The sequence below is a fragment of the Narcine bancroftii genome, chromosome 2 (assembly GCF_036971445.1).
Source record: "Narcine bancroftii isolate sNarBan1 chromosome 2, sNarBan1.hap1, whole genome shotgun sequence".
NCBI lineage: Eukaryota > Metazoa > Chordata > Chondrichthyes > Torpediniformes > Narcinidae > Narcine > Narcine bancroftii.
Window position 1 is genome coordinate 178,151,919 of NC_091470.1, and position 125,683 is coordinate 178,277,601.

Consider the following 125,683-nt stretch of genomic DNA (forward strand, 5'->3'; position numbering starts at 1 on the left):
TCCACAATGACGCATGGCAACAAATTCACCGCCCTCTGGTTGAAGAAATTCCTCTGCATCTCTGTTCTAAGATGACGGCCTTCAATCCTCTTGTACAGGCCTCTCTCACCGTGGGAAAACCACCTTCCTACATCAATTCTGTCCACACCTTTCAACGTTCAACATGTTGCAACGAGAATCCCCCTAAATTCTAACATATACAGGTCAAGAGCTGTCAAATGCTCCTCGTACAATAACCCTTTCATTCCCGGAATCCTCCTTGTGATCCTCCTCTGAACCCTCCCCAACATCAGCCCATCCTTTCTTAAATGAGGGGCCCAAAACTGCTCCCAATTCTCCACGCGAAGTCTCCCCAGGGCCTTATAAAGCCTCAACTTCACATCCCTGCTCTTAGATTCCTGGCAGAATAAAAATTAGTCACCTCCATTCACATCAGCACATTGGCTTCCTGTTGGAGTCCCACTGGACAAGGATCTTGCTTCCTCAACACTTTTAGGTGTATTTCATGGAATTTGAGCTGCTGATCACAAAAATCACCTTAACATTTCCCTACCACTTAGTTTTTTAGATACATCTTATTTTTGTGATTTCCTGCCCTATTTTAATTCCACTTCAAGCGTACAAAACCGTGAAGTGCAACATGTCATTAAAAATTCATTTCCTGCATTCGCACTTGGACTCATTCCCCGCTGATCTCGGTGCCGTCAGTGACAGACATGGTGAAAGGTTTCACCAAGACACTGCGACCCTGGGAAAGTGGGATCAGGGCAATTGGAATCCATCAACGCCGGCCGACTATTGTTGGACACTGACAAGAGAGGCATCAGATGCTGAGAACAAACGAAAATCAGCGGCAAAACATTTTTAGGCCGGTTGAACTGACACAACGTGTCAGCATCATTATGCGATTAAACAAGCTAAATTCAATAAAAGTTAATTTAATGTTTCTCCTACTTTCTATGTGATACAGCAAATCTAAAATTATCTTTGTGTTCAGCTGGAAGTCGTCCATCAGAATCCTCAATTTTTTTCAGAAAGTAAGCTTTGAAAAAAAAAATTGTTGTTCAGCGTTATTGGTAAGTGCACAGAATAAAAGAATCGGATGGGCCAGTACCGGGTGAGATTCAACGATCAATGAAAATCTCCAGTATCCAACCTCACACTTGTGAGGGGAAAAAGGGAGTGAGGGAGTTGTTGATGTACCACACTATCCCTCGTTGAGAACCCAGACGAGTCTGTTCACAGAATTGCCGCCACCCTGGAAATCAGGGCCATCGGGAATGCCTTGTCCACGTGGGCAGCGAACCAATGGGAAATTACAAATTGGGAAACTTTTTCTCAGCTTGGCGATGGGGTGAGAGAATCACGTTGAGGAGCTGTTAAGTGAGCACCACTTGGTTAGGGCTCTGGACAGCCATGGTCAGAGCCCCTTCATGTCCAGCTGCATCTGGAAACACAGGACACCAGGTAAAAACACAAAATTAAAATGGTGGAGCTACTGTCATGGCCCACAGGGGAGCTGAGACAGAGCGCTTCCTTGCGGGGTCCCACCGCCCAGTGCAACTGCTGCCGGCTCTGCACAGGCTGTAAACAGCCTGTTAAAGGAGAACGGGGAGACTACCCCACCCCCATTTGGGAGCAGAGGAGATGACCCATGGAACGGGGACCACGGTGACGGACCAGTGAGGGGCTTGGAGGCTGAAAGACACATGCAGGCGGCGGATGAGGGATTCACACCGGGCTGCGGGAATGGCTAGAGTCTGGCCTGGAGGGGCTACCAGGTATCGGAGCAGGGGTGCGAGGGAGCACTGAAGGGTTCCTGACCGTGTCGGACGGTTTGGATCTGCTGATGGTTTGGACCGGACTCCGTGGGGCTGCAGGGGCTCTGGACACAAATCCACGGGCACTCGGTAATTCTGGGAGGGGGGGGGGAATTCTCTTTGCTTCTCTTTCTCTGACTGTAAGGGATGCTTCAGGCCATTTCTGGCGATGGTGAATCTTTGTCTCCATTATGGTCGACTAAGGGAAATTTTGTGCTACAATTCCTGGTTTAAACCTTGACAATAATCCAGACCCATGGAGGGAGGGCTAAGTGGGGGAAAGGCTGGGAGAGGGAGGAGAGAGGGGAGGGAGGGCCGGGAGAGGGAGGAGAGAGTGGGGGGAGGGCTGGGAGAGAGAGGAGAGAGCGGGGGAGGGCCGGGAGAGGGAGGAGAGAGCGGGGAGAGGGCCAGGAGAGGGAGGAGAGACCGGAGGGAGGGCTGGAGAGGGACTGAGCCAAAATGACCACCCCAGGACTCAGTTCCCCACGTCCAAGTTCCAAATACAAAATAAACTTTACACAAAGCAAAACTTTATTTTAATATATTTATACATTTATATATATTTATATATTTATCCATATTTATGCGTAGATTTTTTTTAAACAATAACAAAATAAACTTTCTATTTGACCTTGAAGGCTGCAGCCCCCCTTGCCACCAACTCTCTGGGGGACAGGAGACTGGGACCTCTTCCCTTGGAGCCCAGAGAGGCCACAGGCTCTGCCTCGTTCATTAACCCTCCACTGCCCTTTCAGCCTCTTCCATCTCCCAGAGTCAGTCACCTTCCTCCAGCCCCCAAAACCTGACTCGTCAGGTCAAGTGGAATCTCTCCCAACTCTCCCCATCTCCAATCTCCAGCAGTTGGGGATGGAGGCCGACTCTTCCCCAGCCCACCCACCAACAGGTCCCGTCCACCCTAGTCGTCAGTCACGATGGCTCTGAGGCCAAATATCAGTCAACAAAATGGCCTAAGGTGAGTGTGCACAGAGTGTGGGGAGGAGAGGAGGAGGGCGGGAGGGGGAAGGGCATCCCCAGGCGTCCGACCCCCGACAACCCTTCTCCCAGATGACCCTACCACAGGCCAACGTCCCCCAGAAGGCCCTACCCCAGGCCAACGTCCCCCAGAAGACCCTACCCCTGACCAACATCCCCCAGAAGACCCTACCCCCGACCAACATCCCCCAGAAGACCCTCCCCTGGACCAACATCCCCCAGAAGACCCTCCCCAGACCAACATCCCCCAGAAGACCCTTCCCTGGGCCAACATCCCCCAGTCAACCCTCCCCCAGATGACCCTGACCCTTCACCAGCCACTAAAATATGGACGAGCCGCCCCACTCAACCAGGTACTGGACCTTGTTGCCGAGGGTCAGTCTCCGGGCAAGGATGCGCACCGTCTCGCCCGGAGCCAGCCTCCCCATCGCCCCGAAGTAGCTGTTCACTGAGGAGCAGAAGTACGACAGGGGCAGGTCCTCGTCACTGGAGTCGCACTGCGATCTGCCGTCCCCAGGGTTGTCAACCCCCTCCTCCTCCTCATCCTCCTCCTCGTCCTCCTCCTCTTCCTCCTCCTCTTCCTCGTCCTCCTCCTCGTCCTCCTCCGTCTCTGGGGCCTCTCCACCTTCCTCACCTTCCGACAGCCTCTCCCCAGGGCCCACGGCTCTGGCCTGGGTGCTCGCTGTGTCCCTGGAGAGAAACAAGGTAGGGAGACGAGAGTAAACAGTGCTCCACGTGGAGAGGGGAAGGGAGGGGAGGGGGGACAGACCCTGGGGCCACCCTCTCCCCATCCCACCTCCAACAGACCCCACCCCGTCCCACCCTCTCCTCATGTGGGACCAATGTTTGACACCCTCTGGTGCTGTGCAAAACTGACAAACCCTCCATTGGGTGCTGTGCAGGGCCGATGTTTGACAACCCACTCTCAGGTCTGTGTGGCACTGACAATCCCGCCCTCGGGTGCTGTGTGGAAGACCCATGAAGGGATTGGGGTTGTGGGAACGGGGGAGGAGTTTGACCAACATGACTGCTGACCCCGACACCGAACGGTCGGGATTCCGTCCGGTGGGATTACTGGAGTTCCCGATTGAATCTGGAGCAAAACCAGAAATGCCTGTACACCCAACCTTTGGACAGGATTGGATCAATACATTTATCCCAAGGACGCTGGAACACAGATAGATTTGAGCTGCATCTGTCGGTCAACGTCCCTTCACGGACGCTGTGGCACAGAGACAGCTCTCTTTTTACTCCACTTTTCAATACCTTGAACAAGTCAAATTTATTCCCATCCGATTGTCCAAGTACAACCCAATGAAACAGCGTCCTCCGGTCCTCGGTACAAAGCACACAGACGCACAGCCAGACGTAACACATGTACAGGCACACAGTAAGGAAACAGGACAAGTATATCATCCACACAAATCAATACATGTCTCGGGTGGTCAGTGTGAGCAGTTATTTTGGTCGTTCAGCATCCTCCCTGCCCGTGGTCATATTAACGCAATTAAAATTATAATTTTACCAAAGTTTTTGTATACTTTTCTAGCAGTACCTTCCTTCGTCCCTAAAATATTTTTTAACAAGGTAGACTATCAGGTGTCTTCGTACATTTGGAATCCTAGACTGAGCAGAAACAAAAGAGGGAGGAAAGGCTCTCCCTGATTTTAGATTTTATTACTGAGCCATTAACACCCAATTTATGACTGTCCTTTATGGGTGGGTTTGGAGAGGGGGATCTCTTTGCTGGGAGATCCTCAACCCTTCCTCGTCTGCTTCACAAACCCATCTCGTGGGGATCACACCCAAAATTAATAGATGACATCTTAACCCAGTAGTTAAGGATTTGGTTCAGGATTTAGGTTTAATAATTTTGTTTTATCCAGTAAAATACATCTTAATTACTTTTTAAAGCATATGTGATTGATCAGGCGTTTTCAATATGTTAAACTAAAGGAGTAAATAACCTCTTCAGATCTACTTACAGGAGACTGTTCAAATTCCTTCAATCAGTTCGCAGACAAATAAGATTTGAGCAATTTTTTTAGGGATGTTCTGCCTACTTCATGTCTAAACTCTCCCTCTGCTTCCCCATCTTACACCCACTACAAAAAAGGTGCATTGCCACAATATACAAATGTTTACTTAACTTGTGACTGACATCCAAGAATAAAATTACAGGTGCTTGGGGAATTGGAATTCCAATTATTTCTCCCAGACAATCAATATGATATTTTTCATTGAGTAAATACTTCATCAATCTGTGCCCGTCATTCCTGGATTCAGCTCCAGGTGAAACTTCGGAGAATACGTGTCTGAAGATAAGTTGGCCCGTATTTTTCCCAATGTAAAACCCCACTTGTGACAGGTGCAAAGTTGAAGTGGCCATTTTAACTTGCATGTTCTGGTCACGTTCAAAACTAGATCATTTCTGGAAAGGTGTCTTTGAAAACCCCACAAAAGTTCTTGGGTTAGAATTACACCCAAATCTATTAACAGCTATTTTTGGAATCACACCAGCGGGGCCTGGGCGTTTGCCTGTGTACAACATTATTGGCTGGAAAAGCCCTGTAACTTAAATGGAGGGGCCCGAACCCACCGACTCGACTTCAATGGCTCATCTGTCACATCATGTGTTTAAGTTTGGAGAAAATCAGGAGCCGGGCATTTGATGCACCTTTTAAATTTGAAGACATTTGCCGACCATTTCCTTATAGTTTAAGGATTATGATTTTTATACTGGATTCTCTCCTCATTCCTGACAGTAAATCTTTGTTTTCCTACTTTTCTCTCAGACAGACGGCCCAGTCCCTCTATCTTTATTTTTAGAGGGGATTTGGCAATAATTTTTTTTTCTCTTTTGGTTTTACAAGAGGAGAAGAAATTTGTGGATAATATACATTTGTTAAATACTAACCTGTTCTTTTTCTTACAGACTTGTACATACATGACTCTCCCCTTGTAGATATGTTCATTATAACTCAACAAAAAGACAGAAACGATACATACATGCATGTTCGTCTATACCGATGAACATTGCTGAGTGCTCGCAGGGAGGTGCAGTTTACAAACCACACTGGCAGCCGAGACCAACTGATTTTAATTGAGCGCGCGCCTGTGCGCTTGTATCGCCCAGTTCCCAGCAACGCTTGTAACTCCTGGGGCAGAAACGACGTGGAACCGGCACTCTGCCCCCCCCCCTCCCCCATAACCTGGTTCGCTTGTATAATGCAGTGTGCAACACCGCATTTTATACAATGTATCATGGCAGAAAAGGCTGCCAGTCTGTTTGCGATGGGCTGAGCTGAGCAGCCACCCCGTGTGACATCAGCCCAGGGAAAGGAGACCCTGCTTCTGTCTTGATGTGAAAAGGGGAGGGGGGGGGGTCAGGGGGGCTGAGTAAAGAGATTTTCTCACCCAGATTCGAACGAGGGAGAGGATGATTTCAACCTGCGGACGGCGTTGGACGTTGGCTGGATCGAGGCGAACATCATCTTTGGAGGTGTCCTGGGGAGGGGAGGGAAATGGTTTAAACCTGTTGACCCACACACTCCCATCAACATGAGATCCTCACACACATTCACGAGGAGACCCTGCTCCCGGGAGTCGGGGAGTAATTACTCCATCATCTTTCACAATCTGGGCATCTCTGTCCCCTCCCGTCTCAGACCCCTCCCTCCCTCCCTCCTCCCCAGAAACCATAAAACATAGGCCATTCAGCCCATCTCTTCTGCCCCACCATTCAATCATGAGTTAATCCATTATCGTACACAGTCCCATTGCCTAGAGCGGGGGGGGGGGGGGGGGGGGAGGGAGAGAGGAGAGAGCACGAGCGCTTACTTCCTCGTCTGCTTCACAAACCCATCTCGTGGGGATCACACCCACTCCCCCCATCCTGCTCCCCCCTCCAAACTGGGTCCCGTCTGCTCCTCCCCTGAATTGGGTCCAGACCCCATTCTCCCCGTGGACAGACCTGGTCCGGGCCCAGAACCCATCCTCCCCGTGGACAGGCCTGGGCCCCATCCGCCCCTCCCTGTGGACTCACCTCTCAGTGCTCTCCCTGATAGAGCCAGTGCTGCAACTGCCTCGGCTCCCTTGATAGGCCTGGTTTGGGCTGGACGGATCTGTCACCACATTCTGCAGGATGAAGACAGTGAACAGTTGATCATAGGCCTCTTCCCTCCTCCCAGAGACCCCGCACTCACCAGCTCACCAAGCATTACCAGCCTCCCCATCACCAGGCTCAACACCACCTATTACCTCGAGGACGTTCCCAGGTCAGAACCTTCTGGAAGACGATTGTGTGACGTTCAGAAACAGTCTTCATGACTCACTAGCCAATCAAAGATACGGTCACCTTCCTCTCTCCCCATCCCACCCCCACACCCGCGCCTTGTGTCTCAGGATCTTCCCCATGGCCGGGCCTTGTGATTTAGGCCCATCCCCATGGCTGGACCTTGTGTTTCAGGCCCGTTCCCATCACTGGTCCTTGTGTCTAAGGCCCGACCCTCCCTCCCCATCATCCGCCCCTTCCATCCCCCTCCCTCGAGCACCTGCGTGATGGCCTTCTGCAGCAGTCTTCGAGCCCTCCTGGTCTTCAGGGCGTACAGGTCCTGAGGGTCTCTCCGCCGCTGGACTCTCTTCCCTTTCCTCAACCCCTTGGCCACAGCCCTGGGGGAGGGGGGGGTGGAAAGGAGGGGGAGATAAAGGGGAGAACAGCGACAAGGTGAGTGAACATGTCTTCTGAGGGGAGGTGGGTTGATGGCGGGGGAAAAGCGAGGGGGGTTCTATCCTCACACACACCCTCAACTCACTGAGTCACACCTCTGGGGGTTTCCATCCCAATTCCCTTCCACTCCCTGACCAAGGGTTCGATCACACCAGACAACAAAGTTTCTGTTTCCTCAACATTTTTGGGTGTATTTTGTGAATTTTGGGCTGCTGGTTACAAAAATCACTGTAAAAATCCTCCCATCTCCTACCGTGTTTTAGTTATAACAATTTTTGTGACTTCCTCTCATATTTTAAGTCCACTTCAAGCATGCAAAACCATTAAGATTTTCCGTGTTTGCGCTTGGATGACTTCCCCGCTGATCTCGGTGCTGTCAGTGACGAACATGGTGAAAGGTTTCACCAGGACATTGCGATCCTGGGAAAGCGGGATCAGGGCAACTGGAATCCATCAGCGCCGGCTGACTATTGTTGGACACTGACATGAGAGGCATCAGATGCTGAGTACAAATGAAAATCAGCAGCGAAACATTTTTGGGCCGGTTGAACTAATGCAATGTGTCAACATCATGATTAAACATGTTAAATCCAATAAAAGTTAATTTAATGTTTTTCCAACTTCCTATGTGATTTAGCAAATCTGAAATTATCTTTGTGCTCAGCTAGAAGTCGTCTATCAGAATCCCCAATTTGTTTTCAGGAACCAAACTTCAAAGAAAAATTGTTGTCCAGTGTAATCTGCAGGAACACTCTCCAGGGTACCACGAAGCATCAGGTTAGGAGGCATTTCAGCCCTACAGGCCATGCTGACCCAGGTGGCATTGTAGGCTCACTACCCCCCCCCCACCATCGAGATCATCTATGGGGAACGCTGCCATCAGAGAGCAGCAGCAATCGTCAGGGATCCACACCCCCCTCCCCGGCACATGCTCTGTTCTCGCTGCTGCCATCAGGAAAGGTATCAGGGCCATAAGACTCACACCACCAGGTTCAGGAACAGTTACGTACATTGTCAGAGTACATACGTGACATCACTTCCCTGCGATTCTCTTCCCTGCGGGCCAGGCAGAATTACCACTTACTGGTGGTGCAAAAAAAAGTACAGTGTATCCATGTAAACAAATAAATGTAAACAAACTGCAATTCAGAGAGGAGAAAAAAAATCAATAACATGCACGTCAAGAGTCATTAAATGAGTTCCTGATTGAGTTTGTCGTTGAGGAGTCTGGTGGTGGAGGAGAGCAGTTGTTCCTGAACCTGCTGGTGTGAGTCTTGCGGCCCCAAGACCTCTTTCCTGATGGCAGCAGCGAGAAAAGAGCAAGTGCCGGGTGGGGTGGATCCTTGACTATCGCTGCTGCTCTCTGATGGTAGCCTTCCCCATAGATGTTCTCAATGGTGGGGAGGGTTTTGCCTGTGATGTCCTGAGCTGTGCCCACGACACTTTGCAGGGCTTTACGTTCAGGGGTATTGGTGTCCCCGTACCAGGGTGTGATGCAGCCTGTCAGTGCACTTTCCGTCACACCTCTGGAGATATTTGCCAAGGTTTCCGTTGTCGTACCAAACCTCCGCAAATTCCTGAGGAAGTAGAGGTGCTGACATGCTTTCTTCATGATGCCATTAGTGTTGGATCCAGGAAAGATCCCCTGAGATAGTGACTCCCACGAACTTAAATGTGCTCACCCTCCCCACTTCTGATGGCCTGATGATCATTGGATCTCCCCCTCACCCACACAGCAGGGCATAATTTATAGCAGACAATTAACCTGCAAATCTTTGGGGATGTGGGAAGAAACTGTAGCAGCTGCAGGGAAGGCGTGCCAACACCAGTCAGCGTCTCAGGTATGATCGAACTGTCTTCCCACTGCATTGACCTCGCCACCTGCTTTATTGGAGGTTAGTGGGGGCACGGAAGGAGTGGGGGTCCCCCCCTATCCCCCAGGATTCCCACCCTGTCCTGTGGATGGGCCTGCCCACCTGCTGGGAGGGCTCGTCTGGCCAAGAGAAGGCACTGCCAGCTGGCTGGCCACTTCCTGGAGCACAGCAGCGGATGGTGGGTGCGGGGGAAGACGCTCCTGCAGCCCAAAGATGCATTTCTTCTTCTTGATCTCCTTGCCGGAGACGAATCTGGGGAGGGCAGGGTGGAAAGGGCAGGGGGAGGGGGTTTGGTGGGGGTAAGGAGGAGGGGGGGAGAGGGGAGGGGCAGGGTAGAATGGGCAGGGGGGGTGTTGGTGGGGGTTGGGAGGAGGGGTGGAGTGGGGAGGGGAAGGGCAGGGTAGAATGGGCAGGGGGGGTTGTTGGTGGGGTAGGGAGGAGGGAAGAGGGTGATGGGGAGGGGGAAAGGGAAGGAGAGGGGATGGCAGGTGGGCAGATTGGAAGGGGCAGAGAGGCGGGGGTAGAGAGGAGGGTGAGAGTAGGGGAGATGGGGAGTGTTGGAGGGGAGAGGGAAGATTCAGAATCAGAATTTATTGTTGTGGATCCTATCACAAACTGTGGATTTGCAGCTGTGTCACCATGGAAACATTTCTATAAATTACATTTCCTTTTTTTAAATGTGGACATACAGGCCATTTGACCCACGAGCCCGTGCCACCCAATTAACATACATCTCCCTCAGGTGGGGGCGGGGGGACACGCAGACATGGAGCGGATGTACAAACTCCTTAGACAGCGCTGGATTCAAACCCTGGTCGTTGGCGCTATAACTGTGAGGTGCTAACGGCTATGCTAAATAGTGCATTAAAATTGGATGGGGTGAGGGTAATTTTCCGTTCAGGAATCTGGTGGCGGGGGGGAGGCAAGGGGAGATATGAAGTTGTCCTTGTAACGCTGGGTGCTCATCTTCAGGCTCCTGGACCTTTTCCCTGCTGGTAGCAAGGTGAAGAGGGAATGGCCTGGGATGGGGGGGGGGGTGGTCCTTGAGGATAGAGGCTGCTTTCTTCCTGTCCTGTGCATCCTCCATAGCAGCAAGGACGGGTGGGGGTGAGAAATGAACTGTTCACAAATCCCCAGGCGGAGTCTTCATGCCCTTGGTCAAGGCCGGACCCTGGTCAGGGCACTGCTGGGGATGGGTGACCGTCAGAGTGGGCTCAGTTCTCACCTCTCCCGATGGGTGTTCAGGGTGTTCAGCAGCTGATAAGAACGTTTAGTCTTTGCCACTTTTGAGAGCTGGAAACAGATACCACACAGGTTATATAGAACATAGAACACAACAGGCCCTTCGGCCCTCAATGTTGTGCTGACCTATATATTCCTACCAAAATAATAACTAAACCCTCCCTATCTCGTAACCCTCTATTTCTCTTCCATCCATATGTCTGTCCAAGAATTTCCTAAATGCTCCTAATGTTCTAGCCTCCACCACCACCCCTGGCAAGGCATTCCAGGCCCCCACAACTCTGTGTGTAAAAAAAACAAAATCCCTGACGTTTCCACTAAACTTCCCTCCCTTCACTTTGTGCAGATGTCCTGTCGTGTTTGCTACTCCCGCCCTGGGAAACAGGCGCTGCCCGTCCGCCTTATCTCTCCCTCTCAGAATCTTGTCGACCTTTATTAAGTCTCCTCTCATCCTTCTTTGTTCCAGAGAGAAAAGTCCCAGCTCTGCTAACCTGGACCGTTGACCCCCTCCTGTACCCACCTCTCCGACCCCTGCACTCTGACCCCACCATCGCCCCTCCTGTGACCACCTCTCTTGACTCCGCACTCTGACCCCACCCATATCCACCTCTCCAACCCCTGCACTCTGGCCCCACTATTGTCCCTCCTGTAACCACCTCTCTTGACTCCGCACTCTGACCCCACCCATATCCACCTCTCCAACCCCTGCACTCTGACCCCACCATCGCCCCTCCTGTGACCACCTCTCTTGACTCCGCACTCTGACCCCACCCATATCCACCTCTCCAACCCCTGCACTCTTGACCCCACTATCGTCCCTCCTGTAACCATCTCTCCAACCCCACACTCTGACCCCACCATCACCCCACCCGTACCCACCTCTCCGACCACCGCATTCTGACCCCACCATCACCCCTCCTGGACCCACCTCTCTGACCCCCCCCCACTCTGACCCACCGTCGCCCTTCCCGTACCCACCTCTCCGACCACCGCACTCTGACCCCACCATCACTCCTGTACCCACCTCTCCAACCCCCCACACTCTGACCCCACCGTCACCACCTCTTCGACCCCCACACTGAGCCCACCACCGCCCCTCTCTTACCCACCTCTCCGACCAGAAGGTTGTCCCAGTTCTCGTTGACGAACGCCAGGATCTCTTGCTCAAAGTCAAAGTACTTCCGCCTGAAGCAGCTGGTGAGTTGATAGAGGACGAGGTGGGCGAGAGTCACCCTGAAGGTTAGAGTGTGCAGCTTTACTGTTACTACCCATGTGCCCTGGTAACCGTCAGAGGGCAGCCAACTAGAGGCTCAGTGTCCCAAGATCAGTGACCTTCCCTCATTCTGTTCCCCCCTCCCCAACCTGGGTCCATGCCAACGGGACTGATTTCCCCTTCTATCCCGCAATCTCTCCTGCATTTTGTGACCTCCCAACACAGGCCATTCTGCTCCTCAGCTCTTGCTGTAACCCCATTCCCTCATTTACTGTACCTACATGTGTAAATGCCGAATTTTTAACATCAAATTTGCAGGGTTGACTATTACATGGATACTACTTTTGACTGTGCTAAGTATCTGCAACATTGAGAGCTCTGATGGGCGGGTGGCCAGGGACAAGGTGAGAGTCCACGGTCGAAGTGTCAGGAACTCCAATGGGCGAGCTGCCGGGGCCAAGGTGAGAGTCCGCGGTCGAGGTGTGGTAAACTCCGATGGGCAAGTGGCCGGGCCCAAGGTGAGAGACTAGGATCGACTTTTCCCCCCACAAGATGTATGGAAAATCCCAGAGTTTCTAGCCAAAAATAGTGGTGAGGACTTTTCTAGGAGTGTCTACGGTATTTCTCCAAACCCCATTCTCCTTGCACATTCCCAGCAACTCCCCACAGATCCCACCACAAACTGGGTGTGATTTTGGCCAACCAAGTAATTCGCCTTCTTCGGGCTGGGGTATGAACCCAAAGTACCTGCTGGAAATCCGGGAAACCCTCCATACAGACCGCAGCTGAGGTTGGGATTGGACCTGGGTCTCTCGAGAGGCAACGACCCTCTGATCCTAGATCCTGACACGTTGCCGATCTGCACCAGGAGATGTGCCACTGTAGAACTGAGGGATTCACAAGGTCTCCCTGGGATGTAACTGTGCTCTGGACGTGGACACAAATACAGCACAGTAACGGGCCCTTTCGGCCCATGAGCCTGTGCTGCCAAATGAACCTACACCCCCCCCAAGTACGTTTCGAACAGCAGGAGGAGTCTGGAAGCCCCCAGGAAAAATTCATGCAAACACGGGGAGAATGTGCATACTCCTTACAGACAGCGTGTGATTCGAACCTGGGTCGCTGCCACTGTAAAAATGTTGTGCTAACCGTACAGCCCTCTAGGAAGGAGGTCCAAAAGCCTGAGGACGAGCACCCAGCGGCACAAGGATGTTTTCTACTCCCCACCATCAGATTCCTGAATAATCAGTGAACCCCAGACACGGCCTGACTTTATTGTTATTTTTATAGTAATGTTGTAAGATGGTTATAATATGAATGTTTGCTCTGTGACGCTGCCACAAACCCCAAATTTCACGACTTGTTCCTGACGATAAATCCTGATTCTGATTCCATTGTTGTTCCCATCTTCTATAACATGGCATGTTTTTTTTACCCAGAATCCTCTAGCAGCAGAGAAACCCCTCCCTTGTCTGCATTCAGATGCATTCAGAGTTGGAAACCTCCACCTGCAGTTATCAGGTAAAAAGTCGAGCAGGTTCCACGAAGAACAGCCCTGTGTCATCTCACCCGAATGCCCATGAGAGCTCATGACTGAGGAACAGTTAATGTTTCAGATTTTAGAAACGGTTCCAACAAAGGCTCTTCACCCACAGTGTTAACTGCTTCTCTCCGCAGATGCTGCCTGACCGGCTGATGGTTTTCATTTCTGAATTTCATCACCTGCTGTTTTGCTTCTATTTTCATTAACCTGTGGATCTTCTGCCATCACCGCATTCTCAGCCAAACATTTGAATAGCTCTGGTGAACAGAAACAGGATTTAAATTTGACATCTGCCATTAGTAGATGCGAGTTCCAAACGCCTTCCAAATTCCATGGAAACGCACCGAAATGCTGGACGATCTCAGCAGGTCTTCCTGTTCACTACAAATCACAGCGTCCGCAGCTTATCATGTTTATACTCGTGTAAAAGTCGACCTCCTGATTTTCCTTCCATCTCGTGTAAAAGTCCTTCACAGATCAACAGCTGCAAGCACCTATACATAAATGTCACGTGGAGGAAGGGACTGGTTTGGGATGCGGAGCGATTCCTACCGATCGTTACCGTTATGCTTCTTCCTCACCGTTTCTCGAAAACGTGAGGAGACGCTGTGTGTTTGCTTTATGGAAGGCTCGAACCAGAAAATCAGTTATGAATCTTGATTTCTGCTCTGTGAACTACACTGCAGGGTCTGTACTGAACTGTATTTGTGGGCAGGAAGGGTGTGTACTGAACTGTATTTGTGGGCCGGAAAGGTCTGTACTGAATTGTATTTGTAGGCCGGAAGGGTCTGTACTGAACTGTATGTGTGGGCTGGGTCTCTACTGTAGTGTAATTTGTTGTATTTGTGGATTCTATTTGTGGGCTGGAAAGGTCTATACTGAACTGTATTTGTGGACCGGAAGAGTCTGCATTGAACTGTATTTGTGGACTGGGTCTGCACTGTAGTGCAATGTGCTGTATTTGTGGGCTGGAAGGGTATGAACTGAACTGTATTTGTGGGCCAGAAGGGTCTGTACTGAACTGTATTTGTGGGCTGGGTCTGTACTGTCATGTAATATGCTGTATTTGTGGGCTGGAAGGGTCTGCACTAAACTCTATTTGTGGGCCGGAAGGGTCTGTACTGGACTCTATTTGTGGGCTGGAAGGGTCTGTACTGGACTGTATATGTGGGCCAGAAGTGTCTGCACTAAACTGTATTTGTGGGCCGGGAGGGTTTGTACCGAACTATATTTGCGGGCTGGGTCTGTACTGTAGTGTAATGTGCTGTATTTGTGGACCGCATTTGTGGGCTGGAAGGGTCTGTACTGAACTGTATTTGTGAGCCGGTAGGGTCTGTACTGGACTGCATTTGTGGGCTGGAAGGGTCTGTACTGGACTGTATTTGTGGGCTGGAAGGGTCTCTACTGAACTGTATTTGCAGGCCAGAAGGGTCTGTACTGAACTGTATTTATGGGCCAGAAGGGTCTGTACTGTAGTGTAATGTGCTGTATTTATGGACCGTATTTGTGGGTCGGATGGGTCTGCATTGAACTGTATTTGTGGGCCGGAAGGGTCTGTATTGAACTGTATTTGTGGGTTGGGTCTGTACTGTAGTGTAATGTGCTGTATTTGTGGACCACATTTGTGGGCCGGAAGGGTCTGTACTGTACTGTATTTGAGGGCCGGAAGGGTCTGTACTGGACTGTATATGTGGGCCAGAAGGGTCTGTTCTGGACTGTATTTGTGGGCCGGAAGGGTCTGTACTGGACTGTATTTGTGGGCCAGAAGGATTTGCACTGGACTGTATTTGTGGACCAGAAGGGTCTGTACTGAACTGTATTTGTGAGCCAGAAGGGTCTGTACTGAACTGTATTTGTGGGCTGGGTCTGTACTGTAGTGTAATGTGCTGTATTTGTGGGCCGGAAGGGTCTGTACTGAATTGTATTTGTGGGCCGGAAGGGTCTGTACTAGTCTGTATTTGTGGGCTGGGTCTGTACTGTAGTGTAATGTGCTGTATTTGTGGACCGCATTTGTGGGCCGGAAGGGTCTGTACTGTACTGTATTTGTGGGCCGGAAGTGTCTGTACTGGACTGTATTTGTTGGCCAGAAGGGTCTGTACTGGACTGTATTTGTAGGCTGGAAGGGTCTGCACTGGACTGTATTTGTGGGCCAGAAGGGTCTGTAATAGACTGTATTTGTGGGCCAGAAGGGTCTGTACTGGACTGTATTTTTAGGCCGGATGGGTCAGCACTGTACTGTATTTGTGGGCTGGGTCTGTACTGAACTGTATTTGTGGGACGGATGGGTCTGTACTGGAATTTATTTGTGGGCTGGGTCTGCACTGTATTGTAATGTGCTGTATTGGTGGACTGTATTTGTGGGCCGGAAGGGTCTGTACTGGACTGTATTTGTGGGCCGGAAGGGTCTGTACTGTAATGTTCCATGTATTAAACCTCAATTGAAGTTTGGGGAAAGAGTCATTTCCAACCTCCTGTCACCAGTTCACAGGCAATGACACCATACTCACCAGTCCAGGGGCAGGCGCCGCACGTACTCTGACCCACCAGTGCAGACACAGCACAAGAACAGATAAAATCTACAAATCAAACAACAGGTAACGTTCATCAGCTTGGAACCTGTCACAATTCATGACACCCAGGAGCATTTAATACAAGACACTCGATAGTGGATCATTCCGTTCACTCCCTCTGGGGAGTGCTGGGACAGCCCAGGGCATCACGGAAAAAACCCTCCCCACCATTGAGAACATCTAGGAACAGTTGCCACCCCACCCGGCGCACGCTCTGTTTTCGCTGCTGCCATCAGGAAAGAGGTGTCGAGGCCATAAGACCCGCACCACCAGGTTCAGGAACAGCTGTTCCCTCCTCCACCCTCAGACTCCTCAACAACCAACCAACCGAGGGTCTCGTTTACAGACTAGTCCACTCTCCGCATTGCTGTTTGTTTACATTTTATTTGTTTACGTGTACGTTTTTTTTATACTCCCAATAAGTGGGAATTCTGCTTGGCCCGCAGGGAAGAGAATCTCAATGTTGTAAGTGATGGCGTGGACGTACTCTGACGGTAAATCTGAAATCTTAAAGCTTGCACTGCACCCCTAAACCGTCCGATTCCAGCCAACCCCACCAGGGAGTTTGCTGCACCTCCCTTCCGGGTGTGATTGGATGCAAACTGCAGTTGATCTTGTCGGAAGACTCATAAATTCTAGCTAATGAGTCCAACAGCCGATTGCTTTGCCATCCTGTTAGATGCAACTCAGTGTGTTTCGTAGCTGTGGTAGAAATTCCTTCAGTGGCGTGGGGATTAAAGCGGTAATGCATGAAATTACTGCTTTCCTGCTCTCTTCTTTCTCAGCCTGCCAACCAGATACGTTGCCTGTGAACCCTGTTTACTCAGCAGGGAGAGGATTGTGAAGCTACACAGCGTAGATGATGCTCGCCCTATTAATTCAGCCGGAGGTGTTGATTCAGGGAGGGAGGGGGCATGGTTTCTGTGAACTCAGTCACATAATGATGAACCGTGCAGAGTTAAGCAACGTGCTGCAGTCAGGTCCAATGCTGCAGGAGCCAGCTTCTGCACCCATTGCCCCTCCACATCGGTGAGACTGGGTTATCCTTTCGCTCCTTAAAATAAGGATCTCCCAGTGGCTGACCCTATCAACTCCACACAGCACTCCCGTGCCCACGTATCCGTCCGTGGCCTCTTGCTCGGCCAGACCAAGGCCACTCTGCAAATGGGGAAGAGGTACAACCCCCAAATGTTCCAGACATCAACAGACCCAAGGCAGGCAGCAGAGTGTGAACAGCTCACCTGTCTCCGTTAAGAAGAGGTTTGGTCAAGCACTGCGTACAAGCTTCGTGGAACCAGTGCTTACACTGGAAACACTGCAGCATTTTTACGTTCCACCTTGAGAGAGAGAGAACAAGAAGATTCAGTTTTTACAGCTGCTTTTACCCATCACCAGCCGATCCTGGGACAATTGCACACACACCGGCCGACCCTGGGACAATTGCACACACACTGATATTGCCAAGCGGTTAAGGGGGTAAAATCAAAGCCAGGTCAGTGTGTGGATGACATCTTCCTGCAGCCAACACAGTGAAGTGGACCCCCTCCACATGCAGTATGGGAACAGGCCCTTCAGCCCGACATGTCTGTGCTGACCCTCATCCACCCATGTACACCAAATATTCCCGTTACCCACTCCCCAGATGCCACTGTTCACCCACATACTCAGGACCATTTATAGTACTGAGCTCGATTTGGGGGAAGACGCGGGAGCAGTGGGGAGGGGGGACCCACGCAGCCACGGGGAGCAGATGCAAACCCCTCTCATGGGCAGCGTCGGAAGTGGGCATTGAACCTGGTCTCCAGGGCCGAGGCAGTGGTGTCGCCACTGCTCCACTGCATCACATACTTGCACATGGGCACCATGACCCAGGGGAGCACCCAACCCTGCATCATGACCCAGGGGGAGCAACCGACCCAATGATTTTTATCAGAAAATAGAACATTACAGTACAGATACAGGCCCTTCGGCCCCTCTAGTCTGTGCTGAAGTATTATTCTGCCTTGTCCCACTGACCTGCACCATCCATAGCCCTCCATCCCCCTCCTATCTGTGTACCTGTCCAAATTCTTCTTAAATGTTAAAATCAAGACTGCATTCACCACTTCACCTTGTTCCACAATCCCACCACTCTCTGTGTGAAGTTCCCCCTAAACCTATAGGCATCCTTCAAAGTTTGTGCAAAGGCAAGCGGAGCCTGGACTGTCTGGCTTGAGCCGAGCTCGGGAATTTTAAGTGAGATCTGTGTTGAAGTGTTTGTATGTGACCTACACTAAAAAAAAACCTGCCACAATTTATCTCCTTTGAAACATATGTATGTAGAATATAAAATACAATATAATCCGTCACACCCTGCAGCAGGTCGAATGAGAGAGGAAGATGAAATACTCACTCCCCGGGGCCCCCGCAGTAACAGTAACACTGCTGTTGATTGGTGAGGTGCTGGGCGTCCCAGTCCAAAGACTCGAGCCGATAGGGCAGCGTACGCTTCATTGCCTGCATGGCTTTGGCATAGGGCCCTTTCTTTAAGGCGCCTCCTTTCTGACAAAAACATCAAGCGTACACACACACACACCCCCGTGAGGTTTATTACAGACACTATGCATGCTGCCGGTTACCCCACCCCCCGTGTCCGTCATGAAATCCCCAGCAGTCAATGAAACCCACACCGGACCCTTCCTCCTTCATTCCCCAAGGGTTTACAGGTGACACGATGGCACAGAGACCAGGGTCCGATCCTCGCCTTCGGATGTCTGCGTGGAGTTTGAACCCCCCACTTCTCCCCTGCCCGCTCCAGAATCGTCCCAATAACCCGTGACTGGCTGCTGTCACTTCTCCCTCGAACGTGTGTGGATAATAGATCATAGAACACTAAAGCACAGTACAGGCCCTTCAGCCCACAATGTTGTGCCAACCCATATATTGTTTAAAAATAAAGCCTTCCTACCTCACAACGATCTACTACCTTTTCCTTCCATTCATGGGCCCGTATGAGAGTCTCTTAAATGCCCCTAATGTCCCAGCCTCCACTACCGTCCCCGGCGAGGCATTCCAGGCCCCCACAACTCTCTGTGTAAAAAAACTTACCCCTTACGTCTCCCCTAAACTTCCCTCCCTTCACTTTGTACAGACGTCATCTGGTGTTTGCTGATCCTGGCCTGGGAAACAGGGGCTGGCTGTCCACCTTATCTACACTTCTGATCATCTTGTCGACATCTATCAAGTCTCCTCTCATCCTTCTTCGTTCCAGAGAGAAATGTCCCAACTCTGCTAACCTTGCCTCATAAAATTTATTATCCAATCCAGGCAACATCCTGGTGAATCTCCTCTGCCCCTTCTCCAGAGCTTCCACATCCTTCCCGCAATGAGGTGACCAGAACTGAACACAATACTCCAAGTGTGGTCTCACCAGAGATGATGTAGGGGGTGAGGGGATTTGAAGGAGAACCAGGGGAGGCGTCTCCCTCTCATTTCTCCGAGATGTCCACAGATTCCTTCCCATCCAGGTGGTTGTCAGGTGGCGCCTTGACACAACCAACCGTGTGTGGCTCTCAGCTGCCTTGTAGTGCCCTGCACGGCTTGATCAAGTTCAGGGCCTGTCCACGGGTGGTCGCCTCGCATGAGATACCTGCAGAGCAGCTCAGAACTCTGGTCTGGCACCCTTGGGACCTGACCGGTGCTGAGAAAAGTTGGCACTGCCACTGGTGTGGACCCTGGGAGAGCGGGGAGCAGAGACACGGTGCTCCACCATGGGGTCCAACCACCCAGTCCATACAGGTTTTAAACGGCCTGTTAAAGGAGCTGACGGTGGTTTTAAGGATACTGTGACTGGGGGATGGGTCTGGGCCAAAGATAGTGGCGCCTTTGATCGCCAGCAGTCACGAGGGGTTGGAGGCTCTGAGGAAGTGGAGGACTGATGCAGGGCACCAGGAAACAGGGTGACCTCCCTTGCCTGAGAAGGAGAAGCAGAGGAGACAACCCACGGGATGGCTGTGGGAGGGGCTCGGAGGGGCTGTGGGCTGCTGGCGACTGTGGTCGAAGGATTCACACTGGGGTGCGGACAGCTGGAGTCTGGCTCGAGATTGGCTAAAGAGGGTATTGGAACCGGAATGCGAGAGGGTGCTGCAGGGTTCCTGATCACATCAAGAGGTTCGGATACGCAGCTCGGGTTACTGATGTTTTGGGCTGGATGGGGGTTGAATCCACAGACACTTGGAAATGTCTCTGATCCACTTATCTGAGCTGGGTACCTGTTCTTTCTTGGTACAGATATTCCCTAGGGTTCTCACCAACTGACCATTATCCAAAGCTTCTAGAAATCAAAAGCTCTGCTGGTGAGATCATAGAACCATAGATCATTACAGCGCAGGCCCTTTAGCCCTTCTAGTCTGTGCTGAACTATTATTCAGTCCCACTGACCTGCACCCAATCCTTCCCCCTCCCATCCATGACCCTGTCCAAATTCTTCTTAAATGCTATAATTGAGCCCACATTCACCACTTCAGCTGGCAGCTCATTCCACACCCCCACCACTCTCTGTGTGAAGAAATTTCCCCCTAAACTTTTCCCCTTACACCCTTAACCCATTTCCTCTGGTTTGTATCTCACTCACCGAACCTGTTTAACCTTCTCCCTGTAACTTAGTCCCTGAAGTCCAGGCAACATCCTACTCAATCTTCTCTGCCCTCTTTCTATCTTATTGAAATCTTTCCTGCAGTTCGGTGACCAAAACTGCACACAATGCTCCAAATTTGGCTTCAACAATGTCTCAGACAACTTTAACATCCCAACTCCTGCATGAAGGCCAATATGCCAAAAGCTCTCTTTGCAACCCTGTCCACCTGTGACACCACTTTCAGGGAATGATGTCTCTGTATTCCCAGATCCCTCTGTCCTACCGCACTCCTCAGTGCCTGACCGTTTACTATGTACGTCCTTTCCTGGTTGAGATTACAAAAGTCGGGCTGGTAGGTTACACAGCTAAAGCTCAGTCCTGGATACTTACCAGGATGTTGTCTGGATTGCAAAATAAATCTAATGAGGCCAGATTAGCAGAGCTGGGACTTTTCTCTCTGGACCGTTGAAGGAAGAGAGGAGACTTGATAGAGGTCTACAAGATTCTGAGAGGGAGAGATAAGGTGGATGGACAGTGCCTGTTTCCCAGGGCAGGATCACCAGAGGACGTGTGTACAAAGTGAAAGGAGGGAAGTTGAGGGGAGATGTCAGGCCTAAGATTTTTTTTTTTTTTTCATAGAGAGTTGTGGGGGCCTGGAAAGTCTTGCCGGGATGGTGGTGGAGGCTGGAACATTGGGGGCATTTAAGAGACTCTTGGACAGACACATGGATGGAAGAAAAATAGAGGGTTATGGGGTAGGGAGGGGTTAGATTTATTTTGGTACGAATATATTAGGCCGGTACAATATCGAAGGCCTGAAATGTGTTGTAATGTTCTATATTCAGTGTCCCACTGCCCAGCTCGATTAGAGACCCCAGTCGTACCTTAGTGGCCACAGCAAAGATGCACAATCGGCAAATCCAGGCAGTCAGGGGTCTGCCGAGAGCTTCGATTGGAGGGGCGTGACACTCCTGGTGGTATCCTGATGGAGAGAGAACAGCTCACGTCATATCGAGGCTCCTCAAAGCCACCCCGAGGCAGTGAGTGGCAACCTCCAAGGCACCAGTATCACCTGGACCTGCATTACCCTCAGTGAGGGAGAACTGCAGTGTCAGAGGAAGTACCTTCCAACTGAGGGGTTATAGCAGGATAGGGGGAACAGCCACTGTCACACATCCCAACATCAACCTTGCACCCAATGGCATCAAACCCAAGGTGGAAAGTGCACTGACCGGCTGCATCATGGTCTGGTACGGGGACACCAATACCCCTGAGCATAAAGTGGACACAGCCCAGGACATCACAGGGAAAACCCTCCCCACCATCCAGAATATCTACGGGGAATGCTGCCGTCGGAGAGCAGCAGTGATCATCAAGGGTCCACACCCCCCCCCGGCATATGCTCTGTTCTCACTGCTGCCGTCAGGAATGAGGTATCGGTGCTACAAGACTCAGACCATCAGGTTCAGGAACAGCTGCTCCCCCTCCACCATCAGACTCCTCAACGGCAAACTCAATTAGGACTCATTTAAGGATTCTTATTCACTTTATTGTTTTTTTTTCCTCTTTGCACAGTTTGTTGACATTTCTTCATTTGTTTACGTGTGTACGCTGTGTACAATTTTTTTTACACTGCCAATAAGTGGTAATTCTGCCTGGCCCGCGGGAACTCAGGATCATATGCGATGTCGTGTATGTACTCTGGCAATAAATCTGACACTGGAAATCTACCCAGGGCTCAATCCAGACCTCTGTCGCTGCCTGTGTGGAGTTTGCATGTTCCTTCTCTGGCTCTGTGGGTTTTGCCCCAGGTCTCCCACATCCCAACGACATGGAGGTGGGTGGTTTAAACAATCGTTGTATATTACCCCACCCCCCCCCAGCAGGAATGTGGAATATTGAGGCTGTTGATAGGAATGTGGGGCAAATAGAATCGAATGGGAATATGAGAGACTGCACTTCCTGACAAGACTGAAGTGGGCTAGGCTACCGGCCACCATCCTGTCAACCTTCTACAGGAACTCTATCAAGAGCATCTTGGCCGGCTTCATCACAGTGTGGGGTACGGTCGCTGCAGAGCAATGGATCAGATGTCAATCCACAGGACCAGAAAAGAGGGTCACTGGGGTCTCCCTCCCCAACTCGACGTGATCTACCGGAATTGTTGTCTGAAGAGGGCGCGCAAAATCACTGAGGACCCCTTCCACCCCACACACAGCATCTTTCATCTGCTCCCGTTGGGGAAGAGATACAGGGGAATCAGAGCCAGCCCCACCAGGCTGAGGACCAGCTTCTTCCCACGGACAGTGAGAATGACCAAAGGAACCACCTGCACTGACCCTCTCATATTTGCAAAGCAAAATTTATTTATTTATTTATTTGAATAGGTGGGTGAAAGCATAGGTGGGGGGGGGGGGGAAATAGGGGAGGATAGGAACGTGGGAGAAGTGGAGAGGAACTGTGGGAGAGGTGCAGAGGATCGGGGGGAGGGGAGAGGCTGGGTGGGTCAAGATCGGTCAGAGGGGGGGAGGAACAGCAGAGGTTGGTTGTGGAACAGGAGGGATGGGGAAGGCTGGGTGGGTCAGGGTCGGCTGGAGAGAAGTGGTGGTGGGGGGGGGGAAACAGGCGAGAGAGGGTGGAGATTGGGACAGACTGGAGGGGGGTCAGGAGGCAGTACAAGCCAGGGAAAGAGGGTGTAGGAAAGGTTGAAGGTGAAATAGAAAGAGAACATTTGTCCTTGCTTTCTCCCTCCACCCCACCCTCCTGCACCAACCCCAAACCCCACCACCTCCTTCAAGATCCCAAGAAGTTCACCTCCCTGTGGGTGAATTCATCCAAACTCATCTCTGTCCCCAACAGCTGACCCTGTAATCTCTGGGGGCGGGGAAACATCACCGAAAATGGGGAAAAATCCCAGAAGAGTTTTCAACATTCCTTCTAACCTAGTGGTTCTCAACCTTTTCTTTCCACTCACATCCCATTTTGAGTAATCCCTAGGCCATCGGGACTCTGTGTTTAGTAAGGGGTTGCTTAAGGTGGGATGTGGGTGGGAAGGGAAAGTTGAGAACCACTGCCCTGGACCAAATTGCTAATGAAATATTTTGCTTGAGAAAAATGGTCATTGGCCCGTTTCCTTTGGAGTTCTGAAACCGTGTACATAATGAGTCAATGAGGGACGATTAAAACAATGGTTTTCAAACTTTTTCTTCCCACCCACATCCCACCTTAAGCAATCCCTTACTAATCACAGAGCACTGATGGCACAGAGGTTACTTAAATTGGGATGAGAGTGGGAAAAGAAAGATTGAGAACAACTGAATCCTCTCTCATCGAGTTAGTATGGTCGATTACCTCAATTATAACCACGAGGGAATATTATCTGGTATCAGACACACCTTCGTTGGGTGTTTCAGCCTTTTAAATACAAGATGCCCTCTGCCAAGGCTGATCAGACCTGGGTCTGGTATCCATATCTGTTTCTCCTTGTGGTCATTTGGAGCCCAGATAGGATCCCACCTTTTAAGCCAGAGTCGGTGACTGCTTGTTTCAGCTGAATCGCTGTAGAGGGGAAGAAGCCATCCTTGTACCGCTGGTGCTCGTCTTGAGGCTCCTGCACTTCCTTCCCGATGGTAGCAGAGAAGAGGGCATGGCCTGGGTGGTGGGGGTCCTTGAGGACAGAGGCTGCTTTCTTGAGACACTGCTCCTTAATGGAATGAAGACATGTCCATGATGGCTCTGGCTGAGTTTACAACCCTCTGTGGCCTGTTCCTGTCCTGAGTGTTAGCACCTCCATACTAGACAGTGATGGAACCAGCCAGAATGCTCTCAACGGAACATCTGTAGAAATTTGCAAGAGTCTTCTTTAACAGACCGAATCTCCTCAGACACCTCACAAAGTCTAGTCGCTGGCAAGCCTCCTTCGTGACTGCATTGACGTGGAGGCTCCAGGACAGATCCTCGGAGATGTTGCCCCGCAGGAATTTGAAGTGTTGACCTCCTCCCCTGCTGAGCCCTCAATAAGGACTGGGTCTTGTTGCCCTGACTTCCTCCTGAAGCCTACAATCAGCTCCTTGGTTTTACTATCGTTGGGCACCAGGTTGTTATCGTAACACCATTCAGCGAGCTGATCTCTCTCCCTCCTGTTTGCCTCCTCGCTGCCGTCTGTAATTCTGCCAAAGACTGTGGTGTCTTCGGCAAATTCATTTCATCTCTGTCCACTATGGCCAATTCCTCATTTTATGCAGGGGTGCCGTGGTTTTGGAGCCCATTTGGGGAAGTATCAGCCCTGCACCCCATGAGTAATTGGTTGCTTCAATGAGATCACCTCTCAAGAAGCTCGTGTGCAAAATCCGAGGTGAGAAGATTTAATTTAAATGCAAGATATAGCGCAGTAACAGGTCATTTTGGCCCACGAATTCATGCCACCCAATTACACCTAATTAACCTACAACCCCCAGTATGTTTTGAACAGTGGGAGGAAACCGGAGCCCCCGGGGGAACAGACACGGAGGAGAACGTGCAAACTCCTTAGAGACAGTGCGGGATTTGAACCTGGTCACTGGTGCTGCATTAACTGCGCCGCCCCACACTAGGACCGATCAGTAGAGGAACGCTGCTGTGAACGCTCACCTTGTTTGCATTTCACACAAGTGACAATCAGGTTGCTGTGGCCGGAGGTGTCTTCACCACAGAGACAGCACACGTGCTCGGAGCCGGGAAGCGCCGCTGGAATCGAAACAGCCAGATGTCACGAGGGGGTGAGATAGTGCAGGGTGACAGGCCCTTCAGGGCCCAAACCCTATTCCACCAACCCTGCACGCGTTTGGAACGTGGGAGGAAACCCACGTAGTTACGGGCAGAACGTGCAAACTACCCACAGACAGTGGTGGGTTTGAACCCGAGTGGCTGGCTCTGTAACAGCTGATGACTGGGGAGGGGGGCTAACAAGCTGGAGTCTGTCACAGTCGAGAACAAGCGGCAAACTCACTCGATCACAAAGGCTGGGCTCTGTGGTTACAGCAGAAATGCCTGGTTACGGGAGTAGGGGGGGGGGAAAGAGTGAAAATATCACAGAGTGACCCCAGCGGGGCTGGGTGCACAACCCTCCCTCAGGTTTCTCGGTTGGGCACGTTAGGACAGAGTCAGGGTTCCAATAAGTAGAAGGAGCTTCTGAGGACCATTATGGGCCATCCTATGGTTACCTGAGGGAGGTCAGTGAGACCGGAGGGAGTCTGAAGATCCACCAGGTTAATCCCTGGGACGAGCAAGAGGCGATGATCAGGCTGGGCTTGTAGAATTCAGAAGAACAATGCATGGACCTCAATGAAGGCTCCAAGATCCGTAGGAATAGGGCAGCGGATGTGGAGACATGCCCACTATCTGGAGTCTCAAATGATAAGGGGCCAGCCCTTTAAAAAAAACCTAAAGAAACACTGGAGGAACTCAGCCCCGTCTTGCAGCGTCCACAGGAGGTAAAGATATTAACGGTGTTTCAGGTCTGAGGCCTTCTTCAAGGTACAAGTGAAAAGCAGGCAGGTGTCTGAATAAAGACTGGGGAGAGAAAGGGGGAAGAATGGGGGGGGGAGGGGTCCAGACCAACAAAAAGTGTCGTCTGGATACAAGAGGAAAGGTGAGAATTGATTTTGGCTCCGTGAAAGGAGACAGAGGGAAAAGGAAAGTGGGGGGAGGGAGAGGGGGAGAGAGAGATAGAGAGAACTAGAGGAAAGGAGATGGGGTGGGGGGGGTTGGCAGTCCTAATAGAAACGGGAGAAGTCGAAGTTAGTGCCATCTGGCTGGAAGATGAGGTTTGTTCCTTGAATTTCGGATGGTCTCAGTCGGGCAGTGCGTGGACAGACACGTCAGCAGTAGAAGGGGATGGGGAACTGCTTATTGCTTGAAGCGACCTCAGAGCTGAAACTTGCATCTTTACTTCTTCTGGACGCTGCAAGACCGGCCGTGTTTTTATGGCAATCACAGCATCCGCAAACTTTCCTGCTCCTCTTTTATTTTCTCTGGAGCTTGGGAGAACAAAGCTTGGACCTGACTGAAGGGTACAAGACCCATCGGGGACGGGACAGTGAATGAAGAGATGTTTCCACTGGTTGGAGTCTCAAGGGACAGGTCCCAAAAGCTGAGGTGTATGGAAATGTCATCCCACAGAGGGCAGTGAATCCCTGGGAAGGGCCGGAAAGGAAGGGTCTGACCTGAGCAAATACTCACGGGGATAGATGTCCTTCCACAGCTCCCAGAACTTTGAATTGTCCTCAAAGCACACAAAGCAACTCTGTTTCCATCGGTCAACCTGCAGAGGGGAAGCCACGAGTCAGAGCGTTACCCCAGCTGCAGGAACATCCACACATGAACTTCCCATGGCAGACAGACAGCCTCCATCCCGAACACACTCACTAAGGCCCACCCCCGAGCTTTTCCCACCCACCTCTCCTGCCAAGCGCCAATCTCTATGATCCCAGCAATTTTGTCTTGCAAGAAGCGGCTATAGCTAGCGTGATGCTGTTACAGTTTGAATCTGGCGCCGTCTGTATGGAGTTTGTATGTTCCTCCTCACGTCTGCGTGGGTTTTCCCCGGGGGCTCCAGATTCCTTCAAAACGTACCAGGGTTTGTAGATTAATTGGGTGTAATTGGGCAGAACGGGCTCGTGGACTGGAAGGGTCTATTAATGTGCTGTATGTCTGAATTTTAAAAAAAAATAAATCTTTAGCCCAAATTTGAGGATCTGTTGTACCAACACCATTCGCCTCCAAGATCAGAGGGCCCAGATTTCCCCTCCTTGCCCAAGACAGACAGGAGAGCGTGCAAACTCCACAGTGCCAGGGGTCGGGATCAAACACGGGTCTCTGGAGCTGGGAAGCAACGTCTCGACCCACCTGACCACGTGGCAATGAGCTGCAGCCCAACCTAGGACCATCAAGCAGCACTGTCTGCTGGTAGCGCTGTGAGGCACCACTCGATTCTACCTCCCACGTGTATTCTGAGCTATGTCCATTGTGGGCACTGACCTCCCGGCCACCACAGTCCCCCATCCTCTCCTCCCCCCAGTCACAACCTCTTCTCGCTGTGACCTTCAGGCTAAAGGTACAGAGCACGAAGACCAGTACCTCCCCAACGGTTATCAGGATCTTGCAGCTCCCCCCCACCCGAAACGTGGTCTGCTTGGACACCATGAAAGGACAGTCTGCATTAGTGCAAATTTAAATTCAGGCCCTTCCAACCCTCGAGCCCGTGCCACCCAAATAATATACCCAATTAACATACAAGCCCCCCCCCCCCCCCCCCCAGTACGGTTCAAACAGTGGGAGGAAACCAGAGCCCCCGGGGAAAACCCACACAGATATGGGGAGAACATACAAACTCCTTACACACAGTGCGGGATTCGAACCCTGGTTAGGCTGTTGCACTAACTACTACGCTGACCCTACCCCAGCCAAGTAATTTTTTTTGCACTAGAATAACTGAATATTTTGTATTTATTGATTCTTTTTAATTCGAGAAAGTCTACTATTGCGGCCGAAGAAAGGTTTCAGGTGCACATGTATGTTGTACAATGGGTAGGTCAATAAATTCATCCACACACAACCAACTGACCACATTACTATGACACATCCTAGGTCAGAATATTGACCACAGAAACTGGCATGTTGGCCTTCTGAAATCAAAGTGTTGAGTACAGGAGTTGGGATGGAAACACCGTGGAAGACATTGGTTAGGTCAAATTTGGAGAATTGTGTGCACTTTTGGTCACCTAACGACAGGAAAGAGATCAATAAAATTGTAGAGAAGATTTACTAGGATGTTGCCAGAACTTCAGGAATTGAGTTGCAGGGAAAGGTTAAACAGGTGATGCATTTTTGGAAGGACAAACCAGATGGCTGAGGACAGGGTTAATGATCGGTTACTAAGGAGTGTGGATGAACAGAGGGAACTTGGGATCCAAATCCATACATCCCTCAAGGTCACCGCACAGGTTAATAGGATAGTTAAGAAGGCCATTGGGATGCTGGGCTTCAATCGTTGGGGGATTGAGTTCTAGAGTCGCGAGGTCACGTTGCAACTCTACAAATCTCTGGTGAGACCAGAATTGTGTTCAATTCTGGTCACCTCATTACAGGAAGGATGTGGAAGCTACGGAGAGGGTGCAGAGGAGATTCACCAAAATGTTGCCTGGATTGGAAAATAAGTCTTACGAGACAAGGTTAGCAGAGCTGGGGCTTTTCTCTCTGGAGCGAAGAAGGATGAGAGGAGACTTAATAAAAGTCTCCAAGATTCTGAGAGCCGTGGATAAGGTGGACGGACAGAGCCTTTTTCCCACGGCAGGAGTTGAAAATAACAGAGGACGTCTGTACAAAGTGAAGGGAGGGAAGATTAGGGGAGACATCAAGGGTAAGTTGTGTTTTTTATTTACACAGTGAGTTGTGGGGGCCTGGAATGCATTGCCAGGGGTGGTGGTGGTGAAGGCTGGGACATTGGGGGCATTTAAGAGACTCTTAGACAGACCAATGGATGGAAGGAAAATAGAAGGTTATGGGGTGGGGAGGGGTGAGTTTTTTTTATTGGTAGAAAAATTTGGGCCGGCATAACATCAAGGGCCGAAGGCCCTGTACTGTGCTGTAGTGTTTTATGTTCAAGATTAGGACTTTATTCCCTGGACCAGAGAAGAATGAGGTGAGATTTAAAATTATGAGGGGGATCGACAGAGTAAATGTAGGTCGGTTTTTTTTCCACTGAGGGTGGGTGAGATACAAACCAGAGGGTGTGGGTTAAGGGTGAAAGGGAAAAGTTTAGGGGAACTTCTTCACACAGAGAATGGTGGGAGTGTGGAATGAGCTAAGGTGGTGAATGCAGGCTAAGTTTTAACAGTGAAGATGAATTTGGATGGGAGGGGTACGGAGGGATTTGGTCCGGGGAGCAGGTCAGTGGGACTTGGCAGAGTAATAGTTGGCACAGACCAGAAGGGCTGAAGGGCCTGTGGACTGCACTGCAATGTTCTGTGGTTCTATGTGTACAAGATGCTGGTGTGGTTTCATTTGGAGTATCATGTTCTGTTTTCGTTTCCGTGCAACAGGATCAAATTGGAGATGGTGCAGAGATTTGAAGATCTTGCCTTGACTCGTGATCTGAGCGAGAGGGAAAGGTTGAGGAGGGCTTCATTCCTTGGAGTGCAGGAGGTGTTTCAAAATCAGGAGATGGGTAAACGCACAGTCTTTTGCCCAGAGTGGGGAAAATCAGGAACCAGATGCAGTGTGTCTGTGGGGTGGGGGGGGGGGCGGGGGTTTAACAGGAACCTGAGGGGTAACTGTTTTTACAGAGGATGGTGCGTGTGTGGAAACAGGTTGCTGGAAGATGGGGTTAAGGCAGGTACTATTGCAACCTTAACAAAACATTTGGATGGATCCATGGACAGGACGGGTTTAGAGGGATGTGGGTGGGACCGGGGGTGGGTGGGACATTTCGATGGATCCATGGACAGGACGGGTTTAGAGGGATGTGGGGGAAACACAGGCAGGAGGGTCTAGTGTAGGGTGGGACATTTGGTCAGCACAGGCAGAATGGGTTGAAGGTCTTTTTCTCCTGACATTACTTGGCATTAACTGCAACTGTGAATGCTTGTATATCTCGTTAGATAATTTTCTTCACGTGTGGAAAAGTAATTCATACTGATTGTTTGCTGGTGCAGTTTACAGACCTACGTGACTGCAGCTGGTAGGAATTCCAGTAAATGTGTGCCTTGTACTTGTGCACAGGACAATAAATGTTGAAGTGCCTGCTCCAACTGCCCAGATGACAGACTCCAAATTCGAACACAGAACATTACAGGACAGTCCAGGCCCTTTGGCCCTCGATGCTGTGCCGTCCCATATATCCTATTAATAAAAAACAAACCCCCCCTACCCATAACCCTCTATTTTTCTTCCATCCATGTGTCTAAAAGTCTCTTAAACGTCCACAATGTTCAGCCTCCAACACAATTCTCTGTGTAAAAAACATACCCCTGACATCTCCCTTAAACTTCCCTCCCTTACCTTTGTACAGACGTCCTCTGGTGTTTGCTACTCCTGCCTTGGGAAACAGGTGCTGGCTGTCCACCCTACCTACGCCTTTCAGAATCTTGTTGACCTCGATTAAACCACCTTTTACCCTTCTTCACTCCAAACCTTGCTCTGTTAACCTTGCCTCATGAGACACATTCTCCCATTCAGGCAACATCCTGGTCAATCCCCTCTCCACAGCTTCCACATCCTTCCTATAATGAGATGACCAGAACTGAACACAATACTCCAAGTGTGGTCTCACCAGAGATTTGGAGAGTTGCCTCTCGACTCCAGAACTCAATCCCCTGACTAATGAAGCCCAGTGTCTCACAGGCCTTTTTAACTATCCTATCAACCTGCAAAGTGACCTTCAGAAATGTATGGATTTAGACCTCAAGGTCCCCCAAGGACCATTAACCCTGTCCTCACCCCTCTGGTTTGAACTAAAATGCATTACCTTGCGCTTATCCGGATTGAAATCTGACCAATCCTTCTGATCTTTTAGCCTCAGTTTGCTCACGTGCCCCACATTCCCAAGTTCTCCTCCTCTACGTGGAAACACGGCCACCGAGTGACCTCCCTTGGTCACCTGCCACCCGATTCCCTCTACCTTTGCCCTTGCACCTGAGGAATGGGGCAGGGAGTCAGTCCCAGGAGGGTCCATCCCCATCCTGCCCCGGCTGCCAGGTAGGACCTACCTTTCGTATCTTCCCCAGGTACAGCAGGCCGTCACTCCAGCGGGCCAGCACATCCTGCCCCTGCCAGAGGCGAGGCCAGGCCCTCGAGGGACCAGGCCGGGCTCTCCGCCTGCCAGCCGGCGCCATGGAGTTCCTCTTCACCGTTCTCACTGGGACCTTGTACTCCATAGTCCTCTGGCGGAGTCCAAGGGCAGGGATGTTAGCTGGGGAGAGAAAAAGAGAGAGAGAGAGAGAGAGAGAGAGAGAGAGAGAGAGAGAGAGAGAGGAGAGAGAGAGAGAGAGCATCAGAACACAGGAGGGAGGAAGAATGGATTTCACTCACTGAGAGTATTGTGTTCAGTTCTGGTCACCTCTACAGAAAGATGTGGAAGCTGTGGAGAGGGGGCAGAGGAAATTCACCAGGACGTTGCCTGGATTGGGAAATATGTCTCATGAGGCCAGATTAGCATAGCTGGGACTTTTCTCTCTGGAGTGTAGAAGGATGAGAGGAGACTTTAAAGAGGTCTACAAGATTCTGAGAAGCATAGATAGGGTGAACGGCGAGCACCTGTTTCCCAGGGCAGGAATAGCAAATACCAGAGGACGTCTGTATAAAGCAAAGGGAGAGAAGTTTAGGCGAGGCATCAGGAATACGTTTTTTTTTTATACAGTGTTGTGGGGGCCTGGAATGCTTTGCCAGGGGTGCTGGTGGAGGCTGGAATATTAGGGGGCATTTTAAGAGAGACAGACACGTGGATGGAAGAGAAATAGAGGGTTACGGGGTAGGGAGGGTTTAGTATTTTTTAAAATAAAGGAATATACGGGTTGGCACGACATCGATGGTCGAAGGGGCTGTACTGGGCTGTTGTGTTCCAAGTTCTATTAATGATAGGGAAGGCTGAGATGGATGTGAGACAAATGCATTCACATGGGCTGTCTTGGTCGGCACGGAGAAGTTGGACCCAACTAGATTTCAAATTTTTTGTCAGAGGATGTGCACAACATCACATACAACCCTGAGATTCTTTTCCCTTTGGGCCAGGCAGAATTGATACTTATTGCAGTGCAAAAAAAACTGTACACAGCATACACATGTCAACAAATAAAGAGATGTATACAAACTGACTGTGCAATACAGAGAGAATAACAAAAAAAATCAATAAAATGCACAAGAGTCCTTAATGGAGTCCCTGATTGAGTTTGTCATTGAGGGGTCTGATAGTGGAGGGGGAGCAGCTGTTCCTGAACCTGGTGGTGTGGGTCTTGTGGCACCGAGACCTCTTCCCTGATGGCAGCAGCAGATCTGCCCTGTGCATCCACCCTCTCCGTTCCCCCACCCCAGCCACGATCCTCCCATTGATCATCTGCCCTGGCCTTGTTACTGGCTGCACTTTATCTGGATTAAGATTCCTGTTCTCATTTCCCATCCATCTGCATCTTCCTGCAGTCGAAGCATCGCTCCTCAGTCAACCTCTCTGCCAATTTCTGCATCGTCTCCAAACTTAACCACCTCCCAGATCTAGATCCAAGCCATTAATATATATGGCAAAAGGCAAAGCGACGCAACTCCCACTGGTCACAAGCCCTCAGTCACAAGAGTGCCTGACCCGTGGATCCCGATGATGGGCCTCACTTCGACACCGGGACCTGGTCTGCGCCCTCATCCACTTTCAGTTCCTGGAGTCGCGTCGTCACACAGCCCAGAAACAGGCCTTTTGGCCATTGAGACTGTGCTGGCCATCACTCACCCAATACACCACTGCCATCTTCAACCTTCAAATCCCCCCCCCCCAGCCCCCGCGGATTCGACACCTCACACACACACATTGGTGACTATTTACAGTGGCTCACACGACTTGGGAGGAAACTGGAGCCCAAAGTGTGGGTGTCGAGGAACCCACACCATCACAGGAAGAGCCTGTGGACTCCACAAAACAGCGTGAAGGCAAGTAACGAACCCAGGTTCTATCATCTGCACCACTGTCCTCTGACACCAGCTTCCAACGGGCAGGGGAGGGGAGGGGGGGGCCGAGGGGGAGGGGAGCCGAGGGGGGGGGCCGAGGGGGAAGGGGAGGGGAGGGGAGGGGGGGGCCGAGGGGGAAGGGGAGGGGAGGGGAGGGGGGGCCGAGGGGGAAGGGGAGGGGAGGGGGGCCGAGGGGAGGGGAGGGGGGGGCCGAGGGGGGAGGGGAGGGGAGGGGGGGCTGGGGGCCGAGGGGAGGGGGGCCGGGGGCGGAGGGGAGGGGGCCGAGGGGGTAGGGAGGGCCAAGGGGGGGAGGGGAGGGGGGTAGGGGAGGGGAAGGTGAGGGGGGCCGGGTGGAGGGAGGGGTGGAGGTGAGGGTGGCCAAGGGGGAAGGGCAGGGGGCCGAGGGGGAGGGGGGGGCCGAGGGCCGAGGGGGGAGGGGGGCCGAGGGGGGAGGGGGCGAGGGGGGAGGGGGCCGAGGGGGGAGGGGGGGAGGGTGGAGGGGGGCCGAGGGGGGAGGGGAGGGGGGGGCCGAGGGGGAGGGGAGGGGGGCCGGGGGCGGAGGGGAGGGGGGCCGGGGGCGGAGGGGGAGGGGGGGCCGGGGGGCGGAGGGGAGGGGGGCCGGGGGCGGAGGGAGGGGGGCCGGGGCGGAGGGGAGGGGGGCCAGGGGCGGAGGGGAGGGGGGGCCGGGGGCGGAGGGGAGGGGGGCCGGGGGCGGAGGGGAGGGGGGCCGGGGGCGGAGGGGGGCCGGGGGCGGAGGGGGGCCGGGGCGGAGGGGAGGGGGGGGGCCGGGGGCGGAGGGGAGGGGGGCCGGGGGCGGAGGGGAGGGGGGGCGGGGGCGGAGGGGGGCCGGGGGCGGAGGGGAGGGGGCCGGGGGCGGAGGGGAGGGGGGCCGGGGGCGGAGGGGGGCCGGGGCGGAGGGGGGCCGGGGGCGGAGGGGAGGGGGGCTGAGGGGGTAGGGGAGGGCCGGGGCGGAGGGGGAGGGGGGGAGGGGTGGGTAGGGGAGGGCAAGGGGGGGAGGGGGAGGGGGGGAGGGGGGGGGGGAGGGGGAGTGAGGGGGCGGGGAGGGAGGGTTGGAGGTGAGGGTGGCCGAGGGGGAAGGGGAGGGGGGCCGAGGGGGAAGGGGAGGGGGGCCGAGGGGGAAGGGGAGGGGGGCCGAGGGGGAAGGGGAGGGGGGCCGAGGGGGAAGGGGAGGGGGGCCGAGGGGGAAGGGGAGGGGGGCCGAGGGGGAATGGGAGGGGGGCCGAGGGGGAAGGGGAGGGGTGCCGAGGGGGATGGGGAGGGGGTGGAAATAACCCAGAAGTAAAAGGACGAAAAGTCTGCAGAAGGAGAAACCCAACGTGAAACTTTCCCGAGGAATCGCCAGCGTTTCGGGCTTCACCCCTAAATGAGGGTAGCAGTCCTTGAGGGGCCGAAGGCCGAGACGCTGCCTCTGCGTCCTGGAAACAACGCCCTCTAACCTGCTGTTTCGGCAGCGTTTATGTTTTGAACACATCATTGAGACAGATGCGATGCGACTCAACCCGGAAGAGCGGGGGGCGCGGGGAGAGCCCGGCCCGGAGTGAGGGGGGTGGGGGGGGGGCGTTGGGAGAGCCCGGCCCGAATGCACGGTGAGGGGTGGGGGAAGCAGGCTGCCTTGCCCCGTGAGGGATGGGGGAACCAGGCTGCCTTGCCCCGTGAGGGGTGGGCGCCCACCCTGCCTGCCCGGCCACACTCACCTGCCGCAGCGCGTCTCTCCCCCACCCCCCTTCGCTGGCCCGGGAACTACGATGACAGAACGCCACACACGTCCCCACCCACACTACCAGTCGCCATCTTCCTGTGACGCAGGGGCTGCCGCTCCCGTTTCGGGCCGGGGGGGTTGCCGGTCCCTCCGTGTGTGCGCGGACAGGGACGGCCGCAGCCTGGCCGAGTCCGGCCTTGAACCAGCAGCCCGGCCGGTGGGTGCCAGCTCCTTGCAGGGACTGGCATCGCCACGCCTTCGTTCCAAGTGCACGCACCTTCCCTGCAAAGGTCATCGCGCCCAGGAGAAAACAGGGTTAATTGCGGAGGAGGTGGGTTTCAACCAGGCAGAGGCTTGGGTTGGAACCTGATAGGGGAGGGGGGTCAGATTGTGGACGGGTCCAGACGGACTGGGACAGGGACGCCAATGCCCCGAGCGTTAAGCGCTGCAAAAGGGAGTGGACGCAGTCAGGACAAAACCCCTCCCCAACGTGGAGAACATCTACAGGGATCTCCAGTCAGAGCGATCATCAGGGACCCCCACCCGCTCTCTTCTCGCTGCTGCCATCACGAAAGAGGTGTCGGGGCCACAAGACCCGCACCCACCAGGTTCAGAACAGCTGCTCCCCTCTCCACCCTCACACTCCTCAACGACAAACTCAATCAGGAGCTCGTTTCAGACATTTTATTGATTTTAGTCTCTCTGCATTGCAGTTCGTTTACATTTACACAAAATTTACATTTTATCTTTACCAGTAAGTGGGAATTCTGCTGCGCCCACAGAAAAAGAATCTCGGGGTTGTCTGTGATGACAACCTGATGCACAAAACCAAAACACAAACCGCAACGACATGCCCACCGAAGTTCACCCTGTGTGGAAGGCAGAGACCTTGCTGAGACTGGGGATACAGTCTCGGGGGATAGAAAGAGTGAACCATGCTGGAAGTAAAAACAGTGCTGGAGAAACTCAGCAGGTCAAACAGTTGTCCTGTGTGCAGCAAAGATAAAGGGACAGAACTGTGATGAACTGAAGGCCTCAAGCCCAAAACATTGATTAAGTTTTTTTTTTAATCTTTGCTCTATAAAGAACACTTTGACCTGCTGAGTTTCTCCAGCATTGTGTTTTTACCTCTGGGAGTGTATATACCCCCTCCTTCACAAACACCAAGATCCCAGGGACAGTGATGGCAAAGTCAGGTCACTGACCAGGCATTGGGGGTCCGGGTTCCTCTCCCCACAGAAACTGACTGACGCACTGGGAATTTCCAAAAGCAAAATACCACGTAATAGTTCAAAGTTCAGATTTATATCCAGAATATGACATCACATACGACCCTGAGATTCCTTCAGGCCAAGCAGAATTATCTCTTATTGGCAGTGCAAAAAGAATCTGTACACATGTAAACAAAGAACTGAAAATAAACTAATTGGATTGGAAAATATGTCTCTGAGGCAAGATTAGTAGAGCTAGGCTTTTCACTTTGGAGCATAGCAGAATTCTGAGAGGCGTAGATAAGGTGCAAACACCAGAGGACGTCTGTACAAAGTGAAGGGAGGGATGTTTAGGGGAGACGTCAGGGGTATGTTTTTTTTACAGAGAGTCATGGGGGCCTGGAATGCCTTGCCAGGGGATGGTGGTGGAGGCTGGAACATTAGGGGCATTTAAAAGACTTAAATGGATGGAAGGAACAAAAGGTTACGAGGTAAGGAGGCTTAGTACTTTTATTAAGGAATATTTGGGTCAGCACAACATTATGGGCTGAAAGGCCTGTACAATGTTCTAGTGTAATACAGAGAGAAATAAAAACAGCAAAAGTTCAAAATCAGAATTTATCATCATGACAGGTCATGAAATTTATTTGTTTGGGCCAGTGCAAGCCTGTCTATAAACCACATTTCAAAATAAATAAGACGGCAAGAAAAAGAACAAGTCAAACTGAGGCCATGTCGGGTTCATTGTCCATTCAGGAATCTGATGGCGGAAGGAAGAAGCCGTCCTTGTGCCACTGTGCGCTCATCTTCAGGCTCCATACTTTTCCCCGATGGTAGCAGAGTGAAGAAGGCACGCCAGGGTGGTGGGGGTCCTTGAGGATGGAGGCTGCTTTTTAAGACACGTCCTCAATGGAGTGGGGTCTGGTGCCCGTGATGTTGCAGGGCAAGTTAATAACCCCTCTGGAGTTTTTCTTGTCCTGTCCATTGGCATCTCCGTACCAGACAGTGATGCTACTGAACGGGATGCTCTCCATGGGACACCTGTACAAATTTTCAAGAGTTTTTGATGACACATCGAATCTCCTCAAACTTCTCACGAAGTCTAGCCGCTGGGAAGCCTTCTTCATGATTGCCTCAACATGGAGGCTCCAGGACAGATCCATGGAGATGTTGACACCCAGGAATTTGAAATAATTCTTAAATGAGTCCTTGATTGAGTTTGTTGTGGAGGACCCTGATGGTGGAGGGGGAGCAGCTGTTCCTGAACCTGGTGGTGTGAGTCTTGTGGCACCGACACCTCTTTCCTGATGGCAGCAGCGAGAACTGAGCATGTGCTGGGTGGTGTGGGTCCTTGATGATTGCTGCTGCTCTCCCACAGCAACGATCCCCATAGATGTTCTCGATAGTGAGGAGGGTTTTGCCTGTGAAGTCCTGGGCTGTCCTCTACCTTTTGAGGATCTTTACACTCGGGGGTATTTGTGTCCCCGTACCAGACCACTATGCAGCCGGTCAGCACACTTTCCACCGCAGCTCTGTAGAAGTCTGCCAGGGTTTTTGATGTAAGCTGACTCATCGCCCCTTTTTATACAACCCACTATTGTCGGCGAATTTGTAGTTGGTGTTATTGTCGTTCTGAGCCACACAGTCCTAGGTGTAAAGTGAGTGGAGCAGGGGGCTAAGAAAGCAACCCTGTGATGGAGACTGTGGAGGAGTTCTTACCAATCTTCACTGATTATGGACTGGAGGTGAGGAAATCCATGATCCAGTTACAAAGTGGGATGTTAACTCGCAGGTCTTGGAGTTTGCTGATCAGTTTTGAAGAGGTGATGGTGTTAAATGTTGAACTGTAGTTAAGAGCATCCTGATGCCTGCATCTTTGCTGTCCAGGTGCTCCAGGGCCAGTGAAGTGGCATTCACTGTAGACCTGTTGCTATAACGGGTGAGCTGGAATATACCCATGTCACCAACAGAAACTTCACCACCAGCCTTTCAAAACACTTCATCGCTGTTGATGTGAGAACCGCTGGTCGATAGTCATTTAGGCAGGTTACCACACTCCTTGGGCACCAGTACGAATGAGGCCTGTTTGAAGCAGGTGGGTACCTCGCCCTGTCGGAGTGAGATGTTGAACATATCCGTGAATATATCGGTGAATTGGTCAGCACAGGTTTTCAATACACAGCTGGGTACTCCGCCTGCACCAGATGCTTTCCTCGGATTCACTCGCACGTCATCCTCAGGTACAGAACATTTCAAAGCTGAAACATTTGTAATTAAGAGGACGTGGACCAGAATCTCCAGATAGTTTTTTTAAATTTAGTGAAGGCTCTTTCGACCACCGAAGCCCAAATTAACGCAGCAACTCCACAGATTTTGGTTCAAAGACCTTTCAGCAGACGCGAAAAACGTCAAAGATAAAACACGCTTCTCGTGGATGAGAGGATAACAAATGGGGGAGGGGGGGGGTCAGTAATGGGGCGGAGAAATTGGATAGGGTGGAGTTAGGAGCAGATGAATGAGACAATGAAATGCAGGAGGTAAAAGATGTATATCCTCAGAATATGAAGCAAGGCCATTCTGCCCATCTTTTCATTGATGAGATCATGGCTATCCTTTTACCTTAATTCCATGATTTGTACCAGCCCCATATCTCCTGATATCAATAATATCCAAAAGAATCCATCATCAGCTTGTGCTCCCGCTGTGGTCGCCTCTACATCAGAGAGACTGGATGCAGACTGGCCGATCGCTTTGTTGAGCACCTTGGCTCTGCCCGCCGCAATAGCATGGATCTCCCAAAGGCCGCCCATTTCAATTCCCCGTCCAATTCCCTCGCTGGCGTGTCTGTCTGTGGTCTAATGCACGGCCAAATTGAGATTGCCCGCAAATTGGAGGAACAACACCTCATCTTCCGTCTGGGCCCCCTCCAACCGGACTTCTCTGGTTTCCACTAAACTCTCTCCCCTTCCTTCCTCGTGTTCCACCTGTCTCCTTTTCCTCCAGTTTTCGCTCTCTCTCTCGGTCTCCTTTCAGAGCCAAAATCACCTTTCCTCTTATCCAATTAACACCTTTTGCCTGTTGGTCTGGACTCCTCCCCTCCTCCCATTCTTTTCTCACTTCTACCTTGAGGAAGGGCTCAGGCCTGAAACGTTGGTGATACATCTTTACCTCCCATGGACGCTGCGAGACCAGCCGAGTTCCCCCAGCATCTCTATGTTTTTGCAACAGTCACGGCGTTCTCAGACTTCCATGTTTCACTTTTTTCCTCTCTTCCCCCTTCTCTCTCTCCCTTCTCTCCGGATAAGGATAATCCTTAAACCAATCCCTCATCAGCTGCACCTAGATTCTAAATTGATGGCTGCAGAGATGGCTTGAACCAGGTGCTTTGAACAGCCCAAAATCTCTTAGCGAAGAAGCTCCTGGAAGGAAGCAAATTTTAGAAAGTGTTCACTGTTCCCCAGGGAACCCCGGTCAAGTCAGACTGCGCCAAAGATACCTGGGTGTGGATAAAATCAGTCAGGGAAACAGCCACGATTTGGCAGGGAGACAATAAACAATTTTCTTCCTATTTTTCAGAGTTAAGCCTGTGTTGTCACTGCCTGAACTGTTCCATTCTTTTGCACTGACAGGCATCAGGTCCAGAGCCAAAGCAAACTCACTGAGAAATCTTTTTTTTGGAAAACCATCCCTGAAAAGCTCAGTCAGGCAATGAACCCAGATGTCTGGAACAGAACAATCGCATGTTGGCAGGAGAGATGGAACGGCTGGTGGAGGAGAACCACATGCGTGTTGGGAGGGGAAGGTTGTGCTTTCAAGCGCAGTCCCTGAATCACGTCATCGAGGTCACAGCCAGCGGCGTAATGATGGTGTCCAGCAAGCAGTTGCCGAGTAAACGGTGGCCAGGTCAGCAGGTCCTGCCTGCTCCAACAGTGATGGAGACAGGTAGCAGGGAAATGAGACTGCTGCATCCATCATGCCCACTAATCCCATTTTCCAGCTCTTGGCCCTTTGCCTTGGCAATTGAAGCGTCTGTCCAGACAGAACCGTAGAACATTACACCACAGGAAACAGGCTCTTCTAGTCTGTGCCAAACTATTATTCTGCCTTGTCCCACTGACCTGCACCAAGTCCTTGGCCCTCCATCCCCCTCCCATTCATGTACCTGTCCAAATACTTAAATGTTAAAATTGAGCCCGCATTCACCACCTCAGCTCATTCCACACTCCTACCACTCTCTGTAAAACATAGAACACCACAGCACAGTACAGGCCCTTTGGCCCTCGATGTTGTGCCAACCCATACCCTCGATGTTGTGCCAACCCATATATTCCTTAAAAACTAAACCCTCCCTGCCCCATAACCCTCTATTTCTCTTCCATCCATGAGCCTGAGTCTCTCAAATGCCCCTAATGTTCCAGCCTCCATCACCATCCCCCGCCAAGGCATTCCAGGCCCCCACAACTCTCTGTGTAAAAAAACATACCCCTGACGTCTCCCCTAAACTTCCCTCCCTTCTCTTTGTACAGACGCCCTCTGATGTTTGCTACTCCCACCGTGGGAAACAGGTGGTGGCCGTCCACCTTATCTACGCCTCTCAGAATCTTGTAGACCTCGATTAAGTAACCTCTCATCCTTCTTCACTCCAGTGAGAAAAGTCAACCTTGCCTCATAAGACTTATTTTCCAATCCAGGTAACATCCTAGTGAATCTCCTCTGCACCCTCTCTATAGCTTCCACATCCTTCCTGTAATGAGCTGACCAGAACTGAACACAATACTCCGAGTGTGGTCTCTCCAGAGATTTGTAGAGTTGCAACATGAACTCAATCCCCATCTAATGAAGCCCAGCATCCCATAGACCTTCTTAACTGTCCTATCAAATTTGAGGGATGTATGGATTTGGACCCCAAGGCCTTTCTGTTCATCCAAACTGTGTGAAGAAGTTCCCCTAAACTTTCTTCCCCCCCCCTTCACCTTTAACCCATGTCCTCTGGTTTGTATCTCACCTACCCTCAGTGGAAAGAGTCTACCTATATTTACTCTATCTATCCCCCTCATAATTATAAAACCTCTGTCAAATCTCCCCTAATTCTTCTGCACTCCAGCGAATAAAATCTTGACATGTTTAACCTTTCCCAGTAACTCAGTTCCTGAAGTTCTGGCAACATCCTAGTAAATCTTCTCTGTCCTCTTATTGATATTTTTTAATTGAAATTGATACTTCTTAATGTCACTACCTCAAACAGCACTGCAGGCAGCACATTGCGGATTCCAACCACCCTCCCCATGAAATCAATCACCATCTGGGTGAAAAAAATGACTTTCGTTCCCATAGCTCTCAGCTTAAACTTGTCCTCTGGTGTTTGACACCTCTGCTACAGGGAAGAGTTTCTTACCACCTGTCAAAGTAGGGGTTGTCTGTTTCGGACCAGGACGAACATCAGAACGTAAGAAACAGGAGCAGAGTGCACATTCCTAAATTTGTAGACAGTGTAAAGCCTGGAACAGGCAAATAATTGTAGCAGACAGCAGGACATAGACCAATCATCCCCTTGGCATCTATCCCAGTGACCACAGCAGATGCTTCACTTGCGCCCACAATTCGGCTGATTCTCCCTGTCAGGAAAAGGATAGTTTCGGCATTGGATTGTGACCAAACTAATGGTCATTTCAATGTCCAATACCTGGGAAGTCACGTGTTTTGTTTCCCCTACGCAAGGAAAAAGGGAGTTCTGATAACCATTTGTGGGAAAAGATATTTCTCTGGAAGAAGCTCGACCAGGATTCATGAGTTTTTGACAGTCTCCTTTGTGATTACTTCTGGGCATCAGTTTAAAAGTCTGCATTTCAAATGGATTTCTAAGACTGAACTTTGGGGAATTACTTTCCAGATGTGTGCCTAAGCTATAATGGTTTGGTTATCCCCCTCCACCCACACCCACACATTTGCACATAGTTGAGTTTGATTTGACTAATGTGTTATATTTTAGTAGTTATTAATAAATATAGTGTCTTAAAAGAAAAACAGTAACACGGCCTTGGTGAATTTCCATTGCTGCCTGTGCGCCATACCTACATATAAATAATCAGTGCAAAACAAATGACTTTCAATAGTGCAATCCTCTTGTGGTGTGCAGCCCCTAATTAGCCCCTAACCATCTGATAGCTGTTGGAAACGGTTCTTGAACCCAGAGGTGATAGTTTTCAGGCCTCTATACCTTCCGCCCGAAGGTAGTGGTGGTAAGAGGTTGTGACTGGGGTGATAGAGAGGGGGTGGGGGGCAGGGTCTGGCTTCTCAGTGACTTCATGTGGCATGGAACACCCTGGAGGTGATCTGATCTCAGGCTCAGCTCCAGCCCAATCCCCATCACCCCCAACTGCCGCTCAGTCCCAACAAAATCTGTTTCCCTCGACCCTGAATGCATGCAGCGATTCCTCCCAGATCTGATGCAGCCATCCAGCAGAGACAATGCAGAGAACTCCAAACAGACACAGTACAAATGACCAGTTCTATCACATTTTATTGCATGCGTGGTGTGAAATATTTAAGCAGACAATAAGGTTTATAAATATAAAACACGGAAATGCCGAAGGAACTCAGCCGGTCTCGCAGCGTCCATAGGAGGTAAGATCTATTGCAGATGTTTCGGGCCTGAGCCCTTCCTCAAGGAATAAGCAAAGAAAAGGAAGGCATCAGAATAATGACTGAAGACTGGCCAGGGGAGGAGTCCAGACCAACAAAAGACATTAATTGGATATAAAAGAAAAGATGAGAACTAATTTTGGGCAAGGAGACAGAGGGAAAGGGAAGAGAGAGAAAGCGCACCCGCACTGGGGAAAAGTAGGTGGCATTTAATTGAAACCAGAGGTTGATGTTAATGCCGTCCAGTTTGAGGGGGCCTAGAGAGATGAAGTGCTGTTCCTCCAATTTTCAGGTGGTCTCAGTCTAGCAGTGCGAGCCCATGGACGTGTCAGCAAGGGAATGGGGCGGGGAATTGAAGTGGGTGGCTACTGGGAGATCCACACTATTCTTTTGCTTTCCTTTCCTTCTACCTTGAGGAAGGGCTCAGGCCCGAAACGTCGGCGATATATCTTTACCTCTCATGGACACTGCGAGACCGGCTGAGTTCCTCCAGCATTTTGGTGTGTTTTTACTGTCATCACAGCGCCTGCAGACTTTTGTGTTTCACGTGGTTTATAAAAAAAATTATAAAAAGTATGGAATGTTGTGTGCTGGGAGCCAAAAACGGAAGCATAGACAGATAGAAAGTCAACCAGACGTATGGCCAGAGCATCCAATTTCATTGACCCAACCGCCATCCGGATGTTCCCATCAGCGAGGAGGGTATCCAATTCCCTATTAGAAGTGATTCGAGTTTCAGGGAGCGTGCACTACACTGGGCTCACCTCAGGCCCACTGCCTCCCAGGCTGGTTAATGACCATGAATTTTCCTGTTGGGGGAAGCCCAACATTTCATGCCCATCCAGGTCGCGGCAAGCCATCTCCTTGATCTGTTCTGATCTCATGCTGATGGCATTAACGTCGACTTCTCCGGTCTCTGCTAGCCCACTCCCCATTCTCCCTCCTTTCCCCACTAGGTACCTCACTAGGTGTGCAACTCCTACACGTTGAAGTATACCACTAGGTGTGCATTGCAATAACTCAACAGCATCAATAGGAAAAAGGCAATCAGCGTTTCAGGCATGACTCCTTCGTCGGGAACCCGATGATGAAACATTGATTGCCATTTACTTCCTGTGGACTCTGCAAAACCTTCTGAGTTTCTCCAGCACGTTACACTGGACCCCGGCACCTGCAAATTCTCGTTTAACGTGACTTGGTGTGAAGTGTCAGTGTGGCATGAAAGGGGTTGCCCCTGGCAGGATGGTCCCCCTGTCGAGGGCAGGTTCACACCCCTACATGAAAGGGGTTGCCCCTGGCAGGATGGCCCCTGGTCGAGGGCAATTGTCCTCTCCTTTCCCCTCACCACCTGCTGTTCCTAGGCCAGATTAAGCTAGCACTGTTGATAATTTAAAGGTAGACATACAGCACGGTATCAGGCCCTTCTGGCCCATGAGGCTCTGTCGCCCAATTACACCCAATTAACCTGCGACCTCAGTACGTTTTGAAGGGTGGGAGGAAACACACATAGACACTGGGAGAAAGTACAAACTCCTTATAGACAGGCAGGATTCGAATCCCGGTCACTGGGCTTACTGCCACGCTAACCAATACCACCCCTGATCTCTTCACAACAGGGATTCCCCTCACCGATATCACTTGGGGTGTATTTCGGCTGATGCCTTTTGAAATTTGCTGCCACCCTGGAGGATTTTGAAATGCTTCAAAGGCAACATTACTGAGCCCTTGAAGGGCAGACAAATGCAAAAATATTTTTGTGCACAGTATATCTCCCTGTATCTGTCACCTAATGGGATTGGTAGATGCCGGATAAGTGAATTTTCTGGTTGCTTGAGATTGCTGTTGTGTGAATGGTGAACTAACGGTGAGACGCGCCGATATTAAACGTATTTTTTTACCTATTTATTTTCCATCATCATTTTTGCCGATTGCTTGAATTCCAGACAACAGGGGTTTTGCTGCATTTTGTGTACATGACAATAAATGGAATCTTGAAGTCAAATCCTGGATCTAAGGGGAGCTCCGTCTTAGGGCAGCGTGGTCAGAGTGGATGGTGATGAGGTGGGGGGGGGGGGGGGGCTTCTCTTCATCCTCCCCTCTGCTGCAGTGTGGGAGGGGGAGCTAGAGCAGTAACTGTTCCTTCCTGGTGTCACCTCAAGGTTCACCATTTGCAGCGGGATCAGGAAGGCATGCTTGCCTTACACCCAAGCCAATCCCTCGAGACCCCAACCAGCTGCCGGATTGAAAGTCACATCCCCTCGACCTCTCGCATCTGCAGGCGTTGGCTGTGTTCAGGAAAATTTGCAGGAAGTCCGTCCTTCTGCCGGCTTGTGGGATGAGATTTGACACCCCCCCCCTCCCCTGATCAACATCAGCAAAGCAAATCAAAACGGATCAGCATGGTTAGTGTAGTGCAGTGGTTCACGCAATGTTGTTACAGCGCCAGCAACTGGGGATCGAACCCTGCACTGTCTGTAAGGAGTTTCTATGTTCTCCCCATGTCTGTGCGGGTTTTCTTGCGCTCTTCGAAACGTACCGGAGGTGGGGGTGGGTTGTAGGTTAATTGGGTGTAGAGTCGTGCGCCAAACATCCATTTGGGCAACGTCTGACCCCATATACATCCAACCCAGGAAGGATTCTAGCCCTAAACATTGAACTGACGGTATTGGTGTACCGTGAGTGTTTCCTGCATTTGTTATTACAGGGCTACTCGGTATTGTAACATTCACCCTGCAGGCGTGAATTTGTCTTTGAAAGATGGGGTTCGGTCAGTGTTTGTTTATACACTATACAAGTTAACAAACATGCTGCCGAAAATTTTATTGATCAAGCCACTGGTAGTTTACTTTACAGACCTACTGCTTTGTCATAACTACACTGAAATTCTTCCACCATATTAGCTGAACCTGTCTGTCAAATATTCATTTACAAAACTTTTACAATGACGCAGTAATGTATTAGATCTGATATTGTATATAATACGGTGTTCACACCACGTCCACATCGCATTTCGCAGAACAGATCGTGGTCGTTAAGCAATGCAGGATTGTAATTGGGCGGCACAGGCTCATGGGCCGGAAGGGCCCGTTACTATGTTGTATGTCTGAAATTAAAAAATCAAATGCAACAAACACAGGAAGCCACAAAACCCTTCCTTGGTTTAGTGTGAATAAAAACCCGTCAGCACCATGATGCAGTGCGGAGACCCCACCCTTCTGCACCCCCCTTGGCCTGGCTGAGAACTGTATCCTACACCACATCCAGGGTAGCCTTTCCTCACTGCCTGCGAGATTCCGGACTGATCCGAGAGGCTAGTGGTAGGTGGATAATCGTGGGCGTCATAAGGAATTTCAGGAAGAAATGATCACGGCTGGAAGAAGCAGTCTGGAGTCCACTGGCACTGAGACCACTGCACGAAGGCCCGCCACTGTGAGGGTTCAGGTGCCACCCCCCCCACCCCCTTCTTGGGGAGTTACGGAGTAGTGATGCTGGAGCTGTGCGGAGGAACCGTCATCGGAGGCAGGAACAGGGACTTGAGCTTCCCCGACATGGCCGCTATCTCAGGGTCCTGACCCTCGTAGGCCTTGACAATGCGAGCAAACTTCAGCACACCTTTAAGGGCACAAAGAGAACACCTTCAGTCACGCATTCCTGCAACTCCCGGTGACCTGAGCAGTGAGCGGCGTGCTTCTGTCCAGACTTCTTCCAGGGGCCGAGAGAGAAGCACAAGCTCAGTCTGTGTTCCCTTGGGACTAAGGTGCACCTCATCCACAATACAGCGCATGCTAGGAGGACTCTGTGTGGGCAGTTCCACTCAAGGGGACACATTAGAACCGGAGGGATGTCGAAAGGAGACGGGAAGTCTTGTTGGATGCCAAGGCTGTGGATGCTCAGGGCACTTTCAAGATGAACTTTCCTGGGCTCAGGCAGAGTGGAGCAAAGTCAGTGATGAGGGAGAGAGGTGCACCATGCTGGAAGTGAGCTCGAGGGGAGACTGGTCTCCATTCATTCCATTGTGGGGGGGGGAAGGGGGGGGGGGGGGAAAAGAGGAGGGAGGGAGAAGGGAAAGAGAGGGAGAGAAAGAGAGTAAGGGAGAGAGAGAGACACACACAGACAGACACCCCCCCCCCCCCACCCACCCACAGACTGGTGTTGTCTAAAGGGCATTTGTCTGTTTTCCTTGTTCGCAGATGCTCCGGTTTCCTGTCACATTCCAAGGCCTTAGTTGGTGGGTATCTGGCTGGTGTAAATTGGCCTGAGCGTTTCGGTGACGGGTTGAACATGGGCAAGATTGGGGGGGGGAATGGTAAAATTAGAGCCACAGGCTGTCCCGTGTTTACAGGCTCAAGTCGTCAACTTTATCTAGGTCGGAAAGTACCCCCTTAACCGCTTGGCAATATCAGTGTGCGTGCAATTGTCATGAAAGGCATCAAAAGCACAAACGACTGATGAGAAAGAACAATCAGCAAATACTGGAAAGGGAGAGAAAAACTAGTTCTGCCACTTATACAAACAAATGAACAGACATTGGCTTTTTGAATTTAATAACATTATGTGAGCATACCCTTCTCCCTCTCTGCCCCTGCCTTCCTCTCACTCTCTCCCCCTCCTTCACCCTCCCTCCCCCTCTCCCTATATGGCTCCACGTTACCACTCAATCTGCTCCTTTTCCACAAAATGTGTTCCCATTCTCCCCCAGTTAATTATGATCATTAATGATCTGCCAGTGGGATGTGTTACTCAAGGTGTTCTGGAGGTAAAGTCTCTGGCCTCCAACGCCAACCCACTGGGGAATCGTGTAGAAACATCTGTGGTAAAAGCGTGTGTCTGTAGACTAGAGCAAGTCGCAAGCTGGACAACGTTGGACAATATCCAAGGCATAACTAGAGGGCTGCAAAATTAAAAACTCCATGAGAAAGGCACGCTGGCCTTCAGCACTCAGGGCATTTGCAGCAGGAATGGCCATGGTACCATTCAACAAGTCGGAGAGGCTGCCTGGTGCAGTTCTCGAAACCCCACTCTCGGGAAAGTATCGTTTATCTGGGAGGCGTAGAGGCTTAGAAAATCTTGAAGGGAATATTCAATGAGGGACAAAAGAGACAGGGAATTGAAGGAAATCAGGTCATTTTTTTTCCCAGCAAGGAAGGGGAACCTAGTAGGTGCAGATTTTAGATGAGGGGGACAGATTTAAAAGGTACAGTAGAAGTCCAAAAATCTGGATGCCAGACATCCGGTCTTTTCGAAACCTCTAATTTAGCGGGCTTTTGTGTATTTGCGTGTGAGCACCACACGGCAACAAACCACCACTTTACTTTTCTTTAAAACTACTAGTTTTGATAAATGAACCGTACTGTAATTGCCAATGAATAAACTCTCAAAATTTACCTGCTCATCTCTTCTTTATTCCTCCTTAAATATGAATCTAAAAAGTACTGGCCGAGAATCTGGAAAATCCGGACCGACCCCATCCCCGACCAATCAGGATTCTCGGACTTCTACCAGAGGTGCACCTTATTCCACGGAGGATGATGGGTACGTGGAATAGGCTACCCCAGGAATTGGGTCTGTGCCCTTCATCAGAGAGAAAATGGTATGGACTCGGGAGAATGGCGAGCCGAGTCACAGCACTGCTCCACAGGGTCCTACCGCCTGGTCCTAAAACCAATGGCTCCGAACGTTCTTTAAATCGCTTGCTAAAGGAGCTGACGGTGTTTTTCTTTTAAATTCTGGCAACCACGGAGGTCTATGCCTAAGATGGCATTGCCGGTGCTGGGTATAGTGTAATGTTTACAAAACATGTTGACAGGTTCATAAATGTGAAAGGGTTTGAAGGATTATGGGCCCACCAATACAGGGAAATGGGACTAACAGGTCGCATAGACAAGGTTAGCTAATGGGTCCGTAACCATGCTGTCGAACTCCTTGACTCTACAACTGGACACAGTACTCCAGGTGTGGTCTCACCAGTACCTTCCTTATACAGTTGGCGATGGAGGCCAAAACCTTTACCTCCAGAACACCTTGGGCAACACATCCCATCGGTGGATCACTAATGATCAGGATTAACTGAGCAAACATGTTTTATACAAAGAAAAAAGATTCATCAGTAACATAGAGACTGCTTTCTTAAGACATTGCCTTAATCTGATTTATTTTAAATTACTTTGATTTAAGAGAGACAGATGTAAAGAGAATTGAGGGAGCAAATTGAGCAGGTCGGGGGTACTTGGCAGGACAAAAACATGATCTGGGGAGGTGTTGAGGGAGGGTGGCTCCAGCACTGTTTTATCTGTGCACTTACCTTCCCCATCATTGCTGAATCCGTACGACTTGATGACATCTTGCTGGATCTGGGTGGCCACAGGCAACACGAATTGCAGCATCTTGCCCATGTCGTTGCAGGCGTTGTCCCGGGCTTCTTCCAGCCTCATAGCATTCTCCGGGGAGTTGAAGGCCTTGATCACTTCAGCGAGAACCACTGGGTGAAGGAGAGGGGCAACTGTGTCAGGGTGGAGCAGGCAGAGGACACAGTCCCAGATGCCCGATCTAAGGTCGTATTACACAAAAGTGGTGGAAGAACTCAGCAGGACTCGTGGCATCCAATGGAACTAAGTCAGTTGACATAACAGGCCTGAGGAAAGATTGGCAGCAATGCTGCCGGTGCAGACCCGGAGAGAGCGGGGAGCAGAAACACAGCACTGCTCCACATGGTCCCACCACCCAGCTCTGATACCAATGGCTTTAAACAGCCTGTTTAAGGAGCCGTTGGTGTTTTAAAAAAAATTCTGGCAACCACAGAGGTCTGTACCCCAGATGGCCACACCTGTGCTTGGCAGCGGCCATGAGGGGTTGCAGACCCTGGGACAGGGCACCAGAAAACAGAGACCACCCTCCCTCTCCCGCCAGCAGGGAAGGTGACCATGGCAGCAAACGAGTGAGCAGCTCAGAGGGTGAAGGACCCACACAAACTGCGGACGGTTGGGGACTTGCGGTTGAAGGACCCGCACGGGCTGCTGGAGACAGGCTCATTGGAGCCAGGATTCGAGAGGGTGCTGTGGACAAAGAAGGGCTCACGAAAGGCCTCGGGCGCTGACCTGATTGTGTCGGAGGATCAGGTCAGTGGTATAAAATCCCACAGTCTCGAGGGGTTGCAGAGTCCGGGGACGCAGATGACTGGTGCAGGGCACCAGAAAATGGGGAGGCCACCCCCCTCCATTTGAGAAGCAGAGGAGACGATCCACGGGACGGTGACCATGGCGGCAGGCCAGCGAAGGGCTCCGAGGCTGAAGAACACACAGGCTGTGGTATCGGTGATGGAGAAAGAGGTATAGGTGCCACACGGTTCAGGAACAGCTGCTGCCCCTCCACCATCAGGCTCCTCAACGACAAACTCAAACAGGGACTCATTTAAGGGCTGACTGGGTTCCGCCTTTGTACTGCAGTCAGTTAGTTTATTTATTTCCACGGCCAATAAGAAGTGGTTCAGCCTGGCCCTGAGGCACAGGAGCCTCAGGGTCTATCATGTGAGCCCGGGTGTGGAGACGGCCCTGCTCCACTAAGCCCCGGGTGACCCACTAGGCCCCGGGTAACCTACTAGGCCCCAGGTGATCAACTAAGCCCCGGGTGAGGCCCGGGTGACCCACTAGGCCCCGGGTGAGGCCCGGGTGACCCACTAGGCCCCGGGTGAGGTCCGGGTGACCCACTAGGCGCCGGGTGACCCATTAGGCCTCCACCCGGCCCTGAGCCCTCACCTCAGCCTCCCTCCCCGGGCCCCGTCCCGAGGCCTAGCTGGGGGCCCGGCCACTCACCTTTGGCCTGCTCCACGGTCAGGCCCGGCGGCTGCGGGGCAGCTGCCATGTCCTTCCGCCCCAGCTCCCCTCCTCCTCTCGGTCACAAACGGCTGCACAGAGCACCGGCGTCAGGGCACTGAGGCGGGAGGACCTGGCGGACAGCGCCGCTGCTCGACCGGAGGACCACGTCTGGGAGGACAGTGCCGCTGGGCTGTGGGAAGACCCGCGCTACAGCGCCGCCGCCGCACAGTCGGAGGGCCTGGGGTGGGGGGGGACCGCAACGCCGCACGGTTGGAGGACCCTGGGGACAGCGCCCCTTCAGGAATGGTTGGAGGACCTGACGGACATCGCCCCTGCTCGGTTGGAGGACCTTGGAGTTAGCGCCCCCTCATGGTCAGAGCACCTGGGCAAACACATTAAACGCAGCCCAGGGCAACACAGGCAAACACATTAAACGCAGCCCAGGGCAACATGGGCAAATACATAAACGCAGCCCAGGTCAGCACGGGCAAATAAATTAAACGCAGCCCAGGACATCGCAGTCAAACACATTAAACGCAGCCCAGGGCAACATGGGCAAATACATTAAACACAGTCCAGGAAAGCACGGGCAAACACATTAAACACAGTCCAGGACGTTGAGGGCAAAACCCTCCCCACTATCGAGAACATCTACGGGGAATGCTGCCGTTGGAGAGCAGCGGCGATTGTCAAGGATCTATATCACCCAGCACACGCTCTGTTCTTGCTGCTGCCACCAGGAAAGGGGTATCGGGGCCACAAGACTCCCGCCCACCAGGTTCAGGAACAGCCGTCCCCCCTCTCCCCGTTTGCTGTGGTGCCCTCCCTCCCTTATCCACCTATTATCTCCTCCCTGTGGGACCATGTTCCTCCTCCCACCATTTTGTTCGGGCGCCTGCCGACATTTTGCTCATCCCTTGATGAAGGGCACAAGCCTGTAATGTTGGCCTGTATCTTTATCTTTGCTCCATAAAGTTCACTGTTTGCCCTGCTGCGTTTCTTCATGCTCGGTCGATCTTGCTGGAATGATTCAATCATTCCAAGGTTGAATTAGAAAAGGGAACAATTTTCAGGTTTGAATTGTTACACCTCAGAGTCAACTGATTTAAACATTTCCACCTTCATCCTAATTGGAGCAGTCAAACTGGGAACGTAACCAGTCCTGTACTGTAAATAAAATGGCAGTACTGCTGCCAGAGCAGACCCATGGAGAGCAGGGAACAGAGACATAGCGCTGCCCCACAGGGTCCAACTGCCGACAGCGCCTACAGGCTTTAAACGGCCTGTTAAAGGAGCCCGCGATGGTTTTATTCTAAAATACCGCGACCATGAGGTCTGGGCCCAAGATGGCAGTGCCTGCAGCCTCGAGGGGGTTGCAGACTCCGGGGAAGAAGAGGTGACGACCCATGGGACGGTGCCAGCGCAGCGGAACGGGGGAGGGGGAGAGTGCGGCTGAAGAACACACAAGCGGCGGGGCTGTTGGTGACCCGAGTCGAGGAACCTGTGGACCCCAGTGGGCTGCTGGGGACCGGCTCGAGATGGGCTGAGGGGGAACCAGGATGCGACAGGGCGATGAAGGTTCCCGACCGTGCCGGAGGTTCCGATCTGGAACTCGGGCTGGCGGTGGTTTAGACTGGACTCTGTGAGGCTGCAGGGACTGGAAACACTCAGGGGACCCTGGGGTGGGTGGGGGGCTCATACTCTGACTACAAGGGGCGCCGGGCAATTTCTAGTGATGGCGAATCTTTACAGCAGACGGACAATTTTGTAAAGTCCAAAATTCCGGTTGTCAGCAATTCGGACAACCCAAGAAAACTCAAACATTAAAAATTCAATGGGCTTTGCGTGTGACCAGCCCAGCGGTAACAAGAGATCGGCCCTGTTGATTTATTTTTCTTTAAAATTGCCGTTGTGAGAAATGAGGTGCGCTGTATTTACCAGTGAATCAACATCTTGTCTTTATTCCTCCTTAAGTCCAGAAACTCCAAGCCGATCCAATCACCGAACCGCCCGGATTTTCGGGCCTTGACCTGTTTTATTACATGACAATAACGGAATCTTTAATCTTGAACATGAGAGGGAAATAAAGAAATATTCAACGCCCATTTTATTTGTAGGACAAAAATAATTTTAAAACTGCCGGTAACAGCATAGGTTTGGAGCAGGCCTGTTCTGCAAAGTATCACTGGATAATCACTTTGATCAGGTGGTAACTACTGGACGCCTTCTTGATAAAGTTATCTTTGGCAGGACTTCCAGTCTGGACGGTTATGGTGTCAGCAGGGATGGATGCTCCTTCCTGTAGCTCGTTACACCTGATAGGTGAAAAAGAGAGACTCCACGTGAGAACCAAGAGCCAATATTATATGGGCGAGGTGCAGCCACTCATGGCAGCCAATGTACACACAGGTGATGACCCACTGACTGCCACATGGGCAAGTCAGTTTAACACCGACCAAAATGTCCCACCCACTCTGGTCCCTCCCAAATCCGTCCCATCCATGGATCCATCCAAATTTTTCTGAAATGTTGCAAGTACCTGCCTTAACCACTCCCTCCGGAAGCCCGTTCCACAGTGGTATTGTGTGTACAACCCTCATGTTCCCAATCAGGAGTTGAACGGCGATTTACTTGCACCTGGTGTGTTGTGATTTATGTATTATTCCAGGTTGGGGGCAGGTAAGGTCGGGCCTGGTGCCTTGCTCACCCAGGGACAGTGCATGCGTAATCCATTGCCTCTCCTTTCTCAGTGTAGTGGCCGCGTGGCTAGCCAGGCAGGAGATCACTGCAAATGGCCTCTACTACATCACTGCGGCTGTAGCGACACTTTCTTGTCGGTGTCCCCCCCCCCATCCCCTCACCCCGTCTTCACTGAGTTTGCTATGTCATGGCGCAACCGAGAGTCCGGCGGTGTAACTGGACGGGTGGGCTGGGCTCGTTCACCTCGGTTGGCGGCCAGACTAAGGGAAGGACAATTCTGATTTCAAACCCAGGCAGATGGGTCTCGTTAGTCTGGTCAGGCCACCCATTCAGAAGGTCACTCTGACGTAACACCTATGACCCGGGTCCCGGCTGTCACCATCCCAGCGAGCTGGGCCGTGGCAGATAAACCCTGGGTGTACAGGGTGGAGGCAGTATTCCACACACTGTTCTCCACCTAAAAAATCCCACTGTGCGGGTTCGAAGGGCAGGCTTACATCTACAACCCTTCCTAAATCTACATCCACGAAGCCAAGCCATGGTTCTGGGTTGGCCTGCGAGTGTGAGCCCTCTTGTGAATCCCCCTGTGTGTAAGTAAAGTCCACTGATCATTGATAGCACGTGCCTCGACTTGGTTTTCTTTGAACCCATTGAGGTCGGAGACTCTGCAGTAGAACGGCCCCCACAGGTGAAATGGAAGGACCGTTTGGAGCCCCGAATAGTGAAGGGACCTCATGAGATCAGGTTTCCATAGGGGGGGGGGATTAATTGGGTGGTACAGACTTGTTATCGTGCTGTATGTCTAAATTAAACTAAAATAAAAATTAAACTCCTCTGGTTATCCCAGACAATAAGGGGCTGGATAAGGGAATGGCCACACATTCAGGTCTGTTGAGGAAAGCTCCCGTGTCCAACTCTGACTGTGAACCGTCCCCCCATGCATCTGCAAATTAAACCACCCACCTCACCCTCCGCCTTTTCGGTTGCAGAAGGGGCCGTCTCCACATCCATTGCCGTTCTCTCCTCGAGATCCTCCAGAGGTTTCCTGAAAGAGTTGGACATTGGCCAGATATTGGAGGCGTTGCAACGTGTGGTTCCCCTCTCCCACCGTCACCCGCGCAGTACACACGATTCCTCAGGCCTCTCTCCCAGATCCTCCGACCTCCAGTGTCCGGACTCTGGGTGAAGTCTGCACCTTGGCTTCACTCACACTTGGACGGTCAGGCTGCATTGGGAAGTTTTGTTTGAACCTGCACAGACAGGATGGACCAAGCAGCCTCCCGGCAGATTCCGGTGCAATTCTGGTTGAGGAGTGGCACCCTGAGATGGGGGGTGGTCTCCCCGAGGTGGGAAGTGGGTCCCTGAGGTGGGGGGGTAGATCCCCAGGTAAAGGTTATTCTCCCTCAGGTTGGGGGTGGTTTCCCTCAGGTTTGGGGTGGCCTCCCTGAGGTGAGAGGTGGTTTCCCTGAGGTGAAGGGTAGGTCCCTGAGGTGGGGGGGGGTGATCCTGAGGTGGGATTTGAGATCACCAGGTGAAGGTTAGTCTTCTTGAGGTGGGGTAATGTGGGGGGGGGGGAGTTACCCCGAGGAGGGGGTGATCAGGGAGGGGGAGCTGAGATCCCAAGGGGAGGGGAGTGACCCCGAGTGGGAGGGAAGGGGCTTAGGGGAGGGTGTGACCCTGTGGGAGGGGTGGTGCAGAGGGGAGGGGAGGATGGTCCACACCAATGACCTGGTTTGACTTACAACGCAGACAGGGTCAAGGACCAGACGCGGGGAGCTGCAGTGGGCCGTCTGGTCCGGGAATCGTGACCACCTCCCCATATGTGGAGAAGGGCTCACACCAACGCAGGAGGGAGCAGGGTCAGAGTGTGTGACAGGAAGGGACGGGGAGGGCGGTGCCGACTGGCAGAAGTGGTGGGGTCTGTCTGAACCATTCTCCAGGTCCGAGGGAAGGTGGAAAGTTCACTCACTTCTCTTTCTCCTTCCGATAGTAGCTCATGTAATATGCGATGAACATGAAGAATATGACAAGGGTGAGTGTTGCAATGATCCCAATAACCATCCCTGCCTTGTTCAGTCGCTTCTTATTCCCTCCGAGATGAGCTGTAAACAAAATTCACAACCATTTCAGGGGCCATACAACAGTACACGCCCTTCAGCCCTACCCACATCTACCTACCAAAAGAATGTGGCTCAGCCTGGCCTATCTCCCCAGCCTTGCACCTTCTGACGTTTCTGACATCTTCCTGCTTCGAACAAAGACACCACACAGCACAGTACCAGCCTCTGTACACGGTGCTGTGCCAGCCGTACCCCTCCCCACCCCATAACCCTCTATTTCTCTTCCATCCATGTGCCTGAAAGTCTATTAAATGCCCCTAATGTTCCAGCCTCCACCACCTGCCCTGGCAAGGCATTCCAGGCCCCCTCAACTTCCTGTGAAAAAATTTACCCCTGACGTCTCCTCTAAACTTCCCCCCCTTCACTTTGTGCAGATGTCCTCTGGTGTTTGCTGCTCCCGCCCTGGGAAACAGTAGCTGACCGTCCACCTTATCTATGCCTCTCAGAATCGTGTAGACCTCTATTAATTCTCCTTTCATCTTTCTACGCTCCAAAGAGAAAAGTCCCAGCTCTAACCTTGCCTCATAAGACATTTCAAATCCAGACAACATCCTGGTGAACATCTGGCCCCTCTCCACAGCTTTCACATCCTTCCTGTAATGAGGTGACCAGAACTGAACACAATATTCCAAGTGTCGTCTCACTAGAGATTTGTCGAGCTGCAACATGACCTCTCAACTCCAGAACCCTGACTAATGAAGCCCAGCATCCCATAGGCCTTCTGAATGATCTTGTCAACCTGTGCAGTGACCTTGAGGGATATGTGAATTTGAATCCAAGGTCCCTCTGTTCAACTACACTGTTAAGTAACCAACCATTAACCCTGGTTAATGGTTTGTCCTTCCAAAATACATCACCTTACACTTATCCAGATTGAACTCCATCTGCCACTTCTCTGCCCAACTCTGCATCCTGTCCCTATCCTGTTGAAACCTTTGACAACATTCAACTCCATCCACAACTCCTCCAACCTTCGTACCATCCAGAAACACTGACCCATCCTTCCGCCTCTTCATCCAGGTAATTTATAAAGATTACAAAGAGCAGGGGTCCCAGAACAGATCCCTGCAACCCCTCCACTAATCACTGACCTCCAGGCAGATACTTTCCGTCCACCACTGCTCTCTGCAAATGTACCAAATACAGGTCTCTCCTGCCTGCTGTTGGCCACCCACCCCATCCCAATTGCCCCCACATCCTCCCCAGGGTTCATTGGCTTGAGAGCCCCTTCTCCCCCTCAATCCCACCATGGGTGGCCGTGACTCCAACCACCTCGCTCTCTCAACCTCTCTTTGTCCCGCCACCCTACATAAAATCTGCTCCTTTCCCCAATCTACTTCCTATTTAACATTGAACACATCTGATGAATTGTAAGATATTTTTGTAAGGGTGTGATGTGGGGAAAGGCACGTTGAGAACAATGGGGTGAGATCATGAACACTTCGCTGAACAGTCAAAGGATCAGCTCACACAAACACTCCACGGTTAGTGGTGGGGGGGGGCGGTTCACACGGTAACACGGTTACAGCACCAGTGACCGGGGTTCGAGTCCCGCACTGTCTGTAAGGAGTCTTTACGTTCTCTCCGTGTCTGTGTGGGTTTTCTCCGATGGCTCCAGTTTCCTCCCACACTCTTCAAAACGTATGGGGGTTGTCGGGTAATTGGATGGCACGGACTGGTGGGCTAAGAGGGCCCATTACCGTGCTGTATTCCTTATTAAAAAATGGGTCTGAGAGAGTGTGTGTGTGTGTGTGTATAAATGTGTGTGTGTGTGTGTGTGTGTGTGTATATGTGTGTGAAAGTGTGTGTGTGTGTGTAAGAGTATGTGTGTGTATGTGTTTGTGTGTGAGTGTATGTGTGTGATTGTGTGTGTGAGTGTGTACGTGTGTGTGTATGTGTGTGTGTGAGTATGTAAGAGTATGTGTGATTGTGTGAGTGTATGTATGTGTAAGAGTATGATTGTGAGTGTGTGTGATTGTGTGCAAGAGTATGTGTGATTGTGTGTGAGTGTGTAAGAGTGTGATTGTGTGTGTGAGTGTATGTGTGTGAGTATATGTGTGTGTGAGCGTATGTGTGTGTGAGTGTGTTTGTGCGAGTGTATGTGTGTGTGTAAGAGTATGTGTGATTGTGTGTGTGTGTGAGTGACTGTGTGTGTGAATGTGTGTGTGTGTGTTCATGTGTGCTTGTACAATCGGACAACAGTAAACTTGACCTTGTACAGATGTGTCCTGGTGAAGCAGAGTCAGAGACAGAGAGCGACTCACAGTGAGGAAGTGGGACAGAGGACTTACGTCAGGTTGAATGGATTCAGCTGGAGAAATAATTTCCCAGTGGGGACGATCAGCGAGTGGTGACGATGGAGCTCGATGGAAAGGGCAGTAAACCCCCGGTAACCGGCATCCGCTCGAGATTGTGTGTTGTGTAATTTGGTGAACGAACCACCAGGGGGCGACTACGGTTTTCTACCTATTCCTGAGATGTTTTTAATGCCAGTTGCTTGAGGCTGTTGGCTGCTTGAATTCCGGATTACAGGGATTTTTACAATACAAGGGACTGGGAATGAGGTGGAGAAAGAGACAAGAGGTCATGTTTCAGAAACCACAGACTCGGTGCCCGGGGCTGAGATCGAAAACCACAGGCTCGGTGCCTGGGGCTGACACTGAAAACCATGGGCTCAGTTACTGGGACTGACACCGGAAACCACGGACTCGGTGCCCAGGGCCGACACCAAAAACCATGGGCTAGGTTCCCGGGACCGACACCAGAAACCACAGGGTCGGTGCCCAGGGCTGACACCAAAAGCCATGGGCTAGGTTCCCGGGACCGACACTGGAAACCACGGGCTCGGTTTCCAGGACCAACACCAGAAACCGTGGACTCGGTGCCCGGGGCCGACACCAAAAACCATGGGCTCGGTTCCTGGGGCTGACACAAGTATGGCCAGTAGAAACCGGAGAAGTAAATGTTAATGCCATCTGGTTGGAGGGGGCCCAGACGGAACATCAGATGTTGTTCCTCCAATTTACGGGTGGTCTTGGTGGGACAGTGCATGAGGCCATGGGCAGATGTCTCGGTGTGGGAGTGGGGCACGGAATGAATGGTCGGCCACCGGTAGATCCCCGTCACATTGCAGACACAGAGAAAGAATCTGGAAGTCTCTCTGACGTAGACAAGGCCACCATGGGAGTCGCGACTCCTGTGAACATGCAAGTGAAGTGTCGCAAGTACAGACCTTAGGTGTTCCTTACCTCTTGAATTGTTCTCTGCAGCAAGATAGAGACCTGTTCAATCAAAGAAATAATAAAGCATTACTTAAATCCCCTCCATGGCTGGACGCCATCATTTCTCACCGATTGTGCCATTACAACGCTTGCATTCCCCCTCTTGAATTTGGAAGAGTGACCCAAGTTGGAGTGGGTGGGTGCTCCATATATTCCTGAGCTATCTCAACACTGTCATCAGTCTTAGGTTTCGAGGGACGAGCAAACAGGACTAGCTCAGGTCAACAATGAAGTCGGCATGGGGCAATGGGGCCTTGGGCCTGCTTCAGGTTCAACAGTGACTGCCCTTCCTGAGAGGACCGAGTTGGGCAAGGCTACCGGCAACTGTCACGTCAACCTTCGATCAAGAGCACCCTGACCAGCTGCGTCTCAGTGCGGGTATGGTTACTGCAGGGAAATGGATCGGGGGTCAATCCACGGGACTAACAGAGAGGATCACTGGTGTCTCCCTCCCCCACCTCCCATTGATGTGATCTACCGGGATCGTTGTCTGAAGAGGGTGCCCAAAATCGTTGAGGACCCCCTTCCACTAAAACTGTTCCATTGTTACCCCAGGAGCCCAGCACAGGCCACAGGTGTCTCTTCAATGAAAGTTACCTCTTCCCCCTTCCAACTCATTGTTATTTGCTCCTGCTGTAAGGAAACAAAGGAAACTCTCAGTGAACACGAAACAGGGTCCCGGTTAAATGATGGCCCCTTTTCCAAATTCTCATCCTGGTAACTCTCTGTTACCCCTAAACCACAACCCCCCTACCCATAACCTCTCCGAAGGACCCACACTCCCCTCCCCTCCCCTGTAACTTCCCCATGGTCCCTATACCCCCCTCTATCAATAACATCCCCACCAGACGCCTCACCCCCCCTCTACCCATAACCTCTGAGTAGGCCCCACACTCCTCCCCCCTCCCATAACCTCCCCGGTCCCTACTACCTCCCACCCATAATTCCCCTCCAGCCCCTACATCCCCCTCCTCTCCCTGTAACCTTTTCCCTGGGCCCTACGCCCCTCCAGTCCCTACACCTCCCTCTCCCTGTAACCTCCACCAGGGCCCTACATCCCTTCAGCTCCCACACCCCCCTCCCTCCCTGTAATACTCCCCCTGGGCTCTACACCCCTCCAGTTCCCACACCACCCCCTCCCTGTAACCTCTCCCTGGGCCCTACACCCATCCAGCTCCCACCCCCCCACCCCCATAACCTCCCCCTGGGCCCCTACACCCCTCCAGCCCCTACATCCCCCTCCTCTCCCTGTAACCATTCCCCTGGGCCCTACACCCATCCAGCTCCCACCCCCCACCCCCATAACCTCCCCCTGGGCCCCTATACCCCTCCAGCCCCTACATCCTCCTCCTCTCCCTGTAACCATTCCCCTGGGCCCTACACCCTCCTCTCCCTGTAACCTCAACCTGGGCCCTACACCTCTCCAGCCCCCTCACCCCCCTCTCTGTAACCTCAACCTGGGCCCTACACCCCCTCCCCCCACCGTAACCTCCCCCTGGACACCCCTCCAAACTCCTGCTCCCCTCCCTATCTTTCTTCTCCCCCCTCCAATCTCCACTGCATGGTGAATCTCTCCCCCCCCACCCCGCTGCCCACAGCCCAAGTCACCATCCTCTCTACCTCGATCCAGTGCCTACACTCCTGCCTCTGCCCCCCTCCCTGAGCCTCTACAGCCTTCCCTGACACCACAGACCCCTCTACCCCCTTTCCTACAACTTGCTTCCAACCTCTACAACTCCTTCCTACATAATCCCCTCTAACCTGCCCCCTCTCTCCGTGATGATGAATCTTTGTCTGCCTTATGGTACATTAAAGGTTTTGTGTAATATTATGTTTTGGTTTTAATGAAGGAATCTTGTGGACATCCTGAAACCTCTTCCCGCCAGTGTTTTCTCCTGCTTGTTTAGATTGGGGGCTCCCAACCTTTTTTCCCCCACTCACGTTCCACCTTAAACATCCCTCTGTGAACGTATGATACAATATAACTGGTTACACAGGCTATACATTACACCTCAAAAGTTAAATAAATGGGACCCAACAGTATCTGATAGATGTTTTCGATGTAAAAAAGAAATGGGAACAACAATTCATGCAATCTGGACATGTGAAAAAGTAGAAAAATTTTGGGAAGATCTCAATCAGATATTAAATAAAATAACAGAAAACAATATACCAAAGAATCCAGAGATCTTTCTCCTAAGTAACATAAAAAACAAAGAATTTGGAATTGATTTGGAGGATGCACAAAAAAGATTTGTTAAGATAGCTCTAGCCGTAGCAAAAAAATGTATTATGTCAACCTGGAAATTGGAAGATAATTTGAAAATACAACAATGGTATATAGAAATGAATAAATGTATTCCATTAGAAAAAATAACATATAGTTTAAGAAATAATATTGAAATATTCGAACAAGTATGGGAGCCTTACATTAAATACAATAGCGAAAACCTACCGGGGACAATCATTACCTAAGTTGATGGAAGGAGAAGGAAAGAAAACAATGGACTCAGTAGAATTTCTGGTGTATTTTTTTTGAGTGACAACATTGTCTGACTGGTTTAATGTATCCTAGATTGTATACCTTAAATGGATGGGAGGGGGGGGTGGGGGGGGGTGGGTTGGGAGGAGGGGGGGGGGGAGAAAATGTCACTGTATATGTGTGAAAAGGAAAAAGTGTGTATTATGGTTAATGTGATTTATGGTGTGAAAAATAAAAAATTTAAAAAAAAAACAAAAAAAAACATCCCTCAGTGGTGAGTAAGGGATTGCTTTACAAAAGGGTGGAGATGGAGGAGGACGAGTTTACCTTCTACTCTGACCATCCTCACCGCTGACCGCAAATTGAAGTTGAAGTCCATGATGCTGCACCGGTAAACACCTTCCTCCCTCTTGCTCACTGACTCAATGGTGTAGTGGGCTGAGGTCCCCAGCCTCTTCCCCTGCGACCCAGATCCAACGGTTAGCATTGTCCCCTACCAACATCACCACGGGGCCAGGGAGCGCAGAAGGATGAGAGGTGACTTAATCCTGAGAGGCAAGGGTAGGGCGGACGGTCAGCGCCTGTTTCCCCAGGATGGGAAGAGCAAACACCAGGGGATCGTCCATCTAAAGTGAAGGGGAGACGTCAGGGGTATGTTTTTACACTGAGAGTTGTGGGGGCCTAGAATACATTGCTGGGGGTGGTGGTGGAGGCTGGAACATTAGGGGTGTTTAAGAGATTCTTGGATGGAAGAAAAATAGAGGGTTATTTAATGTATAATTATCTGGTCCAGCACGTCTATTGGCCCCTCCCCACAGGTTCCTGATAAAGGTGGCTGTTACACAGCCCCCTGCATCTCATTGCAGGATGGTTGAACAGTAGGGGTGTGTTGTGTTCTCTAGTGAATTACACTCCACAACACTCTCCTGAAGGTGCATCAGTTACAAGGTAGATTTTTGGGTTGGCCTGCACTGTGCTGTGGTGTCCTGACTATGTAACAGAGGATGTGGGCAGAGAGGGAAGTGTGGGCTGATGCTCTCAGTGGGAGCGGACTAGGATTGGATCACGGGCAAGGGCCTGAAACCAAATCTCTCCACAGCCCATCTGTCCTATCAGAGGGGGTAGATTTAAAATCGAGCTGGAAGAGGGCTGAACCAAGATGCCGGAAGATCTTGGCCAGACTCGCAGCGTCCACGGGAGGGTACAGACACATCACTGACGTTTCGGGCCTGAGCCCCTTCCTCGGGGTCACCTTGAGCCAGGCTCCAGGCCCAAAATGTCAGTAGCCCATTTTCAGCTCCAAGGGTCGCTGCGAGATGAGCCGAGCTCCTCCAGCATTTCCGTACCAGGCATCGGAACGGAGATGGGGGTGGGAGGCGCTGGAGGGGTCCTGACCGCGCTAGGAGTTCAGATCTGGGCTCGGGGGTCCGAAGGTTTGGGCTGGGCTCTGCACGGCTGCAGAGGCCGCGGAAGCTGGAGGCGAATCAATGGACATTGATGACCCGCGGGGGTGGGGGGGATGGAGACTCTCTCTTTCTCTGACTGTAAGAGGCATCGGGCAATTTGGCTGATGGTGAATCTGCGTTACAGTGAACTAAAGGTAATTTTATGTAATATTACACCTCCTTATTACATGACTGTAGCACGATCCTGGGTCATGAATATCCTTTCCCACTTACATCCTTTTCCCACAGGTATGAAATTGGTGGAGGGTTGGTGTCAGCAACACAGTGCAGGTTAACCGTCTCGCCTTCTTTCAGCACGTCACAGGAGGGCTCCATTTTTATCACGACCTGCTCCAAGTCATCTGCGAATGAAAAGGGGGGGTGAACCAGGTTCGGTCCCAGTGGATTACTGTAGCCAGCAGCCCTGTTGGTGCTGGACGGTCAGAAGTGACCCAGCTTCTTCATGCTAATTAAGAGAGTATCAGAATTTATTGCTATGAACACGTCACGAAATTTATTGTTTTGCAGCAATGTCACAGAGCAAACTTTAAAATTGCATTGGAGAAATAAATGCATCGGGGCAAAAAGAAGAGAGGGTGAGGCCGTGTCTGGGGTTCGTTGCCTATTCGGGTATCTGATGGCGGGTGGGGGGGGGGAAGAAGCCATCCTTGTGCCGCTGGGTGCTCATCTTCAGGCTCCTGGGCCTTTTCCCTGATGGTAGCAGAGTGAAGAGGGCATGGCCTGGGTGGTGGGGTTCTTGAGGATAGAGATACCACCTCATATCGACGTCCTCAGTGGAGTGGTCTGGTGCCCTGTGATCTCAGGCCAAGTTAACAACCCTCTGGAGTTTATTCCTGTCCTGAGTTTTGGTGCCTCCATACCAGGCAGTGATGCAACTGGCTAGGATGCTCTCCACAGTCCACCTGTAGAAGTTTGCGAGTGTCTTTGATGACAGACTGAATCTCCTCAAACGCCTCAGTATAGCTGCAGGTGAGCCGTCTTTTTGATTGTCGGTGGAAGGGGGGTGGCTGCTTTCCTTCACAGAGGCTTTGAGTACATTCCTGAACCCTCTCTGTTGGTAATGTCCCACAACAGCCTCGCCCAATCCAGTCACACAACCCAAGTTAGAGAGGATTCTCAACCACATCTCCCCCCTCTTACCCAAACGTACTCGCTCTGCAAGTCTGAGCAGCAGGGGGTGTGGGATTGGGGCCCATACTGTTAAATCACTTGCATAATAGGAGCAGGAGTTGGCCATCCAGCCCGTCAAGCCCTCTCTGCCGTTCAATACGATTGACAGCACAGTTGGGTTCCTGTTCCTAAAGTAATTCCTTCTATCAATGAAGCCCAACACCCCATTTACCTTCTTGAGGACCCCTTCAGCATCTTTCACCGGCTCCCATCGGGGAAGAGATACAGGAGGCTCAGAGCCAGCACCACCAGGATGAGGAACAGCTTCTTCCCTCGGGCAGTGAGGATGCTGAACGACCAAAGGAACCGCCCACACTGACCCTCCGAGATTCTCATATATACAAAACATTATTGACTTGTATTGATGAATATTGTCCTGCATATGTACTGTTTGTCTGTGTTATGTCTGGTGGTTTTGCCCCAAGAACCGGAGAATGCTGTTTCATCGGGTTGTACTTGTAGAATTGGATGACTTGAGGTGTACATCCGCCGTTTAGGGGCTAGACCTCCTGACCTGCACGAAGCAATAAGAGTTGATACTTACAGTGAACATCAACGTGGATGGATCGGGATCTCAGCACCTCGCTCTCTCCATGGGACGGGTGAACTGCCTCACAGACAAACTCTGCATTTGTATCCCTCTTGCTGAGTTTATAGTGAAGTGTTGACACTGTTGTGTAAAGATTTGTGTTCTGGTTCTTAATAATATGAATCTTGATCAGTGTGTCTGGAAATATAGAGGTAGGACATTAAAAAGAGATAAACATTTGAAACCATGGAAAAACATACCTGTGTATCTTTAAAAACATCCGCAGCCCCACATGGATTTACGATCGTCTGATTGTATCATCCACAGAGGGTCTGCTCACTTTTGTAGGGTTATTTCATATTCTTAGAACCATAGAACCTGACAGCACAGAAACAGTCCCCTTCGGCCCTTCTCATCTGTGCTGAACTATTTTTCTGCCCTAGTCCCACTGACCTGCACCCAGTCCATATCCCTCAATCCCCCTCCCATCCACGTACCTGTCCAAGTACCTCTTAAATGTTAAAGTTGAGCCCGCATTCACCACCTCAGCTTGTGCCACACCACCACCACTCTCTGTGTGAAGAAGTTCCCCCTAAACTTGTCCCCTTTGAGGAAGGCCTCAGGCCCGAAACGTCAGTGATATATCTTCACCTCCTCTGTACGCTGTGAGACCGGCCGGGTTCCTCCAGCATTTTGGTGTTTTTACTACAATTGCAGTGTCTGCAGACTTTCGCATTTCAAAACAATTTCCAGGCAAGCATTGTTCATTTGGAGGTATTTTCCAACTAACCGTTCACACCAGACCGGACAGTTGGACAATGAGGCTAGTGTGGACAGAGTCAGAGAGATACAAGTGGGGCCTACACTGAGAGGTCTGGAGCAAACAATGAATGAGAACACAGCAAATAAAGGTAAGGAATGGGAGCGTAGACAACATCTCTTCACCTTGTTCATAAACACCAGAAAGGCCGATGTAGCAGACAGATAGGGACAGAGTGGGATGACTCAGAGGCTGGATCCGAGACAGATAGAGGTGGCCGCCATCCAACAATAAAGGTCACTGTGAAGTGTGCAGATTGTGCTTTCAGCTGTCTCATCTGTTTAACCCTTGAAGGCAAATCATATTTTGTTTCTAAACTGGTTTATACACAGCAGTTGGTCTCTTTGAGTGAGTGTGTGAGAGAGAGAGAGAGAGAGAGAGAGAGAGAGAGAGAGAGGGGGTGGAGGGGGTGCGTGAGAGAGAGGGGGGGTGGGGGTTTGTGAGAGAGAATGTATGTGTGTGTGAGAGACTGTGTGTGCGAGACTGTGTGTGCGGGCATGTGTGTGTAAGTGTGTTTTTTTTTTAAATTTTAATTTTTCATACTATGAACCATATCAATCAAAATACATACAAACATTTCCCTCAAATATACACAGTAGCATTTTCTCACCTTTCCCCCCCCCCTCCCTTCCCACCCCCTCCAAACCCATTAAATATTCAACATATGCAATACAATAAACCCATTAAACAACGTCATCACACAATGAAAATAAACAAGAAAATTGTGTCATCTACTTTTACACACTGGGTCAGTTCATTTCGTCGTCTTCTCATTCTATCATTTTAGGGGGTGGAGGTCCATGGTAGGCTCCATCTGATGTGTTCCATGTACGGTTCCCAAATTTGTTCGAATACTGTAACTTTATTTTTTAAATTATATGTTATTTTTTCCAATGGAATACTTTTATTCATTTCCATGTACCATTGCTGTATTCTCAGCCTCTCTTCTGATTTCCAAGTTGACATTATACATTTTTTTGCTACTGCTAAGGCTATCACAATAAATCTTTTTTGCGCTTCATCCAGTTTGAGGCCTAATTCTTTGGATTTTTTGGTATGTTACTTTTTGTGATTTTATTTAATACCTGATTTAGATCTTCCCAAAACTTTTCCACTTTCTCACATGCCCAAATTGCATGTACTGTTGTTCCCATTTCCTTCTTACAGCGAAAACATTTGTCTGATACGGTTGGGTCCCATTTATTTAACTTTTGGGGCGTGATATGTAACCTGTGTAACCAATTATATTGTATCATGCGTAACCTCGTGTTTATTATATTCTTCATAGTTCCAGAGCATAACTTTTCCCATATTTCATTTTTTATCTTTATGTTTAAATCTTTTTCCCACTTTTGTTTTGGTTCATAGCTTATTTCATCATTTTCCTTCTCTTACAGCTTGATGTACATGTTTGTTATAAATCTTTTCATTATCATTGTTTCTGTAATCACATATTCAAAGCTGCTTCCTTCTGGTAATCTCAGTCTGCTTCCCAATTTATCCTTTAAGTAGGTTTTCAGTTGATGGTATGCAAACATTGTACCGTGAGTTATTCCATATTTGTACTTAATTTGTTCAAATGTTAATAAATTATTTCCCAAAATACAATTTTCTATTCTTTTAATTCCTTTTCTCTCCCATTCTCTAAAGGAAAGGTTGTCTATTGTAAAAGGGATTAGTTGATTTTGCGTCAATAATAATTTTGGTAGTTGGTAATTTGTTTTTTTTTTCTTTTCTAAGTGAATCTTCTTTCATATATTGAGTAAATGATGCAGTACTGGTGAACTTCTATATTGCACCAGTTTTTCATCCCACTTATAAAGTATATGTCCGGTACCTTCTCCCCTATTTTATCTAGCTCTACCTTGGTCCAATCTGGTTTTTCCCTTGTCTGGTAAAAATCTGATAGATACCTTAATTGTGCTGCTCTATAATAATTTTTAAAGTTTTGTAACTGCAAACCACCTTGTTTGTACCATTCTGTTAATTTATCTAACGCTATCCTCGGTTTCCCCCCTTTCCATAAGAATTTTCTTATTATTCTCTTTAGTTCATTGAAGAATTTCTCTATTAAGGGAATTGGTAACGATTGAAATAAGGATTGTATCCTTGGGAAGACATTCATTTTAATGCAATTTACCCTCCCTATCAACGTTAGTGGTAATTCTTTCCAATGTTCTAAGTCATCCTGTAATTTCTTCATTAATGGCTGATAATTTAATTTGTACAGGTGGCTTAAATTATTATCTAATCTAATACCTAGGTATCAGATTGCTTGTATTTGCCATTAAAATGGTGATTCTTTTTTAAACTCTGCATAATCCGCATTATTTATTGGCATCACTTCACTTTTATTTGCGTTGATCTTGTACCCCGATATTTCTCCATATTCCTTCAATTTCTTATGTAATTCTTTCATTGATATTTCTGGTTCTGTTAAGTAAACTATGATGTCATCTGCAAATAAACTGATTTTATACTCCTTTTTCATTTTTATCCCTTTTATTTTATTTTCTGTTCTTATCAGTTCTGCCAATGGTTCTATTGCTAAAGTGAACAGTGAGGGAGATAATGGACATCCCTGCCTTGTTGACCTATTTAATTTAAGTTGGTTTAATACATATCTATTTACTGTCACCTTCACCAATGGTCCATTATACAATGCTTTAATCCAATTAATATATTTTTCTGGTAGGTTGAACCTCCGTAATATTTTGAATAAATAATTCCATTCTACCCTGTCAAAAGCTGTTTCTGCATCTAAAGCAACCACCACTGTTGGTATCTTATTTCCTCGAACTGCATGGATTAAATTAATGAACTTGTAGACATTATCTGCTGTTCATCTTTTCTTAATAAATCCAGTTTGATCTTGTTTTACTATTTTTGGTACACAGTCTGCCAATCTGTTTGCTAATAGTTTTGCTATTATCTTATAATCTGAATTAAGTAGAGATATTGGTCTATATGATGGTGGTGTTAGTGGATCCTTCCCCGTGTTTGGTATAAACTGTAATTATTGCTGTCTTACATGAATCAGGTAAGTTTTGTGTTTCTTCTATCTGGTTCCTTCCAGGAGAGGAGGAATTAATAACTCTTTAAATGTTTTATAGAATTCTATTGGAAGTCCATCCTCTCCAGGAGTTTTATTGTTTGGAAGCTTTTTTAATATATCCTGTATTTCCTCTATTTCAAATGGTTTTATCAGCTTGGTTTGCTCCTCTTCTTGCAATTTCAGCGTTCAATTTTAGCTCAAAACTCATCTATTTTGTCTTCTTTCCCCTCGTTCTCAGTTTGGTATAATTGTTCATAAAATTCCTTAAAGTTCTCATTAATCTCCATTGGATTATATGTAATTTATTTGTCCTTTTTCCTTGATGCCAACACAGTTCTTTTAGCTTGTTCTGTTTAAAGTTGCCAGGCTAATATTTTGTGCATTTTTTCTCCTAGCTCGTAATACTTTTGCTTTATTTTCATTATGTTCTTCTCCACCTTATACGTTTGTAATGTTTAATAATTTATTCTTTTGTCCGTCAATTCTCTTCTTTTTGTTGTATCTTCCCTTGTTGCTAGTTCTTTTACTGTACTTACTATTTCCCTACCCAGTCTCTCCTTAATTTGTTATGTTCCACTTCAGTTAGATGCGTTTCCTGCACAAATGCTATATCTATTTTTTCTTTTTTCAGAAAAATTTAATAGCCTCTTCCTTTTGATTTGGTTATGTATCCCATTAATATTTATATAGTTCAACATGGCCATCTCATACTCTGTTTACACCTCATTTCTGCTTCCTCACCACCACCATCCCCCTTTTCCCCATTCTCATCTCTCAGTTTTCCCTTTTTGAATTCAATGTATGACAACACTTTTAAAACAGAAAATACTTCAACAACTCCCACATCTAAAATTCCCTTAACCCCAAGTGTCCCCCCCTCTCTGAGTCGCCCCTTGTCCCTTGCCGGGCAACCACAACTCCCCTCTCCATTTGGATTGCGAACACACTCGCAAGTGTCAACTGATTTCCCAGTGACTGTTATTCTCTCCCACCCAACCCCCTCCAGAAAAGACTTTTATCCTCACATTACAACAGTTTTTTTCCCCTCCTTTTTTTTCCCTTCCCCCTTACTTCCCTTTTCTTTCCCTTCTTTAGTTCTTACTTATACATTATTTTTACATCTTTATATGTATTTTGTTATCGTTCTTCGTTCTTGTTACATCTCTTCATCTCTCCTGTTAAGTAAACTATGATGTCATCTGCAAATAAACTGATTTTATACTCCTTTTTCATTTTTATCCCTTTTATTTTATTTTCTGTTCTTATCAGTTCTGCCAATGGTTCTATTGCTAAAGTGAACAGTGAGGGAGATAATGGACATCCCTGCCTTGTTGACCTATTTAATTTAAGTTGGTTTAATACATATCTATTTACTGTCACCTTCACCAATGGTCCATTATACAATGCAAATTCTCGTGCTTTCACCAATGGTCCATTATACAATGCAAATTCTCGTGCTTTCTCTGGATCCGAGAGCAGTCTGTTTTGCTCCCCCAGGATAAATATTTTTAGCACTGCTGGATGCCTTAACATAAATGTATATGCTTTTTTCCATAGGACCGTTTTTGCAATGTTAAACTCCTTTCTCTTCTTTAAGAGTTCAAAATTTACGTCTGGGTAAAAAAATATTTTTTGACCCTTGTATTCCAATTGGTTTTTGTCTTCTCTAATTTTATTCCTTGCCCGCTCCAGTATATTTTCTCAGAAATTCTACTAAAACGGATCTTGGTTTTTGTTGTGACTGTGGTTTCGGGACTAATGTTCTGTGGGCCCTTTCTATTTCCATTCCTTCCTGCATTTCTGTCATTCCCAGGACCTTTGGGATCCATTCTTTTATAAATTCCTTCATATATGTGCCTTCTTCATCTTCCTTTAGGCCTACTATTTTTATATTGTTTTGCCTACTATAGTTTTCCATTATATAAATTTTCTGGGCTAATAACTCTTGTGACTAACTTTTTTGCCACTGTCTTCCAATTTTCCTCTTCAGTCGTTCACTTCCATTTCTACAGCCGTTTCTCGTTCTTCCACATTTTCTAATCTTTTCCCTATTTCTGTCATGACCAGCTCTAATCTACTCACTTTTTCTTCTGTACTTCATTTTTTTTTTTCATTTCACTAAATTCTACTGTCAACCATTCTTTTAATGCTCTCATTTGTTCTTGAAATTTTAAAAACATCTATATACTGTCCATCTATTTTACCTTCTATTCCTCTGTGCAGAGTTTGGTCTTCCTCTTCTTCTGTCTGTACCTGTGTTTGTGTCTACTTCTCTTCCTTGTATCTGTGTCTCTTCTGACTTTCCTGATGAGTTGCTTGTCTCACTTTGCTGGGCGTCTTCTTGCTTGGCTTCTTGCTGTTGGTCCTCTTCTTCTGGGCAACTCATCTTTTGGGCCTCCTGTTGCTGCTCTTCTTTCCTATCACTCCCTTTCCTCTCCTTTCAGCTGAGAGCCCTGCTGTGGGCATCTCTCAGCTGGTCGCGCTGTGTAAGTTCACTCCTCAGCTGGGCCCCCCTCCCGTCGGTGTTTTTTTTCCACTAGTGTGTGCATTGAGCACTTCTGTTTGGCTCAGAGAGCCATTTTTGCAGTCCCACGGTCGGGAGATCGCGACTCTGCGGGGTCGCCACTAACCTCGGGGAGCGGGGGCTCCTCTCTCCTCGACAGCTCCCTGCCTCTTCATGCAGGTAAGGCCTTTTCCTTTCTCTTCCGGCGTCTTTTTTTCCCATTGTTTTTGCTTTTTCCTTCTTGGGTGCCATTTTCTTTTTTTTTCTCCACAACTTTATCTTTTATTTGTTATGTTTTGTGTTTCTTGAACTTTGTGTTTTCTTCACTTTATTTCTTCTTTTCTGGAGAGGACTGGTATTCTCCTACTGGCCACTACTCCATCACGTGACTCCTATTAAGTGTGTATGTGAGAGTGTGTGTGTGTGTGTGTGTGTGGGCGCATGTGTGTGTGAGAGAGAGCAAGTGTGTGTGTGGGTGTGTGTGTGTGTGTGTGTGTGTGTGTGTGTGTGTGTGTGTGTGTGTGTGTGTGTGTGTGTGAGAGTGTGTGTGTGTGTAATCTGTAATGAGGTGACCAGAACTGAACACAATACTCCAAGTGCAGTCTCACCAGAGTTCTGTAGAGTTACAACAAATCTCTGGGCACAAATTGGAGACTGAAAAGCGACAGAGATTTTTTATTGAGGGAGATTAGGCAACTTACTGAACACCTCCTGGTCCCTCGGAAATGCAGCTGACACGCTCAAGGACCCATCCTACCCCGGACGCTCTCTTCTCCACCACCAACACCCCCCCCCCCCCACACAATGGGGAGAAATGCAAGAGTACGAGATTGCGGACCAAACGTTTCAAAGACAGCTTCTTCCCTGCAGCCATCAGGCTCCTGAATGACACCCCAGTGATGTCATGTTGCTGTTGCTGAAGCCTGAAGATCACCACCTCTACTTGTTAAACAGATTAGGGTCTGTTCCCACCCCACAAGAGCTTTGTCTGGACAAGGGCAGCCACTTTCCTGCACTACGGTAAATGTGAATGTTTATTCCCAATCTTTTGTGTTCATTGCAACCTTTTAAAACAATTAAATATACTACTGTAGTATTTTATTACAAAGTCCCCGTTGAGCTGCACCAAGTAAGAATTTCGGTGCAGATGCACGTTGTAAACTGTGTATGACAATAAAATATTTACCATTACTCATTAATTGTGCTTTTCTACTGCTTTATGCACGTTACCGATGAATTGCTGGACCTGCTCCAGAAAGAACCGTTTTCAGTGTACCAGCAACAAAAGTGAAAGTAAACTTGAACTTGAACTAACAGTGGATTATCTGGTTGCTGGTGGAGTCCCTTTTTGGCTGCAGTTTCGACACAACAACCATGAACTCATGACACTGGCTGCACAAAGCGAGGCGTCAGAGGTTGTGAAGGGGCTTTGTACCGACCTGAAGCCTTTTCTTTGCTCTGCGACAGTGAAGCTAAAGGAACTGCTAGTTTCTTTACCGTTTCCATTGGCAACCACCTCTCTGCCACTCTTGTACCAGAGAATGTCACTGATGGGATAGGCATCGCTTGACCTGCACGTTCCAACCTGGAGGGATAAATGGCAGAATTAAAGGAGTGGCTCGGAAACTTCACGACAAAACACAATGATCTTGTAAACCTTCCAACTGAGTTTCCATGTAAAGGTTGTTCGGTTGGGGGGGATGGGGAGGAGAGACCCGTCTCCCAGAGAGTGGAATTCTCTGCCTTTGAAAGTAGCAGAGGACAACTATTAAAATAGATTTCAGACACAGTTGGGGAATTAAGGCCAATGTAGATGGAGCAGATCAGCCATGAATTGCAGAATAGGCTCAACGGACCAGATCACAAGATGTAGGAGCAGAGGAGGGCCCATCGAGTCTGCCCCGTCATTCTAATCAGGAACTGGTCCACCGTCCCACTCAGCCCCACTCCTCAACCTTCTCCCCGTGACTCTTGATGCCCTGACTAATCAAATACCTGTCGATCTCTGCCTTAAATACAGCCAACGACCTCACTTCCACAACCGCCCGTGGCAACAAGTTCCACAGACATAACACTCTCGATGAAGGAATTTCTCCGCGTCCCTTTTTCAAATTGATGTCCTTTTATCCTGAAGTTGTCCCCTCTCATCCTGGACTCCCCGACCATAGGGAACATCCTAGCCACATCTACTCTGTTCAGGCCTTTCAGCCTTCGAAATATTTCTATGAGGTTCCCCCTCATTCTTCTGTCCAACAAGAACAGTCCAAGGGCCAACAATCGTTCCTCATGTACTAACCCTTTCATTCCTGGTATCATTCTAGTAAATCTTCTCTGAACCCTCTCCAACACCAGCTCATCTTTTCTCAAATACAGCACCCGAAACTGTACCCAGTTCTCCACGTGAGGTCTCACCAGTGCCATATGGAGTCTCAACATCACATCCCTACTCCTGTACACTGCCCCTTTAGAAATGAACGCCAACACCGCATTCGCCTTCTTCACCACCGACTCAACCTGGAGGGTATCCTGCATGAGGACCCCCCCCAAATCTTTGCACCTCGGAACTTTGAATTTTCTCCCCATCTAAATAATAGTCTGCCCGACTAGTTCTTCCACCACAACTGTACACGCTCCAACATTGTATTTAATCTGCCACCTCTCTGCCCATTCTCCTTATCTATGCATGTCTCTCTGCAGTCTCTCCATGTCCTCAGCACCACCTCCCCTTCCACCTGTAGGCACAGGTCATCAATTCTACAACCCAAATCGTGTATACAAAACGTAAAGGGGCCCCAACACCAACCCCTAGGGAAGAGAATGGGCCCCAACACCAACCCCTGGAGAACACCACTGGTAACCGGTAGCCGACCAGAGTAGGATCCCTTTATCCCCTCTCTCTCCAACCAGCAGTACTCTGCCCATGCTAGTTTCCTTCCTGGAATGCCTTGCCAGGGGAAATGGTGGAGGGTGGAACATTGGGAGCATTTAAGAGACTCTTAGATGGGCACATGGATGGAAGTAAAATAGAGGGTCATGGGGTGTAAGGTGGAGACGGATTTGCTTGATGCTGGAGGCTGATATGGGTCGGCACAACATTGTGGGCTGAAAGGCCTGTACGGTGCTATAATATTATACATCGTCAGTCTCAACTTCTGCAGATGCTATTTTTGATTTTGATTTCAATTTTGATTCAGATTTATTTCCAGAGTACACATGTGACAGCACATACAACCCCAACGTTCATTTTCCTGTGGGCCAGGGAGAATGACCACTTATTGGTCGTGAAAAAAAATGTACACATGTAAACAAGTAAAGAAATGTAAACAAACTGACTGTGCAATACAAAGAGAATTTTAAAAATCAATAAAGTGCACATCAGAGGCCCTGATTGAGTTTGTCGTTGAGGAGTCTGATGGTGGAGGGGGAGCGGCTGTTCCTGAACCTGGTGGGTGCGAGTCTTGTGGCCCTGATACCTCTTCCCTGACAGCAGCAGCGAGAACTGAGCATGTGCTGGGGGGCAGAGGGGTTGGTTTTCACAAAAGAGCTGCACGATTTGAGACATGATGGGTGCCCCCCCCCTCCCAACCCCATCCAGCTCCACCTAGACCTTGCCCGGTCAGTTGCACCACCAGGCGGGCACCCACGCCCTTCCCAGAAGCATCGTTACCTCAGACAGTGTTCCAGCTGTAAATGTCAGGAATCTGGGTTCCAGCACAGGTTTGGTTGGATGCTCTGCGTGTGGAGACATACACGTTAGTACTGTACATGGGATCTGGTAACCAGAGCAACCACAGAGGGAACAGGGCAAACCATCCTAAGCTTTATAGCTTGGCCATTCTTCCATTCTTCATTGCATCTCTCATCATATGTAACGTTGACCCTCTACAGGGCGCTGCTGAAACCTCATGCAGACGATTGTGAGCAGTTTCAGGCTCCGTGTTTGAGAAAAGACGAGCTGACATTGGAGAGAGTTCAGAGATTTACTAGAACGAGACCAGGAATGAAAGGTGAGGAACATTTGTCGGCCCTTGGACTGTTTTCGTTGGGCAGAAGGATGAGGGGGGACCTCATCGAGACATTTCGAATGTTGAAAGGCCTGGACAGAGTCGATGCGGGAAGGATGTTCCCCACGGTTGGGGAGTCCAGGACAAGAGGGCCCAACTTCAGGATAAAAGGGCATCAATGTGAAACAGGGACGTGAAGAAATTTCTTTATCCAGAGGGTCGTGAGTCTTGTTGCCACGGGCGGTTGTGGAAGTGAGGTCACTGGGTGTATTTAAGGCAGAGATCAACAGGGATTTGATTAGTCAGGGCATCAAGGGTCACGGGGAGAAGATCGGGACTGAGTGGGAGGGTGGATCAGCTCATGATTAAATGGTGGGGTAGACCCTATGGGCTGATAGGCCTCCTTCTGCTCCCATATCTTGTGTGATCTCAATCTCTCTCCTAATCTATTCTTCTCTTTTTACACTCTATGTTCTTCTATTCATTAAACAAATCTTTTCTTTCATCTCTCTCACTCTCAGCACGGTTACGCAACACTATTACGGCACCAGCAACCCAGGCTCAAACCCCATGGTGTCTGTAAGGAGTTTGCACATTCTCCCCGTGTCTGTGTGGGTTTTCCACGGGGGCTCCAGTTTCCTCCCACCCTTCAAAACGTATCGGGGGGTTTGTAGGTCAATTGGGTGTAATTGGGTGTCACGGACTTGTGGGCCGAAAGGGCCTGTTACCGCACTGTAGGCCTGAATTTAATTTATTCTATTCAATTGTAATGGAGAGAGCTGTTGGAAGATGGAGAATCAGAGTAACTGCGGGAGATGTGGTATTCAACGAGAGGATAGGAGTGAGGCCAGGACGTGTTTTCTCTCGAATGAGGGAGCAGCGATACTCACTGAAGACAGCCACTCTTGTTACGAAGTGGTCCTTAGAGCCATTCTTCACCACTTGACATTTGAACTGCCCTTCATCCTCAACCCTCACAGACAGGATCACCAGCGTCCCATTCTCAAGGACCTTAAATCGTTCCCCGACTCTGAGCAACTCCGTGACCTCCTTCCACTGCTGCTCGGAACTGGTTTTCTGGGTTGGAGGCAAGGAGAAGTGGGGCTGAGGAAAGTTCAAACCGCGATTCTCACCGAGGCGCAAGGTCTGCCACACAACAACCTCACGCCATCAGGTTTGATACTGAACTGCGCTGGCACGTTGGATCTGTGATGAAAGGATCGGATTAAACAGGAGGGAGGATGGCGGGGAGGGGTCTGAGGGCAGAGTGAGGCAGGATGGCAGGGAGCATTGGGGAAGGGGGTTCCAGTTTAGGTCTTGGGCGACGAAGTGGAGCAACAATTAAAGCTGGGGTCAGGCGGACGGTAGAATGAGAAGGGGTGAGGTTTAACAAGAACAGGAGTGGTGAGACCACAGAGGGGGGTTAATGCAATGATAACAAATCACAAATCAAGGCTCAACTTGTTCGGGGCCAGTGAGATCAAAATAATGATCACAGGTTTATTGTCACATACATGTACAGGTTCATAGTTTTTAGCCAAAAACAGACTTTATTCACAATAAATTATTTATGAAAGGAAAACCTCTCAAAGTCTCTTCCCATGATCTCTTTTAAATGTAATTAAGGGCCCTCATGGTTAGCATCGCCAGTGATCGGGACCGGGGCTTCGAATCCCGCACTATCTGTAAGAAGTCTGTACATTCTCCCCTAAACTCAATATCATTAGAATTATGCTGGCAACCAGCCAAAGGACATTTACCTGCAGCCACTGTATATTCTGGATGTTGTTCTGACGAAGAACAATGCAGGGAACCTGAAGCTCCTCCCCAAACGAAGCCAACAGTTCAAGGGATGCAGCCTCACTCTGGTCTGTTTGAAAGGAAGTTTGATGCAGAAAAGGTTAGTTCCAATCCACGTGGAAGCCTCCCAGATATTCCACACATTCATTGCTCGCCTCATGGTCACTTCCAGTAGATCTGCATGCAGTTAGACAGAATGATTGGCAGGCTTGTGGTCAGAATTAACTCCCCTATATGTATGCCAGAGGTGAGCACTCCTGAATTCCAATAAACCTCAGTAGGTCTCCCTTGGGGCCTCTCCATCCCAAAGGATGCAGATGGTTCCCTTCAGTCAGTTGGTGGGGTTTGATATTTGTGACCTGGAAAGGCTGTACAGGCCAGTCCTTGTCACATCATTGCAGGTGGGGCCTGGTGGGGCTGTACAGGCCGGTCCTTGCCACATCCTTGGCAGGTGAGGCCTGGTGGGGCTGTACAGGCCGGTCCTTGCCACATCCTTGGCAGGTGGGGCCTGAAGGGGCTGTACAGGCCAGTTCTTGCCACATCCTTGGCAAGTGGGGCCTGGAGGGGCAGCAGGGGCAAAAGTTCTGTTGTAATGCTTCCTCTGCCTTTCTTCTGTTGCCTCTTTGAGCTTGTTCTCAGCACTTTTTCTGACAGCATCCCTCCCCTGTGAGCCATCTTCAGTCAGCCAGACCCCCCCCCCCCCCCACCGTGTTGACGGGGGCAATGCTGGCTGCAAAACAGCCTTGTACTGTAGTTTCTGGCCTCCTCATGGCCTCCTCATTTTCGCGTACCGCTGGACAGTTCGCCTTGGGCAGTCTTCTGTCAGACATTCTGACAGCACACAGGGTGAGAGACACTGTACGGACGTGTCACTTGAAAGGGTGCAGGTGATATCACACTCAAGGTATAGAAAGGATCAGGAACTGGGGCAAAGTGCAGAAAAATGGAGCAGGAGTGTATAGCAGTAAGTAACCAACTATTAACCCTGTCCTCAGCCATCTGGTTTGTCCTTCCAAAACGCATCACCTCACACTTATCCGGATTGAACTCCATCCGGCACTTTCCTGCCCAACTCTGCATTCTGTTGAAACTTTCGACAACCTTCAACTCCATCCACAACTCCTCCAACCTTGTGCCATCTGCGAACTTATTCTTCTGTTTGATCGCCTCTTCATCCAGGTCATTTATAAAAATCACAAGGATCAGGGGTCCCAGAGCAGATCCCTGCGGAACTCCACTAGTCACCGACCTCCAGGGAGAATACGTTCCATCTTCTACTGCCTCAGATGAGCCAATTCTGCATCTCCACATCCAAGGTTCCAGAGATCCCATCCCTCATGACTTGCTGAATGAGTCTCCCATGGGCGACCTCATCAAATACCTTACTAAAAATCTCCAGAGGGTTGTGAGCTCAGCCTGCGACATTACAAGGCACCAAACTTCACTCCATCGAGGACATTGACATGAGGTTTGGTCTTAAAAAAGCAGTCTCTATCCTCAAGGACCCCACCACCCGGGTCATACCCTCTTCACTCTGCTACTATTGGGAAAAGGTACAGGAGCCTGAAGACGAGCACCCAGTGGCACAAGGACGGCCTCTTCCCCCCTCCTCCCCCCCGCCATCAGATTCCTGAACGGACGACCTAGAGACACAGCCTCACTTTCTCTCATATTGCACTTGTGACGTGTTCACAACAATAAATTCTGATTCTGTCCCTAACTCCAACCTTACCTTAAATCCTTTTCCTACCCTAACAACAGATCACAAATCCTCCAGGTGGACAGGACTACCTGCAGCAAGAAGGACGTGAATGGACACTGGCAATAAAGCACTTACTCTGGGCAGCGATGAAGTTAACGAGGACAGAGATGAGTCCGCAGATCAGGGCAGGCGCTGGGTCCATGCTGAGGGAGATCACGGCGCTTGGGTTGTGTTCACTGAATAATGCTGTGCGCTGCTTTCCTCAATTCACTTCTCATCAGCCGGAACTCCCACAGACCATGGAGAACAGCAGGGCAGCTCCTGTGCTGGTTAACCCTTTCCTTGCCGGGTGAAACTTTTTATCTCATGACCTTGGCAAAGCCTTAGGGCAGAACGAAAGGAAATTTCATTTAATGTCACATTCTCCGTTCTGCTACCTGGCAATAAAAGTATGTTGAACCATGAATCCTGAAAGCTGACACTGTTCTGGTCTCCACTAAAGGGTCAATAAAGAGTTGGAGAAGGTAAAAGAGGCAGTGGAAAGTTCCCAGCTTCTCTGCAAAGCGAAGTCTGATTGAGCAGTGAGCATTGTGCCAGCTCGCCAGGGACAACTCTCCTGCTTTTTTTTAAAAACGAGAGACCGAGGGAGTTCTACCTTCACTGGAGAGGGGCCCTTCTGACAGTGTAGAACACGGCCCGGTCAGCACCACACTGTTACAGCATTAGCGGCCAGGGTTCGAATCCCGCGCTGTCTGTCAGGAGTTTGTACGTTCTCCCCATGTCTACATGAGATTTCCCGGGGGTTCCGGTTTCCTCCTACCCTTCAAAACATACTGGGGGTTGTAGATTAATTGGGCTTAATTGGGTGGCATGGACTTCGTGGGCTGGAAGAATCAGAATCAGGATTTATCGTCAGGAACAAGTCATGAAATTTGGGGTTTGTGGCAGCGTCACAGAGCAAACATTCATATTATAAGAGCAAACATTCATATTATAACTATCTTACAACATTAGTATAAAAACATAATAATGTATGAAAAGTGAGGCAGTATCTGGGGTTCATTGTCCGTTCGGGAATCTGATGGTGTAGGGGAAGGAGCCATCCATGTGTAGCCAGGTGCTAGTTTTCAGGCTCCTGTACCTTTTCCCTGCAGAGTGAAGAGGGCCTGGCCTGGGGGGTGGGGTCTTTGAAGATAGAGGCTGCTTTTTTAAGACACCACCTCTTGTAGACGTCCTCGATGGAGTGGTCTGGTGCCCTGTGATCACAGACCAAGTTCTCAACCCTCTGGAGTTTGTTCTTGTCCTGAGAGTTGGCACCTCTGTACCAGTGATGCCACCAGCCAGAGTGCTCCCCACAGTCCACCTGTAGAAGTTTACGTGAGTTTTTGGTGAGATACCGAATCTCCTCAGGCACCTCACAAAGTCTAGTTGCTGGTGAGCCTTCTTCATGATTGCATCGATGTGGAGACTTCAGGGCAGATCCTTGGAGATGTTGATCCCCAGGAATTTGAAGTTCTTGACCCTCTCCACCGCTGAGCCCTCGATGAGGACTGGGTTGTGTCCCCCCAACCCCTGACTCCTTCCTTGCTGACCTGTTACTGTGCTGTGTGTCGAAATTTAAACAATTTAAAATGTCATGCCTGCATGGAGGCCATTATGATGAGAGGTTATTGTCATGCACGTACGTGCAAGGAACAAAGGCACTGAAAATCTTTTGGTGTGCTACAGTAAACACCCTAATAACCAAAAGCATGAATGTACATCACCACATTTACTGTATAAAAGGATGTGATCAATATTCAGACTGCAGTGTAAGTGGGACCAACACACAGAGACCCTGGGGAACTCAGCCGGTCTCGCAGCATCCACAGCAGGTAAAGATACGATACCAACGTTTCGGGCCTGAGCCCTTCCTCACGGTGTAAGTGGAGAAGAGAGAGCCAGGGGCTTGTAGACAAAAGCCGGGGGGGAAGAATGGGAGGGGGAGGTGTACAGACCAACAGACAAAAGGCGGCATGGAATTTGTGAAACCGTAAATGATTCTGCTTGCTCCTGTTAGAAATAGAAGTACCTTTAAAGAAATTGCTCGAGACAAAAATTGAGAACAAAGAACATTTATTTTACAACAATGCAAAGTTGGGTGCTTCCCCTTACCCTGGGAATACACACATACACTGGGGCTCACCCAACTTTTATACAGTTGATTTCAGTATAGGAATACCCTCCCCCTTACATTATTCTGCCTCCTGCTGGAGAGGTTTGGCATTAGGCAATCCTTCCTGCCTACGTGCAGTTTCAGTATACTTGGAGGACCAGGGGGTATCCTGTCAGTGTCCCTTCATGTTATTGTCCTTATTCACACCTTCCTGATTCTCGGGGCTACAGTCTCTTGGTATGCAGAGTTGGCTCATCCTGTCTAGGGTCGGCTAATTTAATATGTATAAATCTGTGTAAGGTTAGCTAATTAGATATGTAGGACTTGGTTCTTCTGTCCAGGGCTAGGAGACCCTTATCTGATCCAGACTACCTCAACTTCCTACATTCTATTGTTCCTTACCACTCCTTATCTTAGTCTTATGGTGGCTCTTGTCACAAAGACTAGAAGATTCTTATGTTAATCGTGCTGACTCTGTTTTCCTGCATCCTAATCCCCAAGCTCACCCTGTTTGTACTTTCTTTGGCTTGGCTTCGCAGACGAAGATTTATGGAGGGGGTAAAAGTCCATGTCAGCTGCAGGCTCGTTTGTGGCTGACAAGTCCGATGCGGGACAGGCAGACACGGTTGCAGCGGCTGCAGGGGAAAATTGGTTGGTTGGGGTTGGGAGTTGGGTTTTTCCTCCTTTGCCTTTTGTCAGTGAGGTGGTTACAGCCATTAACTGATGTATGAATTTTAGTTTCCTTCATGTTCATAATTTTAGATCAGTTTTCCCATCTCTCACACTCCTCAATGTCGGCAAGAGGTTCGTGCAGGAAAAATGGCCTTAACGGCCCGTCTGGTTTGCACGGTTTCCATTGCAAGAAAAGTACACGAGAGAAATGCTTCCACACGGTCACAACCTTCATGCACATTTTGCTTCCAAACCCACTTTCTCCCGAAGTATCTGAATAACATGGGGATAAACCAATTGAGCCTTTCTTTGAACCCACTGATGAGCTGTTGGAGGGCAAGGCTGTGGCAGAATTCCCCCAAGTCTCAAATAGTTAGTTGCTGCCATACCACAAGACTGGTTTTCAAATTCCACAATGAATTTCTTTGTTTTAAAGGTCACAACAATCATAGAAATCAAGCAGCAAATATGCACAGTAGGTAACGCTTGTTTCAGAAGGTTGTCGGCAAAGTGACCTCTGGGTCACTGTTGATGTTGTTGTCTGATCCTCTTCCTCATCCCCTTGTGATCTTCAGTCTCCGAGAACCCTCGGGGGGGGGGGGGAGAGGATGTTTTAAACCCCTGTCACCATTCCACCTTTCTTCTCTCCCATTGCTACCCACCTCCCTTCCTCCTTCCCCCACTGCAAGGGTAATCAGGGCACCCTACTCCCGCTCCTAATTTATCCTACTGTCTTCATATCCCTCCTGAGCCGCGGGTGAATGGCGTCACCGACAAGGTCACCTAAACCAAGGAGCTGATTGTTGCCTTCCCCCTCTCTAGGGGGATGATCCAGTGATCACTGGGGGATCGGACGTGGGTAGGGGGGGTGTCACTATTTCGGAGGAAAAGAATCTCAGGGTTGTATGTGACATCATGAACATCCTCTGACAGTAAATCTGAATCTTCGAGTTTTGAGCTACCGGTGAACCACAATGGTGAAGAGGTAGAACTGGGGCTGACATTGATGTCAACTTCTCTGGTTTCTCCTGTTCTCCCTCCCTTCCCCATCCCTCTGCCTCCTTCCCTCCAGCTCTCCACCCCCTTCCCTCTCCATTCACAGAGCTGTCCCCCCTCCCTGTTTGCTGCTGTGCTCTCCCTCCCTCATCCACCTATTACCCCCTTCCCTGTGGGACCGTGCTCCTCCCCCATGCCCCTCTCCCCACCATTTTGTTCGGGTGCCTGCTGACATTTTACTCAAACACTGATGAAGGCCTCAAGCCCAAAACATTGGTATCTTTACCTTTGCTCTATAAAGTACAGGAGAATCACGCTGCTCTCCATTGCAGGCAAAATCTTCGCTAGGATTCTCCTTAATAGACTAATACCTAGTGTCGCCGAAAATGTTCTCCCAGAATCACAGTGTGGCTTTTGTGCAAACAGAGGAACTACTGACATGGCCTTTGCCCTCAGACAGCTCCAATAAAAGTGAAGAGAACAAAACAAAGGACTCTACATCACCTTTGTTGACCTCACCAAAGCCTTTGACACCGTGAGCAGGAAAGGGCTTTAGCAAATATCAGATGCCCCCCCCAAGTTCTTCAACATGGTTATCCAACTGCACGAAAACCAACAAGGTTGGGTCAGATACAGCAATGCGCTCTCCATACCCTTCTCCATTAACAACGGCATGAAGCAAGGCTGCGTCCTCGCACCAACCCTCTTTACTATCTTCTTCAGCATGATGCTGAAACAAGCCATGAAAGACCTCAACAATGAAGATGGTGTTTACATCCGGTACCGCACGGATGGCAGTCTCTTCAATCTGAGGTGCCTGCAAGCTCACACCAAGACACAAGAGCAACTTGTCCGTGAACTACTCCTTGCGGATGATGCCACTTTAGTTGCCCATTCAGAGCCAGCTCTCCAGCGCATGACGTCCTGTTTTGCGGAAACTGCCAAAATGTTTGGCCTGGAAGTCAGCCTGAAGAAAATTGAGGTCCTCCATCAGCCAGCTCCCCACCATGACTACCAGCCCCCCCACATCTCCATCGGACACACAAAACTCAAAATTGTCAACCAGTTTACCTACCTCGGCTGCACCATTTCATCTGATGCAAGGATCGACAAAGAGATAGACAACAGACTCGCCAAGGCAAATAGCGCCTTTGGAAGACTACACAGTCTGGAAAAACAACCACCTGTAGAAACACACAAAGATCAGCGTGTACAGAGCCGTTGTCATACCCACACTCCTGTTTGGCTCCGAATCATGGGTCCTCTACCGGCATCACCTACGGCTCCTAGAGCGCTTCCATCAGCGCTGTCTCCGCTCCATCCTCAACATTCATTGGAATGACTCCATCACCAACATAGAAATGCTTGAGCTGGCAGAGTCCGCAAGCATCGAATCCATGCTGCTGAAGACCCAACTGCACTGGGTGGATCACGTCTCCAGAATGGAGGACCATCGCCTTCCCAAGATCGTATTATATGGCGAGCTCTCCACTGGCCACCGAGACAGAGGTGCACCAAAGAAGAGGTACAAGGACTGCTTAAAGAAATCTCTTGGTGCCTGCCACATTGACCACCGCCAGTGGGCTGTTATCGCTTCTAACCGTGCATCTTGGCGCCTCACAGTTCAGCAGGCAGCAACCTCCTTTGAAGAAGACCGCAGAGCCCACCTCACTGACAAAAGACAAAGGAGGAAAAACCCAACACCCAACCCCAACCAACCAATTTTCCCTTGCAACTGCTGCAACCGTGCCTGCCTGTCCCGCATGGGACTTGTCAGTCACCAACGAGCCTGCAGCAGACGTGGACATATCCCTCCATAAATCTTCGTCCGCGAAGCCAAGCCAAAGATAAAGTACACAGTTTAACCCGAGTTTCTCCAGCATTGGAAGATTCTGGGTCCTTCAGCAATAAAGGATCAGATAACATTCTCAGATGAAATCATCTTTGAATCACCTCAGAAGTCTGTGATGGTAATTAGATAAGGGCATGTTTTCCCCTCATTGAACACGTGTTATTCCTGAAATGTTTCGTGTCATGTGGGCTCTACTTGTTGCAACCTGCTCTGTGGTATTTTGGGGAATGAAACATGGCGCTGTCCCATTCCAATCCCACATTCTCCCTTGGCAGCGTAAACAATTTAATCTTACTCAACGTGATTTGCAAATAATGGTAAACAATTTATAAAAAGGAGATACAGTATCTTCTGTCATCTAAAAACGGTTTCAGCAAGTCACCGAAGCCTCTCATAAACTTCTATGGGTGTTCTGTGGTAAGCATTCTGTCTGGTTGCATCGCTGTCTGGTACGGAGGCACCAACTCTCAGGACAAGAATAAACTCCAGAGGATTGTGAACTCAGCCTGTGATCACAGACACCAGACTTCACTCCACTGAGGACACTGACGTGAGGTGGTGTCTTAAGAAAGCAGCCTCTATCATCAAAGACCCACCGAGGTGAGGGTCTGCGGTTGGGGCGTAGGGAGATCCGATGGGCGGGTGGGACTGAGGTGAGGGTCCATATTTGGGGTGTCCAGAGCTCCAATAGGCAGATGGGAGCAAGATGATGGTCCGTATTCGGGGCATCAGGAGCTCCGATGGGTAGGTGGGGCCGAGGTGAGAGACTAGGGTCAACTTTGACTGGAGATATGTGGAAGATTCCAGATCTTTTGGCCAAACATTGGATGCAACCTTTGCATGAGATCAGCTTTTCCACGTGTCATCAACTGGGATTCTCATTTCCATTCCCATTGAACTCTCATGCTGTACTCAAAGCCAAGGGCCACCCAATGAGATTATGCCATTTTTGTGGCAGCAACCAATCACAATGGAGAATGAAGGTTGGACTCGCTTGTGGTGTTGTCGTCATGGCAATGACATCACAAGGGAGCCAGTAGCTACATGATTGGCTGGTCAGGGCAGTTTCCATTCATGCCCTGATTGGCTGTGGGTGAAGGATCCAGAGCTTCAGGGAGACAAGCCATTAGTTTTAACTGACAGACGAGAGTGCGGAGATCAGGTCAGATCCTATTTTCCCCCCTGTCCCTGCCCCGGGGGCTCATCCCCACCTGACCTTCCTCCCACTGGCTGGGAACAACCATGCGGGAAGTCACCCACCCTGTCTCTACATTCCCATTCATGGATACGGAGGGCAGAGGGGAGGGGGAAGGGGGAGGGGAGAGGGTGAGTGGGGGAGGGGAGAGGAAGTGAGTGGGTGGTAGAGGGTGGGGGGCGGAAGTGAGTGGGTGGGAGAGGGTGGGGGGAGGAAGCGAGTGGGTGAGAGAGGGAAGAGGGTGAGGGGGGAGGAAGCGAATGGGTGGGAGAGGGGAGAGGGTGGGGGAGCAATGGGCAGCAAATTCCATAGATTCCCCCCCCCCCCAGGAAAGCAGTTCTTCCTCATCTCCATCCTATATCTACTCCCCTGGATCTTGAGGCCATGTCCCCTAGTGGAGTCTCCTCCACCAGTGGGAGCAACTTACCCACCTCTATCTTATCCATGCCTTTCATAATTTAAATAAGATCCCCTCTCATTCTTCAAAATCCCAGTGAATACAGCCACAGATGACTCAACCCCTCATCTCTGGAATCAACCTCTTCTGCACCCCTTCCAAAGCCAGGACATCCTTTCTCAAGTAAGGAGACCAGAACTGCGCCCAGTTCTCCAGATGTGGCCTCACCAGGTCCTTATCCAGTTGCAGCTGAACCTCCCTGCTCCTAAATTCCATCCCTCCAGCAACAAGGGCCAACGTTCCATTTGCCTTCTTGATAACCTACTGCACCTGCAAATCAACCTCTTGTGATTCACGCATAAGCCCTTCCACACGGCTGCAGGCTGCAATCATTTGCTATTTAAATAATTCTCCGATGTTCCAAAGTGGATTTGCCAACATTGTCCTCCATCTGCCATATCCTTGGCCACTCATTGAACCATTTAGATCTCTCTGCAGACTGTACACTTTTGCAAATTAAATTACTTTGGCCAATTTGAACTCTTTGTAGATCAATGTGCTGATAAATGCTGATTTTGCTTCTGCCTTGTGGAGGTCCTGCACGTGCCCTGATCCTGCCCACCACGTTGCTGACATTTGAGACCTTGCGATGACTGCGCGTTCCAAAGATTTGGTGGTGAGGAAGGAGCTACCCACTCAGGCGAAGCTGAGGCTGAAGGTGCCACTGACCAGGGACTCACAGGGGATCTACAGCCTGGCTGTGTCCCCTGATGGACAGCAGCTCATCGTGGGATTTGGCAATGGGGCTATTCAGGTATTTTTGGGGGGGGAGGTCATGAGGGACAGTCACCATTGGTCATGGGACTGGATGGCAGCAAGGAGACTCTGATCCATTACCCCTCTCCGCTGACCATCCCCTCAGAATGTACCACCCCTCCACCCACCCACTGACCCCTCCCACTCTCACTGACCCCACCCACCCACTGACCTTTCCCCACTCCTCAGACCCCTCCCCACTCCTCATTGACCCCTCCCACCCCCACTGACCCCTCCCCACTCCTCAATGACCCACCCACTCACTGACCCCTCCACCCACTCACTAAACCCTCCCCACTACCCACTGACCCCTCCCCACTACCCCCACCCACCCCCAGCTGACCCCCTTCTCACCCCTCCCTGCGCCATACTCCCCTACCCCATCACCCCTCCTTCATTGACTCCTCCACCCCCCACTGACCCTTCCTCACTCCTGACCCCTCTCACTGACCCCTCCACCCACCCACTGACCCCCTCCACCCACTCACTGACCTCTCCTCAGTACCCACTGACCTCTCCCCACTACCCACACCCACTCCCAGATGACCACCTCTCAGCCTTCCCTGCACCCCACACCCCTACCCCCTTACCCACTGACCCCCTCCTCCCCTTCTCCACAGGCAGTGGACCCAATGTCGGGGAAGGCCGTGCGGGACGTGTTTAGTGGTGGAGTGTCTCGTCAGGCCACCACCGCACTCTGCTTCCACCCCATGGACAACAGCTACCTGGTCAGTGTGGGCGCCGAGGGCATCGTGGGTGTATACAACCCCCTCACTGGGGCATGTCTGCACACCTTCACAGGTAGGGAGGCTGTAGTACCCCGAGCCCCTGTCACCGGACCCCACCCAGGGACCCAGACCCGCAACTGCCTGCCCCGCACCCCAGTGTCTGAGGCCTCCCCCTGACACCTGTCCTGGTCACGGGGACCACCCTCCCTCTACGATCCTCCGACAGACCCCTTCCACAACCCTCCTACAGACACACACCCCCACCATGTCCTCTGACAGACCCCCTCCCTCCACGGTCCTCCGACAGACCCTCCCCCTCCTCTGCCCTCCGACAGACCCCCCCCACTCCATGGCCCTCCGACAGACCCACTCCACCTCCACAGCCCTTCAACAGACTCCCACTCCACAGCCCTCTGAGAAACCCTCTCCCTCCACAGCCCACCAACACACCCCCTCCACAATCTTCCGACAGTCCCTCCTCATCCACATCACTGTGGCCCGACCTCACCCAGGGAGCAGCTCCAGGCCTACCTGCCACCACCCCAATGCCTGTGGCCTCCCCACTGTTTTTTATTTCTACAGACACAAAGATACACAGAGCTACAACTAAACCCCCCCCCCCCCCATTAATACGTGGCAAAAACCCAAGAGAAGGAGCAGTCACGACCCCCTCTCTATCTCATGTCAAATTAAAACACAAGCCCATCATCGTCCCCTCACACATTCCACGGGGGGAGCTCTCTGTTCCTTAAACTTGCCCCACCATCCCCTCAGACCCCGGGCACGCCGCAAGGGCCCCAAGGTAACCCCAAAAGAGGGGCAGGCAGTCGGCTCGCCAAACCCCCCCCACCCCCCGACCTCCCACCACCTCGGCCCATGGACAACCTGCTCGGTCAGGCCTGGCAGAGATTATCTGAGTGCACTACGATCCACCCTCCATACCGGGCGGCCATAGATGAGTAGTGTGGGGCTGAAGTGCAAACAGAATGACAAGCTCCGTCCTCTGGTCACCAACTTACAGGCAGGATGTCAGTCAGATGGAAAGAGGGCAGAGAAGATTTACAAGGACGTTGCTCAAAATTCAAGAGCTGAGTTACAGGGAAAGGTTAAACAGGTTAGGATTTTATTCTCTGGAGCGTAGAAGAATGAGGGGAGATTTGATAGAGGTATTTAAAATTATGAGGGGGACAGACAGAGTAAATTCAAGTCAGCTGTTTCCACTTAGATGAGGAGAGACAAATCTGAGAGGACATGGCTTTAGGGTGAAAGGGGAAAACATTAGGGGGAACTTCTTCACTCAGAGTGGTGGGGATTGAGCTGCCTTCTGACATAGTAAATGTGGGCTTAAGCTTTGAGAATAAATTGGATAGATACATGGATGGGAGAGGTCTGGAGAGTTATGGAATGGGATTAGTAGGTTGATGTTTCAGCACAGACTAGTAGGGCTGAATGGCCTGTTTCCTGTGCTGCAATGCTCCATGGTTCAGGGGGGTGAAAAGGGGCTGCAGTCTCTCACAATCCTTGTACACATGGAGGAATCTCTTCCCAGCCAGGGAGTGGGGGAACCAACTCAGGAAGTGGTAACATGGCACCACTCGGTGCAACCCTCCCCACCCCCCTGCCACAGGTCTCCAATGGAAAAGGGGAGGATTCTACTGGCACCTCGCTGCCAGGCAGTCAAACAGAGTGTGGCATTCCCCTGTAACCCATTCCCATCATGGGAGGGCCCTGATCCTCCCCAACACCCTCCGAGGGATGCCCCCGCTGCAGCCCTCCCACTCCTTCCCCCCCCCAAGACCCTCAGAGGTGACTCCCCTCCAAAGGGACCCCCTGCCTCGACCCTTTGAGGGAAACCCCCACCACCACCTTCCGAGGGAAGACCCCTCCCTGTCAGAGCTCTCCGAGGGAAGCCCCTTCTATGGCCCTCCTGCTCCTTCCCCCCCTCCACACCCTCAGAGGTAACCCCCCCCTCCACCCCTCCCCCTCCACAGTCCTCCCACCATTCCCCCACCACCACCACCACTGCCCTCTGAAGGAACCCCCAGGGATGGGCAACAAACAACAAATAGGGGTCACCCCAGGACATGCCCAGCAAATTGCGGCCTGGGACAGGTGGGGGCTGATGGTGCGGCCAAGGGATCTTTCTCTCTCTCCGCCACTATCCATTGATCCCATTACAGAGGAGGACAACCAGTTGTACACGGTGGACATCTCAGCCGACGGAGCCACCTTCGCCACCGCCGGGAGGAACCGCGGCATCAGGATCTACGACACCCGCAACAACCATGTGAGAGACTTTGGGGACGTGTCGGAGGCAGGTTACCCCGGCCCCAGTGGTACTCTCCGTGGGATTCCTTATGGGCTCCAGCCCCTATACCCCATGTCTGGGTCTCCCCATGGCCTCTACACCTATCCATGGGTCTCCACAGGCCTCTGTGCCTCCCCAGAGGCCCCTATACCCCCCTCTATGGGTCTGTACAGGCCCCCAGCCTTCTCCATGGACACTCGGACCTCCCCGCGAGCCCCTATAAACACTTCATGGGTCTCCCCATGGGCCCTTGCACTCCTTATGGCCTCCTGTCCCACCAGGCCCCACCCCCAGCTCTGCTTAGGCCCCCAGACCTCTCCACTGGCCCGCCCCACGGGCCCATACACCCATGTCTGTGGATCTCAACAGGCCCCCTGGACCTAACAACTGTAACCCCAGCTCTCACTATGTCCTCCCCCCACTCTCCATGGTCCTCCCCATGTCCCCAGCCTTTTCCATTTCCCCCCAATCTCTCCATGGACCCCTTGCCCCTGGGACTGCTGGGTGAGGCAGTGCAAGCTCGGGCAGAGTCAATTACAACTGGACACAGGATGTCCTGCCAGCACCAATCTCCAGCTCTCGCTCTCGCTCTCCCCCAATCCCATTGACCCCCCCCTCCCCACTCCACCCCATCAACGGGGCTGGGCTGGGAATCCAGGCGAACCATGACAGAATGGTGATTTATCAGTGCTGGCAGTTCATTGTGCCGGTGTTAAGAGTTGCCCCCTCTTGATGCCCCCACAGTTGATCAATGTTCTGGAGCCGGCAGACCATGTCACCAGTGGGAAGGAGCTGAAACCCATCGATGGCCACACCCGCCGTATCTACGCCCTCCGCTTTCACCCCCAGGAACGACACATCTTTGTCTCCGGGGGCTGGGACGACTCCATCAAGGTAGGAGCAAGAGTCTGGGCTGTGCGGGAGGGAGATGGGACACGGGGGCAACTGGTAGAGACTGATCCCAATCACACGCACAGAACCTTTGGCCTTCCCAGTGGCATCATTTGAAGGACCCATTGGGGGATGCCAATGTCCTGCCCTCCCTCTCTCCCCACTCTACCCCCAGGACAAAAGAAATTGATGAGGAAGGGTGGTAGATGTAGTCTACGTAATGGGTTTTAGTCCCATGACAGACTTGTTCAGGAAGACATGAGGCATGGGATCCATGGAACCTTGACTGTGTGGATTAAAAATTGGCTTGTCCACCGAAAGCACAGAGCAGTGGTGGATTGAAAGTATTCTGCCTGGAGGTCGGTGACTAGTGGAGGGGCTGCAGGGATCTGTTCTGGGACCCTGCTCTTTGTGATTTTTATAAATGACCTGGATGAAGAGGTGGAAGGATGGGTCAGTGTTTGCGGATGACACGAAAGTTGGAGGAGTTGTGGATCGAGCTGAAGGTTGTCGTAAATTACAAAAGGATAGGGACAGGATGCAGAGTTGGGCAGAAAAGTGGCAGATGGAGTTCAATCTGGATAAGTGTAAGGTGATGCATTTTGGAAGGCCAAATCCGACGGGCTGAGGACAGGGTTAATGGTTGGTTGCTTAACAATGTGGAAGAACAGAGGGACCTTGGGTCCAAATCCATACTCCCTCAAAGTCACTGCACAGGTTGATAGGATAGTTAGGAAGGCCTATGGGATGCTGGGCTTCATTAATCGAGGGATTAAGTTCAGGAGACAAGAGGTCATATTACAACTCTACAAATCTCCAGTGTGTTCAGTTCTGGTCACCTCATTATAGGAAGAATGTGGAAGCTATGGAGAGGGGGCAGAGGAGATTCACCAGGATGTTGCCTGGATTGAAAAATAAGTCTTACAAGGTGAGGTTAGCAGAGCAGGGACTTTTCTCTCTGGAGAAAAGGATGAGAAGAGAATTGATAGAGGTCCACAAGATTCTGAGAGGCGTAGATCGGGTGGACGGCCAACACCTTTTACCCAGGACAGGAATAGCAAACGCCAGGGGACATGTGTATAAAGTGAAGGGAGGGATGTTTAGGGGAGATGTCAGGGGTAAGTTTTAACACAGTTGTGGGGGCCTGGAATGCCTTGCCAGGGGTGGTGGTGGAGGCTGGAACATTAGGGGCATTTAAGAGATCCGAAGACAGGAACATGGATGTAAGAAAAATAAGAGGGTTACGGGGTTGGAAGGGATTGGTACTTTTTTTTTTAAAAGGGCATATATGGGTCGGCACAACATCATGGGCCAAAGGGCCTGTACTGTGCTGTCATTTTCACAAGATCACAAGATAAAGGAACAGAAGCAGGACACTAGGCCCATCGAGTCTGTTCCTTGGCTCTACACTAAGCTGAAGTATGTCCTCTGACAGTGACCACGTTGACTCTCTTGGCAGATCTGGGATAAGCGGATGTCGAATGAGGCCCGGAAGGTTCTTAACGGCCCACACATCTGTGGGCCTGGGATCGATATCAAGGTAGAGGAGAAGCATCCGGGGGAGGAGAAGCATAGGAGGGCCGGATCCGCGGATTGGATGTGTGTTCTACCAGACCCTCTGTTGTTTTCAAAGCGACCTGTGTGAAGACAGTGAAGCTTCAGTTTGGTGGGGGGGGGGGGGGGGTGCGAATCTGCTGCGGTTGCAAAGTAGGAAGGTAAATTCTGAAATTCTGAGGAGGAAATGAGGCCACAAATGAACACAAAGTGAGGGGGCAAAGGAAAAGGTTTCTGTGTGGCTTTTAAAAATAAACATACATTAAAAATACCAGGGAACCTGGATTCCTAGTGCAGGTGTCAAATAAAATTACAGTAAAGGCCCTTCGGCCCTTGATGTTGTGCCGGCCAAAATAAAATACAAGACCCTCCCCTACCCCATCACCCTCTATTTTTCTTCCATCCACATGTCTGTCTCTTAACTGCTCCTAATGTTCCAACCTCCACCACCATCCCCGGCAAGGCATTCTGGGCCCCCACAACTTTCCCCTAAACTTGCCTCCCCTCACTTTGTGTGTAGGTACGGTGAGCACTTTGGGAATAATCATTAGGGAGGAATTAATTTAAAACACTCCACAATTGTGGAGGGGGGATGGGGGGAGAGAGACCAGGAATGTTTACAGTAGCGGGTCTATCACATGTTGTGAAGGAATTAAACGGGTAACAGGAGGACATTTGTAAATCATTGGTCAGGCGGCATTGATGTGACTTGATGCAAAATAAACTGTTTGACATGGGGAGCTGTACCAGTGGGTTTTTTAATTTAAATATACAGCACGGTAACAGGTCATTCAGCCCATGAGTCCATGCCGCCCAATTAACCTACAACCCCCAGTACATTTTAAATGGTGGGAGGAAACCGGAGCCCCCCTCCAGGGAAATCCTACGCAGACACGGGGAGAATGTACAAGCTCCTCACAGACAGCGCAGGGTTTGTGGTGACTGTTCCCGGGCAGAAACTTCTGATTCTTATAATTTGTGTAGAACAATAAGATCCTGACGGGCTCCTGGGTTGCTCGGAATGCCCTGCAGATCTGGGATTTTCGGAAAAGTTCTGTCGAGAAGAACGTTGCATTCCCTTCAAGCATTGATCATGGGGAGTTCATCTATGCTGCCCGATACTGCACTGGGGACACGGTCATCGCTGGTGGGAGTGGAACGAACAGTGCACAAGTCATCAACATCAAGAATGACACGGTGAGACCTCACTATGATAATTAGTGTGATTCAAACACAGAAATGCTGGAGATTCTTACTGGGACATCCACGCAAATGCCAAGGGACAGAGTCGCATTCCCTCACTGACACCACTCTCCAGTCTCATGCACGGCCAGACTGAGAACACCCGCAACACCTCATCTTCCAACTGAGTCTCCTCCAATCGGATGGCATTAACGTTGACTTCTCCATTAGAACCACCTCCCCCATCTCCTTTCCTCCAGTTCTGACTCTCTCACTCCCTTTTCTCTTTCACAGAGACAATCAACTCTCACCTCTCCTCTTAACATATTCAAGTAACACCTGTTGTCTGTTGGTCTGGACTCCTCCAACTCACTCTTCCCGCTGTCCTCCCCATCAATCTTCCCCCTCACTCTTCCCTCCTTCTCCTCCCCCTGATCTTCCCTTTCTCCACCCCCTCACTCTTCCCTTTCTCCTCCCCTTGATCTTCCCTATTTCTCCTCCCCCTCACTCTTCCCTCTTTCTCCTCCAACTCGCTCTTCCCTCTTTCTCCTCCCCCTCACACTCCCCCCCCCTTTTAATTCATCACCTGTCTTTTATCTCTCATGCTTTGCAGAAGGGCTCAGTTGCTAACGTCGGTAATATATCTTTACCTCCTATGGACGCTGTAAGACCAGCCAATTCCTCCTGTCTGTGTTCTAACAACAACCTCAGTGATTCAGACTTTAGTTTCACTTGGTGATTGGTCTGGGCTGATCTTCCAGATGCCCCTGTGGATGAGGGCTTTGTTTAGCATAACATGGTACAGCCTTTCTTGCCTCCAATCTTTGCCAAATGCGGGGTCATACTGACACCCCAGGGACACATTCACCCCCCCCCCCAATTGTTCAGACCCCTCCAGATGTAGGGTCACATCGAAAGCCAAGGGACACACTCACCACCCTCCTCGGGTCAACCCTCCCCCAGAGGTGGGCTCACACACAACCCCAGAATCAGAACCGCCCCCCGACATGAGGTCACACACTCACACCCCAGGGACCCCCCACCGACATGGGGTCACATCGACCCCCCACCGACATGGGGTCACATCGACACCCCAGGGACACACTCACGCACCCCACTCCTGGGGTCACACATCACCAGAATTACTCACTGATGAACCCAGGGTCACTCACCCCCTCCCAGGTCATTGATCAATTCTCTAGGGTCACTCACCCCCTCCCAGGTCATTGATCAATTCTCTAGGGTCACTCACCCCAATCCTTCCAATACATTGACCAACACCCCCCACTCAGGGCTATGTGAGCCTCTAAACTCGTTCTCCCCCCTCCCCAGTATAGGTTGAGCCCCTCTCCCCAGTACAGTGTAACACCCCCAGCCCCACTCCCAGGTATGGGGTCACCCGCTGACCATTGATGCCGGACATCTCATTCGTTGGCTGACCTGGTCATGGCTGCCCCTCATCTGGGGGGATGGTGACTCTGACGAACAGGAAAGGGACTGGAGGCCAGAGGACAGGCTCCCCTGGTCGCCCATTCTGGTTATCCCCTCTCCCCTGGTCATCCACTCCCCAGTGATCACGTCTCCCCTGGTCACCCACTCTCTGGTGATCCCCTCTCCCCTGGTCACCCATTCTCCGGTGATCCTCTCTCCCCTGGTCATCCATTCTCCAGTGATCCTCTCTCCTCTGGTTGCCCACTCCTTGTTGATCACGTAACCCTCTTACCTTCAGGTCCTGGGGGAGTTCAACCTGGAGCAACACCCGGTGCACACCGTGGCCACGGCCCTGGACGGTCAACAAATCGCAGTCGCCGGAGACCACGGGAATCTGCAAGTTGGTTACCTTGTGTAGTGCCAGATCGGAGTGTGCTGGTGGTATGGTCAGTTCAGCCCCGTGGCCCCGGCAACAATATTCTCTTTAGAGTCAAACACGGAAAACTCTAAACAAAGTGATTGAAGTAAAACCCAAAGCCAGAGACTATTAGCCTTCATAAATCAAAGTATTGAGTACAGGAGTTTGGATGTTATGGCAAAGTTGTATAAGACTTTGGTGAGTACAAATTTGGAGTATTGTGTGCAGTTTTGGTCACCGAACTACAGGAAAATGTCTTATGAGGCAAGGCGGGCAGAGCTGGGACTTTTATGAGCATAGAAGGATGAGAGGAGACTTTATGGAGGTCTACAAGATTCTGAGAGGCATAGAGAGTGGACGGCCAGCACCCGTTTCCCAGGGCAGGAATAGCAAACACCAGAGGACGTCTGTACAAAGGTAAGGGAGGGAAGTTTAGGGGAGACATTGGGGGGTAAGTTGTTTTTTTATGCAGAGTTATGGAGCCCTGGAATGCAATGCCAGGAGTGGCGGTGGAGGCTGGAACATTGGGGGCATTTAAGAGTCTCTTGGACAGACACACATATATAAGAAAAATAAAGGGTTACGGGTTAGGGAGGGGTTTGTATTTTTTAAGGAATATATGGGTCAGCTCAAAATTGACAGTTGAAGGGCCTGGACTGTGCTGTTGTGTTCCATGTTCTATTAATGATAGGAAAGGATGAGAAGAATGTGAGTAAAATGCAATCTCGTTTGGCATGGAGAAGTTGGGCGCAGACCCCGCGGACGTGGAATTTTAGAAAACCACCGTGGATTACTTTAACAGGCCGTTTTAAAGCCTGCGTGACGCTGTTGGCAGTTGGACCCTGCGGGGCAGCACTATGTCTGCTCCCCACTCTCCGCGGGTCTGCAACGGCGGCAGTGCTGCCATTTTGTTTACAGTAAAGGACTGGTTACATTCCCATCAGCCACCCAGTTTGACTGCTCCAATCAGGATGAAGGTGGAAGTGTTTAAATCAGTTGACTCTGAGGTGTAACAATTCAAACTTGAAAATTGTTCCCTTTTCTAATTCAACCTTGGAATGATTGAATCACTCCAGTAAGATCGACCGAGCATGAAGAAACGCAGCAGGGCAAACAGTGAACTTTATGGAGCAAAGATAAAGATACAGGCCAACATTACAGGCTTGAGCCCTTCATCAAGGGACGAGCAAAATGTCGGCAGGCGACTGAACAAAATGGTGGGGGGGGGGGAAAGAGGAGCACAGTCCCACCGGAAGGAGGTAATAGGTGGATAAGGGAGGGAGGGCAGGCACAGCAGCAAACGGGGGGAGGGGGGACGGCTGTGAATGGGGAGGAGAGCTGGAGGGAAGGAGACAGAGGGATAGGGAAGGGGGCCAGCAGAAACTGGAGAAGTCGATGTTGATGCCGTCCTGTTAGAGATGGCCGAGACAGAAAATGAGGTGTTGCTCCTCATTACACTTCTCGTTGTACGATCCCTTGTGCAAGTTTTCACTCTCCCTGGTGCCACGTCACGCCTGCACTGTCTGGGTGTTCGGCTCTGTGTGACACCCACGACCTGAACTCCTCACCTCTCACAACCAACCGACTCACGTCACTGGCACCTGTTCGGAGGTGAATTCTGTGAAATTGTGACTCACAAGTTCAAACCCAGCCTGTCTCTGTAGCCAGGCCACAAGATCATCTCTCTGCCTGGCCCAGGCTCCATGCACAGCAGACATCAAAGCTATCACAAGATCTCAAGAGTTGAGCAGCATCAATGGGGTGGGGTGAGGGGGTGGGGGAATGGGAATCGTGGACATTTCAAGTCAAGTACAACCCAACGAAACAGCGTTCTCCGGTCCTCAGTGCACACACAGTTTGTGCAAAAATCAGGTGGCTGCCTACGTTTTGCTCATCCCTTGATAAAGGGCTCAGGCCCAAAATGTTTGTTCTGTATCTTTACCTTTGCTGCATAAAGGACGCTGTTTAACCTGCCGGGTTTCTCCAGCGCTGTGTCTTATAAAGGACTGTTTAACCTGCTGGGTTTCTCCAGTGCTGTGTTTTTACTTCAACCACTGTGTCTGCAGACTTTCGTGTTTTACCATAGTGGCATTTAAGAGGCTCTCGACAGACACATGGAGCAGATTTCAAGTTGGATTTGGACACCACATTGCACAGACTTGTGGCTGAAAGCCCTATTTATGAGCTGTACAGTTCAAATCAAGAATTTCTTAGTTTAAATTTTTACACTTAAATTTAGGCATACAGCAAAGTTACAGACCCACGCCACCCACATAAACCCAATTGACCTAAAACCTCCATGTTTTGAACGGTGGGAGGAAACCGGATGAAACCCATGCAGACACGGGGAGAACGTACAAACTCCTTACAGACAGCACTGGATTCGAACCCCAGTCCTGATCGCTGGTGGTGTAACAGCACTGCACCAGTCACTACACTAACCATGCCATCCATACATTAATTATGCTGCTCTCTTTGCTGTGTCCCCCTCTATGCTAACCCTCCCACCCTCTGCGTTAACCACATCCCACCTTCTATGCTAACCCTCCCACCCTCTGCGCTAACCATGTCCCACCCTCTGCACTAACCATGTCCTCCCTCTACAAACTCCTTACAGACAGCCCTGGATTCAAACCCCAGTCCTGATTGCTGGTGGTGTAACAGCACTGCACCACTCACTAACCGTCCCCCTCTATGCTAACCCTCCCGCCCTCCACGCTAACTGTCCCACCCACCCTAACCGTACCTCCCTAAATTACAAGGGCTATGCTTCTGAAGAAGGGGTGAATAGAAGACCAAATAATCTCATGTATGGTGTCCAAGTGTCCGGATTCTAAAGGTGGTGCAATGTTTTCCAATCAGATGGAAATATTCAGCCCTGGTGCAGGCAATTGAGATCATACTGTATTTTCTGGCAAACAGTGTGAATGCTTCAGGATGTGCAGTTCTGTTGATGAATTTCTGGGATTCACTGCCATCTCCTGCACAGTGAGCCCAGTTTGACCGCCCACCATTCCCAGGAAATTCAGTTTCTGAGTTGTGGCATTTGGTTCCAGAGACCACATCTACCATCCCTTTATAAAAACTATCACCCATCAGGTGGTTGACATTTGATGCCCAAAGCATTGACCTGCTGCCAGGGTGTTCCTGTTCCCTGCAAACCTTTCAACAGTTACAGCCACTGTAAGACTATTCTTTTCAATAATGAACACAAGTCACTTCTTTGCTTCCACAATGAAGGCATTTTCTTTGTACTGGTAAATTTTGACCATGACACAGCAACAAAGATATCTCACAAAGGATTATAATCTAGAGGAAACACTGCTTTATAGGGAGCTCCAGGACCATATTGTGATATTATTGCACTCACAGAAACTTAGTTGAGTAAAGGAGAGGACTGCAGAGTAATGTTCTGGGGTATGCAAAATAGGATAGGTAGTTATACTCTGATCAATCCCGCCGTGTGTAGAGGGTATCCTGGACAGTTAATCCAACACAGTTAGGAATCAGTTAGGTGATCACTTTCCTTGACTCCCCTAAATCTTTCCTATTTACATTCATCTGTGCAGAAAAAAAATCTGAGACATAATAAATTAAATTTCCACAGGGTGACTCCGAAATTGGCAATTTAACAAACAAATTATGTTTTAATTTGATGGCAACACAATTCCAGGTCAAACCTTTCAATCCAGTCCTCTGAAAACACCGCAAATGTTGCAGCAAGTTCATTTCCATTGATGAATTTCTGGGTATCTGCCATCTCCTGCTCTATGATAAAAAACACAATGCTGGAGAAACTCAGCAGGTCATACAGCGTACTTTAGAGAGCAAAGACCAGCATTTCGGGCTTGAGCCCTTCACCAAGTTATGAGTAATCTGTAGGCAGGCATCTGAAATTAGGCTCTTGCCTACCTTTGATAGAACCATAAAACACTACAGCACAGAAACAGGCTCTTCTCATCTGTGCTGAAATTGGCCACTTGCCTATATTTTGCTCATTGTCCTGGACAAAGTCCATAAAGGCGGCTCGCCAGTGGAGATTTGGTATGTCACAAAGACTCATAAACTTCTACAGGTGTTCCGAAAAGAGCATTCTAGCTGGTTGAATCATTGCCTGGTATGGACATGCCAATTCTCAGAACATGAATAAACTCCAGAGGATTGCTAACTCAGTCTTCGACATTATAGGCACCAGACTTCACTCCATTGAGGACATCAACATGAAGTATTATCTTAAAAAAGCAGCCTCTATTCTCAAGGATCCCACCATCCAGACCATGCTCTTTTCACTCTGTTACCATTGGGAAAAATGGTACAGGAGCCGAAAGACAAGCACTCAGTGGCACAAGGACAGCTTCTTCCCCGCTGCCACCAGATTCCTGAATGATCAATGAACCAAAGACACTGCCTTACTTTTCGTGGGCTATTTTTTTTATAGTAACATCATAAATGGTCACAATATGAATGTTTGCCCTGTGACGCTGCTGCAAACCCCGAATTTCATGACTTTTGATGACAATATATTCCAATTCTGATATATAGATGAGTGAGTCAAAATGAAGCCTACCAGTCATCAGAACAAACGAGAATTCGAGACAGCAACAGGATGAAGATTTGTGGGTCTGCAACTTCAGCATATCCCACAACCTCTCCAGTACGTAGCATCCAACACACAGCAGCGCTGCAGCTACGTACTCTGTGATTCATGTTGACTGAGGGAGAAATATCAGTCAGGGACAGCTCGATCTGTCACAGAGACGCTGCAAATACACGTTAGCCCGAGGTGGTAAAATATCAAATTCAGAGGAGTCTCCAAAAACCGTCCCTTGGATGGTGCAGTACCCCTACAATGCAGTCACTCAGCAGTGAGCCAGTCCTTGCCATCATCCCCACCAGTAACGCTGTGTCCCTGACCAATGCATCCAACCCCGCTCCCGGCACGGGTGGACCCTCACCCTGCTCCCCGGCACGGGTGGACCCTCACCCTGCTCCCCGGCACGGGTGGACCCTCACCCTGCTCCCCGGCACGGGTGCACCCTCACCCTGCTCCCCGGCACGGGTGCACCCTCACCCTGCTCCCCGGCACGGGTGCACCCTCACCCTGCTCCCCGGCACGGGTGCACCCTCACCCTGCTCCCCGGCACGGGTGCACCCTCACCCTGCTCCCCGGCACGGGTGCACCCTCACCCTGCTCCCCGGCACGGGTGCACCCTCACCCTGCTCCCTGGCACGGGTGCACCCTCACCCTGCTCCCCGGCACGGGTGCACCCTCACCCTGCTCCCCGGCACGGGTGCACCCTCACCCCTGCTCCCCGGCACGGGTGCACCCTCACCCTGCTCCCCGGCACGGGTGCACCCTCACCCTGCTCCCCGGCACGGGTGCACCCTCACCCTGCTCCCCGGCACGGGTGCACCCTCACCCTGCTCCCCGGCACGGGTGCACCCTCACCCTGCTCCCCGGCACGGGTGCACCCTCACCCTGCTCCCCGGCACGGGTGCACCCTCACCCTGCTCCCCGGCACGGGTGCACCCTCACCCTGCTCCCCGGCACGGGTGCACCCTCACCCTGCTCCCCGGCACGCGTGCACCCTCACCCTGCTCCCCGGCACGGGTGCACCCTCACCCTGCTCCCCGGCACGGGTGCACCCTCACCCTGCTCCCCGGCACGGGTGCACCCTCACCCTGCTCCCCGGCACGCGTGCACCCTCACCCTGCTCCCCGGCACGCGTGCACCCTCACCCTGCTCCCCGGCACGGGTGCACCCTCACCCTGCTCCCCGGCACGGGTGCACCCTCACCCTGCTCCCCGGCACGGGTGCACCCTCACCCTGCTCCCCGGCACGGGTGCACCCTCACCCTGCTCCCCGGCACGGGTGCACCCTCACCCTGCTCCCCGGCACGGGTGCACCCTCACCCTGCTCCCCGGCACGGGTGCACCCTCACCCTGCTCCCCGGCACGGGTGCACCCTCACCCTGCTCCCCGGCACGGGTGCACCCTCACCCTGCTCCCCGGCACGGGTGCACCCTCACCCTGCTCCCCGGCACGGGTGCACCCTCACCCTGCTCCCCGGCACGGGTGCACCCTCACCCTGCTCCCCGGCACGGGTGCTCCCTCACCCTGCTCCCCGGCACGGGTGCACCCTCACCCTGCTCCCCGGCACGGGTGCTCCCTCACCCCAATCTTAAATGCTAAGATTGAGCCCACATTCACCACTTCAGCTGGCAACTCGTTCCACTCTTCCAACATCCTCCATGTGAAGAAGTTCCCCCTTTCACCCTTAACCCACATCCTCTAGTTTGTCCATGTCCTCACCCACCCTCAGTAGAGAAAGCCGACCTACATTCACTCTGTCTACCCCCCTCATAATTTTTTATACTATCAAATCTCCAAAGATTGGGGAAATTGAAATCACCAACAATAACCTTACGGATACTCTACTGCCAGTGACTGGTGAATGACAGCAGCCATTCTCAACCACCTTTTTCTGGCTGAGGCCCCTTAGCACTCTGCTCAAAGTTCACGGGCCCTATTCCCTGTGAAGCAGTTTCTTCCATACCTCTCTCCTACCAACTGCTTAAGAAACAAACATTATTTTATGATTTCAGTCTGTGCCCCTCTCCCCTTCAATGTGCTGTGGCCCCCATGGGGGCCATATTCTCCCCGTTGAGAATGGCTGACCTACAGTATGCATCATCAAGGTGACTTCTCTTTGGCTCCTGATTTTTACCTACATGGCCTCACATGATAGGTCTCCAGCAATATCCTCTCAAAAAAAAATGACTGACATTTGTTTTGACTAATACTGCAGCTGCCCCCACCTCCCTTCCGACGGCTCCTATCACACCCAGAACAATGCTCGTCTGGAACACTGAGCAGCCAACGCTGGCCATACTACATAGAAACTTCGCTCCAAAGAGAAATGTCCCAGATCTACTAACCTTGCCTCATAAGACATATTTTCCAATTCAGGTAATATCCTGGTAAATCTCTCTTGTCCCCTCTCCATAGGTTCCACATCCTTCCTGTAATAAGGTGACCAGAACTGACCATATCTCCATTATGGCTACAACACCCACTGTTCTGTACCTATCCAGCATTCAGCTCGCCTGTTTTCACCGTCAGACTTCTGGCCTCAAAATAAACACAACTAACTTTCCCCACCTGACCTCGACCCTTGTCCTGCACCATCTCATTCTGCTTCAACAGACTTCCTTTATCTTTTTTTTTTGCTTTCCTTAACCTTTTCAGCAGTTAGCACAACACCGTTACAGGACTGGAGTTTTAATCCTGTAGTCTGTAAGGAGTTTGTACATTCTCTCTGTGTCTGCGTGTGATTTCCCCAGGTATCCTCCCACTCTTTAAAATGTGCTGGGGGTCGAAGGTAAATTGGGTGTAATTGGGCAACACAGGCTTCTAGGCAGAAGAACCTGTTACTGTGCTGTATGTCTAAGTGTAAAATTGTCTCTTCATCTTGGACCCCAATGATCTGCTAGACTGGTTGTAAGGCTCCTGGGTGAATCTAGCCAATCTCCCCACCAGAATATTGGTTCTTCTCCAGTTCAGGAGCCCCCAACCTTCTTTTCTTTTGGATACTTCTGTCCCAGGAGAGATCCCAATTGTTTATAAATCTGGAACCTTCCCTCCTTCCCCAAGTGCTCAGCCATGTGGCTATGCACTCGATCTGCCCGTAGCTTCCCTCATGCCATTTGATTTCACAAAGCAGACACTGCCCAGGCAGGCCTGGCATTGCTGAGTTCCTCTCACCCACTCTCCCCGGTTCAGGCAATTGTCAAAGCCTCCTGCATTATTGCTCTGTCACAGAAGGACACAGGCTTCAGTTTGTGCGCTCACTTGCCTCAGAAGAAGCAGGGAGCATTGGCGGCAAGAGCTCATCGTGATGACAGTCTGCTGGATCTGCGAACTTTAGTCCACGACTTCACTGTGAATAAAACACAAAGCAGTTCACGTCTTGGCAGACAGTGTTCTGTGCAAGGTACGAGTGCTGATAGGCTGCCTTTGTATGAATAGTTGAATAAAGTACATCTTTCAGCAGTTGTGAGGGCCAGGAGTTTAATTAGAGTAACAGCACCACGTATTTATCGTGGTGTATGGTCTGGGACTGGACTCGCTGGAATTAAGAGGAATGAGAGGGGATCTCATAGAAACGTATTAAATTAGTAAAGGGGTGGATAAGTTAGAGCTAGGTAAGTTGTTTCCATTTGCGGGGGAGACCAGAACTAGCCTTAAGATTCGAAAGAGTAGAACGGAAATGAGAAGGAACTACTTTTCCCAGAGGGCGGTGAATCTGTGGAATTCCATTGAAGCAGTGGAGGTGACCTCAGTAAATATATTTTAGACAAGGTTGAATAGAATTTTACATCGTGGAGGAATTAAGGGATAAGGGGAAACGGCGGAGAGGAGCCGATCATCAGATCAGCTTCGATCTCATTGAATGGTGGAACAGGCTCGACGAGCCGGATGGCCGACTTCTGCTCCTGTTTCTTATGAAATTTATCTGATGTCATGGATTGACCGGACATGCCACAAATTTAACAGTTGTCCCAAATTTCAACTTGTATAACAGGAAGAGTGTGCAGAGTGATTAACAACTTGAACAAATTAATGTATTTAAATTCAGCCCAAGGAATGGTAAAATCAGCTCTTACTGTACTTCACAAAGATGAGAAAAGCCACGCCTATAGTAAACAGGTAAATCGCAACTGCAAAGCTGATTGATCCCAGGAAGTGTTTCATGGGCTGCCCGCAGTCCTTAACTGTGGCCACAAAAGAAAAGAATTAGTCAGATCATTGAAGAATTCATTAAGCTCAGACCACTTCACACCAAATGCCACGCCTTGTGCAGAATTACCTCGTGAATGGCCAGTTTTACCAACCCCAGCAGCAACCCACAAGGTGATCCTCTGAATGCCCGGCCCCCTTCCACACCGGGCAGCCGTGGATCAGGAGCCTGGGGTTGAAGGGCCTCACCAATGTCTCAGACAACTTTCCCAGAACATCCCAACTCCTGGACTCAGTACTTTGATTTATGAAGGCCAATAGGCCAAAAGCTCTCTTTACAACCCTGTCCACCTGTGACGTCACTTTCAGGGAATGTATCTGTATTCCCACATCCCTCTGTTCTACCGCACTCCTCACTATCCTACCATTTACTGTGTTCATCCTTTCTTAGTTTGTCCTTCCAAAATGCAACACCTCTCACTTGCCTTCATTAAACTCCATCTGCCATTGTTCATCCCATTTTTCCAGCTGGTCCGGATCCCTCTGCAAGCTTTGAAAACCTTCCTCGCTGTCCACAATGCCTCCAATCTGCAAACTTGTTGATCCAATTTATCACATGATCATCCAGATCATTGATCTCAGTTCACAAATACTAATGACCACAATATTGTAGCTAAAACGCCAGAAAATTTGACAAAAGCAGTGACTGTAAAAACACCGGCTGCAACGAAAACAGCAGCGCTTGCTGGAGGCGCGCGCAGACGAAACCACATGATTGGAAGTGTCGTGGTCATTGGGTAATAACAGCTCTGACCAGAGCGCATTAGACCGGTTCAAAACGTAAATGACTGTCGAGTTTTAGCCTTGCAGGTCTATTGATACATGCAAGCTGGGCTGATAAAAATTTTTTGTTGTTATAACTAACTACAGGAATATTTTTATAAAAAATAATAAATTTCTGCTGAAACACTGCACAAAAATATTATAGAGTCATTTTGCTGGCACCCCCTCCGATGGTGTCACCCGGTGCAGTCCGCACCTCCCCAGTGACTCCAGTGAGTTAATTGGGTGTGAGATATGATTGTTTCATTCATAGGTAAAGCACAAATGAAAGATATTTTTGTAAATCGCTTTTATTAGCAGTCTGACTGGTATATAGACCCCTCCAAATGTATGTTCACTAAAACTATCCAACACCACCCTTGGGCTGCAGATTATTAAGTGTGAATTCAAGTTCAATTTCATTGTCATTTGATTCTACATATACTACCGGACAAAACAGCATATCTCCGGACCATACTGCTCGCACAGTGCACCCTACACGTGACATAAATACACAGCAATCCAAAGTCAATATATATAAAAATAAATGAATGGTTTCTAGAATTGTTCAACAGTCTTGTCGCCTGTGGGAAGAATTTGTTTCCCAGCCTGGCAGTCCTGGTTTTTTTGCTCCTGTACCTCTTCCCTGAACGTAACGTCTCAAAGATATTGTGGGCTGGATGGTAAGGGTCCTCGATGATTCTCTGAGCCCATGTAGATATCATTGAGGGAGGGAAGGGAGATCCCAGTGATCTTCTCAGCAGTTTTAATCACTTTCCGATCTGATGCTTTGCAGCTAGCATGCCACATTATGATGCAGACAGCCAGAGCACTCTCTGTTGTGCTCCTGTAGAATGTTGTTAGGATGGGGGCCGGTAGCCTTGCCCTCCACATCCTGCTGCACCTTCCTGACTAATGAGGAGGCGTTGTGGGTCCAGGATATGTCATACTTTACATGGGTGCCAAAGAAGTTTGTGCTTCCCACTCTCTCTATGATGGACCCATTGGTATGTAGTGGGGAGTAGCCCTTTGTGCTCTTGAAGTCCACGATTATCTGCTTTGTCTTGTCCATGTTGAGAGTCAGATTGTTTCTCTTGCTCCACTCTACAAGCCTTTCAATCTTCTCTCTGTCAGCCGACTCTCCGTTGCCAATGAGACCATCTACCATTGTGTCATCCACAAACCTGATGATTCTGTTGGAGTTGAACCTGGCAGTACAGCAGCGTGAACTGCAGCAGGATGAGCGTGCAGCCCCGAGGTGCGCCAGTGCTCAGTGTGATGGGGCTTGAGGTTTTGCTGCCAACCCGGACAGACTGTGGTCTTTCCAGGATCCAGTTGCAGAAAGAGAGATAATGAGTCCCAGTGAGGACAGTTTATCCACCAGTCTCTGAGGTACGATTGTGTTAAAGTCAATGAACAACAGCCTGGTGTATGAGGCGTAGTTCTCCAGGTGGGTCAGGACGAAGTGGAGGATTGGGACTATTGCATTGTCCGAGGATCGGTTTGGCCAATAGGCAAACTGGAATGGGTCCGCTGTCACTGGTAGGTGTGCTTTGATACGCTTTACTACCACTCATTCAAAGCACCTCATGAAACAGTAAAGTTAGTACTTTAATGTTTAGGTGGATATGCAATCATTTGAATTTACATTAATGCACAGATATATCTCCACAATATTATGGCTGTTTGCATTATTTGGTACTCACGGATGTTTTGTCCCCTGTAAATTGGTACAATTGAAAAGAAAATCGCAAAGACCCCATGCAGCAGGAAAATGTTCCGTTGATCTGTCGGTGAGTTAAATTAGAAGAGATAAGTGTCATATCACAGATACAAGCCATGGTACACATCTGAGCCTGCCGATTTAAACCAAGGATTCAGCTTGTAGAAGTGCAGTAATTTCATTAGTGGTTATGAGGAGAAGATTACATCAGCAAGGAACTCACTGACAATTGAAGAGGTCCAAAGCAAAAATGACAAATTCAAATAAGAACAAGTGCCCCAACTCCAGTCCTTCAATCACACTGCTGCAATCCTCCAGCTGCCACCATCTAAAGGTAACCAGATCATCTATAAAAGCACCAGGATTCCAAGAGAAGGCAGTCAAAGTACAACGCTGGAGAAACTCAGCAGGTCAGTGTCCTTTATACAGCCAAGATAAAGATACATAATCAATGGTTCGGGCTTGAGCCCTTCATCAATGGACGAGCAAAATGTAGTCAGGCGCCCGAACAAAATGGTGGGGGGGAGGGGCAGGAAAGGAGCACGGTCCCATAGGGAGGAGGTAATAGGTGGATGGGGGAGGGAGGGCACACCAGTAAAAAGGGGGAGGGGGTGTGGCTCTGTAAATGGAGAGGGATGGGTGTGGAGAGCTGAAGGAAAGGAGGCAGAGGGATGGAGGAGGACAGGGAGTGGGCCAGCAGAAACTGACGTTAATGCCATCCAGTTAAATGCCCAGACGGAATGTTAGGTGTTGCTTCTCATTACACCTCAGGTTGAAGGATCCCTCATGCTGTTTTTCACTCTCTCTGATCATCGATGTATGAACTTGATGAAGGGCTCAAGCCCAAAACATTGGATATGTATCTTATCTTTGCTGTATAAAGTTTGCCTTACTGACTTTCTCCAGCATTATGTTTTTACATCAATCACAAGGTCTGCAGACCAGACACCAGAAAACCACTCTCCCACCCCGTTTGAGAAGAAGCAGAGGAGACAACCCATGGGACGGTGACCATGGTGGAAATGCAAGGGGTTCTGTGGCTGAAGAACACACAGGTGGCGAGGAACCCACACAGGCTGTGGGCTGCTGGCAACTATGGTAAAGTGGACTGCTGGAGGCTGGCTCGAGACTGGCTGAAAAGGTACCAGGTATCGGAACAGGTAAGCGAGAAGGTGCCGAGGACACTGAAGGGTTCCTGATCGTGTCGGAGGTTCAGCTCACATTGTGGATGATTTGGACTGGACTCTGTACAGCTGCAGGGGCTGCTGGAGCCCAGCAGGTAAATGCACAGACACTCGGTGATTCGGGGGGGGGGGGGGGGGGGGGGGGGGTTGGGGGGGAGCTCCCTTTCACTTCTCTTTCTCTAACTGTCAGAGGTGCTTCAGGAAATTTCTATCGATGGAAAATCTGTCTGCCTTATAGCAACAGAAAACAAATTCCATATATTACACTGTCTTTATTCCATGACGATAAATTGAATCTTGAATCAAAAGTTATAGGGAGAAGGCCAGACAGTGGGGAAATGGATCAGCTCATGATTGAGTGACAGGGTAGACTCGATGGGCTGAATAAGTGGAGAGTGTTCCATCAGACTCTTGACTTGAGCTTTGTGGATGTTGCACAGTCTTTGGGGAGTTCAGAGGTGAGTTACTCACTGTACGATTCTTTCTCTGACCTGCAGCCACATTGTACAGATCCAGCTCTTTGGCCCCACTGTGTTGGCACTGACCATTACACACCAAATTCCACACATCCCCATCAGCTCTGCCCCAGATTCTACCCTCAGTGGTCCATTCACCTGACAGCCTGCATGTTTTTTGGGATGTGGGAGGACATTGGTGCTGGGGGAGGGAAGAAATGCACGTGAATGCAGGGAGAACATGCAAACTCCACACAGAGAACATGCAAACTCCACACAGAGAGCAGCCAAGATCACAAATGAACCGGGATCACTGAAGCTATATGGGAGAGCACTACCACTGCACCACTGGACTGTCCGTTGCACACTGAAGCAATTGGCATCAGAAAAATCGGCCCTGAATTCAATGTCGCAAACAAAGCAAGAAAGCAGAAGGGTGGTGGTAGGGTTGAAGAACACACTCAAATCTGTTCATCAGTGCGAAGACAGCGTAGAACATCGCCCTTCGGCCCTTGATGTTGTGCTGACCTATATATTCCTACCAAAAATAAACTAAACCCTCCCTACCTCGTAATCATCTATTTTTCTTTCTTTCATCCATGAGCCCGCCTAAGAGTCTTTTAAACATCCCTAATGTTCCAGCCTCCACCACTACCCCCGGCAAGGAATTCCAGGCCCCCACAATTCTCTGTGTAAAAAAAACTTACCCCTGACTTCCCCCTTAAACTTCCCCCCCACCCCCCCTTCATTTTGTGCAAGACACCCTCTGGTGTTTGCTATTCCCACCCTGGGGAAAAAGGCCCTGCCCCGCCCACCTTATTTCTGCCTCTTAGAATCTTGTCGACCTCTATTAAGTGTCCTCTCATCCTTCTTCGCTCCAAAGAGAAAAGTCCCAGCTCTGCTAACCTTGCCTCATAAGACTCATTTCCCAATCCAGGCAACATTCTGGTGAATCTCCTCTGTCTCCTCGCCACAGCTTCCACATCCTTCCTGTAATGAAATGATCAGAACTGAACACGATACTCTAAGTGTGGTTTCACCAGAGTTTTATATTTTTCAAATTTAGACATACAGCACAGTAACAGGCTATTTCAGCCCATGAGTCCATACCACACAACCTACACCCAATTAACCTACATCCCCTGTACATTCCAAATGGTGGGAGGAAATCAGAGCCCCTGGGGAAAACCCACACAGACATGGGGAGAATGTACAGACAGCGCGGGATTCGAACCCTGTCCCGATTGCTGGTGCTGTAAAGGCATTGTGCTAACCGCTACATTGTAGATTTGTAGAGTTGCAAGATGACCTCTCAATTCCTGAACTCAATCCCCTGACTAATGAAGCCCAGCGTCACACAGGCCTTCTTAACGATCCTATCAACCTGCGCAGTGAGATCTAAATAAACTGTCTTTACCATAGCAGTCCCTGGCTAGAGTTCTGATATCCAGTTCTGTCCACTATTTACACAGCTGGTGCCTCTTAGAAAAGACCACATTTAAAACTTGCCTCAAGATGACAATACATCTGCAATGCCACATCTCGACATGTTGACTCCAGGTGGCTCGCCCCTCACCACCAGAAGTCCAGGACCAGGATTCTATGATACAAGGTCTGGAGAAAAGATAGGAAATGGAACAGTCTAACTTACATTTTTTTAACAAAAATGATCTTTTGAGTGGATTTTCAGGTCGCAGGTAAATCAGGACAATATAAAGAATCATTCCTAGCACCAAGAAAAACACAAAGCCCTCGATAGCTTTGTAGGATACAGAAAAGTCTGGAAAAAGACAAGAAAAAGTGGGTTTTATTGAGCATTTTGATCTTCAGAAATAACCTGACACTTCCTAATTATTGCACTGAACTTCGAGTAAGATTTTAAATTTTAATTTAGATGTCCACCACAGATACAGACTCTTCTGGCCCATGCTGCCCAAATATCCCAATTAACCTCCAACCCCTGTACGTTTTGAAGGTTAAACTGACTGCATAAAGCATGAGAGAAGTCGACCATATGTCTATAAAGTCTGTTCTACCGTTCAGTGGCATTACTTTTGCCTGAAGTCAAAATGAGTGTTTCTTTTCTTATCAGTATCTCAACCCCAAGATGCTTGAGAGTAAAGCATTCCAAAGATTAACAGGTATTAGAGAAAAGTTTTTCCTCATCACTCTCTTAAATGGCTGACAATTCTTATCAGAACTTCCATATCTGGAAATTATGGATTCTGTTTCCAGACTTCTCACAAGCTCCCAACATCCAGTGTCCCAGTGGCCACCCATTTCAATTCCCCATCCCATTCCCTTGCTGACACGGTCTCATGCACTGCCAGACTGAGACCACCCGCAAATTGGAGGAACAAGACCTCATCTCCCGACTGGACACCCTCAAACCTGATGGCATTAACGTCGACTTCTCCAGTTTCTGTTAGCACCCCCCTCCCCAATGTCTCCTTTCCTCTAGCTCTGTCTGTCTGTCTCTCTTCCCTTTTCCCCCTGTCTCCTTTAGCCCAGCTCTGCATTCACAGAGCTAACCCCTCCCCTATCAATTCTCACCTTTCCTCTCGCCGGGACTCTTCTCCATGTCTTTTCATCAGTAGGTCTGTACTCCTCCCCCTGCCAATTCTCTTATTAAGGGGCTACCTTAATTCTACCTTTTTCTCACACCTTGAAGAAGGGCTCTGGCCTGAAACATCAGTAATATATCTTTACCTATTATGGACGCTGCGACACTGGCTGAGTTCCTCCAGCATTTGTGTTTTTACTGCAGACTTTCATGTTTTACTCAAGTATCAATTTGTATTCAACCTGGTCATGCCCTAAAGTGAGATCCTTCTGGGAAGGTCTGCGGAATCTCCTGGAACAAATTACTGGAATTCAATACCCTCAGGAGCCAGAATTGTTTTATTGGGGAAATCAGCAGATATAAGACCTAAATGAGGCTGTCAAAATATCAATTGTTAAACTTGCTTTAGCGGTGTCCAGGAAATGCATAGCCATGACTTGGAAAATCTGATTCTCTACTGAGTCTGACCCGCTGGAAGTCAGAAATGCATCATTGTGTTTCCCTGGAGAATATTACTAACAACCTCAGAAATTGTTATGTATTTTAGAATATGGAACTCAAATTTAAGATGTACAGGGGGTTAATCTTTGATGATTTTCCCCTCCAATACCACTTTCTCCAGTACCCCTCGCCATGTCCATGGCTGTTTCCTAATTTTCTTTGAAGGATGGGCCCCAGTGTGCAATTTTGTATTTATAAACAACGGTGCAGGATTTTATCATTATGGCAATGTGTTGATTCTTCCTTTTTATATAGCAACATGTACTTCAGTTTTGGTATTTTATTGTATAGATTTGTGATGTTTCTTAGATTTTGTGTTCTGTAACTTCATGTTGATGAAAAATTTTGTAAAAAGGATCAGTTTGTAAGGATCTTCTGATGAGTTTAACATGTACGCAAAAAGAGGCACAGAAATGCTGAAGGAACTCAGTGGGGCACGCAGCATCCGTGAGAGGGATAGATATATTACTGATGTAATATAGGAAGAAGCAAAGAACAGACAGATGTCAGAATAAAGACTGAAAACTGGCTGGGGCAGGAGTTCAGACCAACCAAAGGTGTTTACTGGAAGTGATAAGAGGAAAGGTGAGAATTGATTTCAGTTCTGTGAAAGGGAATGGATGGAAAAGGGAAGAGAGAGATTGATAGAGCTGGGAGAACGGTGACGGGGAAGAAGAATGGGGTGTGTTTAACAGAAACCGGATAAGTCGACGTTAACACCGTCTGGTTGGAGGGGACCCAGACTGAAGATGAGGTGTTGTTCCTCCAGTTTGCTTGAAGAAGGTCTCAGGCCTGAAATGTAATATATCTTTACCTCCTGTGGATGCTGTGAGACCGGCCAAGTTCCTCCAGTGTCTCTGTGTGTTTTTGCTACAATCACAGTGTCTGCAGACTTTTATGGTTCACTCTTAACATGTACACATGCGTCTTAAACTCAACCAAGGGGCTAATTCTGTCCAGTGGGTGGCAAAGAAATGAGGCTGGTGTGAGAATTTAACACAAACACAGCGGTACACTTACTTGGATCAATCAGACAGAATAGCGCAGCGGTTAGCAGAGTGATGAAGGAGAGCAACTGGAGGAACACAAACACAGCAGTGAGCTGTACATGGCGCCTGTAAACTGGACATACAAAGAGAGGGAGATACATTTCAGGGGAATGCACAAGCTTGTGACACAGTGGGCTTCGTGGAAGGTATGTGCGTTACCTCTGTAAGTATCCAGAGCAAAGAAGGCAATGAAGACAGATGCGGCAAAGGTTGTTGATGTGCTGACCAGTGCCAAGACAGATGTGAGAAGCGAGTACTGGTGGAGGAGAAGCAATCCTGGAAATAAGAAGCTGTATCAGTCTCTCTCAACACAGATCATAAATTCCCGTACACTGGAGAAGCAACACCCAATATTCCATCTGGGCGCTATCCAACTGGGATGGCCTTAATGTTGACTTCTCCGGTTTCTGCTAGTCCACTCCCCGTTCTCCCTCTCATCCCCATCCACCTGTTTCCAGCCCCTTCCCTCTCCTTTCAGAGACATCCTCCCTGCCCGTTCACTGGCGCGCCCTTCCTCCCCCACCCACCTATTTCCTCCTGCCTGTGGGACTGTGCTCCTCCTCCCCCACCCCCCCCACTCCCAACATTTTGTCCGGGCGCCTGCCCACATTTTGTTCATCCCCTGATGAAGGCCTCAAGCCCAAAACATTGGTTCTGTTTCTTTATCTTAGCTGTTTGGCCTGCTGAATTTCTCCAGAATTTCTGTGCTTTTACTTCATTCGCTGTGTTTGCAGAGTTTCGTGTTTTCCTCCCTTTAGATCCACTGTTTGAGATTGCATCACCTGTAGTTTTTGTGTTTCTCTTCTCTGTTTTGAATCAGTTGGCTTAACATTGAATGGAAGAGGATGGTGTGAAAACAAGTCTCCATTCCAGATGGATCTGGCTCTGTTAAGACAGCTGGCAATATTCCATCCAGCTTGCTCCACATTTTCTGTTGGTTTTAATGTAATATTCAATGAATCTTAATTCCAATCTAACTCTAGGACCCCTACAAATAGAACAAAATCCTCCTTAAGTGAAACACGAAAGTCTGCAGATGTTGCGACTGCATTAAAACACACAAAGACTGGAGGAACTCAGCCAGTCTCGCAGCATCCGTAGGAGGTAACTTTCGGGCCTGAGCCCTTCCTCAAGGCCCAAAACACTGGTTATATATCTTTTACCTATAAACGCTGCGACACCTGCTGAGGAAATCCCTTTCAAACTGTGTAGTTAAAAGAGATCAGTGCATCAATCCAAAAATTCCGAGTTGGCTTGGACCTTCATAAAACTCACCGTTGATAAGAAGCACATGAGATTGTTGGTTCTGGTTTATCTTGTTTCTGATCACACAAGTATACACTTCACAGTCAGTGACATGCACACTGTTAAAAGTCACTGTTCTGTTGTTAGCTGACATCTTATAAACTGGATAGTGATAAAGAGGCTTCCCTCCTTTAAACCACAAAATTGTGTCTGCTTCCCCCCTTTGCACGACACATTGGAGACGGATAGCACTCTTGAAGTCAAGGCGAGTCTGAACGATCAGTGGGACGTCCAGGATTTCTGTGTCAAAAAGGATCACATGAAAGCAAACAACCACTTGCGCCCACACCTCCTCCCTTACCACCATTCGGGACCCTAAACAGTCCTTCCGAGTGAAGCAACTTTTCACTTGTGAATCCACAGGTGTTGCCTACTGCACCCAGTGCTCCCATCGTGGTCTCTACACCGGAGAGTGGGGCACAGACTGGGAGATCACTTCATTGAGCACCTTGGCTTTGTCCGCTCCCAAAGCGTGGATCTCCCAGTGGCCACCCATTTCAAAACCCCATCTCATTCCCTCTGTGACATATCTGTCCATGGTCTCATGCATTGCCAGACTGACACCACCTGCAATTTGGAGGAACAACACCTCATCTTCCGACTGGGCACTCTCCAACTAGGTGGCATTAATATTGATCTCTGGCTTTCATTAAAAACCCTCCCTTTCCCTCTCCCCCCACTACTTCTCCCGTTGCCTTCCCCCAGCTCTGTCTCCTTTCACACAAACATGATCAATTCTTACCTCCTCCCTTATCATATCCAATTACTACAGGAAAGCATTGAGTATAGGAATTGGCATGTTATGGTAAAGTTGTACAAGACATTTGTGAGGCCAAATTTGGAGTATTGTGGTCAGCTAACTACAGGAAAGATGCAATTGGAAGAGTGAAGAGGATGAGGATGTTGCCTGAACTTTAGGAACTGAGTTACAAGGAAAGGTTAAACAGATTAGGACTTTATTCCCTGGAGTGTAGATGAGGGGAGATTTGATGGAGGTATTTAAAATTATGAGGAGAATAGACAGAGTAAACATAGTTAGGCTTTTTTCCACTGAGAGCAGGTTAAAAACAAACCAGTGGACATGGTTAAGGGAGAAAGAAGAAGTCTAGGAGGAACTTCTTCACACAGAGTGGTGGGAGTGTAGAATGAGCTGTCAGCTGAAGTGTTGAATGCACGCTTAATTTTAACATTCAAGAAGAATTTGACAGGTACAAGGATGGGAGGGGTATGGAGGGCTGTGGACTGGGTGCAAATCAGTGGGACTAGGCAGAATAATTGTTCAGCAGAGACTAGAAAGGCCAAAGAGCCTGTTTTCTCTGCTGTAATGATCTAGGGATCCAGACATGATTTTAGCCCCTGTCCTACAGGCCCTTACCTTGTATTTTCAGAATGGTATGATGGTATGTTTTCTTTGCTCCCAATCCAGGATATGCTACCAAGCTTTCGTAGATACCACTGTCAGCCATGTCTGCATTCTTCAGCTTGAGAGAGCCAGTACTGGTGTTGAGCACAATTCGATGCTTGTGAAAGTCCCCATAATAAACTTTGCTGGATCCAAAAGTGTGAACCAGGATCATGACACGAAAGGAAGGATGGATGACTGACCACGTGACTGTCGACCCTTTTTCAGGCAAGGTGCCATTGGAACCCACCAGGATAACAGTGGAATATCTGGATGCAGAAACATATGCTGTTCCAGAAGAGGTTGAATGAACAAGTGCTGAATAAACTGAGGAAAAAAATCAGCATAAATATCAATGCATTTGGCTGTATGCATCAACGAGTGGGTCTCAGGGAAGAATGAAAGGATATCCTTCAATTACTCCAGCAGAGTTGGGTCATATGGCAGCTCTAACATTGGTTGCACTACAATCCTTCATGCCCAGAAACACACCTTCTACCCTGCCCTCGAATGCACAACCTTCCAAAAGCCCAGCCCAACTCAAGTCACAGACAGCGACTTCTCTCCAAAACCCAGGACAAAATCACGTATGTACAACCCAGTTCCATCCCCACTCCAACTCCAGGCATTGCACTCCTCTCTCCCGCTCAGTTCCTTCTGCCTCTCCCTCAGAATCAGGATTTATCATTGAGAACAAGTCAAGAAATTCATTGCTTTGCAGTAGCATCACAGTGCAAACGACAAATAGGGCATGAAAAAATCGAAGTGAGGACGTGTCTGGGGTTCATGGACTATTCAGGAATCTGATGGCATTGGGGAAGAAGCCTCCCTTGTGCCGACGAATACTCTACTTCAGGCTCCTGTACCTCCTTCCTGATGGCAGCAGAGAGAAGAGGGTATGGTCTGAATAGTGGGGGTCTTTGAGGATACAGACAGATTTCTTAATGCCCTTATGTCGCAGGCTGAATTACCAACCCTTTGGAGTTTTTATCTTGTCCTCTACCCATCATAATTCCCTGCTCCTTCCCCTATAATCACAGTCCATTGCCCTCTCCTCCAGCTCCCTCCTCACCCCAACACATTCCTCCTTGTGCCCATCACCATCCCTTCTCCACATAACCCCCTTTACCCGAACTCCCACCCTCTCATTCTTCCCCATCACTGCTGGACTAACAGACTCCTTCCACTCCACGACAATGTGAGGAGAGATTGAGTGCCAGTTATCTATATTAGTTGTTGACACAATCCAGATTCAATGACGAGCTGGTGCATGGGTAGGTGGAGTGAGTAGGCAATAGAATTGGGAATGGATTTATTCATTTAAACCACCACCCCCCCCACTTTACCAGAACCTCCCTACCCTGGACCCCACCTCACCCAGACACCCACCTGGAACGTCCCCTTACCCAGACCCCTCTCACCCAGACCTTACCTGGACCCCCCTCACCCAGATCCCCCCCTTACCTGGAACCCCACCTAAACCTCCCTTACCCAGACCCTCCATACCTGGACCCCCTCCTTACCCAGACCCACCATACCTGGACCCCCCCCCACCCAGACACACATAACTGGACCCCCCTACCCTGACCCACCATACCTGGACCCCCACCCCCTCTTACCCGGACCCACCATACCTGAAACCACCCCCTTACTCAGACCCAGTATACCTGGACCACCCCCCCTTACCCAGACCCACCATACCTGGAACTCCCACCCCCTTTACCTGGATCCACCATACCTTGATCCCCCACCCCCCCTTACCTGGACCCACCATACCTGGACCACCCCCACCCCCCCTTACCCGGACCCACCATACCTGGATCACCCCCTCTTACCCAGACTCACCATACCTGAACCTCCCCACTTACCCAGACCCACCATACCTGGACCCACCACCCCACGCTTACCCGACCCACCATACCTGAACCGCCCCTTACCCAGACCCACCATACCTGGACCCCCCACCCCACCCTTACCCAGACCCACCATACCTGAACCCCCCCCCACCAACCCTTTCCCGGACCCACCATACCTGAACCCCCCCCCTTATCCAGACCCACCATACCTGGACCACCCACACCTGAACCCCTCCTTACTTGGACCCCCCACACCTGAACTCCCCCTCCTTACCCGGACCCACCATACCTGACCCCCCCCCCCACTTACGCATACCCACCATACCTGGACCCCTCCCACCCCACCTTAACTGGACACCCCCCACCCCACCTTAACTGGACCACCCCACCTTAACTGGACCACCCCACCTTAACTGGACCACCCCACCTTAACTGGACCACCCCACCTTAACTGACCACCCCACCTTAACTGGACCACCCCACCTTAACTGGACCACCCCACCTTAAACTGGACCACCCCACCTTAACTGGACCACCCCACCTTAACTGGACCACCCCACCTTAACTGGACCACCCCACCTTAACTGGACCACCCCACCTTAACTGGACCACCCCACCTTAACTGGACCACCCCACCTTAACTGGACCACCCCACCTTAACTGGACCACCCCACCTTAACTGGACCACCCCACCTTAACTGGACCACCCCACCTTAACTGGACCACCCCACCTTAACTGGACCACCCCACCTTAACTGGACCACCCCACCTTAACTGGACCACCCCACCTTAACTGGACCACCCCACCTTAACTGGACCACCCCACCTTAACTGGACCACCCCACCTTAACTGGACCACCCCACCTTAACTGGACCACCCCACCTTAACTGGACCACCCCACCTTAACTGGACCACCCCACCTTAACTGGACCACCCCACCTTAACTGGACCACCCCACCTTAACTGGACCCCCCCACCCCCTTTACCCAGACCCACCATACCTGGAACCCCCCACCCCCCTACCCGGACCCACCATACCTGAACACCCCCTTACTCGGACGCACCAAACCAGGATCCCCAACTTATCAGGACGACTCTTTACTGGGACGCCCCTTACCAGATGCTTCCTTTACCAGATGATTCCTCACAAGGCGCACCCTCTCCTTCCCCTCCCCCCTCCGTGGGGACGCTCCCTCACCTTGACCTACGCACGTCGCCAGCACCCAGAACCGCAGCCACATGACCGCCCTCCCCCCCAGCACCGCCTCGAACCGCCGGGATGCCCCGCGCATCACTCCCGTCATGCAGGAAAAGGCCGCAGGGGGCGGCACCTGGACGGCAGCGTAGCTTTTCATTGGTCCAAACCCCCGCCCGTTCCGAGGAACGTTCCTATTGGCCCTTTCCTCAGCGGGAGTTTAAAAGGGACGAGGGAGTGGAGTTGGGGGGGGGGGGGGGGGAAAAGGGGAGTGGAGTTGGGGGGGGGGGAAAGGGGAGTGGAGTTGGGGGGGGGGAAAGGGGAGTGGAGTTGGGGGGGGGGGAAAGGGGAGTGGAGTTGGGGGGGGGGGGAAAGGGGAGTGGAGTTGGGGGGGGGGGAAAGGGGAGTGGAGTTGGGGGGGGGGGAAAGGGGAGTGGAGTTGGGGGGGGGGGGAAAGGGGAGTGGAGTTGGGGGGGGGGGGAAAGGGGAGTGGAGTTGGGGGGGGGGAAAGGGGAGTGGAGTTGGGGGGGGGGAAAGGGGAGTGGAGTTGGGGGGGGAAAGGGGAGTGGAGTTGGGGGGGGAAAAGGGGAGTGGAGTTGGGGGGGGGAAAGGGAGAGGAGTGGGGGGAAGAAAAGGGGAGAGGAGTGGGGGGAAGAAAAGGGGAGAGGAGTGGGGGGGAGAAAAGGGTAGAGGAGTGGGGGGGGGGAGAAAATGGTAGAGGAGTGGGGGAGGAAGAAAAGGGGAGAGGATTGGGGGGGAAAGAAAAGTAGAGGGGAGTTGGGGTGGGAAGAGGAGTGGGGGAAAGAAAAGTAGAGGGGAGTTGGGGTGGGAAGAGGAGTGGGGGAAGAAAAGGGAAGAGGAGTGGGGGGTGGAAGAAAAGGGGAGAGGAGTGGGGGGTGGGAAAGAAAAGGGGAGAGGAGTGGGGGGGAGAAAAGGGTAGAGGAGTGGGGGGGAGAAAAGGGTAGAGGAGTGGGGGAGGAAGAAAAGGGGAGAGGATTGGGGGGGAAAGAAAAGTAGAGGGGAGTTGGGGTGGGAAGAGGAGTGGGGGAAAGAAAAGTAGAGGGGAGTTGGGGTGGGAAGAGGAGTGGGGGGAAGAAAAGGGAAGAGGAGTGGGGGGTGGAAGAAAAGGGGAGAGGAGTGTGGGGGAGAGGACTGTGGGGGGGAGAGGAGTGTGGGGGGGAGAGGAGTGTGGGGGGGAGAGGAGTGTGGGTGGGGAGGAGTGTGGGGGGGAGATGAGTGTGGGGGGGGAGGAGTGTGGGGGGAGGAGTGTGGGGGGGAGGAGTGTAGGGGCAGAGGAGTGTGGGGGCAGAGGAGTGGGGGGAGAGGAGTGTGGGGGGCAGAGGAGTGGGGGGAGAGGAGTGGGGGGGGAGAGGAGTGTGGGGGGGAGAGGAGTGTGGGGGGGAGAGGAGTGTGGGGGGAAGAAAAGGGGAGTGGGGGAAATAAAGGGGAGTGGGAGGAGGAAAAGGAGTGTGGGGAGGAAGAAAAGAGGAGTGGTGGGGAAGAAAAGGGGAGAGGGAGAGGGAGAGGGAGGGGGAAGAAAGGAGTGGGAGGGGAAAGAAAAGCGGAGTGGGGGTGGAATGAAAGGGGGGTGGGGGGAAGCAAAGGCGAGATGCGGGAAAGAAAATTGGAGTGGGGGAAAGAAAAGGGGATTGGGGAAAGAAAAGAGGAGAGGAGTGTGAGGAGAAAAGGGAGAGGAGTTGGGGGAGGAAAAGGGGAGAGGAGTTGGGGAAGATAAGGGTAGAGGAGTTGGGGAGGGGGAAAGAAAAGGGGAGAGGAGTTGGGGGAAAGAAAAGGGGAGAGCAGTGGCAGGGGAAAGAAAAGGGGAGAGGAGTGTGGGTGGGAAGAAAAGGGAGAGGAGTGGGAGGGGAGAAGAAAAGGGGAGAGGAGTGGATGCAAAGAAAAGGGGGAGAGCAATGGGGGAAGAAAAGGGGAGAGGAGTGTGGGGGGATGGAAAGGGGAGAGGAGTGGGGGGAAGGAAAGGGGAGAGGAGTGGGGGGAAGAAAGTGGGAGAGGAGTGGGGGGAAGAAAGTGGGAGAGGAGTGGGGGAAGGAAGAAAAAGGGAGAGGAGTGGGGAGAAGAAAAGGGAGAGGAGTGGAAATGAAAGGGGAGTGGAGTGTGGGGGGGAAGGAAAGGAGAGAGGAGTGGGGGGAAGAAAATGGGAGAGGAGTGGGGGGAGCAAAATGGGAGAAGAGTGGGGGTGAAGAAAAAGGGAGTGGTGTTGGGGAAGAAAAAGGGAGAGGAGTGGGTGGGTGAGAGAAAGGGGAGAGGAGTGGATGCAAAGAAAAGGGGAGAGCAATGGGGGAAAGAAAAGGGGAGAGGAGTGTGGGGGATGGAAAGGGAGAGGAGTGTGGGGAAGGAAAGGGGAGAGGAGTGGGGGAAGATTGGGAGAGGAGTGGGGGAAGAAAGTGGGAGAGGAGTGGGGGAAGGAAGAAAAAGGGAGAGGAGTGGGGAGAAAGAAAAGGGGAGAGGAGGGTGTGGGGGTGAAATGAAAGGGGAGAGGAGTGTGGGGGGAAGGAAGGAGAGAGGAGTGGGGGGAAGAATTGGTGTGAGGAGTGGGGGGAGCAAAATGGGAGAAGAGTGGGGGTGAGAAAAGGGAGTGGTGTTGGGGGAAGAAAAGGGAGAGGAGTGGGGGAAGAAAAGGGGAGAGGAATGTGGGGGTGGATGAATAGGGTGAGGGAGTATAGGGGGAAGAAGAGGGGTGAGGAGTGGGGGGGGAAGAAGAGGGGAGAGGAGTGGGGGGGAAGAAAAGGGGAGAGGTGTGGGGAAGAAAAGGGGAGAGGAGTGTTGGGGGTGGAAGAAAGGGTGTGGTGTGTGGGGGTGGTTGAAAGGGGAGAGGAGTATAGGGGTGGAAGAAGAGGGGAGAGGAGTATTAGGGGGGAAGATGAGGGGAGTGGTGTATAGGGGGGAAGAGAGGGGAGAGGAGTATAGGGGGAAGAAGAGGGGAGAGGAGTGGGAAGGGAAAGAAAGGGGAGAGGTTAGTGGGGGGAGCAAAATGGGAGTTGAGTGGGGGTGAAGAAAAGGGAGTGGTGTTGGGGGAAGAAAAAGGGTGTGGAGTGGGGGGAAGAAAGGGGAGAGGTGTGTGGGGGTGGAAGAAATGGGGAGTGGGTGGTTGAGGGGGTGGTTGTGGGGTGTGGTGTGGGGGATGAAAAGGGGTGAGGAGTGGGGGGAATGAAAAGGGGAGAGGAGTGGAGACAGAAGAAAAGGGGAGAGGAGTGGGAGGCGGAAGAAAAGGTGAGAGGAGTATGAGGGGCCGTAAGAAAAGGGGAGAGGATTGTTGGGGGGCAGAAGCAAAGGGGAGAGGAGTGTGGGGGGAAAAAGAAAAGGGGAGAGGAGTGTGGGGGGGGCAGAAGGGGAGAAAAGTGTGGGGGGAAGTAAAGGGAGAGGAGTGTGGGTGGGTGGAATGGAAGTTGAGAGGAATCTGGGGGGTAGAAAGGGAAGAGGAGTGTGGGGGGGAAGAAAAGAAGAGTGGGGGGAAGAAAAGGGGAGAGGAGTCGGGGGAGAGGAGTGGGGGGGGACACAACTCGGGGAGGGGAGGACACGACAGGGAGGTGAAGACATGACACAACTCGTGGAGAGGAGGGGAGAGGACACGACACAACTCGGGGAGGGGAGGGGGACACGACTCTGGGAGAGGAGGGGAGGTGACGACATGACTCAGGGAGGGGAGGGACACGACTCTGGGATAGGAGAGGGACACATGACTCTAGGAGGGGAGGGGACACGACTCTGGAAGGGGGAGAGGGGAGGGACGCACCATTCTGGGAGTGGAGAAGGGGTGGGACACGACTCTGGGATGTGCCCTTGATTTATTGTCCTTGTGTTTCCTGTGTCCTGATGAAGAATGCCATGGTGATGCTGACTCACCATTGCTGCGGCTGTTCCTAACTCAAATGCCAACATCTCCAGTTGGACGAGGACCCAGGGTGGGTTGGATGTCCCTGGGGTGGGACCTGTGGGGTCCCAGACCGGTACAGCATAGATACAGGCCCATTGCCCACCTTACTTGTCCCACCTTGCCCATGATATCTGCACTGAAATTGATGCCAAATTAACCAAAATCTCTGCAGCTTACACTTGATCCATATTTTGTTATTGCCCATATATTCATATGGGCCTCTTAAACACTCCTCTCATATCTGCTTCCCCATCTATCCTTGGAGCCCAATAAGTCACTGACCATTCTCCATGTTAACAAAATACCCATACCCCCACCATGCTTTAAAATACACTGGCAGCCTTTGTCTTCTAATCACCCACATGGCTCATCTTTCTCCACCTGACCCCCTTGGTTTTACTTGCCCCTATCTTTTTCTGGTTTCTGCCAGTTTACTGCTTCTGCCCTTCATGATTCACAAATCCACAAAACAATTATAGCATGGATACAGGCCATCTTGGCCCTTCTAGTCTGCACAGAACTGTACCCTCCTCTAGACCCACCTACTTGCACCCTGCCTATAACCCTCCATTCCCCTCCCATCCATACACCTCTCTAATTTTTCCTTAAATGACAAAATGGACCTTGCCGCCACTACTTCTCCCGGAAGCTCATTCCACACAGCCACCACTTTCTGAGTAAAGAAGTTCCCCCACGTTACTTCTAAACCTTTGCCCCTTAACTCTTAACTCATGACCTCTTGTTTCATTCTCTCCTACTCTCAATGGAAAAAGCCTATCCACATCAACTATCTAACCCTCTCAATCTTAAATACCTCTATCTAATCCCCTCTCAACCTTCTATACTCCAAAGAGTAAAGACCTAATTTGTTCAATCTTTCTTTGTAATCTAGATGCTGAAACCCAGGTAACATTTTCATAAATCTTATCTGTGCTCTCTCTACCTTGTTGATATCCTTCTTATAATTTGATGACCAGAACTGCACACAGTACTCTAAATTTGGCCTCACCAATGCCTTGTAAAGTTTCGACATCATTTCCCAAATCCTGTATTCTATGCTTTGATTTATAAAAGCCAGCATACTAAAACTTTTCTTCACCACCCTATCCACATGAAATTCTACCTTCAGGGAACAATGCACCATTATTCCTAGATCTTTCTGCTCCACTGCATTCCTCCCATTTACTATGTATGCCCTGATTTAATTATTCCTACCAAAATGAAGAACTTCACACTTAGCAGCATTAAACTCCATCTGCCATCTTTCAGCCCACTCTTCTAAGCAGTCCAAATCCCTCTGCAATCTTTGAAAACCTTCTTCTGATCCACAATTCCACGTAATTTACTATCATCTGCATATTTACTAATGCAATTTACCGCCCATCCTCCACACCATTAATGTTTATGACAAACAGCAAAGGACCCAATACAGATCTCAGAGGAACACCACTTGTCACCGGCCTCCAGGCTGACAAACAGTTATCCACTATGACTCTCTGGCATCTTTCTTCCAGCCACTGTTGAATCCATTTGACTATCTCAAAATTAATACCTAATGACTGAACCTTCCTAACTAACCTTCCATGCAGAACCTTATCAAAAGCCTTACTGAAGTCCATATAGATGGCATCCATTGCTCTACCCTCATTAACATTCTGAGTCACCTCCAAAAAATTCAACAAGATTGGTCAAACATGACCTTCCACACACAAATCCATGATGAGTGTTCCTGATCAGACCCTGTCTCTCCAATTACTTATATATATATATATATATATATATCTCTAAGAACATTTTCATTAATTTACCTAACACAGACATCAAAGTTACAGGCCGATAATTGCTAGGCTTATTCCTCAAACCCTTTTTAAATGAAGGAACCACATGTGCAATATGCCAATCCTCCGGCACTTTACCCATCTCTAGTGACATTTGAATAATCACTGTCAGAGCCTCTGCTATTTCCTCACTAACTTCTCTCAAAGTCATGGGGAAAATCCTGCCCACTCCTCCCATTCTGTCCTCTTTACATGGACCTACATTCCGCCAGGCTCAATAAAGGGTTTCAGCTCAAAATGGAGCTGCCATAGTGGCAGTGCTGCTGACATTGCAGACCCAGTCCAGGGAGAGCAGAGGCACAAGAACTCCTCCTCGGGGTCCAACTGCCTAATCTTGGCTCTGTTCAGGCTTTAAATGAACTGTTACAGGAGCCAATGGTGGTTTTATTAAAATCCTGCGTTCACAGGATCTGTGCCCAAGATGGCGGCACCTGTGTTCCGTGGATGAGAGGTTGCAAACTGGAGAAGTAGAGGACTGGTGCAGGGCACCAGGAAATAGAGACCACCCCTGTCTGAGAAGTAGAGGAGACGAACCATGGGACGATGAACATGGTGGTGTACTAGTGAGGGGCTCCGTGGCTGAAGAACACACAGGGGAGGAACCCACACAGCTGCGGTCTGACGGTGACTGTGGTCAAGGGTCCACACCAGGCTTGTGGACTGCTGGAGACTAGCTGAAGGGGCTCCAGCTATCGGAACTGGGATGTAAGAGGGTGCCGAGGGCTTCCTGATCATGTCAGAGGTTTGGATCTGGAGCTCAGGTTGCCGATGGTTTGGCTGCAGAGAATGCGGGAGCACTGGAGGCAATGACTCGGGGTGGGGTGGGGGGGGAGCACAGGGGGTTGAAACTCTCTTTTGCTTCTCTCTCTGGCTGTAAGGGGCACTGGACAATTTCTGCTCATGGCGAATCTTTCCCTTATAGTAGACTAAAGAAAATTTTGTGTAATATCACATTTTATGTTTTTATTACATGACAATAAATCTTTATCTCACACCGATGGTGCTTACCTCCAGCAGATTGTGCTTAACTTCAGATTCCCACATCTGCAATCCTCTGTGTGTTTCTTTTACCCATTGGTTCATACGTTTTTATTCCTCGTCACTTCATGAATTCATGCTCCATACTCTCACTCCAAATGCCCAGTTTCTATATAGATTTGTCACCAATATCTGTATAGATATTTCCCTTATTACATGCATCTTTCATTTTCTGATTTCTGCTCTGGCTTGCATTGCTGAATTTGGGGCCTTTGTGCAACCATGACCAATATTTTGTATAATTTGCTGTCTCTTTGATCCACCTAAGAAGCTGGAATTCTACTTCTCACTTGCTCATCTAAGACGTTTCTTTTCTCCTATCTTTAGTTTGCTCTTCTCACTTGACATATGTAATACCTTAAGATCTAGGAGCAGAAAGAGTCTATTCAGCCCATTGAGTCTGCCCCGCCATTTAATCATGAGCTGATCCATTTCCCCACTCAGCCCCACTGCCCGGCCTTCTCCCCATCACCTTTGATGCCCTGGCTAATCAAGGACCTATCATTCTCTGCCTTAAATACACCTAATGACCCGTTCTCCGTAACCGCCTATGGCAACAACTTCCACAGATTCACCTCCCTCTGGCTGAAGAAATTCCTCCATATCTCTGTTCTAAGTGGATGCTCTTTAATCCTCTTGTCCTAGATTCTCCCACCGTGGGAAACAACCTTTCTACATCTAATCTGTCTGCGCCTTTCAATATTTGACGTGTTTCGATGAGATCCCCCCCATTCTCCTAAATTTCAATGAGTCCAGGCCAAGAGCTGTCAAGTGCTCCTCATGTGATAACCCTTCATTCCTGGGATCATCTCAGTGAATCTCCTCTGAACCCCCTCCAACATCCTTTCTTAAATGAAGAGCCCCAACTGCTCATAATACTCTGTGAGGTCTCCCCAGTGCCTTGTAAGATGGTTATAATGTGAATCTTTGCACCATGACGCTGCTGCAAAACATTGAATTTCATTACAATAAATCCTGATCCTAGGCATTGCATTTGCCTTCTTCCCCACTGCCTCAACGTGCAAGTTTACCTTCAGGCTGCCCTACAGAGAACTCCCGACTGCCTTTGCATCTGGTATTTTCAATTTTCTCCCTATTTAAAAAAATGTCTGCCTGTTTATATACATTGCCATTCTTTCCTGATCATCACCAAGACAAACCCCTATATACACATCAAATGATTTTTTTCAAGAAAATATTTCATGTGAAAAAAGCAACTT

General features: G+C 50.2%; 5 protein-coding genes across 17 annotated transcripts; 1 reads left to right on the plus strand and 4 right to left on the minus strand.

The window, feature by feature from the left end:
• Nucleotides 1–3,052: 3,052 nt before the first annotated feature.
• Nucleotides 3,053–35,364, minus strand: LOC138754648 (PHD finger protein 1-like). Of its 4 annotated transcripts, none has more exons than XM_069919221.1 (15): nucleotides 35,089–35,268; nucleotides 31,345–31,547; nucleotides 26,819–26,900; nucleotides 25,229–25,324; nucleotides 21,484–21,581; nucleotides 18,377–18,525; nucleotides 17,226–17,321; nucleotides 15,922–15,990; nucleotides 11,768–11,891; nucleotides 10,642–10,709; nucleotides 9,519–9,668; nucleotides 7,367–7,484; nucleotides 6,859–6,950; nucleotides 6,231–6,320; nucleotides 3,053–3,503 (listed from the first exon to the last, which is right to left on the minus strand). In XM_069919221.1, the coding sequence occupies exons 1-15, from the start codon at nucleotides 35,252–35,254 to the stop codon at nucleotides 3,134–3,136; spliced, it is 1,971 nt and encodes a 656-aa protein (XP_069775322.1). In that variant the 5' UTR covers nucleotides 35,255–35,268; the 3' UTR covers nucleotides 3,053–3,133. The 4 variants fall into 4 exon arrangements, with proteins under 4 accessions (XP_069775322.1, XP_069775324.1, XP_069775323.1 ...); XM_069919223.1 differs by lacking the exon at nucleotides 35,089–35,268 and adding an exon at nucleotides 35,284–35,364 and having other exon boundaries at nucleotides 3,055–3,503; XM_069919222.1 differs by having other exon boundaries at nucleotides 3,055–3,503; nucleotides 35,002–35,091.
• A 10,300-nt stretch (nucleotides 35,365–45,664) lies between these two features.
• grcc10 (gene rich cluster, C10 gene) lies at nucleotides 45,665–50,921 on the minus strand. Its single transcript, XM_069919225.1, has 3 exons — nucleotides 50,668–50,921; nucleotides 49,161–49,337; nucleotides 45,665–46,471 (listed from the first exon to the last, which is right to left on the minus strand). Exons 1-3 carry the CDS (start codon nucleotides 50,714–50,716, stop codon nucleotides 46,332–46,334), a joined length of 366 nt encoding a protein of 121 aa, XP_069775326.1. The 5' UTR covers nucleotides 50,717–50,921; the 3' UTR covers nucleotides 45,665–46,331.
• A 1,838-nt stretch (nucleotides 50,922–52,759) lies between these two features.
• On the minus strand, nucleotides 52,760–84,903 carry LOC138754651 (CD166 antigen-like). 3 transcript variants are annotated; one of them, XM_069919234.1, is made up of 14 exons: nucleotides 84,812–84,903; nucleotides 78,438–78,684; nucleotides 76,561–76,670; nucleotides 75,691–75,877; nucleotides 74,464–74,528; nucleotides 72,294–72,381; nucleotides 64,434–64,616; nucleotides 62,933–63,060; nucleotides 61,581–61,713; nucleotides 59,369–59,401; nucleotides 58,739–58,771; nucleotides 55,340–55,472; nucleotides 54,334–54,415; nucleotides 52,760–52,985 (listed from the first exon to the last, which is right to left on the minus strand). In XM_069919234.1, the coding sequence occupies exons 2-14, from the start codon at nucleotides 78,502–78,504 to the stop codon at nucleotides 52,980–52,982; spliced, it is 1,248 nt and encodes a 415-aa protein (XP_069775335.1). In that variant the 5' UTR covers nucleotides 78,505–78,684; nucleotides 84,812–84,903; the 3' UTR covers nucleotides 52,760–52,979. The 3 variants fall into 3 exon arrangements, with proteins under 3 accessions (XP_069775335.1, XP_069775334.1, XP_069775336.1); XM_069919233.1 differs by having other exon boundaries at nucleotides 59,369–59,404; nucleotides 84,812–84,902; XM_069919235.1 differs by lacking the exon at nucleotides 59,369–59,401.
• A 128-nt stretch (nucleotides 84,904–85,031) lies between these two features.
• LOC138754652 (uncharacterized) lies at nucleotides 85,032–95,023 on the plus strand. 3 transcript variants are annotated; one of them, XM_069919236.1, is made up of 8 exons: nucleotides 85,032–85,139; nucleotides 86,120–86,383; nucleotides 87,006–87,186; nucleotides 89,294–89,400; nucleotides 90,166–90,315; nucleotides 91,772–91,852; nucleotides 92,851–93,063; nucleotides 94,778–95,023. In XM_069919236.1, exons 2-8 carry the CDS (start codon nucleotides 86,219–86,221, stop codon nucleotides 94,895–94,897), a joined length of 1,017 nt encoding a protein of 338 aa, XP_069775337.1. In that variant the 5' UTR covers nucleotides 85,032–85,139; nucleotides 86,120–86,218; the 3' UTR covers nucleotides 94,898–95,023. The 3 variants fall into 3 exon arrangements, with proteins under 3 accessions (XP_069775337.1, XP_069775339.1, XP_069775340.1); XM_069919238.1 differs by having other exon boundaries at nucleotides 86,164–86,383; XM_069919239.1 differs by lacking the exon at nucleotides 91,772–91,852.
• Nucleotides 95,024–98,510: 3,487 nt separating this feature from the next.
• On the minus strand, nucleotides 98,511–117,806 carry LOC138754650 (uncharacterized). Of its 6 annotated transcripts, none has more exons than XM_069919229.1 (10): nucleotides 117,696–117,806; nucleotides 114,614–114,928; nucleotides 113,209–113,478; nucleotides 112,093–112,209; nucleotides 111,905–112,006; nucleotides 109,472–109,600; nucleotides 106,165–106,245; nucleotides 103,564–103,671; nucleotides 102,753–102,836; nucleotides 98,511–98,660 (listed from the first exon to the last, which is right to left on the minus strand). In XM_069919229.1, exons 1-9 carry the CDS (start codon nucleotides 117,799–117,801, stop codon nucleotides 102,787–102,789), a joined length of 1,278 nt encoding a protein of 425 aa, XP_069775330.1. In that variant the 5' UTR covers nucleotides 117,802–117,806; the 3' UTR covers nucleotides 98,511–98,660; nucleotides 102,753–102,786. The 6 variants fall into 6 exon arrangements, with proteins under 6 accessions (XP_069775330.1, XP_069775327.1, XP_069775329.1 ...); XM_069919226.1 differs by having other exon boundaries at nucleotides 114,614–114,967; XM_069919228.1 differs by having other exon boundaries at nucleotides 102,749–102,836; nucleotides 114,614–114,967.
• Between the last annotated feature and the right edge of the window lie 7,877 nt (nucleotides 117,807–125,683).

Coding starts and splice junctions, on each gene's coding strand:
- LOC138754648 (XM_069919221.1), bottom strand. CDS start 35,254: ATGCCAGTCCCTGCAAGGAGCTGGCACCCACCGGCCGGGCTGCTGGTT. Junction 18,526..21,483: donor TCTTTGCTGTGGCCACTAAG/GTACGACTGGGG, acceptor TGTTTTTGTCAG/AAAGGAGGCGCCTTAAAGAA. Junction 7,485..9,518: donor CAGACGAGCCCTCCCAGCAG/GTGGGCAGGCCC, acceptor CCCCTCCCCCAG/GGCTGTGGCCAAGGGGTTGA.
- grcc10 (XM_069919225.1), bottom strand. CDS start 50,716: ATGGCAGCTGCCCCGCAGCCGCCGGGCCTGACCGTGGAGCAGGCCAAA. Junction 49,338..50,667: donor GACCGTGGAGCAGGCCAAAG/GTGAGTGGCCGG, acceptor TCCTTCACCCAG/TGGTTCTCGCTGAAGTGATC. Junction 46,472..49,160: donor ATTCAGCAATGATGGGGAAG/GTAAGTGCACAG, acceptor GTGCCCTTAAAG/GTGTGCTGAAGTTTGCTCGC.
- LOC138754651 (XM_069919233.1), bottom strand. CDS start 78,504: ATGGACCCAGCGCCTGCCCTGATCTGCGGACTCATCTCTGTCCTCGTT. Junction 74,529..75,690: donor AACAAGAGTGGCTGTCTTCA/GTGAGTATCGCT, acceptor CTCCACACGCAG/AGCATCCAACCAAACCTGTG. Junction 54,416..55,339: donor TATCGGAAGGAGAAAGAGAA/GTGAGTGAACTT, acceptor CAACTCTTTCAG/GAAACCTCTGGAGGATCTCG.
- LOC138754652 (XM_069919236.1), top strand. CDS start 86,219: ATGACTGCGCGTTCCAAAGATTTGGTGGTGAGGAAGGAGCTACCCACT. Junction 86,384..87,005: donor TTGGCAATGGGGCTATTCAG/GTATTTTTGGGG, acceptor CCTTCTCCACAG/GCAGTGGACCCAATGTCGGG. Junction 93,064..94,777: donor TCAACATCAAGAATGACACG/GTGAGACCTCAC, acceptor TCTTACCTTCAG/GTCCTGGGGGAGTTCAACCT.
- LOC138754650 (XM_069919226.1), bottom strand. CDS start 117,801: ATGACGGGAGTGATGCGCGGGGCATCCCGGCGGTTCGAGGCGGTGCTG. Junction 106,246..109,471: donor ATCATTTTTGTTAAAAAAAT/GTAAGTTAGACT, acceptor ACTCACCGACAG/ATCAACGGAACATTTTCCTG. Junction 103,672..106,164: donor TTACAGGGGACAAAACATCC/GTGAGTACCAAA, acceptor TTGTGGCCACAG/TTAAGGACTGCGGGCAGCCC.